General features: G+C 35.2%; 1 protein-coding gene across 1 annotated transcript; it reads left to right on the top strand.

Annotated features, from left to right (window-relative positions):
- The first annotated feature begins 53,163 nt into the window (after positions 1-53,163).
- On the top strand, positions 53,164-90,635 carry LOC131155926 (uncharacterized). The gene is made up of 4 exons (XM_058109383.1): positions 53,164-53,175; positions 64,075-64,492; positions 65,317-65,336; positions 90,108-90,635. The coding sequence occupies exons 1-4, from the start codon at positions 53,164-53,166 to the stop codon at positions 90,633-90,635; spliced, it is 978 nt and encodes a 325-aa protein (XP_057965366.1).
- Positions 90,636-144,179: the final 53,544 nt, after the last annotated feature.

Here is a 144,179-nt window from a genome sequence, read left to right as displayed (position 1 = left end):
GATCTCGAGATCATTTGAAAGATGAGTATTTAATGTGGGATTCTAGGTCTCGAAAAAGTTGCTCTACTAAGGATGATCAATTAGGTGCGAGATCTCGAGATCCTTCCCTAAACTAGCTTGCCCCAGTTATGAACATTATACATAAATTGCTTATTGACAAGGGATACAGAAAATATGATAAATATGATTGAATGATGCTTCATGATGCATGCGGCTACCTATGGTACCAAAATGCAGAGATAGGTGTGTATGTTGCATGGAATGATGTGTTTTCATTTCTATTTTATTTTTTTATGCAATGCATGAAATGCGTGGCAATGCATGAACTTTCCTTTTCCAACACGTCTGTAATGAACAACTTAACCTCTAATCTTGGCTCTGTTTTCAACGCGAAAACTGCCCTAGTTTTATTCTTCTGTAACTGGCCTTGGCCATGTTTTGAACTTCCATTCTCACATGAAAGCTCCTAAATTCGTTGTAATGGAACCCGAAAACTGCCCCTGTTACATTCATCAGCCACGGACCTTGACCATGTTTTCAATTTGAAGTTGCCACTAATCTTGTCCATGTTTCAAATTCCAACAGATGCTCGAAATCTGCCCCAGTATCTTACCATCACCGTTTTGGCAAAGTTTTCCATTCCAATTGCCATTTGGGAACTACCCCACTATCAGGAACACTTAAACCTTTTGAATGCCCATACTCTTTTAGGGGTTTTTTTTTGGGAAAAACAAAAAGATTTATGCATTTATGTCATCAATTTGCTAAATTGGGAGATCAAAGTGTGTAAAATAGCTTTTTCGCTATGTTCAAAAAGTTGTTTTCGAGAAAGGGTAAATTTTACACGAGTGTCCTCAAGTTCTATGATTTTGACATTAATTTATTAAATCAGACTATTTAATCAACTAACTTTCCCCTCGTCTTTCACAAACTTCCCCAATTTTATCAAAGAAGTCTTTGATGCTTTCTTGTTTAGCAGTTTGTCCATCATTGAATCAAGTGCTGTTCGTGCTTCGATCTCTAGATGGTCTTCAAGACTTGGGACGAAATCTTGGCCTAAGGATGCGGGTTTATGAAATAAAGGAAACTAAGGCTCAAAAATCCCATCCTTGAATTATGTGTTCTCCCCCAGTTTGGGGCTCAAAGTATTAACCGAACTTGTTAATTTTGAACAAGATGCCTAAATACCATTTTAGGATTAGGTCATTATGTAGTTCAGACTAAACATTGAGTCCAACAATTCATTTGAGACAACAACATGTACCAATCAAGTCAAGTCCTTCATTCAGATAGTAATGTTGACTGCAGATACTGGTTAAAGAATAAGGGGTATATTAGGCAAAACTTATCAATTTTATCAAATGGTAAATTGGTCAAAGATCACAGATGAAGTATGTCCCTTACTTTTTCTTTGCTTCTATTCTTTCTTGTATTCTTTTGTCATGTTTCGCCTTCCCATTTTGTGGGAGAACCATGACTTCACTTGGGACTGAACTTTGTAAACTGCCCCAGTGTGGGGTGTGATCATTTGATGGTTCAAACAAGAAATTGAATCTTTCCCACTCAAAGGGGATGGCTAAGGGTGCTTTTTTTTTGGGCTTTTTAGGGTAGTGGAAAAAATGGCCTGTCGTCACTTTGGCATTTTATTATTTTCTCACAGGATTTTCCAAACCCTTGAAAACCTCATCCCAATTTAATTTTTTGGGAAATGACTTGTTTGAAGAAAAAGGCTTAGTATTTAAGCTAGCGCATCATGAAGATGTCGTGCATTGGTTATAGAATCTAAGCTAGTGCATCAAGAAGATGACGTGCATTGGATATAGAATCCAAGCTAGCACATAAAAAAGAATGTCATGCATTGGATATAGAATCTGAGATAGCGCATCAAGAAGGATGTCGTCCATTGGATATAGAATTCGAGCTAGCGCATCAGGAAGGATGTTGTGGATCGGATATAGAATCTGAGCTAGCACATCAGGAAGGATAATATGCATTGGATATAAAATCCGAGCGAGGGCATTAGGAAGGATGTCGTGCATCATATATAGAATCCGAGCTAGTCCATCAGGATGAGGATCTTGGACAATACCATGAGTGATAGAAGATCACTCCGGTATAGGATTCCAATATCTTTTGAAAGAGGAATATTCAGGTGTAAAAAATGGTTACTCCCTCAAATCTTTTAAAAAATGAGTATTTAGTTTTGGAAAATGGTTGCTTCACTGGGGATGATTAACCAGGTGCAGGATCCCGAGATCTTTTGAAAGATGAGTATTTGATGCGAGATTCTAGGTCCCAAAAAATTTGCTCCACTAGGGATGATCAATCGGGTGTAGGATCCCAAGATCTTTTGAAAGATTAGTATTTAATGTCGGATTATAGGTCTCAAAAAATTTGCTCCACTGGGGATGATCAATCGGGTGCAGGATCCAGAGATCTTTTGAAAAATGAGTGTTTAATGCGAGATTCTAGGTCCTAAAAAAGTTGCTCCGCTGGGGATTATCAATCTGGTGCGAGATGTCGAGATCTTTTGAAAGATGAGTATTTAATGCGGGATTCTAGGTCTCGAAAAAAGTTGCTCTGCTAGGGATGATCAATCGGGTGCGAGATCTCGAGATCCTTCCCTGAACTGGCTTGCCCCAGTTATGAACATTATACATAAATTGCTTATTGACAAGGGATACAGAAAATATGATAAATATGATTGAATGATGCTTCATGATGCATGCAACTACCTATGGTACCAAAATGCAGAGATAGGTGTGTACGTTGCATGGCATGATGTGTTTGCATTTCTATTTTATTTTTTTTATGCAACGCATGAAATGGGTGGCAATGCATGAACTTTCCTTTTCCAACACGTCTGTAATGAACAACTTAACCTCTAATCTTGGCTCTATTTTCAATGCGAAAACTACCCTAGTTTTATTCTTCTGTAACTGGCCTTGGCCATGTTTTGAACTTCCATTCTCACATGAAAGCTCCTAAATTCGTTGTAATGGAACTCGAAAACTGCCCCTATTACATTCATCGGCCACAGACCTTGACCATGTTTTCAATTTGAAGTTGCCACTAATCTTGTCCATGTTTCAAATTCCAACAGATGCTCAAAATCTGCCCCAGTATCTTACCATCACTGTTTTGGCAAAGTTTTCCATTCCAACTGCCATTTGGGAACTACCCCACTATCAAGAACTCTTAAACCTTTTGAATGCCTATACTCTTTTAGGGTTTTTTTGTTTTTAAAAAGAAATAAAAATATTTATGCATTTATGTCATCAATTTGCTAAATCGGGAGATCAAACTGTGCAAAAGAGCTGTTTCGCTATGTTCAAAAAGTTGTTTTCAAGAAATGGTAAATTTTACACTAGTGTTCTCATGTTCTATGATTTTGACATTAATTTATGAAATCAGACTATTTAATCAACTAACTTTCCCCTCGCCTTTCACAAACTGCCCCAATTTCATCAAAGAAGACTTTGAAGCTTTCTTGTTTAGCGGTTTGTCCATGATTGAATCAAGCGCTGCTCATGCTTCGATCTCTAGATGGTCTTCAAGACTTAGGACGAAATGTTGGCCTAAGGATGCAGGTTTATGAAATAAAGGAAACTAAGGCTCAAAAATCCCATCCTTGAATGACATGTTCTCCCCCAGTTTGGGGCTCAAAGTATTGACCGAACTTGTTAAATTTGAACAAGCTGCCTAAATACCTTTTTAGGATTAGGTCATTATGTAGTTCAGACTAAACATTGAGTCTGAAAAATTCATTTGAGACAACAACATGTACCAATCAATTCAAGTCTTTCATTCGGATAGTAATGTAGACTACGGATACTGGTTAAAGAATAAGGGGCATATTAGGCACAAACTTAGCAATTTTATCAAATGGTAAATTGGAAAAAGATCATAGATGAAGTATGTCCCTAACTTTCTCTTTGCTTCTATTCTTTCTTGTATTCTTTTGTCATGTTTCGCCTTCCCATTTTGTGGGAGAACCATGACTTCACTTGGGACTGAACTTTGTAAACTGCCCCAATGTGGGGTGTGATCATTTGATGGTTTAAACAAGAAATTGAATTTTTCCCGCTCAAAAGGGATGGCTAAGGGTGCTTTCTTTTTGGGATTTTTTGGGTAGCAAAAAAAATGGCCTATCATCACTTTGCCATATTATTATTTTCTTACAAGATTTTCTGAACCCTTGAAAACCTCATCCTAGTTTAATTTTTTGGGAAATGACTTGTTTGAAGAAAAAGGCTTAGTATTCAAGCTAGCGCATCATGAAGATGTCGTGCATTGGATATAGAATCTAAACTAGTGCATCAAGAAGATGTCGTGCATTAGATATAGAATCCAAGCTAGCGCATCAGAAAGGATGTCATGCATCAGATATAGAATCCGAGCTAGCGCATCATGAAGGATGTCTTGCATTGGAAATGGAATCCGAGCTAGCGCATCTGGAAGGATGTCTTGGATTGGATATAGAATTTGAGCTAGCGCATCTGAAAGGATGTCGTGCATTGGATATAAAATCCGAGCGAGGGCATTAGGAAGGATGTCATGCATTAGATATAGAATCCGAGTTAGCACATCAGGAGGAGGATCTTGGACAATACCATGAGTGATAGAAGATCACTCAGGTATAGGATTCCTATATCTTTTGAAAGGGGAATATTCAGGTGTGAAAAATGGTTACTTCCTGAAATCTTTTGAAAAATGAGTATTTAGTTTTTGAAAATGGTTGCTTCACTGGGGTTGATTAACAAGGTGTAGGATGCCGAGATATTTTGAAAAATGAGTATTTGATGCGGGATTCTAGGTCCCAAAAAATTTGCTCCACTAGGGATGATCAGTCGGGTGCAGGATCCCGAGATCTTTTGAAAGATGAGTATTAAATATGGGATTCTAGTTCTTGAAAAATTTGCTCCGCTGGGGATGATCAATCGGGTATAGGATCCTAAGATCTTTTGAAAAATGAGTGTTTAATGCGGGATTCTAGGTCCTCAAAAAGTTGCTCTGTTGGGGATGATCAATCGGGGCTAGATCTCGAGATCCTTTGAAAGATGAGTATTTAATGCGGGAGTCTAGGTCTCGAAAAGTTGCTCTGCTAGGGATGATCAATCGGGTGCGAGATCTCGAAATCCTTCCCTGAGCTAGCTTGCCGCAGTTTTGAACATTATACATAAATTGCTTTTTGAAAAGGGATGCAAAAAATATAATAAATATGATTGAATGATGCTTTATGATGCATGCAGCTACCTATGTGGCCAAAATGTAGGGATAGATGGGTATGTTGCATGACATGATGTGTTTGCATTTCTATTTTATTTTATTTTTTATGCAATGCATGAAAGGCATGGTGATGCATGAACTTTCTTTTTCCAACACGTTTGTAATCAACAACTTAACCTCTGATCTTGGCTTCGTTTTCAACGCGAAAACTGCCCTAGTTTCTTCTTTTGTCACTGGCCTTGGCCATGCTTTGAACTTCCATTCTGACATGAAAGCTCCTGAATTCTATGTAATGGAACCCAAAAACTGCCCCTGTTACATTCATCGGCCATGGACCTTGACCATTTTTTCAATTTGAAGTTGCCACTAATCTTGTCCATGTTTCAAATTCCAACAGATGCTCGAAATCTACCCTAGTATCTAACCATCATCGTTTTGGCAAAGTTTCGCATTCCAACTGCCATTTGGGAACCACCCCAGTATCATGAATGCTTAAACCTTTTGGATGCCCATTCTCTTTTAGGGGTTTTTTTTAAAAACAAGAAGATTTATGCATTTGTGTCATCAATTTGCTAAATCGGGAGATCAAAGTGTGCAAAAGAGTTGTTTCGCTATATTCAAAAAGTTGTTTTCAAGAAAGGGTAAATTTTACACCAGTGTCCTCAAGTTCTATGATTTTGACATTAATTTATGAAATCAGACTATTTAATCAACTAACTTTCCCCTCGTCTTTCGCAAACTGCCCCAATTTTATTAAAGTAGACTTTGTTGCTTTCTTTTTTAGTGGTTTGTCCATGATTCAATCTAGCTTTGCTCATGCTTGGAGCTCTAGATGGTCTTCAAGACTCGGGATGAAATGTTGGGCTAAGGGCGGGTTTATGAAATAAAGGAAACTAAGGCACAAAAATCTTATCCCTGAATGACGCGCTCTCCCCTAGTTTGGGGCTCAAAGTATTGACCGAACTTGTTAATTTTGAACAAGCTACCTAAATACCTTTTTAGGATTAGGTCATTACGTAGTTCAGACTAAACGTTGAGTCCGACAATTCTTTTGAGACAACAACATGTACGAATCAAGTCAGGTCTTTTATTCATATCATAATGTAGACTTTGGATACTGGTTAAAGAATAAGGGATATATTAGGCACAAACTTGGTAAATTGGTCAAAGATCACAGATGAAGTATGTCCCTTACTTTTCCTTTGCTTCTATTATTTCTTGTATTCTTTTGTCATGTTTCACCTTCGCATTTTGCAGGAGAACCATGACTTTGCTTGGGACTGAACTTTGTAAACTGCCCCAGTGTGGGGTGTGATCATTTGATAGTTTAAACAAGAAATTGAATTTTTCCCATTTAAAGGGGATGTCTAAGGGTGCTTTCTTTTTGGGCTTTTTCGGGTAGTGGAAAAAATGGCCTATCGTCACTTTGGCATTTTATTATTTTCTCATAGGATTTTCTGAACCCTTGAAAACCTCATCCCAGTTTAATTTTTTGGGAAATGACTTGTTTGAAGAAAAAGTCTTAGTATTCATGCTCAATGAGTCTTCCAACTGGTAAATAAATGTTTGGTTTTTTGTGGGAAAGACTAGTCAGCCACAAATGGCCATTTGTCATTTAATCGGAACATGAGTTGACAAAAGATAATGAATTCATGCGACAAACATCATAGTCATTTTATTGAATTCCTTTTGAGATTTTGTACAATTTCTAAGCAAAATATTTCTTTACAGCATTAGAATTGATAGGGTGTAAGAGATCGGTCCCATCCCTGTCTACTAGCAACAAAGTGCCTCTTGAGAATGCCTTCTTCACCATGTAGGGGCCCTCATAATTAGGAGTCCACTCACCGTGAGGGTCAGTATGGATTGGTAGAATCTTCTTCAATACTAAATCCCCCTCTTGGTATTGTCGAGGTCGCACCTTCTTATTGAATGCCCTCATTATTTTTCTTTGGTATAGTTGCTCGTGAGCTATAGTGGCCATTCTTTTCTCCTCAATCAAGTTCAACTAATCATACCGGGATTGTATCCATTCCGCCTCAGTTAATGCTACTTCCTTTAAGAGCTACAGGGATGAGATTTCAACCTCTATTAGGACCACGACCTCCAATCCGTAAACCAAAAAGAAGGGAGTAGCTCCCGTGGAGGCTCGAACTATAGTTCTGTAAGCATATCAAGGCAAAAGGGAGCTTGTCATGCCAATCTTTGTAGGTTTCAGTCATCTTCTCCAAGATATTCTTGATGTTCTTATTGGCTGCTTCCACTGCCCCATTCATCTATGGTCTATAAGGAGTTGAATTGTGATGCCGAACCTTGAATTAATTGCATAACTTCGTCATTACTTCATTGTTCAGGTTTTGGCATTGTCCGAGATTATCCTTTCGAGGATTGCATACCAGCAGATTAACTCTCTCTTTACGAAGCGATTTATTACATTTTGTGTGACACTTGAGTATAAGATCACCTCCACCCATTTGGTGAAATAATCAATAGCCACAAAGATAAGGCGATGTCCATTGCTGGCCTTTGGAGTGATTTGTCCAATCACGTCCATGCCCTAGGATGAAAAGGGCCAAGGTGCGGAAAAAACGTGAAGTGGGGTTGGTGGGACTCGTATCCGGTCTCCGTAAATCTGACATTTGTGGTACTTTCTGGCATATTCAATGTAATTCCTTTCCATAGTCATCTAATAATACCAGCTTCTAAGGATTTTCAAAGCCAATGAATGACCCCCGACATGAGTTCCACAGACTCCTTCGTGGGCTTCGTGCATAACTTGTTGTGCCTCTTGCTCTTCTACACATCGTAGGAGAGTCATATCTTGGCTCCTTTTGTACACCACTTCTCTATCCAAGAAAAATTCCATGGCCAACCTCCTGATTGTCTTTCGACCATTACTGGTCGCTCCTTTCGAGTACTCATTTTGCTAGATGTATGTATTAATATCATGGAACCAAGGTTTCTCGTCAACCTCTTCTATCACTGTGCAATATGCGGGTTTTGACTATATTCTGATCCGGATCGGCTTAATTTCCATTCCTGATTCCACTTTAAACAAAGCCTCCAGAGTGGCTAATGCATTAGGAATCAAGTTGTTTTCCCATGGAAGGAGGGTGAAATTAACGCTATCAAATTCTTTGATCATTTCCCAAATGTACTCCTGATATGGCACTGGCTTGGAATCCTATGTTTCCCACTCTCTAGTCAATTGGTGAACCACCAGGGCTGAGTCTCCCTTCATAGCCAATTCCTTGAGCCCCCCTGTCTATGGCGGCCTTCAAACCTAATATACATGCTTTCATACTCGGCTATGTTTTTGGTGCATGGAAAAGTAAGCTTAGCTACAATTGGATAATGTCTCCCTTTTGGTGATATGAGTATAGCTCCTATTCCATGTCCCCATACATTGATTGCCCATTGAAGTGAAGGTTTAATCCAGAGCACACCTTCATTGTGCATAATTATCCCTCTTCGTTCTTAAACTTTTTACATGCATGTTGCATTCATAATATTAAAATGAGGAGGAATTGTTAGGGTATTTTAATATTTTTAATATTATTGATTTATATATGGAGTGAATCTATCTTGGGATAGGGCATGTACCTTGGATTTAGAAATGTATTTGCATTTTAGACAAGTTTTAAATTCATATATTTCATAAGTCATTTATGTGAGTTACCTTGATTTTGGGTCTGTATAATTTATTTTAGATACATACTATTTATTAAGTGCATTGGTAATGAAAGGTCAATGTGCCTATAAATAGACCAATATAGTCTTAAGTCTATACAACATAATTTCTACACACCAACCTCTTTACTTCATTCACATCATCATTCGAGTCTAGAGAGTTTGATAACTTAAGCAATGTGCTCTTTTGTGGAGCTTTGAACTCTTTTGTTTGTGTAGACTAGGAGAAATCAAAGGATTCAAATAATCTTATTCTATCTTGAGCAAGTTAAGTCAAGTGGAGTTCTACTGCACCAATTTGTGGGCTAAATTGAAAATTCGTAAAGGGTTTGAATCTCCTTAAATAGAATTGTATAGATTTAAAGGCTTCAACCTAATTGTAAATTGTGTTTTTAGCTAATTTGAGTTTTGAATTTTTTTTAATATTTGTATTAAATTACCTAACACTTTTTCTTAAGCTTAGCCCATTTGGGCTCCTAACCAACATGAAAAAACTAAGTTTTTGAAAAGAAAACTAAAATTATTATGTAGAAATGAAAAAAAAAATAAAAAGTAGAAGTTCATATTCATATACATCACCATTGTTGGGAATTAACAACAAATTCCTGAAACCTATGAGAAACAAAATAGAGAAAGAATACACGCCAAAAAAAAAAAATCAATCACATGCACAAGACAGTATTTAAGTGGTTTGGCAATTTTGCCTACGACCACGGAGTTACAGAGATTCCACTATTATCAGGAAGGAAATATAGAGAGTGCGGCGGTACAGTACTCTCTCTCTCTCTCTCTCTCTCTCTCTCTCTCTCTCTCTCTCTCTTAGTGTGACGGCTTAACCTAATCACCTAAAAAACAATTGTTTTATATGCTGTGCACATGGTTCCGAATGGGCTACAAAACGGGCCCAAAAAATTTTCCTTGGACTAGGCCTTAGGATAGAAATCTCTCATTAAAGAAAAGTCATGTCATCATCCAAATCGAATGCAATTAGGCTCCACAAAGCACAATAAATCTCCCACTTGGAGACTAGTTCAATCACCAATATTAACCTCAATCCTCCAAATGAACAATCCCTTATCCCTGCAACTCATCCTCCTATCCTCAAGCTAGAAGACCAACTAAAGCTGCACACAACTTTAGCTTCTCAATAGTAATACCCTTAGTCAACATGTATGTTACGTTCTTAGATCCATAGATCTTCCCAAGTATTACCAACTTATCTTCAACAAGGTAACAGATAAAGTGGCATTTTGTCTATATATGCTTCGACTTTGAATGAAAAGCCAAATTTTTTGCAAGAAAAATTGTACTATGACTGTCACTGTGTAGAATGCCCATCTTCTGCTTGTTACCCAATTCATCTAAGAAATCATGTAGCCAAATCATCTCCTTTCCAACTTTAGTTGCTACAACATACTCTGCTTCTGTAGTAGACAAAATAACAATCTTTTGCAAATTTGAAGCCCAAGATATAGCTGTACCACCCAGAGTAAATACAAACCCAGTAGTACTCTTTCTACTATCATTATCACTAGCAAAATCAGCATCTACATAACCCTGCAGTTTCAAACTCACACCTGTAAAGCAAAGACATGTATCTAATGAACCCTGAAGATATCTCAGAATTCACTAAACTACCTCCCAATGCTGCTTTCCTGCCTACTCATGAATCTTCTCACAACTCCCACTCCATGCGTAATGTCTAGCCTTGAACACAGAATAGCATACATCAAGCTACCAATAGCTGAGGCATAAGGCACCTTGCTCATATGGTCCCTTTCTTCTTCTATCTTCAGTGCCTATTCTTTACTTAGTTTGAAATGACTACCCAAGGGTGTACTAACTGGTTTAGCTTCATTCATGTTGCACCTTCTTAGAATTTATTCACATACTTTGACTGTGAAAGATTCAATGTACCATTAACCTTGTCTCTAATGATTCTCATTCCAAGGATTTCCTTTGCAGCTCCCAAATCCTTCGTTGCAAACTGTTTTGACAATTGCTTCTTCAGATTATTAATCTCTGCAATGCTAGACCCTGCAATGAGCATATCATCTACATATAACAATAAAATGATGTATGAACTGTCAAAGAACTTAACATAACAACAGTGATCAGCTTCACATCTCTTGAACCGAATTTTATGCATAAAACTGTTAAATTTCTTATACGACTACCTTAGAGCTTGTTTTAGACCATACATGCTCTTTCTCAGTTTGCAGACTAAATTCTTTTGTCCATGGACAATGAACCCTTCTGGTTGAACCATGTAAATGTCTTCCTCCAAGTCACCATGAAGCAATGCCGTTTTCACATCTAACTGCTCAAGATGTATATTTTTAGCAGCCACCATTCCCAGTACCATTCTAATTGTTGACATATTCACAATTAGAGAAAATATTTCTGTGAAGTCAATGCCCTCCTTCTGCTGGAACCCTTTGACAACTAATCTGGCTTTGTAACGTTTGCTACCATCATGTTCATTCTTTATTCTATATACCCACCTGTTGTGCAAAGCCTTCTTCCCTACTAGAAATTTAGTTAGTTCCCATGTTTGATTCTCCAACAAGGAATCCATCTCATCCTTCATGGCTAACTCCCACTTGCTTGAATTTTCATCCTACAAAGCTTCATCATAACACTTTGGCTCACCACCATCAGTTAATAAGAGATAATTTAGAGCAGGTGATAACGCTGTGGAGGTCTAATGGTCCTGGAAGATCTATAGACCACAAGTGTACTCTAGTTTACATGTGATTCTATATTCTGCTTATCCTCTTCACCCCTTTCCTGGATAGTACTTTCAATTAACTAATCTAAGTTAACAAACTCAGATTTCTTCTGATATATCTCTGTGACATCTAACACTACAGTTGACTTGTCCTTGTACATAACCTATTCATTAAATACCACATTTCTACTTTTGATGATTTTCTTGTTTTGTTCATCATAAAACCAATCGCTAAATTTCTCATCACCATAGCCAATGAAATACCATATTTTAGAATTTGCATCAAGTTTACTACGAGCATTAGAATCAATATGAACATAAGAAACATAACCAAAAACTTTTAAGTGAGAAAACTTTACCTCTTTATCGCTCCAAACCTCTTCAGGAAGTCTGAACTCCATGGGAAATGAAGGTCCTCGATTTATCAGGTAAGCTGTTGTACTAACAGCATTATCCTAGAAAGTTTTGGGTAGTCCCGCATGCAACCTCATACTCCTAGCACACTCATTGAGAGTTCTGTTCATGTGCTCAGCCACACCATTTTGCTATGGTGTCCCAAGAATGGTCTTCTCCATTTTAATTCCATGTGCATCACAATACTCTTTGAACCCTCCATCTATGTACTCTCTTCCATTGTCCGACCTCAAACACTTTACTTTCAAACTTGTCTCTACCTCAACCATAGCCTTCCACTTCTTAAAAGTTTCAAATACATCAGATTTATTTTTCAAAAAATAAACTTATACCTTTATGGTTGAGTCATCAATGAAAGTAACGTAGTACCTTAAACCTCCAATGGATGCAATGGGATAAGGCCCCCACAAATTTGTGTGCACTAACTCCTATTTTTCAGCTTTTGGTGTCTTGCTAGTTTTCAAGAAACTCACCCTTTTCTGCTTTCCTAAGATGCAGCTTTAACACAAGTCAAAATTGACAGACTTCAATTCTGGTAGTTTCCCTTTTGACAACAGCATCTTCATCCCTTTATCACTTATGTGACCAAGTCTATGGTGCCATAAGCTTGTATCAGTACTTGCTTCAGCAAGTGCAGTTGTGTCGCTTGGACTTAAGGTCATGTATAGAGTACCAGATTTCTTTCCATGATCCAATACACCTGCTCCCTTTGTAACCTTCCAGGTGCCACCAGCAAACAACATTGCATACCCTTCATCTTCAAGTTGTCCGATAGAAATTATATTCCTTCTCAGGTCAGGAATATGTCGTACCTTCTTTAGTAAAAAAACAGACCCATTGGGCAACAACATCTGGATGTTTCCCATACCCACAACATCCAAAGTTGTACCGTCAGTCAAATGCACCTTACCAAAATCTCCTGCTACATAGTTCTGTATAACTTCATAGTGTGAAGTGGTATGAAACAAAGCTCCTCAATCCAAAACCTAATCATCAAGTGGACTTTCTATTGCAAGAAGTAATGCATCTTGTACGTTTTTATTACAACATTAGCATAATCATCCTTATTCTTCTTCTTAAGACTTTTCCATTATCTCCTAAAGTGACCCATTTTCCAACAGTTCCAACATTGTCTTTTTGGCCAAATTTAGATTTACTTTTGTTTTGATTATAATTTCTGGATTTTGATCTGCCTCGATCTGAATTTCTGTCATTTTTTGCCTTTTGTCTCAAGGTTTAGGGCATAACTCGATCCTAAGGTTTCACCCGCATCTCTTCTGTGAATTTCCTCGGCTAGAATTAAATCCCATATATCATTGTACTTCAATTTTTCTTTCCTAGTAGAGTTACTTACTGACATCCTCATTGCCTCCAACTATTTGGCAACGAAGCCAAAACAATCGGGGCACGAATCTCATCATCAAAATCAATTGCTACAGATGACAATTGATTTGTGATAGTGTTAAACTCATTCAGATGTTGTGCTATTGACGCATTCTCTACCATCTTCAAATTAAACAGTTTCTTCATTAGATGTACTGTAATGACCCAAAAAATTTTAATGATTAAATAATTAGGAAAAATAATAAATGGGATAGATAAATAAGGAATAAATGAAAAAGGGAAAAATTTGGAAGAAGGGAATAGCAAACCTCGTCTACGAGTTTCATGTCCTCGTCAATGAGTGTTCAACTAAAGATCGTCGATGAAGTTCAATTCCTCATCGACTAGAAGATCCCAAATGAGCAAATTTTAAATTTTAAAACTCATTGATGAATGAATCTCTTCATCGACGAGGTTCCTTCTGGGACTCGTCACCGAATCCTATCTACTCGTCGACGAGGCCAAGTGACAAAATCAAGTATAAATGGAACTAGGGAAGCTTCCATGCAAAGAAAACTCATTTTATCCATTTCTTTCTCTCTTTAGACAATTCCTCTCCCTTCTCTCTAAGAATCTAGCCTAGATTCAACCCGAATCGACGATCAAAGACTACTACGGTGTTCTAGGGAAAATTCTCTACACATCTAGCAGAGCAGTTTTTCTAAACTGGGCTTTTTGGGAAATGCTTCTAAGTTGAGGTAAGGATTAAGATTATTAGTTTTGGGTTTTAAAGGTTTATTTAAGGTTTATAAGTTAAGAAAATGTGGAAATAGTAGTTTAATTGGGGTTTATTTAATTAAACTAGGGTTTTTGAATCAGGTTTCGAGTGAGCTTCACAAACACATTTTGGGGATTCCTGTTGGCGTAGTTCAAGAAAGTAGGTAAAGGGGAATATATATATTAAACCATATTTTTATGAATTAATTGGAAAATGAAATATGTTATGAATATACAAGTATATGCTTTTTGTATGGGTTTAAAATGCCAACCGTTTAAATTATGTTTTCTGAGCCTAGGGTTGTTTATTTAGATACGTATATGTGAAAATGAACTGATGTAAGTGAATGATATTTTCATGATAACAATGTACAAAGGAGAGAAATATTTTCAATATATAAATGTCAATGTTGGTTGGCTTATTTTAAAGGAAATATATATATATAGATTTTACTGTTAAGTAGTGTGGCATGAGTAAAATAGAATTCTGTGTGGAATTATATTATATGTATAAGATGCAGGATACACAAGAAATGACTTTGAAAGTAGAATAGTGTTCCCAAGAGGGGGGTGAATTGGGTTATTTAAAAATTTTAAGTTCTTTTTAAATCCTTTACTTATTTGTTTAATACTTTATAACAATAACTTAAGTAACTCAATCAACTAACAATCAAAAACCAAAACACACAACAATTTGCTTGAAAATTTAAACAATCAAACCAAACATACCATGATCAATGCTAATAACCAAAATAACCAACAGGTTGAAACTTATTGAATTGCTTTCAACTTTTTGGCAACAACCCTGTAATATGAATGCAAGCCCTATTTTGATTTGGTTTGTATTGCGTCTCTTAATTGAAATTTTAGAAAATTAACCAACATACTCCCTTGTGGGTTTTCGCAAACGGTTAATTGAAATGTACTTTCTAAAATTAAGAATCTTCTTTGAATTTCAATGTTTAAGCCCTACAACTTGCACTTAGCATCCACAAATATAAAATATAGTGCATAAATTTAAAGAGTAGGATAGAAAAGAGCACCAAGTTTTTACGAGGTTTGGCTTATCCCCAGCCTATGTCGTCGCCTTTGGCAAACACCAACGGATTCCACTATATCAGTTCCTTTCTGGGGCGAAACAACACTATTACAACCACTCCTTCAATTGGGCTAGAGTGTGCCTCTCCAAATGATATCCTCTCGTTCGTTCCAACGATTCAAGCACCTGAACCGTCAATCAATTTACAAGACAAGATTCAAAAGAAGATGTATAAGAGATGCTCTCAAAAGAGATGATTAGTACAAATTCAATCTATATACTTCAAAGTAATTCAAATATGAAACTCAGATTGAAGCTCAAAAGAGTGTATCACCGAATAGTTCTTTCAATGACTAAAAAGAATTCAGAATTGTTGCACAAGATTGGTGATTTATAATCAGCAAAGCCTCAGAGAATTTCTTGCACAAGATGAGAGTGAGAGATCTTTGAGTGTTAAGAGCAATTGAGAGAGTTTGAATGCTGAATTTGATTCTTGGTATTGATATCATCGGTCTTGAGGCTTACTTATATATGTAGAAAATCATTTAACTTTTTCCCCAAGTTTACTTGAAGTGGTCTCCAAGTTTTAACCAAGCGTGAGCCCCAAGCAATCTAATTTTCAAAAATTTGTACGTTATAAAATTTGAAATATGTAGCGTGGCAATAGCCTGATGAAATTTGGTTAGGTGCCTATCAATAAAATACATAGGTATTTTTAACAAATAGTAGGGTGGAAGTCGCCTATCACTGAATTTCTTAGTTTTAAAAAACAGGCAGTAAGGTGATGGTAGCCTTGCAAAACCCAGATAGGGTTCTCAAAATACCTCTTCAGGCACCTGTCAAGGTCTAGGAAGTAGCCTGATGACCTTCTATCTATGTATTTTAAAAACACTTAATTGGAAGCCTACTGACTATTTTCAGTCAGGCTCTTGTCAAGACAAAAATTCTGGTTTTTAAAATATTTTTGTACTAACTCTCTTTGCTTCTCAATTCTTGGAATGTCAATTTGTTTTCTTGAAAAATATGTTCCAAGTTTTAAAATAGGGTCTCTAAAACTCTTTATACCTAATGAGCTTCAAAAAGAAATTTCATATATGAATCTACTTGAAGTACTTACAATATATGTCTTATTGACTCTCTTCATTTCTTGAACTCCTTGAAATCTTGAAATTTCTGCTTTGAGTTCTCTTTGTTTCTGAAATTCAAATCTTTATTGCTTAAAGTTCTCTTTGGTTGTGAGCTTCATTGATCCTTGAGCTTTCAATATTGATCACTTGAGTTTTATATGATCTTTCAAAATATGTTCCTTGATCATATGACTAATAGACTTCAATATCTATTTTACCTTAAATATCATAACTTTGAAGAATATTAAATAACCGTACTTTGTTATTATCAAAATTAAGAGTCGTAAGCCTTGTTTAGGCCAACAATCTCCCTTTTTTTTATGATGACAAATAAGGAGCAAAAATAGGTAAGCCATAAAAGACTCCTCTTTATAATAAGCATAAAATTTCAATGCTTAACATTATAGCATAGTTTTATATACTTCATAATTTTATTATAGCATTCATTTCATAAACTCAAAAGGTCATTATGCTCATCATGCATATTTATAACTTCATTATTTCATCATGCATGCTTCATTCATAATCATCATTTCATAAAAGATATCATAAACATAAACATACTCCCCCATACCATATTTTGCTTATAAACATAGTTCCCATTTTGACATCATTCAAAAAGGAGAATTTCAATCATATAATAAACATACAAAGACCAAGTGTAACATACATCCAGCAAAATGTGAACAAAAAGTCATAGTGTTAACAATTTCAAAACATCATAGACTATCAAAATTAAGCATCAGATCCAGTAGTACTATCTTCATCTTCTTCTTATTCTTTGGAGCCTTCCCTAAAAGCTATATTTTCTTTCTCAGTGTCTTCAGAATCCTCATCAAATTTTTCTTTGGAAGCTTCATCACTTTCCTCTAATTCTTCATCGGATTCAGCATCACTAGGAGGCGCTGAACTAATATCCATGGGGGCTACATCCCGAGAGGAACTAGTGAGATGTTATTCTAGCTTTTCAAGGTGCTGATCAAGTGAAGAGTACTGGCTTTCCATAGTAATGACTTTGTCTTGAAGGGAAGTGAGTCCAGTTCTCATGTCAGAGCTAAAGCTAGAATAGTGCTAGTAGAAAGGGATGAACCATGCAGGCATGTTTGTTTCCTCTAGAGCGGGATTAGGGTCCTATGGTTCTGGTTGAGCAGACCTATTTCCTCTATAAAGCCATCCTTGGGTGTATTTCTTATGACCCATTAATTTGAGAGTATTGGAGGAGAATATATCATAATGGGTTCTTTTCACGAATTTGGATGAGGGTGTGATGACTTGGTAATGTGCAAAGACCAAAGATAAAATTTCTCCATAGGGAAGTACAAGTCAAGATGCTTCTATCTTCATAAACATCCACTTAAGCATTAAGCTCACCAAATCCAATATCTTGCCTTTGAGCAGGCACCACATTACAAAAAATTCCAAGAAGGAAACGTTTTCATATGATCCTGCTCTCGGAAGGATATTAAAGGCAATGAGCTTGTGTACGATTAAGGCTTGTAAATTTAGTTGCTTGTAGAGAGGAGGATTTCCAAAGTATATGGGGGGATCATTCATTTTACAAGCGGCAAAAATTCTTGTTGAGTGAAACCTTGCTCCATAATCCATTGTTTTTCTATGGGATTGCACTCGAATTCACCTCTTTCGATGCGAAGCAATTTTCCTAACGATTGAGGTGTGAGAGTGATTGATTGTCCTACGAGGTTGGTTGAAATACCTACTTCCTCTTTCACTAAATTTGTGTAGAAAATTTTGGTCAAATCGGGATAGTATCTCTTGGCTTGGTTTTGAATGAACATACCCTAATTGATATCTTTGAATAAAGCTAAGATTTCAGGAAAATCAAATTCAAAGAAGGGGATATCTAGGAATTTACCAAAATTTGGATCGATTGTTGAAATGTGGTTTCAATACAATGATCTTGCATGTGAGGAGAACAACCGTTTCTCAATTTCATCATTGCTCACTTGACAAGAAGAGGAAGCCTTGTCCTTGTGTCCGATTGTTTTCGTTCAAGGAATATTGAAGAGCTGCTTGGAATCCTAAAACCCTAGGTTAGGAAGGTTTATGGTTTGGTTTGGTGAAGTGGAGAATGAGTAAGGAAAGGATTTGAGGAGGAGGATTGAGTGGAAGGAAAGAGAGAAAATATTTTTGGAAAGGTGGAGAAGAGTAGATAGGCGGCTGAGGTTTAAAAAGAGGTGTTTTTTGCATGTTTTAAAACTGAATCGCCACTTGTCAGGTGCCTGTCTTCGAAGGACCAGACACTTGTTGAGTTATATTTCAACAAAGAGTAGCTTGTCAAATGCTTGCCTCTCAGCCAGTAGTCACCTACCAAGTAGGCTACTTGCAAAATTGTTTGTTTCCTTTTCTAATTAACTTCTCGAATGTGCAACATACCTAATTCTCGTATAATAAATACAAATTGGTCTTCTAAAATTGGTTTTGTAAATATATCTGCTAATTGTTCATTTGAATTGACAAACTCAAGAGTTATTTCCTCCTTTTGGACATTATCTCTCAAGAAATGATGTCTAATGTCAATGTGTTTTGTTCTTGAGTGAGATACAGGATTTTTTAAAATATTTATAGCACTTATGTTGTCGCACTTAATTGGGATTGTTTGATATTCAAGATTGAAGTCTTTTAGCTATTGTTTCATATATTGTGTTTGTGCACAACAACTCCCAACTGTTATGTATTCAGCTTGGGTTGTGGATAATGATACGGAGTTTTGCTTCTAAGAAAATCAAGAGACTAGTGAGTGTCCTAGAAAGTGACAAGTACCACTAGTGCTCTTTCCATCTATTTTACATCTGGTATAATCCGCATTTGAGTAGCTAATCATTTCAAAATCAATTTCCTTGGGATACCATAATCCTAGATCAAAGGTTCCTATCAAGTCTTTTAGAATTCTTTTGACAACAACTTGATGAGATTCCTTAGGTGCTGATTGAAATCTAGCGCATATGCACACACTAAACATAATATTGGGTCTGCTAGCTGTTAAATACAATAAGCTTCCTATCATTCCTCGATAATGTTTTGTGTCAATCGATTTTCCCTTTTCATCCTTACCAAGGCTTGTTGACATGATCATAGGGGTTCCTATAGGTTTGCTTCCTTCCATGTCAAAAATTTTCACCATGTCTCCAATATATTTTGATTGATTTATGAATGTTCCATTTTTGGCTTGTTTGATTTGTAACCCTAGGAAGTAATTTAACTCTCCCATCATACTCATTTCAAATTCTTTTTGCATACATTTAGCAAATTCTTTACATAGTTCTTCAGTTATAGCACCAAATATGATATCATCTACATATATTTGAACTATTAGTATATTTTTGTTTTTAGTCTTTATGAATAGAGTGCTATCTACCTTTCCTCTAGAAAAATCATTTTTAAGTAAAAATTTACTTAGTTTTTCATACCAAGCTCTAGGAGATTTTTTTAGACCATACAAAGATTTAATAAACCTAAATACATGATAGGGATACTTTAATTCTTCAAAGCCTGATGGTTGTTTTACATAAACTTCTTCATTTACATATCCATTTAAGAAAACACTTTTTACATCCATTTGATATAACTTGAATTCCTTATAGGCTGCATAGGCTATAAGCATTCTAATTGCTTCCATTCTTGCTACGGGGGCAAAGGTTTCATCATAATCGATACCTTCTTCTTGATTATATCCTTGAGCTACTAGCCTAGCCTTGTTTCTAACAACTATCCCATTTTCATCATTCTTATTTCTAAAGACTCATTTAGTTCCTATGATTGAATGATCTTTAGGTTTGGGTACTAATTGCCATACTTGACCTCTTCTAAATTGATTAAGTTCTTCTTGCATAGCTATAATCCATGAATCATCATTTAATGCTTCTTCTGCATATTTAGGTTCATCTTGAGATAAAAATGCATAATGATTGCATAAATTTTTCAAGGATGATCTAGTAGCTATACCTCTTGATGGTTCTCCAATTATTTGATCTTTTGGATGATTCTTAACATATTTCCTTTCTTTTGGTAATTCAAATTTTTTTATAGGTTTATCATTTGGAGTATTTTCAATGATTTCATCCTTTTCTTTTACTTCTTCTTTTGCTTCACTTATTTGTAAGTCTTTTGATTTTTTAGTGGGCGGTTCTTCTTCAGCTTTTGGTGTTTTTTTGAAAGGATTTTCTTCATCGAAAGTGACATGTGTTGATTCAACAATAGTAAGAGTCCTTTTATTGTATATCCTAAAGGCTTTACTTTTTAATGAATAACCTAACAATATTCGTTCATCAGCTTTTGCATCGAATTTACCTAACTCATCTTTATCGTTCAATACAAAGCATTTACATCCGAACATATGAAAGTATGAAATATTAGGCCTTCTACCTTTCCAAAGTTCTTATGGTGTTTTATCTAACTTTGATCTTATGGATACTCTATTAATTACATAGCAAGCTGTGTTTACTGCTTCAACCCAGAAATATTTAGGTAGATTATGTTCGTTTAACATAGTTCTAACCATTTCTTGCAGTGTTTGGTTCTTTCTTTCTACAACTCCATGGTTGTCAAGGTTTATGCAATACACATTATTAACCATATAAGCTGTAAAAAGGATTTCTTGTTTATTTGGGTTTGAACTAAAAATTTATGTTGCTTAAAGATTATGTCAAACCCTTTGTCACTAAGTTGACTTATGCTCAAAAAATTATGTTTTGAGCACTCTACTAGCAACACATCATCAATAGTGAGGGAGGGTTCTTTGCCTATTTTACCAATTCAAACAATTTTACCTTTAGCATTGTCACTAAAGGTGACGTAACCCCCATCTTTTTGTACTAATGTAGTGAACTTGGACTTATCTCCGATCATGTCTTGAACACCCACTGTCCAAGTACCACTTTTCCTTTGATGGTGTTGTCCTAAAGCATACCTACAATGAAGGATTCATGGTATTACACTTTGGAACCCAAACTTTATTTAAATTATATCTAGTTCCATTGTTTACTTTCCATTCATTTTTAACTTTAACATTATCTTTTTAAGAGGAAAATTAAACATGATATGTCCTTTGTTTTTACATAAGTAGCATGTTGTATGCTCATGTATATTAGTTGAGGATGTACTAGCATAGTGTTTTGCCTCTTTTACGAAGTATCCATGAAACAATTTCTTCTTTCTTTTATTAGTGATTCCATTAAAACCAATTCCTTCTTTATTACCATACATTCTTTGTTGTCCAACCATCTTTTCAAAATTTCAATACCTTTAGTAAAGTTATAAATTATTTTCTCTTTATCTTCAATTTTCTTTTTAAGATCACTCATTTCTAAATCTCTCTTGTTTTGATCATTTTCTTGTAACTTTTCTAATTCTTGTGACATAACATTTATTTTTTCCATTAGATTTTCAATATGGGATTCTTTCTCTTTTTCAATAGATTTAAAGGATTCTAGTTGGCTCTTAAGGTTTTCATTTTGTTCCTTCAATGCTATATTCCTTTTAGTAAATTTTATAAATCTTTTATGAAGAGCAAATAACTCTGCTTGAAGTTCCTTGTAAGATGGCATACTTTCACAAGAATCATTGCATGACTCATTACTTGATTCTTCTGAGGAAGGAGTAATAGGAATTTACCTCTTCGTTGTGTGCCATGAAGCATAGGTTCACCATCTCCTGCTCGCTGAATTCGTTATCTGATTCACTTGAGCTCGTGTCATCCCATGTGGCTTTCATTGCAATTTTCTTCTCCTTCTTCTCCTTCTTGAGCTGAGGACAATCCGGTTTGATGTGTCCTACCTTTGTGTAGTGATAACAAGTAGGTGGATCAATCCTGTTTTTGTTTTCTTTCTTACTTGTTTCACCTGTTTCGGTTTTTGTACCTCTAAATTTTCTAGAGAATTTCTTGTTTCTTTTATAGAACTTTCTAATTCTTTTAGTGATAAAAGCTAGTTCATCTTGATCTAAGGCACTTGATTCACTATCTTCATCATTTGAGCTTTCTTTTGATGCTTTTAGAGTTACTCATTTCTTATTTTTATTTTCAGGATTACTTTCTTTTAAGGCAATTTCATAAGTGGGTAGAGATCCTATGAGTTCATCTAGAGATGTGGTTTTAAGATTTCTTCCTTCGGTTATGGTCGTAGCCTTTGATTCCCATATGGGTGGAAGACCTCTAAGAATCTTACGGATAATCTCATAGGTAGAGTATGTTTTCCCTAATGCATTAAGAGAATTTATTATATGGGTGAACCTTGTCACGCCCCAGACCTACGGATGGGTCCCAGGTGTGATTTTAGTAACCTAACATGTCTCTATATCAATTAAAACATATATGATACTGCACTGAATGAGGATTTGACCCCGTGGGGTACATATACACCCTATACACATTCACATACATATCCATACTCACCAAATACGTAGCAAAAAATATTTTTTCTATACATATATCATACCATACCAGACTCTATACAGAACTAGAATATATGTTCCCAAAATTACAGTGAATACTCCGGGTGTCTACAAAATCTAGCAATGACAACCCGGTTACAAAACTCCTACTTACATAGGTATTAAATGCAGCTAACTGACACCCCTGCTTTCGGACGTTAGGATGCTAGTTTCGGCTACTTGAAGGACCTAAAAAACATTTGTATATTCAGGGTGGGACACCTCTCAGTAAGGAAGAAAGGAGGTTATATCAGTGTGTAGCATACGAGTTTTATTTCAGCATAACACATAACACAATACAATACAGTACAATACAGTTTTAGTATTTTTTTCACAATCCAGTTCCAATACATACGATACCAAACATACGGTCAATGTCATCATACTCAAGCACCCGATACCCTGCAATAACCGAAGCCTCCCAGCGATATCATTTCCAGTACGGTGTTGCTCACACCCATCAATGACTAGCCAAAAAAAATAGGCGATATTTCACACCCTCAGATATTGAGCCAGACACTCTCGCGCACGGTAATTAGCCGAGACATGGCATCAGCGTACAGTAATTAGCCACCCCTAGCTAATTTAGCGTATGGTAATTAGCCGCCTCTAGCTAATTTATAAAACCTGCAACAATTTTGGAACTCATGTCCCTATACTTATCAGCGTACGGTAATTAGCCGCCCCTAGCAGTTTTTACAAAACCTGGAACATTTTACATACAATAGATCATTCCACACTTATTTGGTATACAAAAAATCCAATTGTTTTCAATTCAATAATACATTTTAATACAAATATGGGTATAGTCATCTCAATACTATAGTTTTAATACAGCATATGATTTTTCCAACAAAATAGAGATGATACCCGAAACCTCCAAATTTTTCCAAAAACTATAACCCGAAAATCCCATATTTTCACCCGATAGATTTTCCTAAATAAGTAATCAAAACATACATATGATCGTAAACTACAAGTTTACCGATCTCGATTTCAAAAATAAATTCATATAAACAGAATCCCCTTACCTTTTCCCAAATACCAAAATGCGAACTATATGGCTCCAAAACTACAAACCGAGACACCAAAACCTAAACATCCAAGAACTATACTTCACTACAATTCTTACTACTACATATAAACTGAAACGAAACTAAAATCGAACCCTTACCTTAGTTTGGGGTTAGAACCCGAAAGTCCTTGAAACAACTTTTCAATCCACTAAAAAAGTAGAGATTCCTCCCCTGATCCATGTAGTAACGTTAGATCAATGAATCAGGCGACGAACAACGAAGAATTGAAGAGAGAGAGAGAGAGAGAGAGAGAGAGAGAGAGAGAGAGAGAGATCCTGCTGGTTCTAGAAAGAGAGAGAGAGAGAGAGAGAATTTTAGCTTACTCAGCCATGAAGCAATGAAACCAGATATTTATAGCCCCTTTAACCTGGCCAACCTCGTTGACAAGATGGCGCCTTCTTCAATGAATCATTCAAACATTTTGTTGACGAACCGGCTCCTTCAGCAACATACCCTATTCCGGTATTTTACAACATGTTTGATATCTCTTCATCAACAAGGCTCTAAATTTTGGCAATGAAGAGTACGAGGGCCTTCGTTGATGAGAACAAGGGCTTCATCGACAAAGCCTACAAAATTTACCTTTTTACCTTTTCGCTATTTAGTCAGTCTAGATATCTTGGGTTGGGTTCTTACAACCTCCCCTCCTTAGAAAAATTCATCCTTGAAATTTGTAATCTCTCACTTACCAACTCACTACATACCCAAACGCAAACTCGACTCTAGGAAGAGCCAGTGGCCACCCACATAGCAGCACCATCCCAAATACATACATACCCTCACTTATGGTGGAAGAATACCGTGGTTACATACATATACTATCTCGGAAGCTCACAATATCACATACTCTCCCAGAGACTAACCACACATTATTACTACGATAACAGAATATTAAATACATACATACATACCCATACCGACCCCACTACAAAACCATTACTTAGAACAACTAAGGATATTTTTGACGTATTTCCGTCTCTAACTCCCAAGAAGCTTCCTCATCCACACGATTCTGCCACAGTACCTTCACTAACAGTATCTCCTTGGTACACAACTTTTGAACTTTACGGTCTAGAATCTGAAAAAGTATCTCCTCATACGCCAAAGCATCCCTAATCTCAAAGGACTCGTAACTAATCACATGTGACGGATCCGGCACCTACCTCCTTAACATGGATACATAAAATACATCATGGATCCTCGAAAGCGCAGGGGGTAGTGAAATCTTGTAGGCTACCGAACCAACTCGCTCCAGTACCTCGAATGGTCCGATATACCTCGGGCTCGACTTGCCCTTCTTCCTGAATCTCATCACCCCTTTCATCGGATCAGAGCAATTCTCAGCAATATCTTACCCCCAACCTTGAATTCCAACTCACGATGATGAACATTCGTGTAACTGTACTGCCGACTCTAAGCTGATTTAATCATATCTCTAATCAATCTGACCTTCTCAGATGCCTATTGTACGAGTTTGAGATCCAATATCCGCTGTTCACCTACCTCGTCCTAATACAAAGGAGATCAACACCTATGATCATACAATGCCTCGAATGGTGCCATCCCTATACTAGCCTGGAAGCTATTGTTATAGGAAAATTCCACTAACGATAGAAACTAAATCCAACAATCACCGAAGTCTAATACACAAGCCCGTAACATATCCTCCAAGAATTGTATCATCCTTTCTAACTGTCCATCAGTATGGGGGTGGAACGTTGTATTGAAAGTAAACTTCGTCCCCAATGCTTCCTGTAAACTCTTCCTGAATCGATAAGTAAACCTCGAGTCTTGATTTGAAACAATGGAAACTAGTACCCCTGCGTTCTAACTATCTCCTACATGTAAAACCCTACTAGCCTACTCAAAGAGTAGCTAACCATCATTAGTACAAAGTGAATGGATTTAGTCAACCTGTCCAAAATTACCTAGATGGCATTCTGCTCATATAGTGTTGGTGGTAACCCAGTGACAAAGTCCATGGAGATGTGCTCCCATTTACAGTCCGGGATACTCAATGGCTGCAACGGCCCTGCCGGCCTCTAATGTTCAGCTTTCACCTGTTGACACATCAGGCAATGCTCTACAAATCGAGCAATCTCTCGTTTCATATCACACCACCAAAAGGACACGCAAAATCTTGATACATCTTCGTACTACACAGATATACCATATACAAAGAATGATGCACCTCCTCCAGGATTTTCCTTCTTATCCCCTCGTCATTGGAACACACAGTCTGGTCCCAAACCTCCGCACACCCCCCTTAGAGATGTTAAAGTCTATAGTCAACCCTTGCTGCACTTTCTCTACAACCTCGACTAACTTCGCATTATTAGCATGCGCCACTTTAATCCTCTCAAATAATGTTGGCTAGATCACCAAGCTAGTAATGAAAGCCTGATGATTACCATCCACCAACTCCATGCCAAGACTTTCAAGATCCTGTCTGATATGATGTTGACCTATACTACAGATACTGATGCATGCTCTGACTTCCGACTCAATGCATTAGCTACCACGTTAGCCTTCCTCAAGTGATAGCTAATGGTGCAATCGTAGTCCTTGATTAGTTCTAGCCACCTCCTCTGCCTCATGTTCAACTTCTTTTGTGTGAAAAAGTATCTTAGGCTCTTGTGGTTCATGAAGATCTCACATTGTACACCGTACAAGTAGTGTCTTCAGATCTTCAACGCATATACTACTGCCACCAACTCCAGATCGTGCATGGGATAATTCTTCTCGTACTCCTTGAGTTGTTGAGAAGCATAAGCAATTACTTTCCCCTGTTGCATCAACACACATCCTAACCCCTTCATCAATGCGTTGCTGTAAATCACAAAACTATCGTCCCCAGATGGAATGGTTAGAACTAAATCAGTGACCAGTCAGTGTTTCAACTCCTAGAAACTCTGCTCAAACTCGTGTATCCAATCAAATCTCACACCCTTCCTTGTCAACCATATCAGAGGGCCTAATAACTTAGAAAGCCCCTCCACGAACCGCTGGTACTACCTAGCCAGTCCTAGGAAACACAGAACATCCTGTATGCTCTTCAGTGTCACTCAATCAACCACTACTTCTATCTTACCAAGATCAATTAAGATACCACCCTTCGACATGACATGGCCTAGAAACACGACCTGATTCAGCCAGAGCTCGCATTTCTTCAACTTAGCATACAACTTATTCTCCTACAACTGAAGTACCAACCTCAGATGGTTTTCATACTCTTTCGAACTCCTAGAATATACCAAAATGTCATCGATGAACACCGCTACAAACTGATCCAGGTATTCATGGAAAACCATGTTCATTAGGTCCATAAATATCGCCGAACAGTTAGTTAACCTAAAAGGCATGACCAGAAACTCGTAGTGACCATATCTGGTTCGAAAAGCAGTCTTCACAACATCCTCAGTACTAACCTTCACCTGATGATTCCCTGACCGTAGATCGATCTTTGAAAAGACCTACGTTCCCTATAACTAGTCAAATAGATCATCTATACGAGGCAATGAGTATCAGTTCTTCACTATTACCTTGTTGATCTCACGGTAATCAATGCACATTCGCATTTACCCATTCTTTTTCTTCACGAACAATACTGGAGCTCCCGAGGGCAAAACACTAGGTCTGATAAAGCCCTTATTCAGCAATTCCTATAACTGCTCCTTCAACTCGCTAAGTTCAGCTAGAGCCATCCGGTATGAGGCTTTAGAAATTGGCGCCTTACCTGGTAGCAGATCAATAGCGAACTCTACCTCACGATTAGGAAGTAAAACAGATAAGTCTTTCAGGAATACATCCGAAAATTCATTAACCACTCAGATATCTTCAAGTTTCAAATCATCCCGAGGTGGTTCCTTCACACAAGTTAGGTACCCCTGACAACCCTTTAAGAGTAACCTTTTTGCCTGTATAGTTGACAGAATTTGGCGTCGAATGCACACACGATCCCACGAACTCATACTCTTGCTCCCTAGGAGGTTTGAACACTACTACCTTCCCACGACAATCAATCACCATATAACTAGAGAATAACCAATCCATCCCCAGTAAGACATCAAATCCACACATGTCGTACACTACTAGGTTCCCCGGTAGCAGTCTTCCTTGAATAACCACTGGGTAGTTTCCTAACATCTTACTACAAATCATTACACTCATAGTTGGTGTAGCCATAGACAACCACTCATCCATCTCTTGGGTTTCAACCCCACACAGTTTCACAAAACTAGCAGATATAAACGAATGGGTTGCTCCTGAATTAAATAAAATAACAGCTCTATTTGAAAGCAATAACATGGTACCTATCACCCCATTCCCATCATGTTCCGCATCTACTGGAGTAAGAGAGTACATCCTCTCTGGAGCCGTGTTTGCCTGATGATTTCCCCGAGGCATTTGATTACTTCCACGGTTGTGGCTCTGTGCAAGCATATCACTCCTCTGTGTTGGATAGTTTCGAGATATGTGGTCCGCTTTTCCACAGTTGTAGCAGTTACCCTAGAATGGCTGGAATTCCCCATTGTGCCATTTACAACACTTGGCGCATGGCACGAAGGATGGATCCCCTTCAGAACTCTGCCGCTTGGTATTATAGCGATAACTCAAACTATAGTTCTTCTTCTTCTTCCACTATCCCTATCAAGGACTAGTTTGAGAACTAGAAGGTACTGGCCTCCTCCTCTACTCCTGTACCACCTCATCCCCCTGGAGGTTAGTCTCAACTATGGTGGCTTTATCCACCAAAACATAAAACTCTCGGATCTGAAGCATCCCCACAAGCCTATAGATTTCCTTCATCAGACCCTTTTTGAACCTTTGAACCTTCTCATACTCGTTCGGAACCAAGTATTGAATGAAATAAGATAACTCAATATATCTGGCGGCATATCTCTGCACTATCAGGGTTCCCTGCATCAGGCTCAAGAACTCATCAGCCTTTGCATCACGAGGGGAAGTCGGGAAGTATCTCTCAAAAAATACCTCCTTAAAGCGGCTCCATAATATACCAGATGGCCTAGCTCTCTGCTTCTCAAGCAGACTCACAGCATCCACCATCTTTCCACTTCTCCTGCCAGCTAAAAGGTAACATAGAGAACCTTCTGCTGGTCGGTGCAGTGCAGAACTTCCAATATTTTCTCGGTCTTCTGCACCCATTTCTCTGCCACTATCAGATCGGGTCCTCCCATAGACATTGGAGGGTGCATGTGGCTGAACCTTTCTATGGTACAACTCATGCCAGAATGAGAGTGCTCACGTATCCTAACACTATGCCCAATCTCCCGCATAACTTGTCTCGTTAAACCCCGAGGCACAGAAGGAGACTCATCACTCGCAGTCCCCTCGGAACAACTATCCATGTTGTTATCCTTAGGCTCCATTCTGAAAATAAGATAGGAATCAATTAGAATTCATGTATCGAACATAGTTAACATAGTCATTGAAAACTAATCATGTCAACTACTACCCTCACGGGTCCAGGTCTGTCCTACCACATCAAAAAGAAACCATCAATGGTTTGCTGTGATTTTACTGAAATTGTCATTCCATGAAAAACATATAACACCGCCAATGAGTCCCTATCTAGCAACAAAACAACCCTCGACCTACTTTACCCATTCCCTATATCCTATACTTTGGTATGTACACAAATTTACGCCTAACCAAGTCTACAAAATCTAACAACCTAACGCTAATACCAAGCTATCACGCCCCAAACTTGCGGATGGGTCCCAGGTGTGATTTTAGTAATGTAACCTATCTTTGTATCAATTAAAACATACATGATACTATACCAAATGAGGGTCTGACCCAGTGGGGTACATGTACACCCTATACACATTCACATACATATCCACACTCATCAAATACGTAGCGAAAATTTTTTTTTCTATACATACATCATACCATACCAAAGTCTATACAAAACTAGGATATATGTTCCCAAAATTACAGTGCATACTCTCGGTGTCTACAAAATTCAACAATGACAACCTGGTTACAAAACTCCTACTTACGCAGGTACTAAACGCAGCTAACTGACACCTCCGCTTCCATACGCTAGGCTGCCAGTTTCGATTACCCGAAGGACCTAAAAAATATTTTTATATTTGGGTGATACGCCTCTCAGTAAGGAAGAAAGCAGGTTATATCAGTGTGTGGCATACGAGTGTTATTTTGGTGTAAAACATAATACAATACAATACAGTTCCAGTACTTTTCACAATCCAGTTCCAATACATACGATACCAAACATACGGTTAGTGTCATCACACTCAAGCACCCGATACCCTATAATAACCAAAGTCTTACAGTGATATCATTGCCAATACGGTGTGGCTCACACCCATCAGTGACTAGCCAAAAAGAATAGGCGATATTTCAAATCCTCGGATATAGAGTCGGACACTCTCTCCCATGGTAATTAGCCAAGACATGGCATTAGTATACGGTAATGAGACGCCCCTAGCTGATTCAGTGTACGGTAATTAGTCACCCCTAGCTGATTTACAAAACTTGGAACAATTTAGGAACTCATCTCCCTATACTAATTAGCGTACGATAATTAGTCACCCCAGGCTATTTTCACAAAACTTGGAACATTTTACATATAATAGATCATTCCACACTTATTTGGTATACAGCAAATCATATCTGTTGATTAAGGTGAAACCCCAAGAAGGGGGGGGGGGTTAAATTGGATATTAAAAAGAATTCACTTAATTTTCTTTTACACAATTCTTATAAGTTTACCAACTACTTCTAGTTGCTCAATTATGTGTGAGTATGGCAATCCTATCTATGCATGCAATATACTCAATTTAAATATAACGCGAAAAATAAAGAGTACAAGGAAAAGAGAAGACAAACATGATTTTACGAGGTTCAGCCGACTTGGCCTATGTCTTTGCCTTGAGCAACCACTCAAGGATTCACTAAAAACCTTGCTCCTTAAAGTGGGATGGAGCTTCCCTTACAAACCTCTGCTTACAAGAGGTACAACTCCCTCCTTATCTGCTGCTCACAAAAGGTACAGCTCCCTCCTCACACCCAGTTCACAACCCGAACCGTGTTCACAATGAAATCTAAAAATTAAAACTCAAAACAATGCTTCTAAAAAAAGCTTGGGAGTGCAATTCAATTTCCTAGTTCATTAACATATGATATAACTTGAAGCTCAAGAATGTATGAAAAACGATACAATCGTTTGATGTATGATATGTGTCAACACACAAATTCGTATTTAATCAAAAACTCCCAAGTGAAAAATATATTTGGAATGCTTTGGAGTCTATTAGGGTTCTTGATTCACTTTGTAAAGATGCTCAAGTATATTTGAAGTGAGCTATTTAACAAAAATTCGACTTGAATACAACTCAATCAAAAATCACAAAGTTTTCCTTCAAGTTCCAATATTTTAATGAAAGTAGGTTTTTCAATAAGAAGCCCAATGAACAATATATATGAATATGTGTTTATGTACTTCTTGAATTTCAAATCAATCAACCAAGCTAACAAGTTTTTCTCAAAACATGATCATCCCGAAAATCAGTTTTTATATGTGAATACACACTCAAGATCAAAATCTCTTTCTAATGATAAACACATAAAGAGATGAGAGGTTCTTGAAAAGTAATAACTTGACAGATCAAACCTTAATACTAGATCAAAGTTTACTTGGATGAATGAATGCCCTTTTGATTTCGGTAGAGATTTTCCCAAACGAAGATGGAAGAAGATTGAAGTGCAGAAAACCGACTCTAGGTTTCAAATCTTGCAATGAGAAGTATGTATTTCTTGTTGTATCCCTTAGCTTATGTTTTAGGGTTTAGATATTCATAATATATATTATATTACCCTTAGAATTAATCTCAACCGTTGGATCAATAAGATACTTCGCGTGTCTTTTTAATAAAGAGCTGATTTTTAGGCTTTCCCACAAGTTCAGGCAGCCAAACTCGACTTCAGGCTCCTAAAGTATCAACTTCAGGCGTCTGAGGTTCCAAGGTTAGGCAATCGAAGAGCCTCAACCAGGTTCTGTCTTCTCCATTTAATTCTTTAGGTGACTAAACTTAATCTTCAGGCAACCGAAGAAATTCTTCAGGTTACTGAGATTTTAGTTCAGGCGACCGAACTCCTCATTCTCTCAAATTTTCATTTCTAACTAAAAGACCTGCTTGGCTTCTTTTCTTGGGTCTTTCATAAAATATATTTTTCATGATTTTGAAAACATTTCAAGGTCCATGAGATTTTTCTAATGATGTACATGAAATGCATGAATCCTAAAACCATTCTAAGTTATAATGAGCCTCAAATTAAATCTTATGAAAATGTTAATACATGAGTTCTAAATACCCTTTCCCTAGATATTCTTGAACTTTGGCACTTGCAATTTGATTCCCGTACACTTTGATTTCCATGGATCTTGCCGAGATGTGTCAGCTTTACTTTATGGCTTCCATGACTCATTATCTTTCCGTGCATGCTTAATATGGTTCCTATTTGCAAACTCAATGCACAGATCAAATACCAAGTGATTTGTCATTATCAAAACAAGATTGGACTCGTAGAGTCAACACTATCGTTTTCAGTTCAATAGTTTAATACAAATATAGGTACAGTCATCTCAATACTACAGTTTTAATACAACATACGTTTTCTCTAACAAAATAGAGATGATACCCGAAACCCCCAATTTTTTCAAAGAACTGTAACCCGAAAATCTCACATTTTCACTTGATATATTTTCTCAAATAAGTAATCAAAACATACATACGATCGTAAACTATAGGTTTATCGATCTCAAATTCAAAAATAAACTAATATAAACATAATCCCTTTACCTTTTCCTGAATACCAAAATACGAATTCTACGGCTCCAAAACTACGAACCAAGACACCAAAACCTAAATATCCAAGAACTATACTTCACTACAATTCTTACTACTACATATAAACCGAAACAAAACTGAAATCGAACCCTTACCTCGATTTTGGGTCAAAACTCGAAAGTCCTCGAAACGACTTTCCAATCCGCTAAAAACGTAGAGATTCCTCCCTTTCCAACCCTTACTTTCATAGGTTATTTTTAGCTTGTCCCAGATTTCTTTAGCGGTTTTGCTAGCCATGACTCTATTAAATTCGTTGATATCTAGTGCACAATATAAGGTATTAATTGCACTTGCATTTGTTTGAAGCAGTTTATGATCAAGTACGTTCAGTTAATTCTTTTTCTTCTTTAGGCACTTGTTCTCCGTCTACTAACCTGGAAGGAATTAAGTCACCATTCGTGACAACCTTCCAAGCCTTCCAATCCATAGTTTGGAGGTAGATTCTTATATGTTGTTTCTAGAAAGTATAATTTAGTCCACAAAAAATTGGTGGTCGGGTTGATGATTGACCCTCTCCGAAAGGAGCTATTCCTATGTTTACTATGTAGATCTTTGTGTAACTACTATTTAGGATTTGTTACAACCTGGCTTTGATACCAAATGAAAGTAGAATGGTGTTCCCCAGAGGGGGGGTGAATTGGGTTATTTAAAAATTTTAAGTTACTTTTAAATCCTTTACTTATTTGTTTAGTACTTTATAACAAAAAACTAAGTAACTCAATCAACTAACAATCAAAAACCAAAACACACCACAATTTGCTTGAAAATTTAAACAATCAAACCAACCATACAATGATCAATGCTAATAACCAATATAACCAAGAGGTTGCAACTTATTGACTTGCTTTCAACCTTTTGGTAACAACCTTGTAATATGAATGCAAGCCTTGTTTTGATTTGGTTTGTATTCTCTTAATCAAGATTTCCGCAAATTAACCAATGTACTCCCTTATGGGTTTCCGCAAACGGCTAATTGAAATGTACATTCTAAAATTAAGAGTCTTCTTTGAATTTCAATGTTTTAGCCCTACAACCTGCACTTAGCATCCACAAATATAAATATAGTGCAAAAATTTAAAGAGTAAGGTAGAGAAGAGCATAAAGTTTTTACGAGGTTGGGCTTATCCCCTGCCTACATCCTCACTTTTGGAAAACACCAAAGGACTCCACTATATCAGTTCCTTTTTGGGCGGAACAACACCGTTACAACCACTCCTTCAATTGGGCAAGAGTGTCCCTCTCCAAAATATGTCCTCTCATTCAGTCCAATGATTCAAGCAACTAAACCATCAATCAATCTACAAGATAAGATTCAAAAAGAAGATGTACGAGAGATGCTTTTAAAAGAGTTCATTAGTACAAATTCAATCTATATACTTCAAAGTAATTCAAATATGAAACTTAGATTGAAACTCAAGAGAGTGTATCACCGAATAGTTCTTTCAATGATTAAAAGAATTCATAATTGTAGCACAAGATTGGTGATTTAGAATCAGCAAAGCATCAGAGAATTTTGTGAACAAGATGAGAGTGAGAGAGCTTTTGAGTGTTGGGAGCAATTAAGAGAGTTTGAATGCTAAATTTGATTCTTGGTATTGAATTCATTGGTCTTAAGGCTTATATACAGATGTAGAAAATCATTTAACTTGTTCCCCAAGTTTACTTGAAGTGGTGTCCAAGTTTTAACCAAGTGTGAGCCTTAAGCAATCTAATTTTCAAAAACTTGTCCGTTATAAAATTTGAAATATGCCGCATGGTAGTAGCCTGATGAAATTTGGTCAGGCGCCTTTCAATAAAATACACAGGCATTTTTCACAGGAAGTAGGGTGGCAGTCACCTATCACCTTGTGGTTAGGCGCCTGTTACTGAATTTCTCAGTTTTAAAAAACAGGCAGTAGGGTGACAGTACCCTGGCAAAACCCATACATGCTTCTCAATATACCTCGTCAAGCGCTTGTCAAGGTCTAGGCAGTAGCCTGACGACCTTCTATCTGTGTATTTTAAAAACACTTAATTGGCAGCCTACTAACTATTTTTAGTCAGGCTCCTGTCAAGACAAAAATTTTGGTTTTAAAATATTATTGTACTAACTCTCTTTGTTTCTCAATTCTAGGAATGTCAATTTGTTTTCTTGAAAAATATGTTCCAAGTTTTAAAATAAGGTCTCTAAGTCTCTTTATACCTAATGAACTTCAAAAAGAAATTTTATATATGAATCTACTTAAAGTACTTACAATATATGTCCTATTGACTCTCTTCATTTCTTGAACTCCTTGAAATCTTGAAATTACTGCTTTGAGTTCTCTTTGTTTCTGAACTTCAAATCTTTATTGCTTTAAGGTCTCTTTGGTTTTGAGCTTCATTAATCCTTGAGCTTTCAATATAGATCACTTGAGTTTTATAATGATCTTTCAAAAGATGTTCCTTGATCATATGAAGTATGCTATGCTTCAATATCTATTTTACCTAAAATATCATAACTTTAGAAAATATTAAATAACCTTACTTTGTTATCATCAAAATTAGGAGTCGTAAACATTGTTTAGGCCAACAGAATTGAAATGAAAATGCTATATGAAATATGCTGCATGTGAGTGTTAATGCAACCATGGAACCAAAAACAGCTAAAAGATGCTGAGAGTAACACAAAAACAGCTGAAAAATGTCGAGTAGCAGACTAGCGCATTTCTATGTGAGCTAACACAAAAACAGCTGAAAGATGCTAGGTATATTATGAAATGAAAATGAAAATGAAATGGAAATGAAATGTGAAATGGGGAAAAGTCACGTAAAGTGAAATGAAATGAAATGTCAAAGATGAAAACATGAACAGTTAAGAAATGCAGAATAAATGACAGAAAAAATAATATATTATGGTAGTGTCATTATTTATGCTTGTATAACATGTTACACTTGGGCGGGGCAAACTCTTCGCCCGAGGGCTTGTTGAGAAAGGCGAGTGCCCTGGTTAGTATCAAGTATAGCAGCAGGATGCGTAACGTACTAGGGCAGAGGGAAACTATTTGCATGGACGAATAGATTTCCTTATTCTTTGAAGCCTTCGTAGGTAAACTTTTGAATGAACAATGTGAGTACAAGATTACTATTTCACCTAAGGGCTTACTGAGTAAGTTAAGAACCCTGGTATGCTTCAGTTGTGACATTTGTTTTCCTAAAGTGTTAGAGCAGAGGGGTGCTATATGTATGGACGGGTAATCACCCCTATCATAGGGTTTTTCTTGTAGGTAAAATATCTTGCATGTCATTGATTAAGTTAAGAAAATGATTTCAGAAATTATGATAAAGATCAACAAATGTTAAATATTATTTTGACTATAATCTCATGTTGGCCACACACAGTTTTAATATATTATTTCTTCCCTTACTGAGATATGTCTCACCCGAATACAAATTTATCTTTTTTAGGACCTCAATGAGATCGAGCTTAGGGAGATTGGGATTATTATAGAATTTTGGGGTTATAGAAAAGGGAAAGTGCAATGTCCCTTAATTTCTTAACATAAAATATCACATAATAAATAAAATGGTCAACCCGAACCCGTGGGTAGCCGGGACACCTGTCAAACACAGCGAAAAACCTAGCAGCAGTAAACATAAAATCTCAAACATCCAATCATAAAACATAATACCAGAGCATTCTATACATCCTCACATACATCAAAATATCTATAGGGTCAAACACAAAATAACTCTGACCTTATTACAAAATCTTACCCTTCTCACAGGGTAATCTCACTAGCTCAATGGCGGCCCTGACCTGTTGGTCTCTCAGGGGCTCCTGAAGAATTAATTAAGTTTGGGGGTGAGACACTTCTCAGTAAGGGAAAATAAACTAAATAAAGATGTGTGGCAACATGAATATTTAATGCATTTATACGTATATAGTACATTTCATAATTCCATAAACATCATCATATCGTACTGGGTAAACATATATTTTCACATCTGTTAATAATTCATATCATACATAAAATCATTTGTTATAACTGTAGTACTGAAAACAAACACAGGATGAATAGCTAGCTGGTGTCATGTATTACCCCCCATGATGGGTTGTGCAGCCCGAAGGCAGGACCCGACAATGGCTGGCCGACCACTGCCGAATCAAATATGTCTGTAAGTACGATGAGCCTGCCACACCCTAGTCTGGACTGCCAGGTGGACGTCCACACTCTACTGAAAGCCACATTGACTATCCATCTCCCATCCCCTCGTGGGACGGTAGCACTAATAAGGCCTCGTGCCAAAATTAACCCATAGCTACGGTACCGAGCTCCTGGTCTGAACTAAACTAACATCCTGGTTTTGAAAACATATAATACATGATCATACGTAACATCATTACGGCCTCATGCCGAAAACATAGATACGGCCTCGCGCCGAAATCATACATATGGCCTCGCGCCAAAATCATAATAAATATGGCCTCGCGCCAATAATATAAATACGGCCTCGTGCTGATAGCATAAATACGGCCTCGTGCCGATAACATAAATACATGATCTCGTGCCAATAACATAAATACGGCCTCGTGCCGATAACATAAATATATGGCCTCGCGCCAAAAACATAAATATGGCCTCGTGCCGATAACATAAATATATGGCCTCGTGCCAAAATTGTTTCAGGTATATGTATACTGAAAATACATCATTTATCACATAATCGTCAAAACCATCACAACATAACTCATATTTTCATAATAGCTTAAATCATGCTTAGTTTGTAAAATCTTTTACATCATAATACATTTCACATAAAATAATATTCATGCCACACATATGCTGTTAAAAGTCATACTTCATATTCTAAAATCGTGAATTCCTTACATCTCATACATACATATACATTTTAATCATCATAGCAGTATTTTCCCAATCGTACATTTCATTCGTAATACACAATATAACTTATGCTTTTTTGAAAATAAATTTACTCATAATCAATAATAATTTGTATGGAAAATTACTGCTTTAGTTTATTCCCTTCCTGGCTATTGAGAAATTCGTTAGGACCCAAAATTTCACGCCTTTGGCGTCCGAAATTTAATTCCTGCAATTTACATTTTCCCCAGATTAATTAATTTATTTCTCCAAAATAATACTCATCTAGCCTTCCTTAGGCTCCATATACCTCAAATTAATATTTAAACTATTATTTAATATCCCTACTTAATTTTCCAAATTTTGCATACGGGTCCCAAAATTACACCCGCGGCACTCACCCGAGCCCTAAATTTCAGAAATCCTACTTCAGTCTCAGATGCTTAATATTTTAGCATTTCTAAATTAATGCTAATTAATTAAAAATAAGCCCCTTAATAATCGCCGCACCCCAAATTTGGGGTTTTGGCCCGACACCCCCATGAGAATTCCATCCCACTAGACTTGTAGAGAATCATCTCTAGATTCTCGTGGTGGTATCCGTTCGTCAATTGGGCTTATATTTTGCAAGAAATTAAAGAAAAAGGGGAAAATGGCTTACCCCAAGGAATACGCTTACGCCGCTCCTACCACCGATCTGTTTCGGTAGAAATGACGGCAGCAGCGAATGGAGTCCAGTGGTATCTTTAGATTTTCGATCGGGTAAAAATCCGTCATGAAATCGAGGAGAGAGAGAGAGAGAGAACGTGAGGAGAGAGAGAGAGTTCAGAGAGTTGCAGAAGAAAAGAAATAAAAATGAAGAAGAAGAAGAATATGGGGAGGGGGGGCGTGAATTGAATTTAAGAATCCACCTGAAGGTGGTTAACATAATAATAATAATAATAATAATAATAATAATAATAATAATAATAAATTTAATTAATATTAATAATATTATATTTTATAAATAAAATAAAAATAAATTTTAATTAATTAATTTTTTTCTTTTTCTTTTTCTTTTTAAATTCATTTAATTAATTAATTAATTAATATATTTTTTTTAATTAATTTTTTTTAATTTTTATTTTTAATTTTTATTATTTATTATTATTTTTTTTTTGGAATCATTCTATTAATCTTTTATATCTCTTTTTTTTTTGGGTTTTTACAGAAAGGGTATAATCTTGATGATATTTTTGGGTTGTATAAATTTATGTTTTATGTTTTATGTTTTAAGTCTCTGAGTTGTGAATACTGGAAGTTGTAGAGTATGTTTTTGGAGATATGTGTATATGTGGATATAGGTGGATGAATGGTTTATTTTGAAATGTAGATAGAAGTAGAAAACTATGGTATATTATTGATAGAGGACTGTAGCTTTATTTTCAGCTGCATAATTATTAATGGAATAACAAGTATAGGAAAATGAATGGCGTGGCACTTGGGTCCCATAAGGCGGGTTTGGGGCGCCACAAAACACAGTTAGTCAGGTATAACGCACCAGACCGGGTTTACGGGTTCAGGGTGTTACATGTACCTTGTTATTTGCTGATGGTTTATCATACATGCCAAACAAAGCCTTCATTAGATCTGTTGTAGTCTTCTCCTTCACAACATTGTGTGCAACAGACCTAGTCAGAGTTAATTTAATAACTCTCAGTACCTGTCTGTCAAGGAGAGTCCATTCCTCATCCTTCATAGTAGCAGGTTTTTCTCCTAGAAGTGGCAGATGCAACTTCTTCTCATAGAGATAATCCTCAATCTGCATTCTCCAGAATCCAAAGTCTATGTCATCAAACTTTTCTATTCCAAATTTCTTTCCTGCTTCCTCTGCCATTGCTCCCACTCGAGCCAAACCCTAGGCTCTGATACCAGTTATTGGGAATTAACAACAAATTCCTGAAACATGAGAGAAACAAAATAGAGAAAGATACACGCCAAAGAAAAATCAATCACACGCACAAGACAGTATTTACGTGGTTCAGCAATTTTGCCTATGTCCATGGAGTTGAAGGGATTTCACTATTATCAAGAAGAAAATATGGAGAGTGCGGTGGTACAATACTCTCTTTCTCGCTCTCTTGCGAAGTGAGATGGTTTAACCTAATCACCTAAAAAACAATTGTTTTATATGTTGCGCGCAAAGTTCCGAATGGGCTACAAAACGGGTAGAAATATCTTATTAAAGAGAAATCGGGTCATCATCCAGATGGAACGCAACTAGGCTCCACACAGCCCAACAACCATTTTATTTTATTGTTTTTTGAAGTAATTTCTTTAGGTTTGGTTTTCAAGTTTATTTGACCCAAATCATGCACCATACATTACCATAACCCATTGCCGACCACCACCACCATCACCATAAACCACAACTTATGACATCAAGTTGTTATAGTTGTTACTACCACCACCACCACCACCACAATTACCACATCCACAACAACCGTCATTGTCATCACAGTTATCACCGCCACCACAACACATCCATATTTGTCACCTGGCTACTATTATCACCAAATGAATTCTTATTTGATTGCTAAAAAATGAATATATATTGTCCATTTTTTATAGAGTGTTAAAAGAGAAACTCTCTATATTATTTCCAATCACGCTGTACAAGGCTTTATAGCTAAAGGAGGCAGGATATACAAGGGTAACTTAGGAAGTATACAACAAGGGTAACTTAGGAAAATTATACTAACATCCCCCCCTTAAACTCAAGGTGGTATTGAAGATGTCAACTGGAGTTTGCATACTAAAGTAGGATGGCGACCAGGTGGATGAGCCTTTGTGAAGATATCATCCAATTGATCAGTCGAAGGAACTGACAGGAGGTGAATTGTCCCTTCCTAAAGATGATGACACATGAAATGACAATCGATCTCGATGTGTTTGGTGCATTCATGAAAAACATCGTTGTGAGCGATCTGGACAGCACTATAATTGTCACCGTAAAGCGAAGTGCGCAAGGGCTAGGGAACACCTATATCGTGGAGAAGCCAACAAAGCCAAAGAAGCTCAGAAGTTGTATCAGTAAGAGCCCAATACTCAGCCTCAATACTAGAGCGAGCAACAACAGTCTGCTTTTTGCTTCGCCAAAAGATAAGAGAGTCACCAAGTGGAAAAAGAAAACCAGTGGTAGACCGACGATCAGTAGGATCCCCTGCCCAATCAGCATCTAAATAAACCTGCAAAGTCAAGGATGAGTGAGAGGAAAAGAAAAACCCATGAAATAGGGTTCCCTTCACACATAGTAAGATGCGAAGAACAGTTGCATAGTGAACAGAATAAGGAGCCGACATAAACTAGCTAACAAGGTGCACTGCATAGGCAATGTCTGGTCTAGTGGAAGTGAGATAAATCAAGCTCCCAACAAGCTATTTGTAACTAGTGGCATCGGGAAGGAGCTCCGCATCAGTAGGACGGAGTTTGACGTTGGGCTCCAGCAGGCTATCAATGATCTTACAATCTATGATACCGGCACATGTGAGAAGATCATAAGCATATTTAGCTTGAGTTAAAGAGTAGCCAGCAGAGGGAGGAGACACTTCTAAGTCGAGGAAGTAGCGAAAAGAACCGAGGTCTTTCATCTCAAACTGCTGACACAGAAATTGCTTAAGCTCATGAATACCAGAAGTATCATCACCAGTAATGATCATATCATCAACATAAAGTACTAGAATAGTGATGTCAGTAGCTGTGTGACAAGTAAAAAGGGATGAATCATAAGGGCTAGAGGTAAACCTAAGTTGTGCAATAGTGGAGCTGAACTTGGCAAACCAAGCACGGGAAGCTTGCTTAAGCCCATATAAAGCACAGCGGAGATGACAGACCTTACCAGGAGGATGAGGATATCCTGGAGGGGGCTACATATATACCTCCTTAGCCAAATCACAATGTAAGAAGGCATTCTTGACATCCATATGAAATAAAGACCATTGGCGAGCAGAGGCAATAGCCAAAAGGGAGCGAACAGAGGTAGTATGAGCAACAGGGGCAAATGTCTCATCATAATCAATGCCATATTCTTGAGTAAAACCCTTTGCCACTAAACAAGCTTTATGTCTTACTTCAGAATCATCAGAGTTTGTTTTCCGTTTATACACCCATTTGTTCCCAACTATAGTCTTTCCAAGAGGTAGGTCAACCAGGTCCCAAGTATGAGTTTTGTGAAGTGCGTCAAGTTTTTCAGACATAGCTTGCTACCAAATAGGAACAAAATAGGCTTCACGATAATTGCGAAGCTCGTGATGGGATTCAAAAGTAGAAAAATAGTGATAATCACTAAGATAGGTAGGAGGTGCCCTTACCCGACTAGAATGATGGACATCCAAATCAGAGGACTTAGGCGGAGTGGATGCGACGGCATGATCATCAGACGGGCCATGTTTGGGAGAGGCAGAAACATAGTGATCACCTAATGAGCTATCATGATCTGCATTAAAGGAAAAATCGGGAGAGAGATCTATGGCATGGTCAGTGAAAATGGGAGAGTGTGAGGGACAATCAAAAGAAAATGGAGGGATATTAGTGAACATTTTGTGTTCCCCAAACTAAACATGCCGAGAGACTCAAAGACGTTGGGCAATGGGGTCATAGCAACGATAACCCTTGTGATCAATGCCATAACCAAGAAAGCAACGAAGACGAGAACAAGGTTCAAGTTTTGTATGTTCGTGAGGTGGGAGCAAAACAAAGCATACACAACCAAATACTTTAAGAAGAGAATAATCAGGTACCTTTCCATAGAAAGCCTCATATGAAGATTTATTGGAAAAAGTAGGGGTTGGAACCTGATTAATAGTGTAAACAGCTGTAAGAGCAGCTTCTCCCCAAAAGGATTCTAGGAGGGATGCAAATAAGAGTTGAGAGTGAACAGTGTCAAGGATGTGGCGATGCTTACGTTCAGCATGACCATTCTGTTGGGAGGTGAATGGACAGGATCGATGGGATAAGGTGTCGGCCTCGTGAAGTTCTGCAATGAAAGGAGTAGAAGTATATTCGAGGGCATTGTCGGATCGAAAGAATTTAATGGTGCGATGAAACTGAGTTTTAATCATTTTCTTAAAGTCACAAAAAATAGTAAGTAACCCAATGTGATCATGCAAAAGATAAATCCATGTATACCAAGAGTAATCATCGATAAAAATAACAAAGTAACGAGACCCGCCCTTAGTAAGGATAGGAGCAGGTCCCCAGATATCAGAATGAACCAAATCAAAAGGTGCAGAAGACAAAGAACTACTTTCATTAAAAGGTAAAGCTTTTTGTTTCCCAAGTTGACAAGGCATATAATCAAAAGGTTCAAACGTAACATTTCCTAAGCAACCACTAGAAGCTAAAGACTGAGCATGAGATAATGAGGTATGACTGAGATGAGAATGCCAAACATGGGAAGACATGGCAGCAAAAAGAGATGGAGGAGGACACGAACGAGGCAAATGCAGAGGCGTGAGCTCAAAAGGGCGACCAAATTTACACCTAGTCCCAACAAGTTGGCCCGTATTCAAATCCTGCACATCACAACCATTGTGAGAAAAGGTTAATATCAAACCACTTTCAACAAGTTGACCAACAGAAAGGAGATTGAGAGACAAGTTAGGCATAACATATGTGTTAGGGATAGAAAAAGCAGGAGTAGAAACATGACCAAGATGACTAACAGACATATGTGAACCATCAGCAGTATAAATTAAGGGAACAAGATTTAAAGACTACTTATGTGTCACTAAAGAGGAATCAGAGGTCATATTATTACAACAGGAAGAATCAATAAACCAAGGTGTAGAGGTGCCTGTGGAGACTTATAAGGTAGTAGAAGTGAGAGAGAGAACCTGGGTGATAATTGCCTCAAGGTCAGCTGCAGAAAGAGACGACAAAGGAGGTGCAGAAGATGGAGCAGAAACTAAGGAGCTGGTGGAGACAGCAGCAACATGCCTGGAAGAGGAAGATGCCTTAGCTTTGAGAGCATCCCTAGCATCCTTGGCCTTCTTCTTGGGACAATCAGAGATACGGTGACCGTCTTCTTTACAATAGTGGCACTGGCCATTAAAACGGCGCTGTCTAGAAGAAGCAACAGTCGTAGCAGGAGTAGAAGAGCTAGATGGAGCAGTAGCCAAGATCATATCGGTAGAATGAACCTTACGAGTCTGTTGTCGTGTCTCCTCAGAAATGAGCTCCGCAAGAGCAACCTCAAGTGTAGGAAAAGAAGATCGATGTAACAAAGAAGGTCGAGTATTCTCAAATTCATCCCAATTATGCATTATAAAGTATAGGAATTGACGACGATCTCGATATATAGCAAAAGCTTAATTAACTGCTTATAAGGAAAAGCAGGGTCAGCATAAGAAAGCTAATCCCAAATGCCACTAACCTGAGCATGAAACTCGACAATAGACTGTCCAGGTTCCTAATGCATCTGAGAAAGCCTAGTCTCCAACTGAAACTCGAGAGCAGCATCACTGCCACAGTTGTATCGTTTAGCCAAAAAATCCCAAGCAAGTTTGGCATTGCGAAACTTAAGAAGTAGACTCTGAATAGTAGGAACTGATGTATTAATAAATCAGGAAAGGATCTTATAGTGAGTACTTTCCCATTCATCAAGAGCCTCATCAAACTCCTCTGTGGATTGAGTGGCAGTTTTGGTAGGTTTTGGTTTTGTTCTAATGACAAAACGCCATAATCGTCGACCAATAAAAAAGGCTGACATTTGTCGAGCCCACGCATTGTCTCTGATACCATGTTAAAAGAGAAACTCTCTATATTATTTCCAATCATGCTGTACAAGGCTTTATAGCTAAAGGAGGCAAGATATACAAGGGTAACTTAGGAAGTATACAAGGGTACAAGGGTAACTTAGGAAGATTATACTAACATAGAGAAAAAAAGACATGGAGATAGAACTTAGAAAATTGAAAAAAAAAAATAAAATTTTCACAACTAAATAAGCCCTAAACATTTGCATTCCTAGGTCACTAAATGTTTAAGTACAAATTATGCACAAAACTTTTTTAAAAATAAAATCCAAAACTCTTATAATTCCAAAATAAACAGTTTAACTTGCTCCAAGTATAATTACATTGTCCACAATCATAGTACAATAAAATAAAATAAAAAATTGTAGCACTTTAAAAAAAAAAAAAGTGGAAGGCTTTTTATTGAAAAAAATGTATAATAATTCTATTGAGTGTTTTATACAACCAATGCTTACATTTTATACTTGTTCTCAATTTAGTGCCTCCACTTTTAATCTAATTGCTCCAATTTTTTCCTTTCACTCAGTTGTTAGTATCACCTATACTTGATCACTATCTACAAAATGTGTAGCCTAAAATTTGATTATCAAAAGTGATAATAAAATTTAAGAAAAGATGAACCTTTTATAACGAAAGTAATGCCCTTGAATACGAAAGCAAGAGAAAGACACTAAATTTTGTTTCTCTTTAATAAGTGTTACTTTTTACCTTTCATTTTTAAAACTAAAAAAAAAAAAAAAAAAACATTAAGAAAAAGAATAAAATTATGATGAGAAAATAGAATGCATGATAAAATAATAAATAAAATTTTGAATTATCACATTATAAATACTTATTTTTTATTATTTTAAATTATACTAAAACAAAATTTTCATAGTGCTAATATAAAATAGTTGTAATAAAATTGAATTCTATTATTATTTTTTTCTTAATAAAATCCTTAATCAAACATAAGTTTAAAAACTAACTATAAAGCGTTAAAATAATACAGTGGGATTCAAATTGAATACAAGTTTTAACCCCGCATAGTTTGTTGAGGGTAATTTTCTCCGAGTTATATTTGACACCAAAATGCAATAAGTATCGTTTAGATGTGAGGTAAAGTACGAGCCTTTAGGCTATCGTATAACACATATATGTTGTATTGCTTCGTGTAGGTCTTGATCCTATTTTATTATAAAACTTATTTTCTTAATTTTTTTTCTTTTTCTGAACCAATATTAAGGAGGGGTTTAATTGGTAAACTAGTGTTTGCTTTTGCTTTGGAAAACATAATGTGGATTTATCGCTTCAACTTTTTAGCAATAAATTATTAATTTTTTTATTTTAAATTTCAACCTTATGCCAAGATTGAATTTAGTTCATAAGTAAGTGGTTTAGTGTGCGGCTTTTCCATTAGTTTTGGCTATCAAATTCTACAAATGAAACATCAAGTATTTACTGCTCTGTTTGGGACAACGAATTCGATTTCAATATAACATAAATTTTGTGCTTCAAGCTTTCAAGTATAATTGATTTATTTTTTTTATTTATTACTTCGGGTATCCTGATTTTTCCGACACATCCAGTTGACACTCCCATTTGATCGGGCACACCTTGGCGGGATCACAGGGTGCTCAACTATTCTCACACCCGGAGAAGCCGCCGCCGAATTTGATCATGATGGCAGGAATCGAACTACGGCCCATCCCCAGCACGCCCTTCCCACTTATCCAATGCTGACTATAATTTTAAAACACAGGTAAAGGGGAGATGAAATGAAAGGGACCAAACGAAATGATTTAAAGAGGATGATCCATCTGATCCACAGGTTGCCTATTTTTCTAGAATGTGTGACCAAATTAGGCGACGCAGTGGATAATCAATAAAATAAAATAAAAAAGGGAAGGCAGGAGAGTGAGTACGTGGGGTGGCCCCCAAAAATCTTTTCAGAGTATTATATATTTCTCATTTCCCAACAAATCACATCCAATTTGACGAGGGACAGCGCGCCTTGGTGACACAATCCACCGCCCAGAACACAACTTGGACTGAAAAACTGCAGAGCATGATATAACTTTTCTTCATTAACCTTGCTTTTCAAAACTTTTCTTCAATTTTGTTCCACCCTTCTTCTTCACTTTTTTCTTTTCTTTCTTTTTTATTTTTTCAAATTGATTAGGTTCAAAACTAGACCTAGCCTATATAATGGGATGAAAAACTATTGAAGTTGAGCAAGCAAGATATCTTATTTATTTATTTATTTATTTTAAAAGGTGAAGACGTACTCATTTCTCCTCTTTCTTAGAATTTGAACTCAAGACCTCTATTATTAAAGTCAAATCTTCAAGGGCATTTTGCTCCTCACTGCTCAATCTCCTTTAGTTGTTTACAAGGATTGTATCCTCATTGTGTTTTGTGATGAATTTTGAGTTGTTATAATGGCAATGGTTAGATTTATTTAGATAAAATAATCTGATCCCAATTGGTTGAGCCTGGACTTGGTGCTGACAATATCAAATCTAGGGTTGGAAAGTTTAAATCTCCCCCATGAGGTTCTTTAATAAGATGACTGGTTCGTTGTGTACCCTCAGTTGTTACTCTTTTTAATGGTGAGATGACTGGGCTAGTGTCTTAATCAAATATGCTCTAATGAACTTGAGTATAAGGTCTCGAATGCTCAAACCATACTTGTAGAGCTCTCAAAAGCTACAACATAGGTAACTGTAGTCCATCACCACTAAATGCGTTGGTGAGATCTTTACTCTGCTCATTTCAATTCGATATGTGTGTGTGTGTGTGTGGATCATAAAAATAGCTATAGCGTCATAGATATTTTTTTTTTTCTAGTGGGCAAAGGTTAGAAAAGAAGGAGATTACTTGCATTTGGGGTGTGGATTTCTATATATTTACTAGTTGAATTATATATATATATAATAGCTTGCATATGCCATTTACCGACTTTCAATTGATAACATGCATCATTTAGGCTAAAATCCAATACAACATGAAAATCAATCCTTTTTTAATCTAAGAATCCTATAATTCTAGGATAAATTAGGCATTTCAACAACCGGCTTTCTCTTTATTTTTGAAATTAGAGCATGCATAGTACATGTTTTTTGGTTTAACCACCGGTTCTTTTACATGCTTAATTATTATTATTATTATTATTATTATTATTATTATTATTATTATTATTATTATTATTATTATTATTGTTGTTGTTGTTGTTGATATGTATCAAATAATGAAGATACAGAGCAGAATAAACAACAACAAGTAAATAACACACAACTAAAATAAGAACAACACAAAGATTTATATTGTTCGGCAAAGCCTACATCCATGGAAGTAATGACATACAAATTTCACTATGGAAATCACAATGTACACAATACACTTCTCAAAATGATCACTCTCTATTTAATATATGCCCAAAATAACATATATAGAAGTTCCTCGGAGGTTTCCCTCCATTTACCCAACCAACCAACGTTCAAAAATTCAAAATTTAGAAAAACTGCTCGCAGCCCAAGTGTCTTTCGTTGTCGAGTTTAGGGCTTCGTCGACGATCCATAGAAGACCACTCGTTGACGATAACATGCTTTCATTGATAAGTCCAAAACTTAGAGATTTTCTTGCTCTCGGTATTTTCTATCGACGATTTCAAAACCTTCGTCGACGAGTTCTTACTGTCCTCTAGTCAACGAACACAGAGCATTCGTCGACGATCTCTTACTGTGTTGCTCCTTCATTTTTTTTATTTGTTCCTTCTTTGCTTTAGAAAAGCAAAGTATAAGAGCCAAAAACAACAATTTCCACCTTGGCAATTTTACGCCCCTTAGGAGAATCCCAAAAAACATGTTTAACTGCTCTACCTTGAATTTGTACACACTTCGTTGGGTGTGTCTGCCTTCTCTCTCTTGGAGACATAGATTAAGTCCAAAAAATACTAGAACTTCTCTCAAGTAACTCATTTTGTCAGAATATCCACTACATTTTTAGACGTGTGAACTTTCTCCAACACAAGCTCACTCGAAACGATCAATTCTCGAACCCTGTGAAACCTCACATCAATGTGCTTGGTTCTAGCATGGTATATCTCATTCTTCGCCAAGTAAATGAAATTTTGACTATCACAATGTAGCGCCACGCCATCTTTCTATAACCCCAACTCTCTAACTAAAACAGTGAGCATAAGGCTTCCTTTGCAGCATCGGCAACTGCCATATGTTCCACCTCAGTCGTGGACAATGCTACCAGAGACTGTACCATGGATCTCAAACATACCAGTCCTCCTACAAGAGTAAAAACATATCCCGCTGTAGACCATATGTCATCCATATCTCTAGTATAATCTACATCTACAAACCCCACAACTAAAGGACAACCCTGTTGCTTGCTGAACATGATGCCATATCCCGATGTACCCCGTAAGCATCTAAGTATACATTTGACGGCTTCCAAATATTGCCTTCCTAGATTAGAAAGAAACTTACTTACCATGCTCACAACATGAGCCACATCTGACCTCGTACACACCATGACAAACATCAAACTCCCCCAGCACTAGCACAAGGGACCTTTGACATGTCGCAAATTTCTTCATCCGAACTTGGGCAATCTGCAGTAGACAACTTAAAATGATTCACTAGAGGTGTACTCACCAGTCTTGCATCAGTCATGCTAAACCTCTCCAACACTTTATGCACATAACTGCACTGAGATAACCATAATCTCCTTACAATCATGTCTCAGCGAATCTCCATCTCAAGTATTTTCTTGGCTGAACCAAGATCCTTCATGTCAAATTCTTTAACTGATTCACCTCAATTAAATCTCTTATAGCTATCAACATATCATCGACATACAATAACAAGAAAATAAGTGAGCCATCAGCAAGTTTATTCACATATACATAACAATCATATGTTCACATGATTTGTAGCCAATTTTTATCATTTAGGAATCAAACTGTTTATACCATTGCCTTGGAGACTGTTTTAGCCTATAAAGAGATGTCTTCAACCTGCAAATAAAATTTTCTTTTCCCAGTTAAATAAATCCCTCCAACTGAGTCATGTAGATTTGTTCCTCCAAGTCACCATGAAGAAACGCTGTCTTCACATCCATTTGTTCCAAATGAAGATCATAATGAGCTACTAACCCCAACACAACTCTCATAGAAGTATGCTGGACCATTGGAGAAAAGATCTCATCATAATCTATCCCCTTCTTCGGTGAGTATCCTTTTGCCAACAACCGTGCCTTGAATTTTTTACCTTCCTTTTCTGATATTGCCTCCTTCTTCCTATAAACCCATTTGCAACCTATCGGTCTTTTCCCATCTGGAAGCTGGAAGCTCCACCAACTCCCAAGTTTGATTTTTACGTAGTGACTCCATTTCCTCAATCATTACTCCCATCCATCTATCTTTCTCCTGACTGTGCACTGCCTCTTGAAATGTAGTTGGATCGTTGCAACTAGTAAGAAAAGCACAAGACACTAACTCTTCAAACCCATACCTTGAGGGAGGCTGAATAGTGCATCTAGATCTTCTTAACGGAATATCATCGACTTGTTGGCTTTCTAAGTTAAAGTCCCTACAACCACAAGACCATGATCATTTCCATTTCCCTAAGCTTCCAACTCCACTTGCACAATATGTTCATCACTGCCCCAGCTTTCTGGCTCATGTTTCTATTCATCACATTCTTGAGTACGCTTCACCATAGCCTTCTCATCAAAGACTACATCCCTATTGATCACCAACTTGTTTGCCATTGGGTCTCATAGCTTGTACCCCTTTACACCTATTAGATACCCAAAATATGTGCAACGACTAGACTTTGGGTCAGGCTTAGACCTCTCCTCACTAGACACGTTGACATAGGCTAGACACCTGAATACTTTCAATTCAGAATAGTCTACTGAATTTACCGTCCATGCCTCTTTCGCCACTTTACCTTCTAGTGATGCTTTTGGTGATCTGTTTACTAGAAAACAAGTCATACTAACTGCCTCGACCCAGAAGTTCTTCGGTAGCTCTGCATTCAATGTGAGACACCAAGCCCTATCAACAAGAGTTTAGTTCATTCGTTCTGCCACACCATTTTGTTGAGGTGTCTGGCAAACTATAAAATGTCTCTTGATGCTCTGCTCCGGAAAAAACACCATAAGACGAGAATCAGCGTACTCGGTCCCATTATTCGACCTTAAACATTTGATTCTCCTCCCCCTCTGGTTCTCCACTTCAACCTTCCAAATCTTAAAATTTGAAAATGTACTTAATTTGCGATGCATGAAGTAAACCTAGATCTTCTGTGAGTAATCATCAATGAAACTCACATAATACATGTGTCCACCCTTTGATGCAACTCTAATTGGACCCCAAACATCTGAATGTACAAAGTCAAGAATACTTTTTGTCTTGTGAATAGCTGATCCAAACTTTGCCTAGTTCCATTTTCCAAGAACATATCTCCTGCAAAATTCCAGCTAACATGATTTCAAGCCTTTCAAGAGTTTCCTTTTGTGCAATTCATTCATGTCGTGTTCCCCCATATGCCCAAGGTGCATATGCCACAAGACAGTCTCATCTGATTCAACATCCATGGCTACAACTCCATCTGCAATGGTAGTTCCCTGCAACGTTTAAATATTCCCATCCATTTTCTACCCTTTTATTACAATCAAATTACCTTTCCATACCATCAAGACTCCACTTTTGGGCTTGTAATTGAAGCCATTAGAATCCAAAGTGCCAAGAGATATTAAACTCTTTCTCAACTCAAGTATATGTCTTACATTACATAATGTTCTTACAGCACCATCAAACATCTTCATCTTTACATTTCCTATGCCAACGATCTTGCAAGAAGCATCATTACCCATAAGAACTAATCCATAATTGACCAACTTGTAAGTGCTGAACCACTCATTGTTTGTAGTCATGTGATAAGAACATGCCGAGTCAAGTATCTAAGAGTCCTCCATTAGATTATCCGACCTTGCCGAAACTGATGGAACATCACCATCTGCTGAATCTTCTTCTTGAACAACACTCACATTTTTTGAAATCCCCTCATGCTTTTTTAGCATTTCCCTTCTTCCAATCCAGACACTCTGGTTTCATATGCCCTTTTTTACAGCATTTATAATGCCAGATTTCCTTCTTCATCTTGGATTGATTTCGGGATGATTTCTAACTAGATCTATTCTTAAGCTTTCCTTTTCCTCGCTCATTACTACCCTTTACCACAAGTCCTTATCCTTCATCACATATCTTCAACCTTTGATGAAAATTTAACAAGGCACTTGTTACCTCTTTCAGATCAAGAGTTTCTTTTTCCCATGTAAGAGTGGTCACAAGATTTTCGTAGGTGTGAGTCAAGGGCAAAGAATTTAATAGCATCAAAGTCATATCATCCTCATCAAACTTCACATCAACCTCATCAAATCACTTATGATTTGGTTAAAAGCATTGCTATGTTGATTCAAACTTGATCCTTCAACCATCTTAAGCCAATATAAACGTTGCTTAAGAAAAAGATTGTTATTGGGGGATTTAGACATGTACCGGATTTCTAACTTTTGCCAAATAGCCATTAGAGAACCCTCTTCCATCACCTGATAGAGAACTTTGTCGGTCAAACACAAACGTATTGTAGATACTGCCTTTGCTTTCAAATCTACCCATATTGCCTCATCCATTCCTTCCGGTTGAGTATCAAGCAAAGCCTTAGCCATTCATTGTTGCACAAGAATATCCTTTACTCTCCTTTGCTATAAACCAAAAGTTTCTGGTTCCATCAAATTTGACAATGTCAAATCTTGCAGAAGACGATCCCGATGTCATAACAACAATCTCGCTTTGATACCAATTTCTTGTGATATGGATCGAATAATGAAGATGCACCATGGAATAAACAACAACAAGTAAATAAGACACAACCAAAACAAAAACATAACGAAGATTTACGTGGTTTGGCAAAGTCTACATCCACAGAAGTAATGACACACAAATTTCACTATGGAAATCACAATGTGCACAATACACTTCTTAAAATGATCACTCTCTCTTCAATATATGACCAGAGTAACATATATAGAAGTTCCTTGAGGTTTTCCTCTGTTTACCCAACCACCCAACGTTGAAAAATTGAAAATTTAGAAAAATTGCTCACAGCTCAGGACGATCCATAGAATACCACTTGTCGACGATAACATGCTTTCGTCGACAAGTCCAGAACTCAGAAATTTTCTTGCTCTCAATATTTCTCATCGATGATTTCAGAATCTTCATCGGCAAGTCCTTGTTGTCCTCTCGTCGATGAATACAAGGCAATTCGTCAATGATTTCCTGCTGTGCTACCCCTTCATGTTTTTCTTTTTTTCTTCTTTGCTTAAGAAAAACAAAGTATAAGAGCCACAAACAACATTTTTTTTATAACAATGGTTTATGCATAAGCTTTTTCCAAATTTTTGATATAGGGATACAATATTTATTTACTATTTTGTGTTGTTATTTTTTAGGTAGACACTTTATACTCTGCATGTGTTGCACTAATTGCCCAAAATACCTCTGCACACAGTTGATCCCAAGCCTTAATAAAAGAAGATTGTGCTAGGTTGCTGATAGCCAGTGTAAACCTTGTCAAATCTTTATGAGATGAATATTATCAAATGTTCATTAGGGCATCCCTTACAAGTGATACATTGCACTTACACTATCTAGGTGTATTGAAAAATATGCAAGGATAGGCTACGCCAAGCTATTCCAGATGAGAAATGGCTAAGAAGGTAATACAAAAAACTATAGTTAGATTTGCAACTTGAAACATAAGGATAGTTTTAGAAAAAAGCTTTGAGTTAATCAATGTAATGATTAGAAGAAAAAATAATACAATATGGTCTCCAAGAGACTAAGAAAGTAGGGAAGAAAGATAGAAAAAATCAAGATATAAACTTTGGTATACAAAAAAGGAAAAACTTAAAAATGGAATGGGAATCATTCTAAAAGAAATACCTAAAAGATAATGTGGTAGATGTTAAAAGAATAGGAGACCAGATAATAAAAATCAAGATAGTTGTAGGCCAAGAGATAATAAATATCATCAAAGTGTATACTCTTCAACTAGGATTAATAGAAAACCTTAAAAGATAATTCTAGAAAGATATAAATAGTGTTATGCAATGGATACTAATATCTAAAAAAATTAAAATAATAGGAATTGATTTGAATGAGCACGTTGGAAAAGGATAGTGGAGGTTATAAGAGAGTACATTGAGGCCATGGTTATAAAGATAAAAATTAATGAACTCGGGATTTGATTTTATATTTTGCCATGTCATACAATTATGTTATAATGAATGCCAATTTTAAGAAATGAGAAGATCACTTAATAATTTTCAAAAATTAACAAAATAAAAGAAATAGATTTTTTTCTTAACTATAAGGGGAGACTATTTATCTTGTAAGGATGATAAAATTATCCAAGGAAACCTGGATTCACAACATAGAATTTTAGTATTAGATATTTGTACAAAGAAATGGAAGAAAAGAGAAACATAAATCAATGTAAGAGAATTTGATAGTGGAGCAAGAAGGGAGAAAATATAGTAAATTTTAAAAATAAGATTATCAAGTGAGTGATTGGACAGTAAGGGGATAAAATAGATGCAAACACTTTGTGGAATAGAATGACTAACTATATCGAAAAGATAACAAAAGAGATTTTAAGTGAATGCAAAGGAAGAGTCTTAAAAAAATAAAAAATAAAAAATCCAGGTGATCAAGATGTCCAAAGAGCAGTAAACAAAAGGAATTTGGTATAAAATATGACAAAAAGTGTAGAAATATAGAAAACTTTGAAGTGTAAAGAGGCAAGGGAAGAGACAAAATAGGCTATTTGTGAAGCTAAACATAGAGCTTGTGAAAATTTATATGCTAAACTAGATATAAAAGAGGGGGAAAGAGATATATAAATTAGCTAGACTTGAGAAAGAAAGTGCAAAGATTTAAGAAATGTAAAATTCATAAAAGGTGAGAATAATGATGTCTTGGTAGAAGAAGAACAAATAAAAGAGAGGTAGCAAAGATATTTAATAAGTTGTTTAGTGAAAACCAAATTGAATGCTCGAAGAAAGGAGTATCAAATTAGGAAAAGACAAAAAAATAAATAAAAAATTGAGATTTATTTGCAAAATTAGTCACTAAAGTTAAGATGCCTTTAAAAAAGACAAAAAGTGGGAAATCTTTAAGATCAAATATGGAAATGTCTATTAGATAAAAGAACTATATGGTTAGCTTATTTATTTAACACTACTATAAAAACAAAAAAAATATTAGAGGAATGGAGGAAAAGTGAATTAATACCTTTTTTCAAAAGGGGATATTCAAAATTTTAATAACTAACATGGAATTAAACTAATGATTCATACAATGAAAATGAAGGAAATGATAACTAAGAATTGAAACACGTGTTCGAGAGAATCAATTTGGCTTTAATCTTGGGAGATTGACAACATAAGTTATTTACCTACTAAGAAATTAATGAAAGAGTTCAAGGAAAAGAAGAGAGACTTGCATATATTTTTTGTTGACTTAGAGAAAGCATATGATAGAATACCTAGATAAGTTATAGGGTGGGTTTTAGAAAAGGAGAGAATATGCAAAAATATATTACTGTCATTAATGATATTTACGATAAAGTAATGACTGGTTAGCCTTATGGCTGCAGAAGGAAAGTCTATTGAATTTTGAACCATAATAGGTGTACATCAAGGTTCTACTTTACGCCTCTTTATGTTGGCAATAGTGATTGATAAACTTACTAAGAGTATCCAAAATGAAATCCCAAAATGTACATATTTGCAAACAACACTATTTTGATTGATGAAAATAAGAGTGGGGTAGTATCTATGCTAGAACTTTGGGGAGTAGCATGAGAGTCTAGAGGATTTAGGAAAAGTAAAAATAAGACAAAATGTATGAAATTTAATTTTAGCCATGTAAAGAGGAGCACTGGAGATGATTAAACTTGATAGTCAAGAAATCAACAGCACTAATAAAGTTCAATATTTTGGTCTTATTATGCAACATGAGCATAATTAGTGACTAGTGAAGAGAAGCAAGATAGTCATTGCATATAATATTAGAAGAGGAAGTCAAAGATCCAAAATAATTTGGAATGAAGCGGTCAGGAAGGATTCAATATCTATTAAGATAGTTGAAGAAGATGCCCTTGATCAAATGAATTGGCAAAAGAGAATTTATATAGTCGATCCCACAAAATGGGACTATAGGGTTTGTTACCTTTTTTTGTGTTGTCGTTACCTCCAATATTAAAGTCTTAAGTTTTAACCACTAGGATGTCTCCTAGGGAACACTATTATTCTTCACATGTTGAAATAACAAGTTGGTGTTTCCTTCATTTTTGCCCTCTCTGTTTTTTATAATGTTAGAATGATAAGGGTAAAATTGTTATTTAATATATAAGAAATAAATGCAATACCATACGGAATCACTAAATCATTGGCAAATTTTAGGGTCTCTTTTTAGTTTTCCAAAGAATTATGAAAATGCAATCTTATTTTTAAGTTTTTCAATGTTTGTATTAGAAAGGTAGAAAATTAAAGATATGTTAGCTATAGAAAAAATTTTTATTCTTCATTTCTAAATTTTCAAAAAATTGCAAAACCACATGTTGTTTTAAATTTTTCAAAAATTATATAAGAAATTAAATTTTTTGAAAACAGTAAAAAAAATGTTTCTAATTTTCTTATCTAAATTTATAAAATTGAAAAACAAGATAATTTTTTTTTTATTATTGAAACAACTAAAAATATAAAATATATATTTTCCACAAGTAAATAATAACAAAACCTTTTATCATTTTGCAATTTTTATACAAATGTTGCGTAGATGAAAAGTTGAGTTGTATTTTTTAATGTTTTGAAAAATTAAAAAAGTAGTGCACAACTAAATACACGCTAAGTAATTCAACAAAAGCTAATACCAACTCAACATTCATGACAACTTGGTCAAATATAGTTCCATTTATACCAACTCAAACAAGCCCAGCTTGGGAGAAAAGAAACTGAGAATGAGAAAGCTTGAAGTTCAAACATACTCTCAGTCTTGACCACTTCCCATCACAAAGAAAAAAAAAAGAAAAAAAAAATCAAATTAGTTGTCTTTCCAATCATGGATGAAAGAGATCACATTCAAAATTAATTACTTGTTGGGTTTGACATGGCAGTACCACTAAACACTATAAGAAGGATGTTACTTAAGGGAAAATGAGAAATGGAATAGCTTCATTTTGTAGGAGTTTAGAGGGTTAAGGTGGATGGTGACCCTGCAAAGAGTTCGCCATGAGTTAGGGAAGGAGTTGCGAGAGGAATACCTCATAGTGGTTAAGAATCTCAGAGGAGAGAGGGAAACGAGGGTGTTTGAATCTAGTCTATACATCATTTTGATAGATGCATACCTACCCAACCTAGGAAGAACAAACCCTTTTCATAGGCCTTAGGAAGCTGAAGAATAATGTTTCCTATGTAGAAGAATTTTAGCATACATATAAGGCCTTTAGAGGTCAAGGTGCTTAGTTTAACCAAAGGGTCCTTTAGCTTCTCTAAGGAAATGTTCCATTGTATTAACAAAAGCCTCAACCTCATCAACAAAATGGGAAAAAATTCAGAGAAATAGATGATGATGGGATACACATTTTAGTTCTAACCATAAAACTCATGGAATTCTTTCAAGAAGATAAATACACATTTATAAGGCATAATCGGTGTGCACAGAGGAATGAACACCTAAAGATTTTAACGAAGTAGGAAAGTAGACATTAACACAAAATTGATAGCAACATACTTGGAAGCATAGAAGGAACTCAAATTAAGAAATTGAGATTAGAAGACATAAGGTCTTAGAACATGAAATTCAAAATTTGTGCTAAAAGTAATCATAAAAGAACTTGAAGCATGTGCAAACATAAGGAATTGGGAGTTTTATTAGAGAAATTCAATAGGATACTTATGTCGAGACAATTTAAGCTTATGTTCATTATACCAAGGAGCATACCTTAGGAGCTCACGTGCCCATCAAATCAGTCTAACATATTGATTTGTAAGTAAGAGGCAATTATGTTGGAGGGTAAAACATAAGGTTGCACATGTACAACCATTAATAGCTTAGGGAGACTTTCTTCCTACCCTACCCCACCCCCCCCCCCCCCCCCCCCCCAAAAAAAATTTTAAGTGGAAAGTTGAAAGAGTGGAGGAAGGCGGATGCAGTTCCCTACGGACAAAGATAAATAAAGAAGATGGTCTCAAGAGGAATATATAATCCTCATCTTGGAAACTTTTCTTTTCCCTACTAATTTTTATTAATTTGTTAGCCTTAGTGGCTACATGATCCTAATTGTCATGTTTTGATGATAACAACCCATTAGTGGTTCTCGATAAACTAATCTTTGCATATAAAGTTATGATAATTAAAAACTCAAATGCAAAGATCATGTAAAATATTAATAGGTTAGACATCATCAAAAGGGGGAGATTGTTAGCCTTATTAGCTACATTATTATATTTAATGTGTTTTGATGATATTAACCTATTTGTAGTTCCAAGTGTATCTTATTTTTTTATATCACGTTAAATACAGGTACAAGTGACAAATACATTAAGGTACACAATCAGAGGCAAAGATCGAACCAAGTAGACATTTGAGTAGGAAAGATCAATATGGACACTCACTCGAAAGAACTCAAACACATCCAACAAAGTCATAGAGTAATAGGGAGTGTTTGAGGTAGGAACTTTTGTAACTCTTGCAGTATTATTGTGATGCCCCAAACCCACCAAGTGGGGTCCGGGTGCCACGTATTCCATTTACCTGCGTCTGATACCATAACCTCAATTACGCAATGGAAAAATAAACTAACATCCTTTATAACATACGAGGGTTCTATATATATATCCCAAAAAAAAATATTCTCCAACATCTAGTATTCACAAATATACAACTCAAAAATCATAAATATTGCAGTATTATTGTGATGCCCCAAACCCACCAAGTGGGGTCCGGGTGCCACGTATTCCATTTACCTGCGTCTGATACCATAACCTCAATTACGCAATGGAAAAATAAACTAACATCCTTTATAACATACCAGGGTTCTATATATATATATATATCCCAAAAAAAAATATTCTCCAACATCTAGTATTCACAAATATACAACTCAAAAATCATTAATATAATACAGCCCAAAAATATATCCAAAGTTATACCCTCTCTCGCTCTCTCTCTCTCTCTCTCTCTCTCTCTCCTCTCTCTCTCTCTCTCTCTCTCTCTCTCTCTCTATCTATCTATCTATCTATCTATCTATCTATCTATCTCTAAACTGTTAGGCTAGCCCTGAGCTCGCTAAGCTCGATCACACGGAGGTCCTGAAAAAGATGAAATTCATATCGAGTAAGACACATCTTAGTAAGAAGGAATAGATTAATACCAGTGTGTAGCTATCATGAGGTTTGTGTACAAAATATAATCATCATTTACAAATTAATCCACAATTAAGAAATCATTCTTTGTCCCTACTCACACACATGCACCGTCTTGACTTTGGTGCAATCCCAAAAGGGGGGTGAATTAGAGATTTAAAAATTTCCTCTTAGGTTTAACTAATCTAGTAACAGTATAACACAACCTAGGGACAGACTAAGTGTATATGAAATTGCAAATATGATATATTAATTACCGTTCAGTACATACAACGCAATTCCATTATTTCCCAATAAAATGTAATATATTCAACAAAGAAAATAAATCAAGCACAAAGCAGAATATAATGCATGAAATGTAAACTTGACACCAAATATGATATTGGGGTTCGTCCAATCCAACCTACGTCCCTGCCTTGACTCACATGAATAAGGATTCCATTAAAGGCTTACTTCACGGGTGGAGCAACCCCATTTTCATTTTACTTGTAACACCCCGACCCTTTATATGGCCCCAGAGTGCTACTATACATACATAACATGTACAATCAGATAACATACATCAAATACCCACCCTAAACAGGGACATACAGGTATATCATACTAACATGTACTTGCATATATTGCGAAAAAACATAAACATTCATATGGATTCTAATAGACGTACCAAAGTATCTAACTGTTCCTTACATACATTCATCCGTACGTAAAACATAAATTATATTACATTCCCAAAAAAACCCATCCTGGTTAAAAACCTAGAACTTATACAAAACTTACATCAGCTAACCAGACTCTACGCTCCAAAGTCTTTCTAGAAGACTAGGACCGATTTCCAGTAGGACCTGAAACAAAGGCTGTATATTAAGGTGAGACACTTCTCAGTAAGGTGGAAGATATTACATCAGTGTGTGACAACATGTATTTAACCAATAGAAATAAATTATGTATTTTAAGCATTCTCAATCCTATAATATAGGAGATATGTAAATAATTCCTACAATAGATAACTTAGCATTGTAACAAGCAAGAGTTCCTGAGGTTAGGGTAGGGTACAGGTCCATACACTATACAGTCCCTCCGCTCAGTACTCAAACCTGTGACTTTGCCCATTAAAAATTTTAAATCATGTATATGCATATTTAGAACACAATCTAGTTTTGAAACTATCATAACTATGCCAATAACTCCCCATGGCCAGGGTTGTGCGATAACTAAGCACTGATCGAGCCTTATTTGCCCAAACATTATCAGGCATCGTAACATACTGCAACCCAACTTGGCCATCACCACCCTGATCCATTTTGACCAGTGACCCTTCATACCAAGCCGACTACTAGATACCCACACTGAAAACATATATGTGGTTGCACTGTATCTATTTGTTCTAGCAACGGTACCACGCTTAAGCTTTTTAAGGCTTCATATAACATTGAGCTTCTTATGCTCTAAGTGACAAGTTGTGGTCCCAATTATCATATATATGATTTACCATAAAACATATTAACCTGTGCAATTCCAATATTTTCACAATCTCATTCATGCATTTTTTCATACATACTTCCTTTCATTCATACTGAGGTATAAACCGACACATACCCTCTCGATTTAACCCTTACATACAGAGTGCATGGTATTTAACCGACATCTCATGTATGCATTCCTGAAAGTTATTTGGGACTTAGTCCCTATATTTCATATATGTACTTAACTGAATCAGTATATTCTCTTATAGTACCATTTCATATCATATGCCACACCTATTTTGTCAAATTATACATTTCCTATAAACCGGTTTGAAAAATATCATTTCTACTACAATCAAAAGTTTCAAGCATCTCCTACTTTAGTTTTAATGCAAATAAAGTAATTTTATGAAATTTGGAGATCACATGCCAAAAACCTCATTTTTTCTAAAATCGTAAAACTGCAGAACCGACATATCTACCTAGTGAAAATTTTCAAATAAGCAGTCATATCATTTATATAAACATAAGCTACATATCTAGTGGTTTCATTTTCTAAAAAAATACTAATGTAAACAAATCCCCTTACCTTTTTTCTGAAAACTGAAACATGAAAGAATTGATCCAAAGCAACAACACGGGATCCTCGAAACCTAAAAACTGAAGAACAATACTTTACTATAATCCCAACTACTATATATCTACTGAACCAAAAATGAAATTAGATCTTTACCTCGATGCTAGCTTTGGTGCAATCCCAAGGGGGGGGGGGTGAATTGGTATTTAAAAATTTTATCCCCTAGTTCAATCCATTAACAACGATATTACACAAGCCTAAGGTCAATCTAGTGCATGTAAAATAAATCAATGTAAATATACAACTGAATTTGAACTAAAAAGGAAATTTAACCAAGCATGCACAATAAAGCAGTAAAGAAGACGACACCCAGAAATGATATCAAGATTCGGAAAAATGCCTACATCCCCGCCTTGGCTAATAAGCACAAGGATTACCACTATAGGCTAACTTAACGAGTGGAGAGGCACCTAAACAATCTAGTCAATTAGCACAGGGCTGACCTCAACCTTTACAACCAGGTCAATTAACAAAGGGCTGACCTCAACCTAAACAATCCTTTCGAGTTTGATTACCGTCCCCTCAGGCCACGCCTAGAATACAATAGATTTCTTAATAAAATTTTTGTACAAAAAATGTGCTTCTCAACTAAGAAGATATGTACTACAATATGCATAGTATAATCAATGCACTACCAAAAGATAGGATATGATAAGCTCAGTGTAGCCTTAGTGTCTACTCTCAGAATTAATGCCAATAATACAATTAGTATATGAGAGTGTAAGTGACAGGATCTTTGTGTTAAAATAATATTTCCAATTACAATGTACTAGCAAAGATCACAAGTATATTTCAAATATCTCAACAGAAGTTTTTATCAAAATGAACCACAAGAGATATTCAACAATGGTTTGTAAAATAGTTATTTTATCTTTGTATTAAAATGATAATCTTAATCAAAGGTATAGCAACAAAGATATTTTAGAACTCATGCAAATATCTCAAAATATATATTTCTTAAATATAAGCACAAGAGATATTTTGAAAGTGATTTGTAAAATATTTTAGCAATCAAAATCCAATGTGAACTCCTTGAGTATTGCAATGACAATGCAAAACTCAAAGGCTCAATGAAGTATTTATAGGGAAGACTTATTAGCAAATTATCCTAGGGAAACTTCAAGTTTAGAACTCTAATAAAATAACTTTAATCAACAAAAACATATGAGAGCTTAAGCCTAATGAGAAGAACACTCAATCACACTTACAAAGAGATTTAAGCAATAAAATCTGGTAAAGGTGAGTGTAGGAGGCTCAAAAATGAGTATAAGAGATTTTCAAACTTCAGAGTATTTTTCCTAATTAAGATTGCTAATCTGATGATAATCATTTCAAATGAGGGGGTATATATTGACTCTACAAGTCCAATCCGGTTTTGATAATGACAAATCACTTGGTATTTGATCTGTGCATTGACTTTGTGAACAAGAACCATATTAAGCATGCACCGAAGGATAATGAGTCATGGAAGTCTTAAAGTAAAACATACATATCTTGGCAAGATCCATGGAACTCAAAGAGTATGAGAATCAAGATGCAAGCGGCAAAGTTCAAGCACATCTTGGGAATGGGTACTTAGACCTCATGTATTTACATTTTTGTATGATTTAATTTGAGGCTCAACATATACCTTAGAATGATTTTAGGACTCATGCATTCATGAACATCATTAGGGGACATTCATTGACTTAGAAATAATGTCAAAATCCTAGAAAATGTTTTTATAAAAGAGCCAAGAAAGAAAGCAAAATAGATTTTTGAACCGGAAAGAAAATATGCAAAAATTGAGAACTTCGGATGACTGAACTTTAAGTTCAGTTGACTGAAGAATTTCCTCAGACGTCAGAAGAACAAGCTCAGTCATCGGAAGATTTATGGGTGAAAAATAGAAACTAGCAGAAGCACCTCAGATGACTGAACCTTGACCTCGATCATTTGAACTTGACACTTCGATTGTCTAACCCTTGACCTCGGTCATCTGACCTTATGTCCAGGCTCTTTTTTCGAAGGATAAAATGACTTCAGTCGTCTGGGCTCTTGACCTCAGTCGTCTGAACTTGCGAGAAAGATTAAAAGTGTAATTTTTATTGATCAAACACGCGAGCTATCTCATTGATCAAACAGTTAAGATCAATTCTAAGGGTAAGACACTATATATACTAAAGATCTAAGCCCTAGTACATAAGCTAAACACAAGAAGATCAATGTAAAGCAAAAAACACATCTTGTTGAAAAGAAAACTGAGATACTTGAGCTGATTGTTGTACATTTGCCTACGCTCTAGTTTCTACACATCATCTTTGGGCAAATCACCTCAGAAAATCTAAAGGGATCTCTATTATACATTTTTTTCTTCAACTTGGTTTGAGGTTTGGTTATTATTACATTTAGTTTTTTTATAGAATCTCACATCACCATTGTAGACACCCTATTTTTGCCCTAGCCAAATAAAACACGGGGTCCCCTCTTATTATTTTCATTATTATTATTATTATTATTATTATTATTATTATTATTATTATTATTTTTCATTAGTATTATTATTATTACTTATTTTTACTTCTATTTTATTATTATTATTATTATTATTTTCATTATTTTTATTATTTTGATTATCATTATTATTAGTATTTTTATTACTATTATTACTATTATCTTATTTATTATTATTATTTTTTTTTCATTAGTATTATTATTATTACTTTTATTTTTATTTCTATTTATATTGTTTATTATTATTATTATTATTTATTATTTTCATTATTATTGACATTATTTTAATTATTATTATTATTAGTATTTTTACCTTTACTATTATTTTATTTATTTATTTATCTTTGTTATTACTATTATTATTAGTATTTTTACCTTATTATTATTATTATTATTATTATTTCCTTATAACCATAATAGTAGTATATATTATTTCCAAAAAAAAGAAAAATACCAAAAACTGAAAAAGGAAATGTTGTTAGGGTTTTTTTCAAAAATTATTTTTATAAGAGGGGGGGCGCAGCACGGCAGCAAGGGGCGTGGCCAAGAAAGAAAAAAAAATTTTGTTCCTCTTGTTCTTCTTCTTATCAGCCCCTCACCTCGGCTCCACCATTCACCCAACCTCCAGCCACTCCTCCGGCCAACTCCCTCAGCAACCCTCCTCAGGCCAATAACCAGCGGAGATCACCAGCTCCAGCAACACACCCAGCACAGCTACGCCAAATCCAGTGCGGCCACCCACACTCCATCACTGTCGCAGCCACGTCTGTTGCTGCAACAAACCAGCACCACGGTGATACCCCTGCTCCCTACGGATCCTGTTTCAGACCACCAGAACACCAGGCAGTTGCCAGCCACGGCCTGCTCCAGGCCACTGCGTCTTCGTTGCTTACGGCCACGACCCCATCACCGGCTGTTCCTACTCGCCAGCAACAATACCTCCAGGAACCCCATCAATCTCTGCAACTCTCGGCCACCTCCGGCCACGCACAGCACCGACCCCCTCTCTGTAAGTCTCCCTGCTGTATATACTTGCACGCACACACTAATACATATATACATATATATATATATATATATATATTGGTTTAGCTTGTATTTTATTACATAAGAGTTTAAGTTTTTATATGTTACAGTGTGTATATCTTGCACAACCCACACATGCGCACACACTGTTGTACACACAGCACACATGAATATACATATATATTACTGTTATTATTAATATTTATATATATATATATATATATATATATATATATATTCTTTTATATTATGTATACATTAGTGTTAATGTTAATATGTGTATATATATATATATATATATTTATATATATATATTTTTTTTTTATATTATGAATATATATACATATACATATATATATATATATTAATTACTATTAGTGTTAATAGGTATATATATATATATATATATATATATATATATATATATTTTCTTTTATATTGATCATATTAAATATTATTATTCTCCATATATTATTATTAGCAATATTATGATATTATTTGTATGATATTATCAACAGTGATGTTATGATATTATTATTTAACGATATTATTATTATGTTAGTATTAATATTATATTGTTATGTGTAGCATTATTATTATCATTATTACACTTATATTGCATGGTAGTTTTTTTTTTTTTTTCTTAATAATTGTGATTTATTGTTACGAATTACCCTTAGTATGGTTATATTGTAGATAATATATACATATATACCCATGTCTATATTTTTAATTGTTTTCATATTTAATACCCATGTCTATATTTTTTTATTGTAAATATTAATTGATTTGTTCCCATTGTTGTAGGGTTTCTTTTATTTGCAGTGGTAAGTATTCTGTCGCCTTGTATCTAAATGTGGTAATATTTATTGTGTGTATTTAAGTACATGATATTCAAGTTGTATATCTAGCACTTAGAGCTATGGTTGTATTTAGTGAAATGTTAATATTCGCATGGTAAGGGTTATATTGATGGGGCATATAATTCAATGTTTAATATGTATTTTTAGGGTGTGATCATTATTCGTTGTATTTATTGAGGTAAGGTTTATTTTGTAAGATTATATCATTAATATTCACATTGTAAAATTTATATTATCTTAATGCGTAATATGTATTCTTAGGGTTTGGATTGTCTTCTTGTTGTGGTTCTTATGTGTAAGATATTTTATTCATGCTCATATTGTATGTTAACTTTATATTATATTATTGGTCTTTTAGAATTTTGGTCATGTTAGAATCTTTAGTAAATTAGTTGCAGTATATGTGGTATTTTAAGACTATAGTTGTATGTGTGTTTAATATTCTAGAATGTTAGTAATGTTAGGTATTTAACAACTTAGGATTTATAAGTAACATCATGCATCTACTTTAGTATTTTAGGTAGCTTTTAATATAACATATTGAGTAATACTATATATTTATTATTATTATGATACTTTAAGTATGGTAATATATAAGGTATTATTTATCATGGTAAGTTTAATACTTTAAGTAATATAGTATATTTGGTGTTTTGGTATCATGCTATTATATGGTATGTTTAGTATATATAGTATTATAGTAATCTATTACGTATTATATTATTTGTGGATATTTATTATTATTATCGTAATTATGTGTATTATGGTATGTTTAAGTATTTTTGTTTATAACGTACATGTAGTATTTTAATATTATGATATGCTCATTATCTTAGTCTATATTATATGTTTATATTCTACTATTTTTGGTATGTTAGATATTTTAGCTTCTATTATATATGTTGATTAGTACATATTATGGTATCCTAATACTCTAGCTTATTATTATTTTATTCATTTATTTATTTATTTATTATGTTTAAATTATTATATCTATTATCCAAAACCTCCCAAACTAGTATTTTCATACTTAGGAAAACTCATAAAATTTCTAAAATTTGGAAGCGTATTTTATAGAGTATTTTTGATTTTTAATCCCTATGATTTTATTGCAGGGGTATGAGCCTTCGGGCTTTACGTACCTTAAGCTCTGAGGGAATATATATATGTATATATTTATTTATTTATTTATTTTTCATATGTATTTATAAGTTCATAAAAAGGAGTAATTTAAAGACTTATTAGATTGACTTAGGGATAATTTCTAATTAATTAGGTACCGTTCATAAGAACAGGCGTGTAGGGGGTGCTTGTACCTTCCCCTCACGTAACTGAACTCCCGAGCCTAACTCTGGTAACATAGACCCGTTCTACCCCTAACGGGGTAGTAATTATGTGTTCTAACCGCACTAAAAGGTTAGTGGCGACTCCAACATTCCATTTTTCCTGAAAATATTAAAATGATTTTAATTTCGCCGCCCGGGGCACATGCGTTCCCGGGACGTCGCGACAACCATCTATTTTGATAATTTTAGAGAAGCTTGATATTGAGTTTTCGCATTCATATAATGATCGTTTTTGACAAACTCAATACTTAAGAAAGTTTTGCATTTGACCATTGATTAAAGTTTCTTCATTCAAGTGTATTCTTAGTTTAAGGCTGATATTTTTTAATACATCTAAACTATTTGAATATACATATATCCTTAGAAGTGCATAACTATCTATATACATATTGAAGGATATTTTCTAAAAATCAAATATTAAGTTTGTTGATCTTTGGCATTATCATCTTAGAGATACATACATATATATACACACATTAAGTCAATATTATCACGATCACATTGAGTTTGAAATATTTAGAGAAATATTGTTTATTTGTCAAAGGGTGTTTAGCATCTTTGCAATCTACAAAGTTATCTTTATATTCAAATATCTAACCTAAGATCTCCAAAGCATTGTTTATATACAAACATTTTTGGGAGAATTGATAAAAAAGGGTTTATGTGTTAAAGCATATCATACATAAACGATTATATCGTTTCATACATTCCAAGTTTTAAGTTATATCATATGTTAATGTATTAGGAATTCGAATTGTACTCACGAGCTTTTGTTTGGAAGCATTTTTGAGTGTTTTTACAGATTCTATTGTATTCACGGTTTGGTGTGTGAACCGGGGTTTGAGGAGAGAGCTATATCTCTTGTATGCAACGGAGTAGGAAGGAGTTATGCCTCTTGTAAGCAGCAGATTGTAAGGGAAACTCCATCTCAATTGAAGGAGCAGATATTTTAGTGAAATCCTTGAGTGGTTGCTTAAGGCGAGGACGTAGGTCAAGTTTGTAGAATCTCGTAAAAACTGCATTTTTCTTCTCTCTTCCCTTTACTCTTTACTTTTAGCACTACATTTAAATTGTTCATATTGCATGTGTAGGTTGAATAACATTGCACATAATCAATTGGTTAATAAGAACTCAATGGTAAATTGAATTTTTTGTTTGTTATAAATCCCTAAGATTGGTTTGCTAAATATACAAGAAGGGAGTAAGAGGAAAATAGATTCAAAGAATTTTTAAAATACCTAATTCACCCTCCCCCCCTTCCCCTCTTAGGATTATACCTAATTCAACAATTGGTATTAGAGCGGTTTTACATAGACTTAATAGTCAATTTGTAAAAAGATCACATGACACATATCGGTGTAACTCCATTTGGTGAGGGACACTCATCCACTAGACCACCCATTTTCTTTGGTGTAAACTACACCTATTGGAAACGTAGGATGAACATATATCTATTGAACGTAGATTGGAAGGTTTGGAAAATAGTGACTAAGGGTAATCATATTCCCATGAAAGTAATTGATAAGATTAATGTACCCAAAACTGAAGATGAATATACTGAAGAGGATTGGAAGTCAGTACAAATCAATGCCACTGCCATGAACTTGCTTTTCTGTGCATTAGATGTAACTGAATTTAATAGGGTAATGGCATGTAACTCGGCCAAAGAAATTTGGAAAAAATTAAAAGTTACATATGAAGGCACTAAGGAAGTTAAGGATAGTAGGATTAACATGCTCACTAGTGAATATAAAGCATTTAAAATGACAGTTGATGAATCTATACAATCCATTTACACTAGATTCACACACATCAACAATTCCTTGAATGCACTTGGAAAGACTTACCCTACTTATGAGTTGATTAGGAAAATACTCAGGGGATTACCTCCAGTGTGGGAAGAGAAAGCTACAGCAATAGCAGAAGGGAAAAATATCAAGGAGATGTTGGTGAACGAACTCATTGGATAGCTCATCACCTATGAGCTAGCAATAAATGAGAGGAAGATTGAGCAAAGCAAAGCAAAGAAGGTCACTGCACTTAAGGCATCATCAAGCTATTTAAGTGAAGGAAGTGATTCCAAAACAGATGGCATGACCTTGTTAACAAAGAAGTTCGGGAAGTTCTTGAAGAGGAACAAGAAGTTCAACAAAAAATTTCGGAACTCTAAATCGGAAAGAGGAGAGCCTAGCATGAAGAAAAAGAAGAAGGATCCAGCAACATGCTACAACTTCCAAGAAGTTGGACACATCAAGCTTGAGTACCCCAAACTAGTGAAAGCCCCAAAAAAAAAAAAAAAAAAAAGAAGGCGCTGAAATTCGGTTGGGATACTCACAGCACTAGTGGTTCAGAATCTAAATCCAGTGGCGACGAGATTACCAATCTTTGTCTAATGGCACATGATGACCTTAAGGTACAATCATCATTTTCATGATCTTTGTATTATTCTAGTGAGTCTAAAAATGAAAGTGATTAGATTTCATATGATGAACTGAAATAAGAATACTTGTACTCTATTAAAATACTTGAGAAGAAAACAAAGAAAATTTCTGAGTTGAAAAGTAAGGTCAAAGAACTTGGAAGTTTACTTGAGCGTCAAAATGAATCTCACGCATCCTCCATAAAAGATAAAGATTTGAAAATTGAGGAGCTAGAAAAGGATTTGAAAGATAAATATGAAATTATTTGTAAATTTACTGAGGAACAAAACTATTTTGAAAAGCTCCTAGAATCTCAAAGAAATTCCCTAGAAAAGGAAGGGCTTGGCTTTAATGGGAGGGAAAAACTAAAGAATAGACATCTTTACATGGGTTATTTTATAAGAGAGTCAAAGTCACATGTTCCAACTAAGAATTATTATAGAAATACTACATGCTTGAAATGTAGAAGGTTAGGTCACATACAATTTCGACTGTCCTTTCAAAAATAAAGATGTCAAAATCAAGAAAGTATGGGAGTCAAAGGAGAACATAGCACTAACCCCAATGGACCCAAGAAAATATGGGTACCAAATCTAGTTGTTTGATTGTGTTTTGCAGATTTGTTTAAGATTAGCATCCTCAAAAGATTGATGGTGTATGGATAGCGGATGCTCACGTCACATAACCGGGGATAAAGCGAAGTTCATATCCATCACACCCAAGGATGAAGGGTTTGTCACTTTTGGAGATAATGCTAAGGGAAGGATCACAAATGTAGGTAAAGTCGGTAATGATTCCTCACTCATTATAGATGATGTTTTATTAGTTGAAGGTTTAAAACACAACTTATTGAGCATAAGCCAACTATGTGATAAAGGTTACAAAGTGTCTTTTGAACATGACAAGTGCATTGTTGAACACAAAACTGATAATAAGATATTATTCACTACTAAGCATCATGAGAATATATATACCACAAGCTTTGATAACTTAACTTCACAGAGCATGACATGCTTATTTGTTATGAATGAAATTAGTTGGATTTGGCATAGGAGACTAGGACACGCAAACATATATTTAATCTCAAAACTTGTTAAGAAAGAATTAGTTAAGGGACTGTCTAAGACTAAATTTGTGAAAGATAAAATTTTTGATGCATAACAACTGGGAAAACAAGCAAGAACAAGCTTTAAGAAGAAGAAAGAAATCTCCACCACTAGGCCACTCCAAATGCTACACTTAGACTTATTTGGTCCAAACCCAATTCAGAGCTTAGGAGGAAAATCATGTGCCTTTGTCATAGTTGATGACTTTTCAAGATTCACATAGGTATTATTCTTAGGCCACAAAGATGAAGCAAGTGAAAAATTCATAAACTTGTGCAAGAAAATCCAAAATGAAAAGGGGTATACAATCACTAAAATTAGAAGTGATGGGGGTATAGAATTCAAAAATCAGGGCATGGAAGACTAAGCTCCTAGAACACCACAACAGAATGGTGTAGTTGAAAGAAAGAATAGGTCTATACAAGAAATGGCCAAAACTATGCTGAACGAACATAAATTATCTAAGTACTTCTGGGTTGAGGCAGTGAATATTGCCTGCTATGTTCTAAACATAGTATTGATTAGACCATCTCTTAATAAGACCTCTTACAAATTATGGAATGGTCATAGACCAAACATATCATATTTTCATGTCTTTGGCTATAAATGTTTTGCGCTTAGAGACAATGAACACCTAGGAAAGTATGATATGAAATCTGATGAAAGCATCTTCCTAGGGTATGCATTAGATTGTAAAGCCTATAGAGTATATAACAAGCGAACATTGATGGTCATAGAATCTATTCAGGTAGTGTTTGATGAGTCAAATCCCTTCTCCAAAAGAACTGATGAAGATGAAATTGAACTAAACAAGGAATTTGAAGAACTATCAATTGAGAATGATTCAGAAAATAAAAATGAATTTAAGGAACCATCCATTGAAATTGATCCAACTAAAAATGAGGTTAATGAACCACCTAGAGAATGGAAATATATAAAGAATCATCCCATTGATCAAATAATAGGTGAACCATTACGTGGAGTAGCCACTCGCTCCTCTCTAGGAACATGATTAGTCATTTTGTATTTCTATCTCAAAAGGAACCTAAGAATGTGAGTGAAGCCATAGAGGATGAATCTTGGGTGTTGTCCATGCAAGAAGAGTTAAATCAGTTTGAGAGGAATAAAGTATGGACACTAGTTCCCAGACTTGAGGATAAATCAATCATTGGAACCAAATGGATATATAAGAATAAAAAAGATGAACATGGAATAGTTGTGAGAAATAAGGCTAGATTAGTAACTCAGGGATATAATCAAGAAGAAGGTATAGATTTTGAAGAAACATTTGCACCTGTAGCTATAATGGAAGTCATTTGAATGCTTTTAGCATATGCAGCTTTTAAGAATTTCAAGTTATATCAAATGGACGTCAAAAGCACATTTTTAAATGGCTACATAAATAAAGAAGTGTATGTAGAACAACCCCCAGGCTTTGAAAGCCATAAGAATCCAGATCATGTGTATAGACTGACAAAAGTCTTGCACGGTTTAAAGCAAGCTCTTAGAGCTTGGTATGAAAGGCTAAGCAGTTTTCTATTAGAAAATGGATTTATAAGAGGAAAGATAGATACAATCCTGTTCATTAAGTACAAGAAAGATAATATTCTCCGAGTGGAAGTATATATAGATGACATCATATTTGGCGCTTCAAATAAAGAACTATGTGATGAATTTGCAAATACCATGCAAAATTAATTTGAGATGAGCATGATAGGTGAACTAAATTTCTTCCTAGGACTTCAAATCAAACAAGCAAAACATGGAATATTCATAAATCAATCAAAGTATATTAGAGACCTACTCAAAAAGTTTAATATGGAAGATGGAAAAATACTAGGCATACCTATAAAAACTTCATTGAAATTAGACAAAGATGAACAAGGTATACCAGTAGATGTCAAACTTTATTGTGGAATGATTAGTAGCTTATTTTACCTGACTGCCAGTAGACCTGATATAATGTTTAGCGTATGTTTGTGCGCAAGATTTTAGTCTGCACCAAAAGAGTCACATTTGTTAGCCGTTAAATGAATACTTAGATACCTGATAGGAACCGTGGAAATTGGATTATGATATCCTACGTACACATCTTTTGAGATTCTCAGCTATTCAAATGATGATTTTGCGGGTAGCAAAGTGGATAGGAAGAGCACGAGTGGTACTTGTCATTTCTTAGGAAATTCCTTAGTCTCTTGGTTTTCCAAGAAGCAAAATTCAGTTGCTCTTTCCACAACTGAGGCTGAATACATAGTGGTAGGTAGTTGTTGTGCTCAAACACTTTACATAAAGCAACAACTGAAGGATTTTGGGTTAAGTTATGAAACAATCCATATTAGATGCGATAATACAAGTGTGATAAATATTTCAAAGAATCCCATATTACATTCACGAACTAAACACATAGAAATATGACCCCACTTTCTTCATGACCATGTACAAAAAGGGGATGTGACACTAGAGTTTGTATGCACGGATGAACAATGGGCAGATATATTCACAAAACCTCTTGTGGAGGATAAGTTTATCCAAATTAGGCTTGAATTCGGCCTCATGCATAATCGAGAGGTTGCCTAGAATTATGTTAGATGATGTAATTCAGGGGGTACAACGTCACTTATGATGTAATCACTTGGTATCATATTAATCAAATTTTCGGTATTGCATTAATCCACAATTGGTTGAACATGTTTAAAACCTTAAGATTTCTAAGGGGAGAAGAACATAAGGGTACGCCTACTCATGTTTTATTATTTTACACCTTTTTACTGATGTCAAAAGGGGGAGAAAATTGGGAGCAAACATAATAGAAATCAGGTGAAAAAGCATAAATAAGAGAAATCGAGAAAAAAGAGCAAAAATTAAAACTTTGTGTTGGGGAGAAATATTAGGAGCAAAAATTGTTGGCAAAACTAATTGTGCAAAAGGGGGAGAAGTATAATAACAAAAATTGTTGAAACATCATGAGCATATTGTCATTCATTGAATATTTGATGCATAATTGAGGAGGAGCCTTATTTGGTGTAAACCATTATATATATTTTTTCTAGTGCATTTGTCATCATCAAGAAGGGGGAGATTGTTGACTCTACGAGTCCAATCCGGTTTTGATGACAACAAATAACTTGGTATTTGATCTATGCGTTGAGTTTGTGAATAAGAACCATATTAAGTATGCACGGAAGGATAATGAGTCGTGGAAGCCTTAAAGTAAAGCATACATATCTTGGCAAGATCCATGGAACTCAAAGAGTACTAGAATCAAGATGCAAGCGGCAAAGTTCAAGCACATCTTGGGAATGGGTACTCAGACCTCATGTATTTACATTTTCGTATGATTTAATTTGAGGTTCAACATATACCTTAGAATGATTTTATGATTCATGCATTTCATGAACATCATTAGGGGACATTCATGGACTTAGAAATAAAGTCAAAACCCTGGAAAACGTTTTTATAAAAGAGCCAAGAAAGAAAGCAAAATAGATTTTTGAACTAGAAAGAAAATATACAAAAATTGGGAACATCGGATGACTGAACTCTAAGTTTAGTTGACTGAAGAATTTCCTCAGACATCAGAAGAATAAGCTCAGTCGTCTGAAGATTTATGGGTGAAAAATAGAAACTGGCTAAAGCAACTGAGATGACTGAACCTTGACTTCGGTCGTCTGAACTAGACACTTTGGTCATTTGATTTTTGACCTCGATCATCTGACCCTGTGTCCAGGCTATTTTTTTTCAAAGGATAAAATGACTTTAGTCATCTGAGCTCTTGACCTCAGTTATCTGAACTTGTGGGAAATATTAAAAGTATAATTTTTATTGAACAAACATGCGAGCTATCTCATTGATCCAACAGTTGAGGTCAAGTCTAAGGGTAATACACTATATATACTGAATATCTAAACCCTAGTACAAAAGCTAAACACAAGAAGATCAACATAAAGCGAAGAACACATCTTGTTGAAAAGAAAACTGAGATGCTTGAGCTGATTGCTATACGTTTGCCTACGCTCTAGTTTCTACACATCATCTTTGGGAAAATCACCTCAGAAAATCTAAAGGGATCTCTATTATACATTTTGTGCTTCAACTTTGTTTGAGGTTTGGTTATTACATTTAGTTTTTTTATAGAATCTCATATCACCATCTATTTTGATAGTTTTAGAGAAGCTTGATATTGAGTTTTCGCATTCATATAACGATTGTTTTTGACAAACTCAATACTTGAGAAAGTTTTGTATTTGACCATTGATTAAAGTTTCTTTATTCAAGTGTATTCTTAGTTTAAGGCTGAAATTTTTTAATACATCTAAACTATTTGAATATACATATATCCTTAGAAGTGCATAACTATCTATGTACATATTGAAGGATATTTTCTGAAAATCAAATATTAGGTTTATTGATCTTTGGCATTATCATCTTAGAGATACATACATACATATATATATATATACACATTAAGTCAATATTATCACGATCACATTGAGTTTGAAATATTTAGAGAAATATTGTTTGTTTGTTAAAGGGTGTTCAACATCTTTCCAATCTACAAAGTTATCTTTATATTCAAATATCTAACCTAAGATCTCCAAAGCATTGTTTTTATACAAACATTTTTGGGAGAATTGATAAAAATGGGTTTGTGTGTTAAAGCATATCATACATAAATGATTATATCGTTTCATACATTCTGAGCTTCAAGTTATATCATATGTTAATGTATTAGGAATTTGAATTGTACTCATGAGCTTTTGTTTGGAAGCATTTTTGAGTGTTTTTACAGATTCTATTGTATTCACGGTTCAATGTGTGAACCAAGGTTTGAGGAGAGAGTTGTATCTCTTGTAAACAGCGAAGTAGGAGGGAGCTATGCCTCTTGTAAGCAGCGGGGAAGCTCCATCCCAATTTAAGGAGCAAGATGTAGATTGAGTTGGCTGAACCTCGCAAAAACTGCATTCGAATTCTCTCTTTTATTTACTCTTTACTTTCAGCACTACATTTAAATTGTTCATATTGCATGTGTAGGTTCAATAACATTGCACATAATCAGTTGGGTAATAATAACACAATGGTAAATTGAATTTTTTGTTTGTTATAAATCCCTAAGATTGATTTTCTAAATATATAAGTAGGGAGTAAGAGGTAAATAGATTCAAAGAATTTTTAAAATACCCAATTCACCCCCCCTCTTGGGATTACACCTAATTCAACAATATATATAGACAACCCCTTAATTATACCCATCCAAGACATATAGGGAATTATTATAATTGTTTTAAAACATTTTAACCTAATTAACTTTATTTAAATATTTTAACCACGGTAAAAATAATATGGCAACCTGAGAGCACCGATCAATCGAAGGCGAGGTTCGGTTGACTGAGTGTCCAAGCTCGGTCGACTACGTAAGATTTGAACTAGAAGTTTGGTCGTTCGGTCATTAGGGTTCCAAGGCGATTTTTCTTTTTCGCATGGATCGGTCGACCATGAGGATTTGAACTAGGTAGTGACTAGACCATTGGCCAGACACATGTGGGAACTCGGTCGACTAGGTGGTTGGCTTAAGATTTGGGCTCGGTCGACCGTATAGTCAAATGGTTGATTCGGAGGAAGTTCGGTCGACTGGGTAGAATGAACTGGGTATAGCTTGGTCGATCGAGCAGTGGTCAAATAGTTGACCTAGTCACCAGTTTGATCGACCAACATATTTGTACTTGTGAAGTACGGTCGATCGAACATGCATTTTAAGTGCATTTCGATTCTATTTACTTATGTGATCACCCTTTTCATATATATATATATATATATATATATATATATATATATTCGTGCATGTATGAGTGTCCTAAGGTCATTCTAGGCCTTTTTCATTTTGAGCTTACTTATCATATCATGCAGGTGATGCATATAATTATTACAACCTAGATCATATTTATTATTACAAACCCATAATGAATAATGATATAAATTACAACATCAACAAATCTTCAGGGTCTCCAAGCTTCAAGCTTTCACGTGCCATCAAATATGAACTTGCTAATAAGAACCTGCACACAAACTTGAAAGCCATCAAATACTTGAGTATTTGTCATTATCAAAATCGGGATATGACCCATAGGGTCAATAGATTTTAGGGAAAAACCCAAAAATCCTCAAAATGAAGATCTGATCTGCTATAACTGTAGAGATTCTCCTCCTACTCCACATAGCGACATCAGATCGTTGATTTCGGCAACAGACGTCATGAAATCTAAGAGAGAGAGAGAGAGAGAGAGAGAGAGAGAGAGAGAGAGAGAGAGAGAATTGAGATAACTTAGCAATGATGCAATGAATATTCCATTTATAACTAGGTTGACCCGGCCAGCCTCGTCAATGAGTTGGAGTTCTCGTTGATGAGTTGAAGAAGGGCATTCGTTGCCAAGAGAGTGACCTCGTCGACGAGGCTAAGATTTCAGAATTTTTGAAAATCCCTTGGTATCTTCTCGTCGACGGGCCTCTGCATCACGTCACTAAGCCACAGAAGAGAATTCCTCGACGAGAAAAGGAGCCTCGTCGACGAGCTCTACTGTTTTACCCTTTTTAATTTCCCTTCTCTTTTCTTTATTTGTTTTCCGAATTTGGGTCCCCACATTACTCATGCCACATGATTTGAATAATACACATAATTATATCATTTAAAATAATAAGCCAACCCATGTTCATCATCTATTTTACTAAAAAAACACGTTAAATTATCCCCGCAATTTATCTAGAAAATTCATTACTTTAATCATTCCATTTTCGCAAATAATTACTAATAACACAACCCTAGGCTCAAAATCACAATTCAAATGGTTGGCTTTTTAAAACCCACATGATAATCATATATATATACACACACACATATAATTTCCATTTTAAAAGGTTGAATTACAAAATTAATGGCTTAATCTATTCCCCTTACCTAGTTTCTAGAAACTATGCCTGCAGGGATCTCAAAATTATACCCGCGATGCTAACCCAGACCCTGAATTCATAAATCCTAATTTATCAATTCCATCCCAAATAAAATATTATTTTAATATATCCTAAACTCATAAACTTCAAATAAACAATTAATTTCCCCAAAACTACAAATTTGTTTAACTCCCTAAATCTTACCTTGGCCTTGGAGTGGTGCCTAGAAAGCCTAGTTCAAAAATCTTCTCGGTAGACTTGTAGAGAAATGCTCGTAGAACCACGTGGTGGTTTCAAATCGTTAGTTAGGCTGAAAATTTGAGAGAAATTGAGGAGAAATAGTGGGTTTACCATACCCTAGGAGTGCTTCCTACAACGCTGTTAGAATTGGTGTATTCCCAAGTGGGGGGTTGAATTGGAATTTAAAACTTTTTTTCCTAGGTAAATCTATCTAACAATAGTATATACACAACCTAGGGTCAGTCTATGCAATTTCCAAATACGTAGATAAATATAATGTGGAAATTAAGTCATACGCATTATTCACCCATAACATACATGTGCTGTAAATATACAATGCAGAAATATAAATAAACACACGATATGTTATCGGGCTTCGGTCAATAGTGCCTACGTCCCGCCTCTAGCTCACAAGCCTGAGAATTTCACTAATAGCTCACTTAAGGGTGGAGCAACACCGATTACAACTAGGTCAATTAGCACAGGGCTGACCTCAACCTCAACCAGGTCAATTAGAGGGGCTGACCTCAACCTACACGCCTTAACAAGACGACGTACCTAGCTTTCCTAGCCGAGTCTAAACCAATCCGGGACTATTCCAGGGCTAGTCTCCCTCTTCAAGCCCATCCTTGGAAATACAAAAAATGTGTATGTAGTCAAATAGTACAGTGATTGTGCTTTCGTGTAAAGAAGATATGTACCCAAATAAGCACAATTACATACACCACAAATGATATAATATGTAAGCTTAATGTGGTCCAATAACTCGACTCTCAGATATATATAAATATATATATATATATATATTTATTATCAGTGTAATAAGTGCATGAGAGTATCAATCAAACAGTCTTTGTGCCACAAGATATTCAGGCAAGATGTTCATACAAAGATGCTAGCCAAACAGTATATATGTATATTTCAATGAGCGGATTTTCTCAGTTGTATGATGCTCAAGTACTGTATATATTTGGTTTGCGAAAAGATATTCAATCTTTGTATTCAACAAAGGATATGTGAGTTAATGAATATTGCAACAAATATTTTATCACATGAATAAATATCTCTTCAAATATTTTTCCAGATAAAAGCACAATAGATATTTGAAAATGTTTGACAAGTTTTTGCATTCCAAAAACAAATATGAACTTTTCAAGATATTACAATGAATATGTAATACTCATAAGTTTTATATAAGTCTTCTTAGGAGAGACTTATCAACAAAGTCCCCTAAGAATACTTGGGTTTAGCTCTCAAGAAAATCAAGTCAATCAATCAAGGCAAGGAGAGCAAACCTATGGAAACGAACACTCAATCCACTTACGAATGATGTAGGCACTAATAGAAGGTAAGCATGAGTGAATGAGGCTCCAAAAATGAGTAGTATAGGCTTTTGGGTTTTCAACTAATTCTCCCCTAATCAAAGTAGCTAATCCATCTATGATTTTCACAAATGATCTCATATATATAGACATGAAAGGAAATATGACCGTTGAGGACCTATTGGGTATTATTAAGAAAGTTTAATGATGTTTCAAATATTTTAACCCTATTTAAAAAATATTTAACTATGGTAAAAATCAAGGCAACCCAAGAGGTTCGGTCGACCAGAACAGTTTCGGTCGACCAGGGGAATTTTGAATTAAGTTATCGGTCGACCGAAAGTGCCTTTTCCAAAGGCGATTTTTCATTTCTCTGAGGTTCAGTCAACCACTCCATTTTGAACTAGCTGGTTCGGTCGACCAGACCGTTGGGATTTTTCTCGAGGACCCTCAGTCGAACAAGTAGTTGGTGTATAATTTCTGCTCGGTCGACCAAATGATTAAACATTTGACCCAGAGAGGTTTCGGTTGACTGGGGTTTTTTGAACTACCTGATTTGATCGACCAGGGCCTTGGTCAACTGTTGACCCAAGCCTGGTTCGGTCAACCAGGGCTGAGTGAACTACTTGGTTCGGTTGACCGAAAGTGCACAAAGTGTGCAATTCAGTCCCGTTTTGAAGCATACAAACCCTATTCAAGTGCCTAATACATGCAAGTGCAAAGGTGAGTGTCCTAAGGTCACTTGGGGTCCAAATTTGAAGACATTGAAAAAGTCCAAGGTCGGTCGACAATCCCTAAGGTCTTTCTAGATGCTTTTTAGTTATTTTTGGTTTAAGCTTACGTATTAGATCATGCAGGTGATGCATGCAATTATTACAAACCAAAGAACTTATTTACTATTACAGACCCTTTGAATAAATATGAAATACAATACAACACAAATTGGGTCTTCAATCTTTGATCTTCTCTTTGTGCATTATAATCTATCTCTTAGAATTCCTGCACATAAACTAGATAGCCATTCAATACATGAGTATTTGTCATAATAAAAACAGGAATATGACCTATAAGGTCAACAAACGCTCCTACAAAAAATCCACTCCGATGAAATTGACGATGGCGGAGAATGGAACCCAGCAACATTTTCTGTTTTTCGATTGGCCGAGTATTTGTCGAGAAAATGAGGAGAGAGCATGAAGTGGCCAAGGAGAGAGAGTTGGCGAGAGTGAGAGATGCTGGGGGGGGGGGGCTCTATTTTTCATAACCAAATTGAATTCCAAATTCAATTTGGATATGTAAAAGCCTCTTCAAGAAGCTTTAACTAATATGTATATATATATATATGTATATAAAATATTATATTAATATATTATATTATATAACTTAATAAATAATAATAATTAATTAATTAATTAATTTAATTATTTATTTTTTACACTTCCATGCATATTATTTTCTGGGGTGTTACAATTATTTCACGCATGATTATTTAGCAAGAGTTAAGCAAATTACAAGCATACTAGTTCACAAGAGTACATAGGATATCACCGAGTCATAAGTTCAGTACTTATAGGTTTTCAAAGTCAAAATAAGAGTTTTATAAAAATATCCTTTACTCAAATGTATTTTTATATAGACAAGTTTTAAATCATATTAGTGTTATAATCTTTTAAAGACTTTGTTCTGGTTGGGTTTAAAACCTCAGTTATGCACCACTCAAATTCCTCTCTTGAATTTCCTAAAACACCCTTCATTATTTGGAGCATAACATTTGCTAGAGAACTCCAAAAAGAGCGATCTTGGTATCTATGGAAATTTAAGAAAAAATTACACAACGTTTGTGTTGAATATTTTCACAGATGAGAATGTTTAGATAATGAAAAAATAGGATAAACCATTGACAGTTTGGCTAGGTGCAATGATGGTTTTAGGCAGAGAGCTGAATGGTTTTTTGCTTAAGGAAACCATTGATGGTTTGGGGAAACTGTCAACGGTTTGCATCGGCTTCTGAACCCCAATGGCCATTAAACATCTAGTTTACAAAGTATTAAATTGTTTTATTAGCTTAACAGCCATATAATGGCTAAAAAGCCAATTTACCTTTGAAACAAGTCCAAAGGCTTGTTTAAGATTTGATCAAAATAGTTATATATCATTTGCAAGCACATTTCAACTAGTTCATTATATTTGTGCTCAAATTCTATCTTTCTCTTTAATGTAGTTGTGAATCATTACCTGGAGAGATTTGTGTGAGGTTTTTATTGTATTAAATATCAGCTCATTCAAGGAGCATTATCTTTGTAATTCATCTTCTTGTTGCAAAGGTTTCTTGGTGAACCGAGTTGCGAAGGGTTCTTGGTGAACCTTATGGCTCTAGGTGGGGATTAGTTCCCTTGAAAAGGCGAAAAGGATTTTTTCAGATTGTAAAGGCTTCTCCGCCGGTAAAGGAGGTTTATAGTGAATTGTGAAATCCTTAAATGTGTCTCAAGCAATGGACATAGGCAAAAGGCTAAACCATGTTAATAGTGTTTGTTAAGTTTTCCTTCCCTATTCTGTTTAATTTATATCTTATGCATGATTTATATTCTATATATTGTGATATAATCATTTGTATCTTGCCAATATTTATTATTTTGGAGAAGAGAACAATAATCCGCAAAATAGTCCATTCATCCCCCTTCTAGACTAAACTTTAGGGCCAACAAGTGCTACTAGAGCAAGGTGCTTGAGTTATTAGAGTAAATTCTAGATCACAAAGATCAAATGGCGTATATAGTGCACACTTCTTCCCAAGGACCATCTGTGACTAGACCACTAATGTTCAATGACTTCAACTACCTTGCATGGAAGAAAAGAATGATCATCTTCATTCAATCATGCAACCTTTATATATGGGAGATAATCTCAAATGGAGACTTCTCCTTCACCAAGAAGAATGAAGATATCCCAAAGTCAATGACGGAGCTTACAATTGTTGGAAAGAGGTTAATACAACTTAACTTCAAAACAAAATATTATCTCTATTGTAGTTTGAGCAATAAAGAATACAATTGCATTTGCGGATGTTAAAGCGCAAAATAAATTTGGGACAAGCTCAAATATACATACGAAGTTAAGAAGAATGGTGATGGACTTTCCACCGACAATGAAGTAAAGGAGGAAGTGGAACATTCTTGTCTCATATCTAACGGGCGAGAAGAGGTAAGTTTTGATGACGATGATTATACTCCTTCATATGATAAATTAGTGAATACTTGTACTAAATTATTTGATGAATTAATTTTGATAAAAGGAAAGAACAAATATTTTGAGAAAGAGCTTTCTATGTTTAAACAAAGGGAATCCTCCTTGAAAGAATAAAATGATTCTTCTAAAAAGAAGAATGAGGAGCTTATTATAAATACTCAAAAAGAGCATGAAACTTTAAAAGGAAAAATAGAAAATTTCAAAGATCAAATTGAAAATATTTTAAAGGAAAATATTCTCTTGAAAAATAAAATTGAAGATTATAGTAAATTCATCGATGGGAAAGAAAATTTTTATAAGATCTTAAGAACCCAAAGAATAGCTTTTATTGAAATAATTAAAGTTATAGTTCCTTTCATAATTCCCATAGTTTTTATGCCTCATCAAGTAAAAATAGGCTTAATAAGACAAACCTTCACATTCAAGAAAAACGTGCTTTTATTATGAAAGAAAAGAGCACATTCGTTATTCTTGCCCTTCTAAAGGTGCCAAAGGCAAAGCAAGGAAGGTAGAATGGGTTGTTAAAAAAAAAACAAAAAAAAAACAAAAAACCAACCCCTTAGGACCCAAGGAAGAATGGCCTAAACAAATTATCTAATCTTGTTAAACTATTGCTTCCTTAGTACCTAGGATTAGAAAATAGGATCTAGGTAGATTTGACCATACCTAGGTAAAAAGGGATTGTGATGACTAAGTGAATCTATATAGTATAAAAATCATAAACACTCACCACAACTGTGCTCAAGGTATAAAATATGAGGTTTTGCATAATAACTACTTGATCACCACACTAGGGACTTTCAAAAAAATTAAGCCAATATGAGGAGTCCAAATGATAAAAACCAATATGATCTTTTAAACTATGTTTATCCTCGTTGATTGGTTATTTATATTTAAAGCATTGGCTATAGCTTATGGGATAAAGTAGCATGCACAAGCTCACAAGCTCTACGTTCAGGCTTGTTCTTTAGTACTAGAAAGGAATGAAACAATAATTGCTTTCGTAAGACATTAGTCTTCATAAGATATCATTCCTCCAAAATATACAAGGTAAAGGGACTCAACTAGCTTACCTTTGGGTGAAAATAGAAACTTTGTGTTTCTTATATGAATTACTTAGGTCTTCGATAAAGTTTCAGAAGCATGTTGTAATAAGAAAATCCATCTCTTATGAACAAGAGATGACTTCCTTAGTTATATAATTTTTAATGATATATGCTTAAATTGGAAACATAGTAAGAATATCTAAAGCCTAGCATAACTTATCTCCTGCATGAAGTTAAGTTTTAGGGGAATTAATCATAACAGCATGGGCACTATGCTCCATTCATTCCTAAACTCATCTTTGAACATGAATGTTGAATGCTTGATCAAATTTCAAAGGCATACTTAAGGCATGAAAATTCAGTCATCACTTAGGATCAGTATACCCAACTTTAGTAGTAAAAACCTTCTTAAATTCTAGTTATGAGCTCTAATAGATTCTATAGTAGTTTTTAACTTATCAATGCTCAAAAGAATATTTACTTGCTAAATTTGAGGCATTTACTAAGGAATTAGTGTTTTTGTTTCAAGATAGAGTACTCCTCACTCTATGCTTGATCTATGAGAAAACTCCTTAAACCATTAGTATTCTCTTCCCCGGGAAAGCCTTGCCAAATCATGATTAATTTTTTAAAGAATTTTTATTCATAGTATCATAATCTAGCTCAAATTTTGAGCATAAATTCAGATTTAAGAGTACTTTCCCATTAGTGGTTAATCAGGAGAACATGTCTCCTATCACCAAGAGCAGGGATAATAGATTCTCTAAATAAACATTCATGATTGATCAAGAACCTATTTACCCAAACTCAACAATGGGAATCAATATGTTTGTGAAATGCAATTAGTTGTCAAGCATTCACCAACTTATGGTTAATTCAAAAAGACAGAAATTTCTTCTAAGTACTCTTATTTATTCATTGTTAAATTATTCTTTATATAAGACTCTTCATCCATACTTTCTTAAGAGCTCTCAACCCTTGATAAATAAAATGGAACTTTACAATCATTTAAGCATTCATGAGTAAGTATGGATCATATATAGGCAAAGATGGTTTGGTTTTGCACCAAAACGTCAACGGTTTCAAAGGAAACCATCAATGAAAATAAACTGAGGTAAGTTGACGTTTTGGTTCAGTACATACTCGCCTCACCAACATGAAACTGGTCTTAATATGCTTTTAGGGTGTTTTAAGCTAAATGAATAGTTCATCTCTTTTTGATGATGAGCAAAGGGAGAGAAGTAAGTAGGTTGGTATTATAGGTTGGATACTATTGGTAAGTATATTAAAGTGTATTAAGTATAAATATGTGGTGTTTCCTAAAATGATTTAAATAAAAGCTCAGATTTGTTGCTTAATCTGTTTTAATGAAAATTCGGTTCATTTGCTATTTGTTACTTAATTTGTTTTAATAAAAGTTTAGTTTGTTTGCTATTTTATCTTAATGAACTTTCTAGTTAAATACATTGGATATGAAATATCTAGTTTAATGATTTATATTATTTGTGGCTCTTATACTTTGTTTTTGTAAGCAAACAAGGAAGAGGGAAAAACATGAAGAGGCAACACAGCAGAGCTCATTGACAAATGTCTTGTGTTCATCGACGAGTGGACAGCAACGAGTCGTCAACGAAGGTTCTGTCATCGTCAATGAGAAAGTACCAACAGCAATAAAATTTCAAAGTTATGGACTCATCGACGAAAGCCTATTCTTATTGATGAATTGTCTTTTGTGGATCGCCGATGGAGCCCTGTACTCATCGAAGAAGGACGCTTGGGCTGCGAGTAGTTTTTTTTTTTTGAATTTTGAATTTTTGTACGTTTGGTGGTTGGGTAAAAGGAGGGAAACCTCCAAGGAATTTCTATATATGTTATTCTAGGCATATATTGAAGAGAGAGTGATCATTTTGAGAAATGTATTGTGTACATTGAAATTTCCATAGTGAAATTTGTGTGCCATTGCTTCAGTCAATGTAAGCTTTGTCGAACCACGTAAATCTTTGTGTTGTTCTTATTCTTGTTGTGTTTTATTTACTTTTTGTTGTTTATTCCATTGTGCATCTTCATTATTCGATCCATATCACAACAACTTGGTATCAGAGCAAGTTTGTTGTTATGGCATCAGGATCGTCTTCTGCAAGATTTGACGTTGTCAAATTCGATGGAACCAGAAACTTTAGTTTATGGAAAAGGAGAGTGAAGGAAATTCTTGTGCAAGAAGGAACAACTAAGGCTTTGCTTGATAATCAACCTGAAGGAATGGATGAGGCAACATGGGTAGATTTGAAAGTAAAGGCAGCGTCTATAATACGCTTGTGTTTGGCCGATGAAGTTCTCTATCGAGTGATGGAGGAGGATTCTGCAGTAGCTATTTGGTGAAAGTTAGAAAGTTGGTAGTCTAAATCCCTCAATAACAAAATTTTTCTTAAGAAGCATTTATATTGGCTTAAGATGGGTGAAGGATCAAGTATGGATCAACACATCAATGCTTTTAACCAAATCATAAGTGATTTGATGAGGGTTGATGTGAAGTTTGATGAGGAGGCTTTGATGCTATTAAATTCTTTTCCCTCAACACAAACTTACGAAAATATTGTGACCACCCTTACGTGGGGAAAAGAAACTCTTAATCTGGAAGAGGTAACAAGTGCCTTGTTAAATTTTCATCAAAGGTAAAAGATATGTGATGAAGGAGAAGGACTTGTGGGAAAAGGTAGTAATGAGCGAGGCAAAGGAAAGTTTAATAATGGATCTATTCAGAAACCATCATGAAATCAATCCAAAAACAAGAAGGAAATTTGGTATTATAAATGCGGTAAAAAGAGGTATGTGAGACCAGAGTTTCCGGATTGGAAGAAGGAAAATGCTGAAGAGCATGAGGGGATTTCAAAATCTGTAAATGTTGTTCAAGAAGAAGATTCACCAGATGGTGATGTTCTATCAATTTTAGCGAGGTCAAATAATCTAACAGACTCTTGGATACTTTACTCGGCATGTTCTTATCACATGACTCCGAACAAGAAGTGGTTCAACACTTACAGGTTAGTGAATTCTGTATCAGTTCTTATGGGTAATGATGCTTCTTGCAAGATCGTTGGCATAGGAAATGTAAAGATAAAGATATTTTATGGTGCTGTAAGAACATTGTGTAATATAAGATATATACCTGAATTGAGAAAGAGTTTAATATCTCTTGACACTTTGGATTGTAATGGCTTCAATTACCAGTCCAAAGGTGGAGTATTGACGATATATAAAGGTAATTTGAAGGTAATGAAAAGGCAGAAACTGGATGGGAATATTTACACATTGTAGGGAACTACAGTTGTAGGTGGAGTTGTAGGCGTGGATGCTAAATCAGATGAGACCATCTTATGGCATATGCGCCTTGGGCATTTGGGGGAACAAGACATGAAGGAACTACACAAGAGGAAACTCTTGAAGGGCATGAAATCATGTTAGCTAGAATTTTGCAGCATATGTGGTTTTAGATAACAGAATAGAGCAAAGGTTAGCCTTGTTATTCACAAGACAAAGGGTATTCTTGACTATGTATATTCAGATGTTTCAGGCCAAGTTAGAGTTGCATCAAAGGATGGACATGTGTGTTATGTGAGTTTCATTGATGATTACTCATGGAAGATCTGGGTTTACTTCATGCAGCACAAATCAGATATGTTTGCCAAGTTTAAGATTTGGAAGGCTGAAGTGGAGAACCAGATGGGGAGGTGAATTAAATGTTGAAGGTCAGATAATGGGATTAAGTATGCTAATTCTCGATTTAAGGAGTTTTGTGCAGAGTAGGGCATTAAGATACATTTTACAATCTGTCGGAGACCTCAACAAAATGGTGTTGCAGAACGGATGAACCAGACTCTCGTTGATAGGGCTCAGTGTCTCAAATTGAATACAGGGCTATTGAAGAACTTCTAGGCTGAGGCAGTTAGTATGGCTTGTTTTTTGGTAGACAAATCACCAAAAGCATCCCTAGAGGGTAAAGTGGCGGAAGAGGTATGGATGGAAAATGCAGTAGATTATTTTGAATTGAAAGTATTCGTGTCTAGCCTATGTTCACGTGTCTAGTGAGAAGAGGTCTAAGCTTGACCTAAAGTCTCATCGTTGCATCCTTTTAGGGTATCCAATAAGTGTAAAGGGGTACCAACTATAGGACCCAATGGAAAATAAGGTGGTGATCATTAGGGATGTAGTCTTAGATGAGAAGGCTATGGTAAAGCATACTCAAGAATGTGATGAACAAAAACAGGAGCCAGTAAGCTGAGGCAGTGATGAACATATCATGTAGGTGGAGTTGGAAGCTCAGGGTAACGAAAATTATCATGGTCCCGTGGTTGCAAGGAGCTCAAGCTTGGAAAGCTAGCAAGTCGATGATATTTTGTTAAGAAGATCCAAACGCACTATGACCTCTGCCAAGGAGTCAATTTTAGAAAAGGAGTTGGACGAGCTTCTAGATGGGAAAAGATCGATTGGGTGCAAATGGGTGTACAAGAAGAAGGAGTCAATATCAGAAAATGAAGGTTCTGTAGACTTTAGAGTGCAGCGGGAATAATACCAGAATATAGAAAAAGAATTTGAGGTTTCATTTTGTGATCTGGATACAGGGCTTTCATGGTGGTTTCTGTGTTTTTCCTGGGGTGACGACTTCAGGAAAGCCATAGTAAACTATTGATGCGTTATGTATTTAGGTTATGGGATGTGATTTGGGGTTAGGATCAGGAGGGATGGTTAATAGAGTATTTGGAGTTTTAGTTGAATAAGTTGGGTCTGTAGGGAAATAGGATTCTGAAACGGTGTTTTATATGGTTGCAAGATGGACCCAGGAGGCAGTAGCACTCATGCCAGTGGTGATGATGGAGCGGGTTCTTCTAGAGCAAGAGGTGGAGATTCAGATGTTGAACTACATAGTGTGGCTCAGTAGGTTATGGCCGAGATAGCGCGGAGCTCTAGAGAGCAGGGAGGTCCATCTCCAGTTCAGGGGTGTACCATAGAGAAATTCATGAAGATGAATCCGCCAGCTTTTTCTGGGGTGACTGACCCTATAGTTGCTGAGAACTGGTTGTAAGAGGTAGAGAAGATTTTGTCAGTACTTCACTTCACCGACGAGCAGAGAGTCTTATATGCTATGTATAGACTAGTAGGGGAGGCCAAGAGATGGTGGGTAGCCACCAGATTATTGGAGGAGTAGAGGACGATTCGAGTACCAATGATCGGGGCTCAATTCAGGGACATGTTCTTTGATAAATACTATCCTGCTTCAATCATAGAGGCTTGAGTATAGGAGTTTTTGAGTCTATCCCAACGGTCATTGAGTGTTCAGAAGTACGTGGTGAGATTTATTTAGCTCTCGTGTTTCTTCCCATATATCGTTCTCGATGAAGTAAAGAAGGAGAGAATGTTTGAGAGGAACCTAAGGCGTGATATTTACAGGTAGGTGGCAGTACTGCGGATTCAGGATTTCTCAGAGTTGGCTGATAGGGCTAGTGTAGTAGAGGAGAGTCTATCCAAAGAGACGGAGACACAGAGTCAGAGAAAGAGGATTGCGCCCTCAAGTATTCATGGTTTTAATGAACCGAGTGTTCTATCAGTACCTAGACCAGTTTGTGGTTGTATTCATTGATGATATACTGGTCTACTCGAGGAGTTTTGAGGAGCACGAACATCATTTAAGGCTGGTATTGCAGAAATTGAAATAGAGAAAGTTATATGTGCAGTTCAAGAAATGTGAAATCTGGCTGAAACATGTTTCTTTTCTCGGCCATATAATCTCTAAGGCAGGTGTATTTGTCGATCTGAGTAAGATAGAGGCAGTGGTAAATTGGATAAGGCTTGGAAATGTTTAAGAGGTTCGGAATTTTCTGCATTTAGCAGGTTATTATCGACGCTTTGTTAATGGTTTCTCCAGTTTGTTAGGTCCGTTGACGCAACTTAGGAGGAAAAATGTAAGGTTTGAATGGACTGATGACTGCGAGCATAGTTTTCAAGAATTGAAACAGAGGTTAGTGACTGCCCCAGTATTGGCTATCCCATCAGGGAAGGATGGGTTTGTAATATACAGTGATGCAACCCTGAAGGGACTTGGGTGCATACTGATGCAGCATGGCAGGATCATTGCATATGCTTCTAGACAGCTTAAAGAATATGAGAAAAACTATCCTGTGCATGATCTAGAGTTGGTCGCGGTGGTGTACGCTCTAAAAATTTGGAGACATTACCTGTATGGTGGGAAATGCGAAATCTTCACGAATCACAAGGGTTTGAGATATTTCTTCACCCAAAGAGAATTGAACATGAGGAAAATAAGGTGGTTAGAACTTATAAAAGATTATGACTATACTATTAGTTACTGTAGACACCCCATTTTTACCCAGACCCAATATTATTATCATTATTTTTAATATTATTATTATTTTGCTATTATTATTATTTTTATTACTATTATTATTATTATTATTATTATTATTGTTATTATTATTATTATTATTATTATTATTATTATTATTATTATTATTATTATTATTAGTGTTTTTATTATCTTTATTTTATTATGTTATTATTATTATTATTTTTTATTTTCATTATTATTAATATTATTTTTAACTTTTATTATTATTAGTATTTTTATCTTTATTATTACTATTATTATTATTATTTATTTCTGTTATTATTATTATTATTATTATTATTATTATTATTTGTTTTTGTTATTATTATTATTCTTATTATTTTATTATCATTATTATTATTATTATTTTATTATTATTAGTATTTTTATTTATTCTTGTTAATTTTCATTAGTCTTATTATTATTATTATTATTTTATTTATTATTATTATTATTATTAATTTTCATTAGTATTATTATTATTATTTTTATCATTAATATTATTTATTTATTATTATTATTAGTATTTTTATCTTTATTATTATTATTATTGGTATTATTACTATTTTGTTATTATCATTATTATTTTACTCCTTATTATTATTACTTATTTATTATTATTTTTATTATTTATGGGTAGCTAGGGCTTTGGGGAGCCTATTTGTAGGTTCTTCTCACAGCACACAAGGGGGGCGCTGCACACAGGAGCAGCAGCGGAGAAACACTGAAAAAAAAAAAAACTGTTTCTTTTCTCATCATCCGCAAGCCCAGACCTGAGGAAGCCCGTCTTCTTCTTCATCCTCCACCCATCTCCATTCTCCTCTCCGCCCCTCAATCTCACCCTCTCCCTGCAACTGCCAGAGATCCTTCACAACCATTCCCTGCTCACCATCCGACCATCACAGCAGACAGCAAACCAGCCCACAACTCGACGGATAGCAACCCAGCCACCATCCATCCTCTGCAGCGAACCACACCATCAACTCCGGCGTTCCACCTCGCGAAGCAGCTCTCCGCCAAAACAGCAAAGCCAACAGAATTCTCAGCAATCACTCCGGCAAGGCTCACCACCCCGAGCCCAATCTCTCCCGCCTCCTGCCACGCACGGCAACCCAGCAGCCGCCGCCGTCGCCGTCAGTCCCACCACTCGCCGTTTCCGTCGTCACCGCCTCGTCGCCCATCCTCCGACCTCTAGCCTCTTCTCCGTCAGCCCACGGTAAGTCTGCGGTGAAGCTCCCTGCACCGCTCTATTGCACCCATAACTCACCCAGTGCAGCGCCTCCCCAGGTGTATATACATGTTATATATATATATATTTTGAGTAGGTCATAAGTTAATATTTAAAAGCTTAAGTTTTTATTGAATATTATGTGAATAATAATTGATGTTGGGGTAGGGTTGTTTATTTTTTTTATGGGCAGGTTTTCAGGCTATTTATTATAAGGTGGTTTTCTTATCGTATATTCCTAACTAGAATTTCCTGTTATTGTATTTTGTATGTATAAAAGTTCTTAATATTGTCTATTGAACCTAACCAATATTGTGATATCATTCATTATTATTGTTTATTATTGAGGATCATGATTATTTTATGTCTATATTTAGGTGTTAGGGTTTTACTTATTTCATATTAGCATTGGTCATATATTTTTAGGATTTTGTTTATTTCATGTTGTTATAATCTTGAATACTTCGTATTACTTATCAATTTTAGGATTGTTGATTGAGTTCTATGTTATTGTTTTACATCATTTTAGGGCTTTTATTTTTTTTTCATGCCTGTATAGTATATATTGCTTATATGGGGTTCTTGATTGTATATTGCTTATAGGAAAGTTCCTGATCATTGTATGTTTTAATTGGAGGTTTTATCTTTGCATGACATGTTAGAACTTGCGTATTTAGGGTTTTGATTGCCATATGCTGTATTGAAGGTTTGACTTATCGCATGTCAATAATAGGGTTAATCGGTTCCCATATTTGTGGTTTTATGTATAAAGTTTGATTTATTTCCATCATATCATTATTGGTTTCCATATTTTAATCCTAAGATTGATTTGTTTCCTTAATTAATTGTTTAAATATATGTGCATGTCCTTAACTGCGTGTTAATATTAAGGTAAGTATCATATTATCAAAATACGTATATTATCTTTGTTACTTCTATTATTTATTACCCTTATTATTATCATCATTAATGTATTATCTATTATTACTATTAATATTATTATTGTATTAATTATCTCTATTATTAGTACTATCATTATTCTCACTTGAAGCATACGTATATTCAATTGATTTATTTCAAGTACTTGTATTAACTTGTAACTATTTTAGTATTATTACATTTTTTTTATTAAATATTTTTGGTTTTTTATATCCCTATGATTTTATTGCGAGGGTATGAGCCTTCGGGCATCACGTACCCTAAGCTCTGAGGGAATATCTATATATATATATATATATATATATATATATATATATTATCTTTATTTATTTATTATTTTATTTATTTATTTATTTTATTTATTTATTTATTTTTTTACATGTACTTATAAATTCATAAAAAAATGAGTAATTTAAAGAATTATTAGATTAACTTAGGGATAATTTTAAATTAATTAGGTACCGTTCGTAAGAACGGGCGCGTAGGGGGTGCTCGTACCTTCCCCTCGCGTAACCGAACTCCCGAGCCTAACTCTGGTAATGTAGACCGATTCTACCCCTAACGGGGTAGTAATCATGTGTTCTAACCGCACTAAAGGTTAGTGGCGACTCCTACACCATATTTTTCCAGAAAAATATTAAACTGATTTTAATTTCGCCTCCCAGGGCACACGCGCTCCCGGGACGTCGCGACAGCTTGGCGACTCCGTTGGGGACTTAGAGAGTCGAGCCATTAATTAATTGAAAATTATCCCAAGTTTAAATTTAATAAATATTTTAATTACTCCTTATTTTGTAAATATAGTAATTCATAAATAACCTTGATTAATTGTAAATATTTTGCTTCCATAATTTACAAATAACCTTACTTAATTAAAAATATTTTGTTTCCTAATTGTGTGAATATTAATTGTAGATATTTTGTTTCTAAATATTCTGAATAGAGCCTATTAATTGTAAGATATTTTGAATAAGTAGATATTTTGTATATTAATCGTAAATATTTTGTTTCCTTATTCTTTTGTTTCCAAATTTTTTGTGAATAAACATATTAATTGCATATATTGTGTTTCCTTATCTTTTGAATATATATATATTAATGGTAGATATCTTGTTTCTATATTGTTTATAGCATGTGAATAAATGTGGGGATAGTGGGATTAAATTAAAATTTGAATTCACACACTCTCACGCTCTATACCCGAGCTTTACCTGCTAAGATTAGATAGGGGTGTAATAGCGTTTGTCCCTTCGTAGCTTAAGCTTGATGGGACCCGCGAACCACCCCGCTCAATGTGAGTTTTGTCCGGACCCCTATGGGGGAGGATGAAATTTCAAATTGGGGACCTTTTTGTTAATAGGGATTAGAGCCTACCCACACATACTTGTCTATAGTCTTCCCTAACTACGATAGAGCCATGAAGAACCCTATATATACGTACCTACCCTAGGTTGGGACAGGAGCCGCATCCTTCTCCATGAATAGTGTGTTGTATATATGTTGTGGAATATTTTGTATTATATCGTGCATTTGACATACATTTAGACATACATACTACTTAGCCAGTATTCAGAAAAAGTCCAGTAATGAGACAAAGGCCCATCCTTTCAAAATGAAGCACTTGGTCCAACTATTTTAAAATATGGGTCGGCCCAACCCTTTTCAAATAACTCGGGCCCAATTTTTTGAGAAATAACAAGTATAGGCCCAACCTTTTCCTAAGAAAAAATTCGGCCCAGACCCAATTTTCCAAAAGGGGTCAAACTCAGATTTCAAAAGTGAGCTTCGGCCCTATTGTTTAAAAATATGGGCCAACATTTTTCTAAACAATCCAAGCCCAAGCCCTTTTAAAACTAGGGCCTGATCTCATCATGAAATATACTGAAGCCCATATTTTAATATACTTGAGGCCCAAGTGCACACTAAAGTCCACAAGCCCATATTGAACAAATCCAGTGGGTTGACTAACCTGGGTCAACTCCAACCTCAGATCATAATTTGACCCTTCATAGAATCTGAGGTATATGAACCATCATCAAGGAAAAGAATAATTGAGGGAAGAATTGAATTGAAATTGTGGCCCATCAATGATTGTCTTGATCTTAAAATCTCTCATTAGTGAGACTTTTCCTAGAATGCTGACAAAGTAGTTAGTTAGGTTACATTGCATCCATGTATTCATGCGTAATTTCACGCGTAATCATGCACGCTAGGTCACATGCATGTTCATATCTCTATTTGTATGTGTAATTGCACTAGTTACATCCATGCACAAACATACATTGCATCCATGCATTCATACCTATGCATTCACGATTCTAAAAAGGGAAGGTTTTGGTTTGCAGTGCCTAGCCACAGAATTCGTCTGAGCAAGCAACATTGAGACTGTCACGCATCAATACAATACCAGGAGAAGGGGAAAAGAAATGAGTGAACAATTGGAAGGTAGAGTCCTGGGCATAGAACAAGGACAGGAAGAATTGATTGAAAAAATGAGTAAAATTATGGAATTGTTGATGAACAAAGGAAAAGAAGTACAAAATGATTCTGAAACAGATATAGACCCTACTCATCCTCCAGGGTTCACCCTAAATCATAGACAAACATCAGCTCCACCGCCGGGTGTCATGGGGGATCCAATGCCAAATATGCCTCCATTTATCCCAACTGTGCCTGCACAGGGGTTTCCAGTGGCAGGGACTTCCCCCTTAGCAACTCCTGATATGGGGATAAATAGACCTGAGTCTGAGCGTCGTTGTGACGTATTGGAGGAGCGCTTGAAAGCAATTGAAGGGTATAATACATTTGATTCCGTTGACCCTAATGACCTTTGCCTAGTACCAAAGGTCACTCTGCCGCCAAAATTCAAGTTGCCGGATTTTGAAAAATTCGATGGGACCCACTGTCCTCGGACCCACCTGCGCTTGTATTGCCAAAAAATGGCTGCACATACTGATGATGAAAGGTTGATGATGCATTGCTTTCAAGATAGTTTGACTGGAGCAGCTATCAGATGGTACATTCAGCAGGATCGAGCTCGAATTCGTACTTGGAAAGATCTGGCAAATTCCTTCATAGCTCAGTACCGCCACGTGATAGAAATGGCACCTGATCGCATGACCTTACAAAGCATGCAAATGAAATCTAATGAAACATTCAGAGAATATGCATATAGATGGAGGGACATGTTCATCCAAGTGAGCCCTCCAGTGGAAGATAGGGAGGCTATCTCCCTATTCGTGAATACATTGAAAGATCCCTACTTTGGACATCTCCTAGGGGCAACCCCACATGACTTTATGGATATTGTTGCTACTGGAGAGAGAATTGAAACGGCCATCAAAGTCGGAAGAACCAAAAGTGGTGAAACTGACCCAAGTAAGAGGAAGAAAGACGAGGAAGCACAGATGATTCAGGGGCATCATTACCAAGAGGGTAAAATCCGGGGGACAAATAAGAATTTTGCCTACAAGCCCATAGTCCATCAGATAGTGCATTCAGGTGCGCAACCCCAAGCAGTTCCCTTCGGACCTAAGCCTATTTCAAGGCAACTGAATGTTCAGGACACGGGAGGGAGCCCCCTAATGGAAAGAAAGAGAAAAGAAGTTCAACCTATTCCGATGACTTATGCAGAATTGTTCCCGCAATTGGTGGAAATCCAAATGGTTGCACCAATACCAGGATTGTTGCTACAATCCCCTTTCCCAAGGTGGTATGACCCAAATGCTCGATGCGAGTATCATTCTGGGGCAATAGGTCATTCAATCGAGAAATGTTGGCATTTCAAGCATAAAGTACAAACCTTAAGAGATTTGGGTCTATTGGCAATTGATGTGGAGGAGCCTGTTGTGCAACATTAAAAGAATATTTTGAAGTTCAGATCAATCAAAGAAGTACAACAAGTTTTGAACCAGAGATATTCCGCATATAGTCTGAATAAATGGGTTTACTTTTTGACCATGGAAACAGAGAAATACAAGTGGCAAGCTCTTGATTGTTCGCCCCCTTCAAGGATGCTTTTATTTTCTTTTGTTTTCTTCTTTCTTTTGTTGCAATTTATTAAAAGCTTTGTCTCCGAAATTTCCTTTTCTATCAAAGAAATGAAATTATGCATTTTCGTATATCACTTGCATCGAGAGTCCAATGTCCAAAATTTTGTTTACTCGTGTTTTTTGCTAAGATAAGGAAGATAAAATACTAGTATTCATGAACCAAAAGCAGGTGTTAGTTATGAAAAATTCAAGCTACAAGACGAAAATAAAGGAAGATGAAACAATGTTCATCACTCGATGAGTTCAAATACTGCGAAGAAGTTCTGAAAGCCTCAGTAAAATATATGTTGGTTCCATGAATCTCATGTCAGTCCGCTAATCAAGTTTTGATCGAATGATAGATGGCCATCTTTGGCCGACCAGTTATCCCTAAAAAGAACCAAATATTGATTTACCAATTGTTAACCAAGTTAAGCCTAAATGTTAAACTAGTCTTTTCTTAAAAGCCAGTTCACCAAAAAGTTAACCTGAGTTGGGTCTCCTAGCGTTTGGCAAGTCATATGAGGCAACAATGGGCTATCGAAATTATGGCAGGCCCTTTTTCTGCTACCCAAAATAAATTCAAAGAAGAAATCTCTTGCAAGCCCTTTTGAGCCTGAAAAATTCATTTATTCATTAACCCGTCAAAGGATCACACCCCATGCTGGGGCAGTTTAAAAAAAAATCAGTCCCAAATGGAATTCAAATGAAAATGAAGTTAAAATTCCTTCATAAAAGGAAAAGCAAAAGTTGCGATAAAAGAGAAGGAAGAAGAAAAGGAAGAAGAAAGAAAAATAAGGGACATACTACACATGTGATCTTTGACCAAATTACCCTTGATAAACTTGACGATTTTGAGCCTTATTTAACTCTTTTCTTCTTTAACCCAAACCCTAGCCTGCATTAAAGTCCAAATGAAAGTCCTGAGCAGATTGGTATACATTGTTGTATCAAATGATTTGTCAGACGCAATATTGTGTCTGAACTACGTAATGACCTGATCCTGAAAGGGTACGTAGGCAACTTGTCCAAATGACAAGTTCGGTCAATATCTTGCAAGTGCCTCAATTCAAACTGGGAGCACAAAACATCATTATGGGATGGGATTTTTGAGCTTTAGTTTTCCTTTTATTCTGAAAACCTGTATCCCTCATCCAACGTTTCGTCCCGAGTCTTAAAGACCATCTTGAGATCAAAACATTAGTCGGACTTGACTAAACTAGGGGCAACCATTAAACAAAAGGTTCTCAATGGTTTCATGGCAGAACAAGGTGGAAGAATAGTCCCCCAATAAAACTGGGGCAATCGGTTAAAAAAAATAAGATCAATTATTCAGTTTGAAAAGTTAGCACCATCATCATTAGGGCTCTCAAATACTGGTATGAATTTTTTCCATTGAAATAGCAAGCGAACTCAGTAAAAAATCTATTTTGTGCATATGACCTTTTGATTTAGCAAGTTGATGTCCTAAATGCATGATCATTCATCATTCATTCCCCCATCAAAAAAAAAAAATCCATTCTTCAAAAGCTCTAAAAGGAGGACGGATGGTCAAAAGGGCTTAATCACTGACACATTTGCCAAAAGAGGATCCTTGTGAAAGACAGGTAAAATGGTCAAGAATAGTTACAGATGCACTCAAATGATCCAAACTCCGCGTTGAGTTCTAGTGACGCTGATTTGGGGTGCCTTCGTGTCAAAGTCAAATTTGAAGCCAATATCAGTAACAAACGATGGTAGATGGGGCAGATTTTGGGTTGAGTTTTGTTTGGACTAATTCCGATGCCGTCATATCAGAGTGCATACATAGCCAATATCAGTGGATGAGGATCGAAACTAGGCAATTTTTGAGTTCATTGGAGCAAATTCAAGAGCTTTCAGGACAGAATCAAAGTCAAAAACAAAGTCATGACCAGTGGCATGTAAACACAAGGGTAGATTTGGAGTGCCTTTTGGAATTTGAAACATGGCCAGAATCAGCAGGCACACCCAAGATCAGAGATTGGGTTGTTGATTACAAGCATGTTGGGAGAAGAAAAGATTCATGCATTACCATGCATTTCATTCATTACCATGCATTTCATTCATTACCATACATTTCATGCATTGCATAAGAAAGAAAATATAAAGGGCATCTCATTCAATATGCATACATCTTTGCATTCACGCATCACTATGCACACAGAACAACATTTCACTGCATTCTAGCATCTTAGGTAGCAACATGCATACATATAGCAATAGAGCACTATTCAATCACACTTGCCTGGTTGAATAAACTTTTGAATAATTCTTTTGCCTCATTGACTGAGCCATTCTGGTCTAGACGTATTTTGAAATTGGGGCAGCTGGCCCCAATGCACAGATTAACATACTTTGAAACTATGGCAGTTGACCCCTTGGTTGTTGAGTCTCAAAGAGGGTAATCTAAAGACAGCTAAAGAAACTCATGATTTCATTCCCGATTGATAATCCCCAATGGAATAATTCTGAGCCCTATGTTTGAGGACACTTTCCAAAAAAATCTCAAGACTTCGTACCCGATTCATCATCCCCCATACAAAGTAGCCATTTCCCTGGTCCAAATTGAGTCATCTACCTTAAAATTAGGGCATCGACCCTCACATCCAAAATTGGTGTTATTCACGATGAAATCGAGGTGTTGGATCACCTCAAAGCTTTCTTGATTACCTCATTCATGAGAGCAGTTTCATCCAAATTATTCTGATTATCTTATTCACTTTTATTTGACCCATTGCGGTCCACTTTTATTGACCCATCGCGGTCCATCCTTATTGACCTATCACGGTCCTATTCTTATTGACCCATTGCGGTCCCACCTTATTGACCATTCGCGGTCCTATTCTTATTGACCCATTGCGGTCCCACCTTATTGACCTATCACGGTCCTATTCTTATTGACCCATTGCGGTCCCACCTTATTGACCTATCACGGTCCCATCTTATTGACCCATTGCGGTCCCACCTTATTGACCTATCACGGTCCCATTCTTATTGACCCATCGCGGTCCCATCTTATTCACCCATTGCGGTCCCACCTTATTGACCCATCGCTGTCCCATCTTATTGACCATTCGCGGTCCAATTCTTATTAACCCTTCGTGGTCCCATCTTATTGACCCTTCGCGGTCCCACCTTATTGGCCTATCACGATCCTATTCTTATTGACCCATCGCGGTCCCATTCTTATTGACCCATTGCGGTCCCACCTTATTGACCTATCACAGTCCCATCTTATTGACCTATCACGGTCCTATTCTTATTGACCCATTCGCGGTCCCACCTTATTGACCTATCACAGTCCCATTCTTATTGACCCATCGCGGTCCCATCTTATTGACCCATTGCGGTCCCACCTTATTGACCCATCGCTGTCCCATCTTATTGACAATTCGCGGTCAAACTCTTATTGACCCTTCACAGTTCCACTTTATTGACCCTTGGCGGTCCCATTCTTATTGACCCATCGCGGTCCCACCTTATTGACCCTTCGTGGTCCCACCTTATTGACCTATCACGGTCCCACTTTATTGACCCTTTGCGGTTCCACCTTATTGACCCATCGAGGTCCCATCTTATTGACCATTCACGGTCCCACCTTATTGACCCTTCATGAACTATAGCTCGGGTTCCTACACCCGGTGCAAGTCACCTTCCGTGAACTATAGCTCGGGTTCCTACACCCGATGCAAGTCACCTTCCGTGCACTATAGCTCGGGTTCCTACACCCGGTGCAAGTCACCCCTCCGTGAACTATAGTTCGGGTTCCTACACCTAGTGCAAGTCACCTCTCATGAACTATAGCTCGGGTTCCTACACTCGACGCAAGTCATTCTCATATGCTCTCAATCATACATGCAAATCAGTTTTCACAAATCATTTTGGTCTCTTTTGTTACATTGGGTCCGGTCCAAAATCAGCGTCTTTTATCTTTGCAGGCTTGTTGCCACAAATAACGTAGGAGAGATCTTACTTTTACTTTGAAGCAACGAATCCTACAAAGAGGGGCAGCTGTAGACACCCCATTTTTACCCAGACCCAATATATGTATTACTATTATTATTATTATTGTTATTTTATTATTATTATTATTATTTTATTTATTCTTATTATTATTGTTATTATTATTAATTTTCACTAATCTTATTATTATTATTATTTTTATTATTATTATTATTATTATTTTTCATTAGTATTATTAATATTACTTTTATCTTTATTTTTTTACGTCTATTTTATTATTATTATTATTTATTATTTTCATTATTATTTTTAATTTTTATTATCATTATTATTAGTATTTTTTATTACTATTATTACTATTATTTTATTTATTATTATTATTATTATTATTATTATTACTTTTATTTTTATTTCTATTTATATTGTTTATTATTATTATTATTATTATTATTATTTATTATTTTCATTATTATTGACATTATTTTTTAATATTAGGAATTTTACTATTATTATTATTATTTATTTATTTATCTTTGTTATTACTATTATTATTATTATTTTATTATTATCATTATTTTTACCTTATTATTATTATTATTACCATATTAATAATTATTTTCATATATATTATTTCCAAAAGAAAAATATACCATAAACTAAAAAGGAAAGGGGAGATTTAGGGTTTCTAATTTTTGCTCATAAAAAGCCTCTTCTTCTCTTCAAACAGGGGGGCGCTGCAGATACAGCAGCCGGGGAGGCCAAAAAAAAAAAGAAAAACAAGAAAAAAAAAAAACCTAGCCCGTCCCTCACTGTTCACCCATCCATCTCCCTCACCACGCTCAACCTCACAGAGCTGCAGGCTCTCTTTCCTTCCTTCTCTTATCCTCTCTCATGCAATAATCAACCCCCCACGAAGCCATCTTGCAACTCTGGCAACCGGCAACCTACAGCACCATCCACAGCCAACCCAGCCTAGCCATCCTTACGGACCAGCAGCAGCAGCTTCTTCGGCTCAGACAGCACTCCAATTTCGTCGCGACCCTTCCCGGCTCCGGCCATCCCTCTGGCGGTACACCCAGTCACTGTTCCCGAACACATCACCCGACTCCATGCACCAGCAACCACCCCACAACCTTCCAAGTCTGTAGCTTCCTCTGCCCTGCCAGCTTCCAGTCTTCTCACCAACCAAGCACCACTCCGGCAAGCATCCAACGAGACACCAGCCGAGCATCTCTGCTCTGCTGCACAGCAGCCCGAACCACCCAGTCCTCTCTGCTCCAGATTTCCGGCCATCATCCTCTCAGTCCCGGCTGTACCCCCCTCCTCTGTAAGTCCCTGCAAGTCCCTGCACCCATGAACACTACATTATACGAGAAAATTAAAGCAGCTCAGGGTGATGACGAAGAGTTACAGAGGTTATGGCTAAAGTGAGGGATGGTCAGGGAGAGGAGTTCAACATATCAGATGACGGAGCCCTATGTTTCTATACTAGGCTATGTGTTCTTGCTGACATCGAGATCAGGAGAACTATATTGGAAGAGGCTCAAAAATCCTTATACACATTCCATTCTAGCAATACTAAAATTTATAGGGATCTGCAAGAGTACTTCTAGTGGAGTGGAATGAAGAGAGAGATAGCCAAATTTGTATAGTAGTGTTTGACGTGCCAGCAAGTTAAAGCTAAGCACCAGAGACTAGCAGGGCAGTTGCAACCATTGTTTATTCCATAGTAGAAATGGGAGCACGTTTCGATGGATTTTTTTACGGGGTTACCACCGGCGTGACAGGGACTGAACGTGATATGGGTGGTTGTTGATCGTTTGACGAAGACCGCTCATTTTATCCTTATTAAAGTAAGTTATTCCATGGACAGGTTGGTAGAAATTTATGTTTGAGAGATAGATCATGTCCATGGTGTATCGGTATCCATAGTTTCAGACCGAGATCCTCGGTTTACTTCACGATTTTTGGAAAGTTTTCAAGAGGCTATGGGTACTAGCTAGCATTTAGCACTGATTTCTACCCCCAGATAGATGGTCAGACTGAGAGACCGATCTAGACATTGGAAGATATGCTTCTTGCTTGCGTGCTTGATTTTCAGGGTAGCTGGACCCATTTTTTACCATTAGTTGAATTTTCCTATAATAACAACTACTAGGCTAGTATCGACATGGCTCCATACTAGGCATTGTATGGTAGGAGATGTCATTCTCCTCTCTTCTAGGATGAAGTAGGTGAAAGGTGAGTGTTAGGTCCATAGATCGTACAGCAGGCGAGTGATAAGGTCCGACTAATTAAAAAAAGAATCAACACCACACAGAGTCGGAAGAAAAGCTACGCAGACACTCACCGCCGAGAGTTAGAGTTCGATGTGGGAGATTAAGTATTTTTTAAGATAGCTCCTCTGAAAGGAGTTATAAGGTTTGAAAATAAGGGCATGTTAAGCCCTAGGTATATTGGCCCTTTTGAGATGCTAGAGAGAATAGGGTCAGTTGCCTATAGGCTAGCTTTGCCACCAACTTTGGCTCGAATTCATGACGTGTTTCATGTTGTTATGTTAAGGAAATACGTCCCAGACCTGTCCCACATAATCAGCTATGCAAAAATAGAACTCTAGGATTCACTAGCTTATGAAGAGACACTAGAACAAATTTTAGACAAAAAGACACAAGAACTGCGTACTAAAGAAATTCAGCTAGTGAAGATTTTGTAGAGGAACCATGATATGGAAGAAGCCTCATGGGAACTCGAGGATGAAATTAAAAAGAAATACCCACATTTGTTTCAAGAGTAAACAGGTAATGTAAATAGTTAGGTAATGTTTCTTTTACAGGTACATGTACTATCTAGTTATTGGGTAGTTTTTAATTTTATTTGTGTAATCCCCCAGAACATAAGATGTAACCCCGGTATTCCTCCGCCATAAGTGAGGGTAAGTAATAAAATAAGTAGACCATTTTCTTTCACAAAATGATGGAGTGTATTGATGGGGTTCAATCCAGATAGTAAATTTCGAGGACGAAATTTTATAAGGAGGGGAGAATGTAATAGCTCAAAAAATTTTACACAGGGCCTCGTCGACGAAATCAGGGAGTTCGTCGATGAGCTCATAAGTAGGCCTTGTCAACGAAGCCACGTCTCGTCGATGAGAAAATACCAAAAAGGGTTTTTGGGCTAGTCTGAAATTCGTCAACGAGGGAGGAAGTTCATCAATGAAATTCCTTAAAGACTCGTCGATGAGATGACGTGTCTCATCGACAAATCCGGAGCTATAAATTGTTAAACCCATATTTTTCAGCAGAGTTTTGGTGCAAAGACTCTTTCTCTCTCTAAAAATTCCTCTCCCTCATTCTCTCTTCGATTTTGAGTCTGTTGCTTGTCGGATTGAAGATCCGAGGCCACCACAATGCTCCTGACAAAGTTCTCTGCAAGTCTACTAGAGTGGATCGTCGGTGGAAGAGGTTTGAAATTCGTCCCAAATTCAAGCTAAGATATTTTATTCAGATTATGCCTTCCTTGTAGTTATAAGAAATATTGTAAGTAAGAAAATACTGATGTTTTATTCTGGGGGATGTTGTTTTCAGGGTGTTAAGTGGAAAATCCTACGGATATAGGGCTAGAGTACAGTAAGGACTTTTCAGAGATAAGGTAAGGGAAATATGCTATGCTAGGAGATTCATTTATGTTATCAGAAATTTTCTACATTTATATATATATATATATATATATATATATATATATGCATGTATACCAGTTATATTACAGAATATGAATTTTTAAAGTATGTGTGGTCTGAGTAGATATTACCTGATATGATGTTTTGTACAGTTTTTAGTATAGCAAGCTATACAAATATAGTTAGATAGTTTACAAATTTTTATATAGACAGAATATGTATACATATACTGTTTTACTCACATGATTACACAGATAGATATTTAACAGTATACAGATGTTTTCTCAAATCAGTATTTTATAGTTTTATACAGATTAGTATGTTATAGAAGTTTATCCAGAATAGTATATTACAGTTTTACTCCGATCAGCATATATAGTTGTTTCCTATTACCATAACATTCATAGTATACAGATAGAGTATATAGATATATATTTTAGAGAGAGATATACAGAGAGAGCATCAAGATGCTACAGATACGGAATATAGAGATTATAGAATTTACAGTACAGAAAGATAGCGTTATGGTAATTTTTGGGAACATGATGAAAACAATAAAAGAGTATATATATATATATATATATATATATAGTATCAGATCCCTGAGGAATGATTACAGACAGAAACATATAAAGAATACAGAGCACGGTACCGTTGCTATATATAGATAGAGTGCAACCACATATCTCAAATAGTGTGTGGGTACCATCAACCGTGCTTGGACAGTATGCAGCTCCCTAGTTTGGTGGGTTTAAGGGGGCAGTTTGACGAGGTAGCAGTCAGTCCCGAGCCTAGGAGAGTATGTAGTTTGGCCAGACTGAGGTAATGTAGAGTATAGTGACTTACCTGGAGGGCCGACCAAGTTAAGTCCTACTTACGAGTTGCACAACCCTCTCATGAGGGGTCAATTCATGACATACAGAGTTTTAGGAATAAAACACAGTTATGTATATGTATACAGTTTTATAGCTTTCGCTATATATAGTATGATATTAGTAGTATGAATGATAGAAAGTTTAGATGATACATATGTTTTAAGCTACTATACATGTGATATATATGTTTTTTTTACAGATTTTCCAGATCATGTAGTTTTACATACTATTGTTATAGTTTTACAACTCGGTCACCACACTCTATAGCATATTTTCGCTTACTAAGCATCGTCTCACCCCATTACTTTATCATTTTTCAGGTGAGCCAGTTAGGCGAGCAGATCAGGCTCACGGATAGGGAGTTTATTTGATTACCCTGGTTGTAGGGTGAGTTTTTGACAGAGTTTTGTACTTTTGGGGTAGACAATACTAGAAGGAATCATTTTGTATGGCTATGGTCTGTATGTACTGGACTCTGGTATTGTATAGTATATATGGTTATATGATTTATGTTTCCACTACTTAGGTATGCATATATATATATATATATATATTTCAAAAAAAAAAATGATGATGATGATATAAATTTTGAGGTCGTTACAATTTGATGATGTAAATTTTGAGGTCATTATAGATAGAGTTAGCGAAACTGTTCCAGAGGGCGTCTACCTTCTTAAGTTTGTGTCAATATGATGAAGAAGTGTGTGAATTATTTAAAATCCCTATTCCATTTACTCTTTTAGCTCTGTGTAGGAATCGAACACTGATGATTGGAGAAACTCAAATTCCTGGTGTAGAAGGTATATTTCCTCCCATATCAGTGCTCCAAGGGGTGGTGGCTCCAAGGGGTGGTGGCCGGGCCTAGAACGAATCAGGAGAAGAGTGTGGAGATAAATCTTGTCTTGTAGGTGATGGAGAAGACATTGTGGCAAATGTGAGTTAATGCAAGTAACAATGTTTGAGGGAAAATGAAAAAGCGGGAATGAGTTGTGGGTGGAGGCGTGTTTTAAACGATTTTGCTGAGCTGTCAACTAGAGTGCGCTTAGATCAGTATTGGTCACAAACATGGTTGATTCACTTTTTATTTTTTACTTCTTAAAATAACTCAGGGGCCATACTAGGTCACCCTTCACTTGTGATTGTTGCGTTCTTGGTTACGACCCTCACTTATCCTAAAACCTATTTTGAAGACTCTAACTTCTAGCTAGTCTATTCTAACTACCTTAAGGACTTAAAAACTGTCAGGTTGCCTCTTGAAAGCGCTAAGTTTACTATCTTCATCCAGACACCTATTGGGTTGCCTATTGGAAGCACTAAGTTTACCGTATTCAGCTAGACACTTTGAAGCTCATTTTGAACTCATCCTGGTTCCCAGCTAACTTTGGTTTCTCTTATCTCTTCCTCACACCTGAGATTCCATACCCCCAACTTAGTTTCAGATTTGGGGTCCCAATCATGTTTTAGCATAGATTGCTTAAGAGGATCCTCCAATTCAGCATGGGTCACCCTATCAAGCTGCAGTGTAATTTCCCAAGGGTGTTTCCATAGCATTGAAGAAGTTACTTCCCTAACAATTTTGTCAATCATGTCTTCATCCATAGTTTGGATGACATTTGAAGGATGTTAGGAAGCATTAAACATGTTCAGCCTACATTGCTTATGGCTCCATAAGATGTCTATAATCCTCATCTTACATTGAATGCAAACATTAGCTGTGGCTAGGAATGGTCGTCCCAAAAGGACAACGATTGGGTTGGTGGAAGTCTCCATGTCAAAAATGATGAAATAAAAAAGGTAATGGAAATCTCCCACCTTAACTACCACGTCTTCCACCACACCCCCTGGGTTTCTTAAGAGATTGATCAGCAAGGCATATGAAAACCAAGGTGGGTTGCAACACTCTTGGGTTAAGTTTCTGATAGGCCAAGTATGAAAGAATGTTCACACTTGCTCCTAAATCTAGAAGGGCCCCATTAATGGTGTAATTACCAATTACAAACGAGATAGTAGTCTTTAAGTTTAGGAACAAAGTGCTTTAGTATTATGGAACTCATATGCTTGGCCTGCTTAACCAAACCATCCATGTGTCCCCTTGATTTTATCTCCTGCGTTGACAAGTCCTTAAAGAATTTTGTAAATGCAAGTGATTGCTTAATGTCATTGAGGATAGACTTATCCATTTGCATTTGTTTAAACATATCTCAGATAGACTTGGTGGAAGCCTCTTTTCTAAATATAGAGGGTGTGAGTGGGGTTGCTGGACGTGTCACTGAGTAGCCATGAAAAGTCCTATAGGGGGTGAACTGAGGTGTGGTTCTTCAAGTGATAGGTGTGAGACTCAATGTTCTATTTACTCGACTAGAGGAAAAGAGAATGCATAAATCCGCATTGGGTACTTCCAATTTTTCATCCTAGTTCTCCCTCGTGCTCAGTTGCTCCTTGCCTTGTTCGGCTGTCAACTTGCTACTCTGAAATGTGGTTACCGCCTGGGCCTGCTCAGAGTATGATGAGGGGCTAGTGTCTGGTTTACATTCTACCCCATATTGTCCCTTAAGATTTACTATAGGCTGACTTGACAGTTTGCCTTATCTCTCTGACTCAAAGTGGCAGCTAATTGTCCTAAAGAGGTTTCTAGCTTTGCAATGGATTAGGAGTGAGAGTGAAGGAGTTACTAATCTACTTGGCGATCAGCTTCAATGTTCTTAAGGGACCTCAACACCGTCTTTTGAAATGTATCATACTTGGGTTGTGAAGGAGACAACTACTGTGCGGTTGAAAATCTGGGGGCTAGATCCTAATGACTTTGGAGATTTTGGTATGGATATGGGGCCAAAGCATTCGGGGCTTGTGGTGGTCTTTAAGATTGAAAACCTGGAGCTTGCAGCCTCCACGAGAAGTTATGATGTTTTTTCCACCCAAGGTTGTATGTGTTGGAATATGGGTCATTAGAGGGTTTATCATACAAGTTGTGGGTGGCCTTTACTTCCTCATGCACAAGCTCTAGTTAGGAGTGCACATGTGGGCAATTATAACATATGAGGAAAGGGTTGAAACATATTGCACATATCTCTGCACACGCTATTGTTTGCGGTCCTAAGGACAAGCATTGATCTAACTTTTTGGATATAGCATGTAGCGTTGGAGCTAAGTCCTTATTCGTAGCCAACTCATAAAGAAGTTGATGGGTTAGGGAGTCTACAAGTGGCAGCCATGTGCTGCTGGAAGTATTCGACCAGATTTTCAAAGAGAATCCAATCCTCATTCTCATGCTTAGTGAGGAAAGTACCTTTGCATGATGCATCAACCATAGACCTTTCTCTCTTGGCCAACCCTTCGTAGAAAGTTTGGACTAATTGCCACTTAGGGACCTGATGATGCGAACATTTACGGAGCAGGTCCCTAAAGCACTGCTAAGTCTTGAAAAAGAGTTCCCCATCCATTTGTGAGAAACTTGTGATGCCCTTCGAAGCTGGCTAGTCTTCCTAATTGGGAAGTACTTTTTAAGAAATTCATGCTGCATGGTGGCCCAATTGGTCATCGAGTTTGGTTCTAAGGATGTTAGCCAATAGTTGGCATTGTCCTTCAGAGAGAATGATAAAAGCCTAAGATGAAGAGTATCATCCCTAAAATTAGGGATGTAGATGGTGGAATAAATTTCTAAGAACTCATCCAGATACTGATAAGAATTTTCAGTGGAGTTCCCATGAAAATTAGGTAGCATCGAGATGATTGAAGTCTTAATCTCAAGTTGTGTCGCCTGGACATCCGGGAACTGGATGTAAAATGGCAATGTGTATGCATTAGGTACAAAGTAGTCCCTAAGAGGCCGAATGTTTTACTCTCCCACCACAGGTAGGTGAGGAGCATGGGGTTCCGGGATTTGTTCAAAGAGAACTGGGGGGTTGTTTTCGGCCATTGCTTTCAGTTCTGATGACTCAGCCTTCTCTGGGTTGGAGATAGGTTTCCTAAGGGACCTACGCGATTTTTGAATCTCTAAATCTATAAGAATTATCTCGAGTTCCAAAGAACACAACCCAAATATACACACTTTTAAGCACAATGATTTAGACTTCCCAAAAAGAAAATAAAATGAAATAAATAGAAATTAATCAAAGAAAGTGAAAATAAAAGGAGAGCAAATCAAAAGAACAAGGTTGTAATACTCTAAAATAGAAGTTGGCTTATAACTGTAGCCAAATCCCCGCCAACGACACCAAAATTTGGTAGGCTTGCCAAGGCTTAGGTCTTTAACTACCAAAAATAATATTTATAAACCTAACTATCCCAAGTTCAGTAAAAAGTGGGTAAGTCAGGTGTCGATCCATAGAGACTTGAAGCACAGTTATTAGACTACAAATTTAGTTTATTATAGCCTTTTTATGAAAAAGAAGTAAAAGATGATACTTTTCAATGATTGAAATCTAACCAACTACTTGAAAGCAATGAAATGAAAGCAAGTAAATTTGTACTACTAGAAATCAATGAAATGAAAGCAATGATGAGATATGAATCAGAAACTAGATGCCATGCCTCTAACTATGCTTCTTCAGACTTCGATAGAAGTACTAAACCAAGTAGGCCAAAGCAGGAGAGGGTCGATCGAGGGCATAGGGTAGTAAGAGTGCACCAACCATCCAAAGCACAGTCGAGAACCAGAGTATACCTTGTCTCAATGACAACGAACACCTCCGCAAGCCAACTACTTCCCTCAGACAGATACATAGTAGTGCTTATCCTTATCTACAATCTTTCATCAAACACACAGCAAGTAAATGGAAAGCAGTAAATCAAAAGCAGTAAAGGAGAAATCAGGTAAAAAGATCATTCATTTTGTTTTCAAAACGTTTGTCACTAACTCCAGAAGGTACAAGAGAGTGATTGTGTAATATACACGGATAGCACACAAATGCCACCGATTGTCACAAGACACCAAACACTTCATACACACACCGAAATAGGAATTAAAAACTATGCTACTCCTAATCTAACTTAGCTCTCAATGACATCTAAAGTCTGACACTAACCTCAGAGAGGCCAAAGAGGAACCCAAAGCTTGTGTTCGTAGCAAATATTTATAGGCTCTATGGTTTACAAGGTTTATTCTGCAATTTAGGAAAGTTTGCAGACGACCTCGCACAGTAGATCATCATTATCGACCAAGTCACGCCTCTATCATTATTGTGCATGCCCTAGTTGAGACTCCTAGGAAGTCAAGGATTTGAATCTTAAATCTCTTCAACTTCGTCACACCTTAAGGTCTCGATAGTCGAGACTTGCAGTATCTCGATCTTCAGGAAATCTCAGTATCTTGACATAGTAGCCCCTAAAGGTCTTTTGATCGAACACTTCGTTGAGACTCTTGGTACTTCTGAATTTTAGTTCTATCTCAGCATCTCGACATGGTCGCCCTAGTGTGTCACTTGGTCAAGCACTTGGTTGAATCTTGCAGTATTCTGATCTTAGTATGAACCTTGGAGTTTACAGTAGAAGACTACATCGCCCATGTGGTTTGCTGGTCCCGCCTCATGGTCAAGTATTATCTTCTTGTCCATGTATGATCTAAAGCTTCTTGAGATTGGTTGAATGTCTAGATTCGAGCTTTGAATCCTCCAAATTCTCCTTGGATTCTTGTAATGCCTAACTCCATGGTTTTAACTTGTTTTTCTTGAAAAGACAAACAAACCTTGCATCGTTATGAATAATGATAACTCTGGGTAAATGTGTGATAAAATGAGGATAAGCATAGGTAAATGAGGGTCTAAAATTATATATTTTAAGGACTCATCAGAAACCTTCTGAATTGAACCAAACTTATCTTTGGCACTTACACCTAGGTTATATTAATTTGAGATGGATTTCAAGGCTAGTTTAGAATGGACCATTAGGTTCATTAGAAGTGGAAGCACTGCCAATTTGTGAATCCTGCTTAAAAGGTAAGATGACCATGTGACCCTTTTTGGCCAAGGGCTATAGATCAAAAGAGGCATTAGAACTAGTTCACTCTGATTTTTGTGGCCTCGTGAATATCCAAGCTAGAGGTGGCTTTGAATATTTCATTACTTTCATTTATGATTACTCAAGGTATGAGTATATTTATTTGATGAGCCATAAGTCTGAATGCTTTGATAAATTCAAGGTATTTAAGGCAAAAACGAAAAAAGCATCAAGGTAAATGTATCAAGACACTACGATATGATCGTGGTGGCGAGTACTTCTTAGGAGAATTTGTGGATTACTTATCAGAGGAGGGAATTGAATCCCAGTTGTCTCCACCTGGTATGCCACTACAGAATGGTGTATCAGAAAGAAGGAATATGACTTTTATGGACATGGTCATACCTCTGATGAGTTATTCAGATTTGCCTAATTCGTTTTGGGGGCATGCACTAGAAACAACAACCTATATTCTGAACTTGGTCCCATCTAAGTCAATACCTACTACACCCACAGAATTGTGGACTGCACGCAAACCTAGTCTGCGGCATGTTTGGATATAGGGTAGTCCAGCACACGTGCTAAAAAGGAAAAAAGATAAGTTGGAATCAAGGACAAAAGCCTGTTTATTTGTTGGCTACCCTAAAGGATCAAAATGTGGTTTATTTTATTGTCCTAAGGATCAAAAGGTCATTGTTAGTACCAATGCTCAATTCTTAGAAGAGGACTATGTAATGAACCACAAACCCAGAAGTAGGATTGTTCTAGAAGAGTTGAGAGGAGATATACCAGCTATACCAATAGTGCAATAAGAACCACCACAAGACAAAGTTATTGATATCTCATTGCCTCGTCGTAGTGGGAGGAATGTTATAACTCGAGCTAAGTCTGACCCATGATGTGTAGCTACCATCAATACTCTAGTTGTACAACCAGGGCAGAATGATGGTGCACAAGGATCAGGATCAACACAGCAAAACGTGCCTCGTCATAGTGGGAGGGTTGTACACCAGCCTGATCAGTATATTTTCTTAAGAGAGTCTTATGATAGGATCCCCGATGAATTAAATATCAAACCTAACAACTATTGTGAAGCACTTCAAGATAAAGACGTAGAACTCTGGTAGAAGACAATGAAATCAGAGATGGAGTCCATGTACTCTAATTAAGTCTGGGATCTTATAGATCCACCCAAAGGGATAAAACCCATCGAATGCAAATGGATCTATAAGAAGAAGAGAGGAGCATATGGGAGGGTGGAAACCTTCAAGGCTAGGCTTGTTGTGAAAGGGTTTACTCAAAAAGAGGAAATCGACTATGAGGAAACTTTCTCTCTGGTAGCCATGCTAAAGTCTATCTAGATTCTCTTATCCATTACAGCTTATTTTGATTATGAAATTTTGAAAATGGATGTCAAGGCAGCTTTGCTTAATGGAAGTCTTGATGAGTGCATATATATGGTGCAACTAGATGGTTTTACATCAGTAGGCCAACATTAGATGTTGTGCAAGCTTAAGAAGTTCTTTTTTTGACTTAAGCAAGCATCGAGGTCTTGGAACATCCGTTTTGATCAAGCCTTTAAATATTATGGTTTTGATCAATGCCATAATGAGTTATGTGTATACAAAAAGCATGATGGAAACGTGGTGGTATTCTTGGTGCTATATGTGGATGATATCTTACTCATTAGAAGCGATGTGGGGGTATTATCTTCGGTTAAGGTATGCTTATTTGGATTTTGACATGATGGACTTGGGAGAAGCCAGTCACATCCTTAGAATCAAGCTTTTACGAGATTGCAAGTAAAGGATGTTGGGCTTATCACAAGCTACTTATGTCAATATGATTCTTGTCCATTTTAACATGCAGGATTCCAAGAAAGGGTTACTCCCTTTCAGACATGGAATCTCTCTATCTAAGGATCAGTGTCCTAAAACACCAATTGAGGTAAAGAATATGAAGGAAGTTCCTTATGCATCAGCAGTAGGAAGCCTCATGTATGCTACGCTTTGCACTAGACCTAGCATTTGTTTTGCCGTAGGCATGCTCAGTAGATACCAGTTTAACCTAGGGTGAGAACACTGGACTGCAATAAAAACATAAAATCAAGTATCTAAAAAGGACTAGGAATTATATGTTGGTTTATCATGTAGATAGTCTAGTACCCATTGGGTACACAGATTCAGATTTTCAGTCAGATAAGGATTCCAGAAAATCAACATCGGGAAATGTGTTTACCCTAGGAGGTGGATCCATTAGTTGGAAGAGTATCAAGAAATCATGTGTTGCTAATCCATCTATGGAGGCTGAATATGTGGCAACCTCTGAGGCAGCCAAGCAGGCTATTTGGCTCAAGAACTTTCTATTGGATCTAGGAGTGATGCCTTCGGTACAATCGCCTATTACACTTTATTGTGATAATAGCGAGACGGTTGCTAACTCAAAGAACCCAAGACCCACAAGAGGGCAAAACACATCAAGAGTAAGTATCACTTAACACAAGATATCGTGTAGAGAGGTGATGTGATGGCAACCAAGATTGCATCGGCAAGCAACCTGGCAAACCCATTTACAAAGAGCTTACTAGCTAGAACTTTTTATAGTCATATAGAGGGAATGAGAGTGAGATGTATGGCAACATAACTTTGAGTTTAAGTGAGAGGTTGTTAGGGATTTATACTGAAAGACATGCTTTATGTAATCGGTTTTAGTATTTATTAATAACTTCAGTTATTCCATTTTAATGAGAATCCTTGTGAGTAATGTTTGTCTGATATTATTTATTTAATGATTATGCATGTGTGTCTTTTATTCTATATAGTAGGTGATCTAGTGTGTAGTGTACAACTTATATACAAAAGATTAGATCATTAGTTTATTGTTCATAGTCTTAGATGAAATTGGGTAAACCATTGGTAGGACTATAGCACCAGGTTTTAATAGGTTTGTCTTGACTATTGGAAATAGTATAGTTACAACTCCTTGTGCTAGTACACTTTGTGTGTATTGAACATGATCGTCTTGGGGTAATTATTTTTATACTGACTATGTAGGGGTAATTATTTTTATACTGACTATGTAAAACAATTAATACATCATGGTTATTCTGATTGCTTATGCTCTTAATCCTGATATGATTTTTGAACTTGTGCATATATTGTTTATTAATTTGATTCATAGAAGAGTGAGATTCTTGATGGGTCAAAAAACTTAGTGAATTGGGTGATGACATTATGTGTATGGTGAATATTAATTATTGATTGAATCCACGCCTCAATATCGGGATTGATCATACCCTCTTGAGGAAGCTTATAATTTTTTATTGCGTCAAACCCTGCATATTGATTTTGAATCTGATACATCAAATAAGTTAAGTGGAAGATCTCAGGGAATTAATTTGTCAATTAATTAAATTATCAGTAATTTCATTTAATAGACGGGTATCTCTAATCTTTACGTGGGGAGATAAATAAACATTTGATAATAGGAGTTTGAAACTTAATTTCGAATATGACAAAGAGTGCAATTATAATTTTTTAGTGGTATGAATTATAATTAACGTAATTAGAGATGAATTTGGGTTGAATTAGGAATTCTTAATTACATGAGAAGTCCTATTCACATTTTCCCAGAGGTCCCTACTGTAGCCTATATACACGCGCTCCATTCAGCAGTTAGGGTATGATGTGTAAACTCTCACAGAAGCAAATTTTTTCATGAGAGAAGAGAACCCTAGCAGCCGCTTATGAGCCCACTCTCTCAGGGGCAAGGTGTGTTCAAGGAATACAGTAGAAGATTCCTGGTTATCTTCAAGAGTTCATTTTCATACTTGCAGATTTAATATCAAACTAAACAGATCTCGCAAGTATAATTCTCATCACAAAATTAAGGTTTACATGATTAGATTATTATTATTATTTTTTGTTATCCATATGCACTACAGATGGATCTTAGGGCTATTCCGCAAGTCCCTTCAAGTTGGATCCCAAACCCTCCTTATAAGCCCAAGATCTTCCTAATACACATTTGATATGCAACCGTGATAGGCTTTATAAGAAATCAATCTTGATAAAAAGAAATTGATTTCATTAAATTGAAAAGTTAATAATACAAAATGTATATATATATATATATATATATATATATATATATATATATATATATATATACACACACATTCCGCTTAACAAATTCATGTATGAATCTGGTGAAGAAAGAAAAACTAATTAACTAATTAAAAAAAAATACAAGCTGATTTTCTATTGCTGCTGCACGAGTTTAACTGATGCTGCTGTTGGGTAACTTTTTTGTTGGGCTGCTACTGCACCAGTTAGTTGATGTTGTTGTGGTTAGCTTTTCATACTCCCCCTCAAGATGGATTGATGAAGAACAAATGTTAATCAATCCCATCTTGGATAATAACTCTGAAAATTGTTTATAACCCAATTCCTTGGTTAACAAATCTGCCAATTGACAATGAGTTCTCACATGATTTAGTTTAATTACTTTAGCCAATACCTTGTCCCTTACAATGTGACAATCAATCTCTATATGTTTAGTCCTTTCATGAAAAACTGGATTGGATCCTATGTGCAAGGCTGATTGGCTATCACAAAACAATACTGCTTCTCTATCATGCCTAATCTGCAAGTCCTTTAGCAAATAAAGAATCCATACAATTTCACGAGTTGCTACAGCCATAGCTCTATACTCTGCCTCAGCTGAAGATCTTGACACAGTAACTTGTTTCTTTGATTTCTAATAGATCAATGAGTCTCCAAGAAATATACAATATCCTGTAATAGATCATCTTGTGTCTGAGCATGATGCCTAATTTGCATCACTGAATCCTTTAACATGTAGTTCTGATTTTGCAGGAAAAAAAATACTCCTTTCCTTAGTTCATTTTTAATATAGTGGAGTACCTTAAAAGCAGTTACATAATGAGGCTTTCTAGGTTTTTCCATGAACTAACTGAGCTTGTGAACAACAAATGTAATGTCAGACCTAGTAATAGTTAAGTATAATAATCTGCCAACCAATCTTCTGTATTGACTTGGATCATTTAGCACATCACCTTCATGTTTGCTAAGTTTTAAAGTAGGATCCATAGGAACTTTGGCTGGTTTGCATCCTAATAAGCCAACATCTTCCAAAATTTCTAGAGCATACTTCCTTTGACACAAGAAAATGCCCTTAGCTATTCTTGCTACCTCCAAACCAAGAAAATACCTCAAACTCCCAACGTCTTTCAACTTGAACTTCTAATTTAACAAAATTTTAAAATCTTTAACTCCCTTTTGATCATTGCTTGTAATTAGAACATCGTCAACATACACCAGCAACACAATAAATGAATCTCCTTGTTGCCTAGTGAACAAAGAGTAATCAGCCTTGGATTGAACAAAGCCAAGATCAATTAAGGCATTTGAGAACTTGGAGAACCACATTCTAGAAGCCTGTTTAAAACCATAGAGTGATTTATTGAGCTTACAAACCAAGTGAGTTGCCCTGGCTATGAACAACTTGAGATTGCTCCCCCTTGCTATGAAAACCTAGTGGAAAAGACATGTAAACTTCTTCATTCAAATCTCCATGAAGAAATGCATTATTGACATCAAGTTGGCAGAGAAACCAACCTTTCACAGTAGCCACAGCAAGTATAGTTTTGACAGAGACCATCTTAGCAACTGGTGAGAAAGTGTCAATGTAATCGAGTCCCTCCTTTTGGGTGAAACCCTTGGCAACCAGCCTGGCTTTATACCTCTCAACTGAACCATCTAAATTTTATTTCACTTTATATACCCATTTACAACCAATGGGCTTCTTACCAGGTGGCAAGAAAATTATAGTCCAAGTATTATTAGCTTCCAAAGCTTAAATCTCAGCATCCATGGTAGCTTGCCACTTAGGATTACCAACAGCTTGATGATAAAAAAATGGGTTCAAAAATGGAAGAGATGGCACAACAAAAAAAATTTATATGAAGGAGACAAATTATTGTAAAACAAATAAGATTGAATGGGATGAGAAGTACTTGAATCATGTATGGAAGATTTTGGAATGGCAGCTAATTTGACTTGATGACAGTGATAAGCCTCAAGATAAGATGGTGGTTTAGTATGCCTGGTAGACCTTCTAAGAATAATAAGCTGGTTAGGTGTATAAGAAACACCATATGTATCAGGAAAATCATGAATATTGTCATCAAAGTCTTGAAGAATGTGAACAATGGTGTCATTAGAAAGAGGTAAAGAAGAAGAAGAGATAGCTGGAGACTCAAAATAAGGAATAAAAGGAAAAATAGGAATAAGATTGTCACATTCAAAAGAGTTATTTGAAGCAAAAGGAAAAATTGACTCATGAAACACAACATCCCTAGATAAAAAAATTGTATGAGAATCAAGATCAAAGAGTTTATAACCCTTGACGTTGAAGGGATATCCTAGAAAAACACACTTTCTAGCTCTAGGAGTGAATTTGTGTTTGTGAGGACTGAGATTGGTAGCATAACACAAACAACCAAAAAACCTAAGATGTGAATAAGAAGGAGGTTTGTGAAATAGAAGTTCAAAAGGTGTTTTATGATTTAGAAAAGGGGATGGAAGTCTATTTATTAAATAGACTACAGTGAGGACACAATCACCCCAAAAAAAAGAGGAACATTGGATTGAATTTGTAATGCTCTAGCAGTAGCAAGTATGTGTTGATGCTTTCTTTCTACAACTGAATTTTTTTGTGGAGTGTAAGCACAATTCAATTGATGAATAATTCCTTTGGAGCTATAGAAATCATTAAAACAAAATTCTAAGGCATTATTAGATCTAATGGATTCGATCTTGATCTTGGTACCAAATTGAATGAGAATCATGTTATAGAAAGATAAAATAAGTGATCTGACTTCAGATTTATTTTTGAGCAAGAAAACCCAAGTTTCTCTAGAAGCATCATCAACAATAGTGAGAAAATATTTGTGACCATTAGAGGTTAAAACAGAAAAAGGACCCCAAACATCCATATGAACAAGATCAAAAGGATAAGCACATTTATTGTTATTGAAAGGAAAAGGAATTCTCTTCTATTTTTCCAAAGGACGAACAGTACAAGTTTTATTATAGCAGTTCTTAAGAAAAGGTAAAACACTGCCCAAAGAATGAATTTTTACATCAGAAGGATGTCCAAGTCTTGAATGCCAATGTGAAAATACATTCGAAGAAAGAGAAGAAGAGCAAGCAGCAGAGAAAGCTTTAAGATTCTGCTTAGAAAAAGATGCAATGGCTTGAGAAAGGCTCAAATCTTGTAATAAGTACAAACCATCATGCATTTTGCCCATTCCAATCTTGTTCCAACATGTTAGGTCCTGTAGAAAACAAAATAGTGACAGAAAAACAAAACATATAGGTTGAGATTTGGTTAATGCACTTACTGATAAAAGATTAAAATCAAAAGAAGGTGCACAAAGAACATTGTGAAGAATTATGTGGGAAGAAAGTTGAATTGTGCCAATGTTGTCGCGACGTCCCGGGAGCGCGTGTGCTCCGGGCGGCGGAACTAAAAATCAATTTTAATATGGTGTGGAAAAATATGGATGTCGGAGTCGCCACTAACCTTTAGTGCGGTTAGAACACATGATTACTACCCCGTTAGGGGTAGAATCAGTCTACATTACCAGAGTTGGGGTCGGGAGTTCGGTTACGCGAGGGGAAGGTACTAGCACCCCCTACGCGCCCGTTCTTACGAACGGTACCTAATTAATTTGAAATTATCCCTAAGTCAATCTAACAATTCTTTAAATTACTCCTTTTTATAATTTTATAAATACATAGGGAAAATAAATAAATAAATAAATAAATATATACATATATTCCCTCAGAGCTTAGGGTACGTGATGCCCAAAGGCTCATACCCACGCAATAAAATCATAGGGATTAAAATCAAAATTATTTAAGAAAATACGCTCCCACATTTTAAAATTGTAAGTAAAAGTTTTATAGGAAAATATTAGTATGGGAGGTTTTAATAATAGATATAATAATTTAAACATAATAAATAAGTAAATAAAATAGTAATAAACTAGAATATTAGGATACCAAAATACATACTAATCAACATATATAATAGAAGCTAAAATATCTAACATACCAATAATAGTAGAATATAAACAATAATATAGACTAAGATAATGAGCAAATATTAAAATACTACATGTGCGTTATAAACAAAAATACTTAAACATACCATAATACACATAATTACGATAATAATAATAATAAATATCCACAAATAATATAATACGTAATAGATTACTATAATACTATATATACTAAACATACCATATAATAGCATGATACCAAAACACAAAGAATATTACCCAAAATATTAAACTTACCATAATAATTAATACCTTGTATATTAACATACTAAAAATATAATAATAATATATAATATTACCTAAAATGTTATATTACTAAATGTACACGGTCACCTAAAATACTAAATTAAATGTATAATGCTACTTACAATTCTAAGTTGTTAAATATAAATATCATTTATTCAAATAAATATTATAGCATTAAAAATTCCACAACAATGTTATGAACACGACAAAATGGTAATACAATCGTATACAAGAAATAAATAAATAATAAACAATAATGAACATCAATATATACGCAATAGCAATATATATACAAAATAACATTAAGAAGAAAAAAAATATATATATAAACAAATTACAAAAACATCACACGTGCATGTGTGTGTTTGTGTGTGTGTGGACAAGTTGTCCAAGAGATGAAACTCAAAGAAATTAATCAAATCAGTAAATATTAACAAGGGAGAGTTAGAAACAATCGAGTAAGGTTTCAGATTGATCAGATAAGAAATCGCCGCTCGATTGGCTTCATCTAGTTGAATGCGCATACACCGACGATTCCACTGCTGCGGCGGTGAGACAGCTGTGTAATAAATTAAAATGAAATTGTAAAACTCAAAATAATAATCTGAATGGTGAGAATTAAGATAAAAGGGTCAGAAACAACCTGGTAAAATTTCGTATTGATCGGATAAGAAATCGCCGCTCGATTGCCTTCGTCTAGTTGAATGCGCAGACGCCGATGACTCCACTGCTGCGGCGGTGATACGACTTTGCAAGAAATTAACACAAAGGGAGAAAACTCAAAAGACGAATCTGAACGGTGAAAATTAAGAAGAAAGGGTTAGAAACGACCTCGTAAAATTTCGCATTGATCGGATAAGAAATCGCTGTTTGATTGGCTTCGTCCAGTTCGATGCGCAGACACTAATGATTCCACTGCTGCGGCGGTAATACGGCTATGCAAGACATTAACACAAAGGGAGAAAACTCAAAAGAAGAATCTGAACGGTGAAGATTAAGATGAAAGGGTTAGGAAACACCTCATAAAGTTTCGCATTAATCGGATAAGAAATCGTTGCTCGATTGGTTTCATCTAGTTGACTGCGCAAACGCCAACGACTCCATTGCCGCCGCACAAGACTGCAAGGTAAGATTTTTCTTTCTTTGGTCTGTGCCTCCACCCTTTGGCTTGGCTATGCCCCCCTTTTATAAAAAAAAATTCTGTAAACCCTAAAAAAAACTTCCTTTTTGATTTTATTTTTCTTTTTCTTTTCTTTTTTTTTGCTTTTACTATTATGGTAATAATGAAAATAGTAATAGTAATAATAATTATTATAATAATAATAATAAATAATTGTAGTAAAAGTAAAAATAATAAAGATACTATCAATAAAATAATAATAATAAGACTAGTAATAATAATAATACTAATAGTAATAGTAAAAATGACAATAATAAAATAATAATAATAATAATTATAGCAAAAAATAAAAATAAAAATAAAAATGAAGTAATAATAACAATGTAAATAATAATAATAATAATAATAATAATAATCATATCGGGCCTGGGTAAAAATGGGGTGTCTACAAATGTGTGTAACAATAGCTGCTTCTCCATTAGGCATTTTCACCGTAGTATGTGAGATCTCAGTAAACGAAGTTAACAACTAAATGGAACACACTATATGATCACTCGCACTAGTATCAATAACCCATGTATGAAGATCATATGCTTTTCTATTAAAAGCTTTAGCAGAAAAGACAGAATGCTTGTAGTTACCTGCAACAACATTTGATGAACAAGACACAACATTAGCAGCATGGAGTTCTTGATCTTTAGGCAATTGTGGAGTAGAACAAGAACCAATTATTGTCAAAAGTTGTTGATATTGGTCATGAGTTAAAGCTGGAGCTTGAGAAACAGACTTTGATGAAGCATAATCAGTAATTCCAGTAGAATTATTTCTTTGAATGAGGTTAGTATTAGATGAAACTTGATGAGCAGTGGCATATTTATTGTTCTTGAACTTGAAACCTGGTGGAAAGCCATGTAGCTTATAGCATTTGTCTATAGTGTGGCCTAACTTTCCACAGTGAGTGCATAAAGGCCTTTCTTTGCCTTTAAAATTGGTTCTGAAATTCTTGGTTGCTAGAGCAATGGATTCAACTCTAACAACATTATGCACAGACCTCTGCATTTCTTCTTGAATGAACAAAGAATGAACCTTATTGACAGAAGGCAAAGGATCCATCAACAAAATTTGAGTTCTTACTTGAGAGAAAACATCATTCACTCCTATAAGAAATTTCATAGTGGACTCCTTCGCTTGAAGATTCTGTAATTTTTTATTGATCCCACACACGCACTAACCACAAGTACACTGAGGAAATGGATTCAAATTCTGCAATTGATCCCACAAAATCTTGAGCTAAGTGAAATAATCAGTGAGTGACAGCTCTCCCTGATGAATCTCAGCAATTTGCTTCTAAATATTGAAGATCTTGGTCTCATTTCCTTGACTGAAAGTGTCTCAAAGGTCAATCCAAATTTCTAAAGCAGTATCTCTATAGATAATGCTACCTTGAAGCTTTGGTGATACAGAATTAATGATTCATGTACCTATCATATTATCAGCACGAACCCATGCTTGAATAGCATTTGGAGAATTCACCAACGATGAAGATATGGTTAAAGATCCATCAATAAATCCTAACTTGTTTTTGGCTATTAGAGATTTTCTCACTGATCTTGCCCAAGCAGGATAATTTCCTCCCCCAATCAATGGTTGAGAAGTGAGAATCGCTCTTGGATTTTCACCAGGATGCAAGAACAAAGGGTTACTAAGATTATATGAATCTTATAAAGAAGATGAAGCCTCTGTGTTGGAAGTATTAGTTGCTGTTTCCGCCATTGAAGAAGCTTATAGAATACAGTAACTGATGAAAAGCTTGAAGAAGAAGATGATAATGGAGAACGAGAAACTCTGATACCATATAAGAAATCAATCTTGATAAAAAGAAACTAATTTCATTAAATTGAAAAGTTAACAATACAAAATGTATATATTCATGTATGAATCTGGTGAAGAAAGAAAAACTTATTACCTAACTACAAAAAATACAAGTAGATTTTCTATTGTCGCTGCACGAGTTTAACTGATGCTTCTATTGGGTGACTTTTCTGTTGGGCTACTACTGCACCAGTTAACTAATGTTGTTGTGGCTGGCTTTTCATAGGCTTTCCCATCCAATCTTTGACGTCCTCATCAGCGTGATTTCCCCTAGTACACATTCAATGTGAGACTACGACAGACCTTCTCGTCCAATCTCTGACATTCTCATCGATGTGGCTTGCACCTCTGTGTAGGATCTACTCACATGATAGTATCCCCAGGGCAAATCCACTCACATGATATTACTCCTAGGATGACTCTATTCACACGATAGTGTACCCCCATGAAGACTCTGATACTAGATGTCACAGGTCGAATATTTCACACCTTTGTGAAGGGACCATGCAGCACTAGTTAAAGCGTTCTTATTTAATTAGTCAGCCTAGTGTTTACCACAATTCACCAATAGAGTACTTTCATTGTCACTCAAGCAAATATAATCGGAAGCAATAAGTAACTTATGAAAGTCATGGCTTGTAGCAAATAACCAAGCTCTAATACCAAATATAATTATCCTAGGCCCAACTCCGATGAGGTATTGTCAAGTTTGGCCCACTAGCCTTGTGAATTTATCCTATAAAAGACATTTCCCTTAGTTGGAGCCAACCCCTCCTTATAAGCCCAAGATCTCCTTAGTACACATCCGATGTGGGACCATGACGACGCTATACACGGTCTTGTCACAAAATCTCAAATGTTGAAACGTAATCTATTGTTTGGTAGATACTGATCTTGTTAGAGTTTTTGTTCCCTTTTAAAGCAATATTTTTAAAATTAAACCAACCACATTAAATTATTTTTTGTTTATAATCACACCTACCATAAACAAAGAATACGCCATTTGTCTTTACTTGATTAGATAAGGCAAAAAGTATCCATATCTGGTTGGAAGCGCACTCATTCAATTCCGTGCCCAAACTCATTCAAATAAAGTGGCCAGTTCCTTCATAATATAGAGATTAAAAACTAAATTAAGTTGCCCTTTTACCCTACTTGTGGGTCATGGTTTGTATAAAATATTCAAGAAATATTTGAGTCATCAAAGTTCATACAATGTATCATTTCAGCTTCAAGTCCATCACTTAAAAAAGGATTGCACCTTTTAGGGTTTTGGTGGGGCAAGGCAATCGATGTGGGAGGATGCATGCACACTCCTACAGTCGTGACTGATAAGCGCAATGGAAAATATTGTTATATGCCATGGGGGACTTTTTTAATGAAGAAGCCTTTGCATTTGTGTCTTTTGGGTGCATGGTGATTTAGTATTCAAAAGGGTAGTGGACTCCCCCTTTCTTGGAAGTTGCCTTGCTTGAGATCTAGAAGAAAATGGCAGAGGGGAAGCTCATGGTCCAAGGTCCTTTTCCTGGTCATGGGCTACCGGAATGGACCCATGAATTGAAAGAAGGGAGGAACCTTCTAAAGCAAATAATGGGAATAATAATTTACTCACCCATGATATTCAAATAAAGGTAATTTGAATTTCAATATTTTACTAATTTTGGTTACATCACATGTATATTTTATTCTTAGAGGACAATTCAGCACTTAAAATTTGAGTATCCTTTCATATTAAAAGGTTTTATATATTCAAATCTTATGAAGGGTGAGAGATGGACTTTCTCGGACTATGTAATCCAAGTACAGTGAAAGAAAATATTAGGTAAATAAAAAATTAGTAACAATATAAAAAATATTGCGGATCGTATAATTAATATGTAAGTAAACATATCTAACTCATAATTAATTAACAGCTAACTATAACTCATTTTCAGGTATTTAACTTTTAATATTTTAAAATATTTTTATAAAATAACAAACTAAAAAAGTAATTAATTTTATAAATTAATTAAATAAAGATATATTATAGGAAAATATAAAAATTAATTATATATAGGTAATTTTTTATACAAAAAAAATGAAATAAATTGAAAGTTGAAAGGAATAATGGCTAACATTAATAAATATAGAAATAGGGTAAAAGATTATAAATAAATATATCACATGCTTTGCCCTACGTTGTTCATGTGTTGTACACCTCTATCGAGTCTCCGGGCCATATTTGGGCCAGGCCCTTGGGTGTGCCATGCCCAATATTTACTGCCAAGCCGCTTTTTGCCCAATTATTTATGGGCTGAGTTTAAGACTTCTGTGGTGTGGGCCCTCCACAAGGTTTCCCAGAGAACCACACGGTCAATACGAAGGCAAAGCCCAGGTCCACTTCAGTGAGCTAAACGGGCCTAGCTGGCAAGCCCATACACCAGAGAAGTTGCGTCCTTTTGGCGCCCAATCCTATTGCAATAGATCATATCACATAAAACAATGAGTTGGGCCTTTGTTTTTCAATTGGGCAAGCTTCGGACTTGTTTGAGTGTGGAATATAAATTTTTATTTTAAAAACACAAAAACAAATCATATTATTTTTCAGTCTCCTAACATTAAACTACTTCTAGAAGCATAAAGAAAAATATTTGGCAGTCCTCTAAGTGATAAAAATTAAAATACCAATTTTATCCTTCATATTTTAATTAAGTTAAAAAATAACCCCTTTCATGTCCTAAAGCGCAAAAGTCATTTTTCCATTCTTGCATTTTTTGTGTTTGGCAATCTAATTGCTCACATGGTCTTCCGTCTTCCTTAGGGCCATTATGCACTAACTTGGTCTTTTTTTTTTTTATATGTTATGTTATTGCTTTATTTTCCTCTGATGATTGATCTACCTACATGCCCTTCCAATACTTATTACTGCTCGCAAGACCTGCCGTCTTCCTCCAAGTGTCATAGCCCTGTATATTCCCTTCATCCAATCAAGTATTATAGACAGATATGAAGGAAGTCTCCTCTACATCAATCAGTTTCCAAAAAGAAAGAGTGTCAAAGGTGTCTATAGACAACAAAACATATATTGGGTTAGCTCAATTTTAAAATTTCAAATTTCTAATTCCATGTATCCTCATGTATAGATTTACATAGAAAATAATTTTGATTGCAACAATACATGAATACTGAAGACATGAAAACGTACACCGTTGTATAATTTCTAGAATATGAATATTAGCTTTGTATCAGAGTATATTATATTTCCACTGTGAAACATATAATTATATATCTATAATGTTTTTCATGTTTTGGAATGAAGAAATGTGCATACAGTGTTTGATAAAATTCTTGTGAGAGGTGGTATGAATAATTATATGTTTGAAATGTAACTAGAAATGCTTGAATTTAAAACACACCAAAGTCAGGTACCTTAGGAATTAGTACTTGGTTATATTCATCAAAGTATAGTGGTTGCCGGTCTCTTTTTCTATTTGGACGGTCTATGATATTGTGTGGAGTTTATATGAAAACTATGGTGTCTTTCATTATTCTTAGGAATATATGGTGAAAACTATTGTACTCTTGTAATTTTGTTTTATACAGATATATAGTTTTCTTACAAATTTGGGGAAATTTTGTTGGTAGTTCAATTTATATGAGTATAAAGAATTTGTAATTTCTTCATATATAGTTGTATTGTGTGTGTACAAAGAATAAGAAAGAATTTTCATAATTTCATCATTCTTGGTTTTCAATGGAAGAGGATTTTCATGTTTTTTTAGTTATTTGGGTTGTGTTCATTGGCAATGGTTAGGAATATCACCAAGTATAATATACTATCATATTTTCTTGGTAATTCTAGGAAGTTGTTATGCAGGGAAATTGAAAATGGTGGAATATAGTGAATTACTTGTCATTTTTGAACGTTATTAAAGGTTGAATAGCAAAAATATGTAAATAATACTTTCCCAATTTATATGTAAATAATACTTCAACCGGTGATGTTAAAGTTGACCCATATTACAACTCCCTTTTAGCAAAACAAAATTATTTTTTTTCTTTTAAGTTTGTATTCTTATCTTAAAAATAGTTTGTTATTATGTGATTATTTTTCTGCTCTCTTATTATTGGCTATGTTTTTGAAGATCAATTTTTTTTTTCCAAAAATGAACTTGAAACTATTCCACTTATAAACTTCCTGTGAAGTTGATATGAACTTTCAGTTTTTTGCTGGCTAACTTGTTAAGTTAATTATGTCAATAATATCATATTTATTTATTTGTAGTGTACTTTTTCAGCTTGTGTTAAAAAAAATTTTTTTTTTTTGTTTGTAAAGCAACTAGAAATTAAGTGAATTGAGTTTATATTTGTAGTTTCTTTTGAATAATTTTTCTTTCTACTATTTTGAACTTTTTCAAGCATTATTTGTTAATTTAAGATAACATTCTAATTTTACATAATTACTTATTTTCAGAGTCTTTATCAATACAAGTGCTCGGTGGTGGTGTGGTAAATAGAGGTTTATTGATGAACTCCTTCTCTTTTGTTATATTGTTGAAATAATACATTTCTAATTTTTGAGACTGTGAATACATTTGATTGTGAAATTACATTATACTTGTTTATATCTATGTTTTTAGATGAATGAAGTAATGTAAGAATTATGGTTGTGAAAAATTATAAATTATATACAAAATTTTATAGGTGTAGACACCCCAATTTTAACCAAACATCTCTTTTCCTCTCGATGAGGGGACCCGTCATAACAACATGGTAATTTACATGAAGATGGATTAATTTTATACTTTGGAAATTTGAGCATCCTTTTTGAAAAAAATAAAATAAAATAAAATCTAACTGAGTCATTTTAAAAGTCCTTTTATTAAGTCCTAAGTCTTTGCCATTGAATCCCTAATATTTTAAAATTAAGTCCTTGTTATTTTGGAGTCCCTATAATTTTAAAATTGGTGTCCTTATTATTTTAAAATAGAGTCCTTATTATTTTAAAATTTGAGTCCCTTTAAAATTGATTCCTTTTGTTTTCGAAAAATTGTTGACTTTTTAAATCTGATCCCTATTTTGATGCTGACGAAACACATATATCTTATGTGTGCATTTAGTGTGTGAGCAGGTCTACATATCACCACGAACATAAAATACAATAGAAATGGAAGTCAAGACAAAACGTAAAGCCTACATACAGTTTGGCACATTCCATAAAAAGAAGAGCAAAAGAAGAAGACGTTTATTTCTTATTGTATTGCATTTAATTTTTATATCTTTCGTCTGTAATAATGCAAACATCTTGCACGATATGTTTTAAATGCTCAGATGACCATATATTGACCATAGGGAACCAAATGATCGTAAGGCACCCTTCAGTCGACCGATGTCAGGTTTTTTAGGCTAAATTAAAGAGCCTTGGCAATAAACTCACCTTAGGTCCCCAAGCACCACACAACAAATCCCCTATATCTTAAAAGTTATACTTATATGAATAGGGGTAACTTCAAATGAAAATACAAACTTAAATTCACAATTTGAATGGCCTCGGTCGACCGAACCCGAAGCTATATTAAAGCTTCGGTCGATCGAACTTGCCAAAGTCAACAGTTTGACTATTCGGTCGACCAAACTCAAACCTTTGGTTGACCAAACTTCCTAGGGTCAACTGTTGACCACTTGGTTAACCAATCTTAAAATGAATATCGACGCTCTAGTCGATCGAACTGGCACGTGGGGATTTCCCAACATCCTAGTCTACTGAACTTCTAGTTATAAAATGACCTAATCGACTGAACCCATGAAATTTGGTCAACCGAACTTGACTTGGTCGACCGAACCTCAAAGGATCCAAAATTGCACAAATACGGTCGATCGAACCTACAGTTGAAAAATGTCTTGGTCGACCGAACTTGTCAATATGGTCGACTGAATGTCTCGAGTTGAAATTTTTTAAAGGGGTTAAAACGTCATTAACTTTTAATTAATCTTTTCCAAAATACCAAGCATATCCTTTAACGGTCATATTTCCCGAAAATCTATAAATACCCTCTCCATAACTCATATTAGTAACTTTGATTAATCCAAATTCTCTCTAAACCTTTGTTAATCAAAGTTCCTCCAAAACCAATTTTATTGATAAAATCATTTCTTTGAGGCATATTTTTTATCAAAAATCTTCCACTCTCATTTGCATCTCATTTATTAAATTCATGTTTGAGAGTAGCCTTAAGATTTCTTCTAGTTAATTTTCTTGATAAACTTTTTTGGAAGAAATCTTTTATTGCCAAATATTTTTCTTGAACTTAAACTTCAAATTCTCCAAACATTTTTATTAGCAAAAATCTTTGTTGGAGAACATAATAATCATTTTGATATTTTCATATATTTTATTTGTGCATTAATTATTTAGATAAGTACCCTTACTCTACTGAGCATATTTAATATCATTAGAGAGTGCATTTGTTAGAGCTTAAACATGTAATGACCAGACCCTTTACACGGACCCAGGTGGCTATCGAACATATGGAATACCTATATCTGATAAACAATGCTCGAACAACCCGCCCTAAACAAGGACAAACGGGTGTGACACATACATAACTGGGATATAAATGTTGTGGAAAAACATAAACATCCATTGGGATTTCTATCAGTCTTATACCAGAGTTTACTAATACATCCACAATTACACAAAACTAGACATAGAATAAATCTTGTTATTACAACCCTCCAAAAAGGAACTTCATCGAAATTTAATACAAGATTCAAATGCTTACGTAAGCTAACCAAAAATAATCTCCTCAGACCCTTTTTCTACTAGGACCGGCGTACTGATGGACCTGAAAATAAAGGTTGTATAATAGGGTGAGACACCTCTCAGTAAGGAAGAAAAAGTTACAACAGTGTCTGACTGCATATATGCACATTTTCATACGAACTCATACATTTGAAACATTTGTTTATAATACTGTATCGTATAACATTTATCTGCACATCAAGTATTTAAATCATGCATATGAATATTAGAACAACTGCCAGCTTGTCATACATGTTTTGTCTATTTACCCCGTGGCACAAGTTGTGCACTGATATCTCCAACAATGCCTTGTTTGTGCAGGCATATGTCAAATATCTATATATAGTCCGACTGCCCCCATCTGGTTTATTATTCCACCAGTGGTTTCATTACAACTGCTAGCCGACCATCTATGTACCCACACTAATTTTAAACATGAGTGGTTGCACTGTACCCTTCCAGCTGAGGAACATTCCCTGCCATTGGGGGTTATCTTTCAACCCCATAACTGAAGCTTTTTCAACTTCTAACTAGAGTATCCTTCAAATCCTATTACTGGAGTATCTTTCAACTCCTTTAGTAGTAAGCTGTGGTTCCATTTATCATATATACAATTTATAACAAAATATAGTAACTTGTGCAATTCTGGTATTTTTACAAATTCAAATAATCACATCGAGTTCAAACCGGCGCCTATCCACTCGGTTTACCCCTTTTCACAAATACAACTTGGTGTATCATCGGCCTCTGTTTTCTACATACTCATTATAACAAATTGGAACTCCGTTCCCATAATCTATGTAGACACCCTATTTTTGCCCAGGGCCTAATACATTATTATTATTATTATTATTATTATTATTATTATTATTATTATTATTATTATTATTGTTATTTATATTATTCTTATTATTTTTTTTATTATTATTTTCACTATTATTATTATTATTATTTTCCTACATTATTATTAGTACTTTATTATTATTACTATTATTTTGCTATTATTATTATTATTAATTATTGCTTTTAATATTAGTATTATTATTTTATTCACTAATTATTATTATTTTTATTATCACTATTACTGTATCTATTATTACCATAAAAGTATAAAAAGAATAAAAAGAAAAAGGAAAAGAAAAGAGGGATTTTTAGGGTTGTGTTTTTATAAATAGGAGACCAAAGCACACAACACGGAAGGGGGGGGGGGGGGCACAGAGAGCTAAGAGGGCGGAGAACCAAAAAAAAAACCTTAGCTGATCTCTCTCTTTGATTCCGGCGGTGCCCCACAACCAACCTCACTCAGCAGCCGCCTCCCCGCAAGCCTTCCAGTTCCAACCATACACCCAGAGAGGACTCTCACTCCCAACCTCACACCCGCTCCAGACCATTCACTCCGGCAACAACCCAGCCATCTTCACTGCTGCCTGCAATGCCTCCAGCCACCACACCATTCCTAGATCCAGTCTGGCAGTCCCCTGCGTCCTTGCAACCACAACCGAAACCAACCACCCGTTTCCTGCTCCAGAACACCCGAGAGTCTCCACATCTGTAGCAACTCCGGGCATCCTAGCGGCTCTGCCGCAACTCCTCTCTCCGGCCACACACTAGACAGCCCAAGACCTCTGGCCAGCCTCTAGTATCTTCGGCGACAACCACAGCTCGCCCAACAATAGCAGCCAGTCGAGGCACTGCTCCCCTCCTGCGAACACTCCCATCACCTCCAGTGGTAAGTCCCTGCTGTATCTGCATACACACACACACATGAATATATATATATATATATATATATATATATATATATATATATATATATATATATAGGTTTAGTTTGTTTTATAAAGTTGAAATTTTTATTTTTTTTTATTTTTATTTTTTATGCATGCTGTATATGCACACACTGACCTTTATTTATTATTATTTAGTTAAGTTTTTATTTTTATTATTTTTATTTTACTTGTTATACTTGTTAGATAATCAATATATTAATATTATCTTTAATATCCTTTTTTCAATGGTAAATACTAATTCATTTATTCTTCTTGGGTGCAGGATTTTTGTTCATATTTAAATTTTTATTATTTTTATTTATGCATATTAAATACTAATTGATTTATTCTTTTTGGGTGCAGGATTTTTGTTCATATTTAAATTTTTATTGTTTTTGTTTATGCAGATTAAATACTAATTGGTTTATTTTTCTTGGGTGCAGGAATTTTGTTCATATTGAATGTTTGCTTGATGTTTAAATATTATTATTGAATTTGTGTTATTTAAGTCATAACTCTTATGGGTATGTTGTAATATTGTTGTTTATTGGTATTTTTGTCATGTATATTTTAGGTAATATGGTAATATATTATTTCATATTAGTTTTATTATTTTGGTTTATTAGGTTATAAGATTATTGTGCATATATAATTTAGGTATATTAAGGTTTATTATATTGTTTCTATTATCATGTATATGATATAATTCATTATTTTGTATTATACGTAATGTAATGGTTGACCATATAATATTGTATTATTATCATGTTAACTGTTTAGAATTGTATATCGAATTCGATTTGATTTATTACTATAAGTCTAGAAGTTACCATACTCATTGTTTATATATTGGTAATAGCTTGAATAGGTTTCCATAAATTCATTATTTGTTTGTCTTTAATTTGATTTGTTTTATTAATTAATTCCTGATATATGTGTGTATTGAATCTTTAATTGGGTGTCAATATTGAGGAAAATAAAATATGTATATTATTATTACCATAAATATTGTTATTATTCCTATCGTTATTTATTACTATCCTTATCATTTATTACTTACTATTATTATCATATTTATTATTTACTATTATTATTTATTCGTTGTTATTACTATTATATTTACTATGTATATTAGTATGGTATTATTATGATATTATAAACTACTATTATAGTGTAGCATCGCAATATTAATATGATATTATTAGTATAAGAATATTATTATAGTAATATTATTGTCAATATTGTCATCACTTTTAATTATTACTAATGTTAAATATTTTTAGTATTTTTGTTCCTTGGGTATATTTATATTTTGTATCATGTATTATGATATTTATTTTTATTATTTTGTAGTATTATTTATTTTCATATATGTTTATCCCTATGATTTTAATGCGGGAGTATGAGCCTTTGGACTCCACTTACCCTTAGTTCTGAGGGAATATGTAAATATTCATATATTGCATATATTTTTGCATTATTTATTTATTTATTTATCCATTTATTTATTTATTTATATTGCATGTATATTTGTAAATATACTATTAGAGGGGTAATTTGAAAGACTTATTAGATTAACTTAAGGATAATTCCGAATTAATTAGGTACCGTTCGTAAGAACGGGCGCGTAGGGGGTGCTCATACCTTCTCCTCGCGTAACCAAACTCTCGAGCCCAACTCTGGTAACATAGATCCATTCTACCCTTAACAAGGTAGTAATCATGTGTTCTAATCACACTAAAAGGTTAGTGGCAACTCCGGCATTCCTTATTTTTCTCGAAAATTATAATCATTATTTTTATTTCGCCGCCTGGGGCACACGCGCTCCGGGACATCGTGACAATTTATATCAATAGTATAGAAAATTCATACATTTCCATTTCAACATATATCACATAAGTTTAGTCCAAAAATCCGCTAAATGATATAAATCCAATAAACATCATTTGAAAGGAAAAGTAAAGGATTCAAGCATCTCCTATTACAATATAAATGCAAATAAGTGTTTTTCGTAAGATTTGGAGATTATATGCCAAAATCCTCGTTTTTACCAAAAATCGTAAAATCATAAAACCGACATTTCTACTCGGTAGAATTTAGCAACTAAGTAGTTAAATCATACATATAAGTATAAACTAACTTTTTAGCGGTTTAGTTTTCTAAAAATGACTGTTGTAATCAAATTCCCCTTACCTTAAACTCGAAACGAAACTATGTTCGGAAACGATCCAAACCAACAACCCAGAATCCCGAAAACCTAAAACCACAAAACATAATCTTACTATATTTTCTACTACTATCCAAATATTCAATCAAAACTAAGATCAAATCCCTACCTTGATTTTTGGGAAAGACACAAAAATCTCCGAAACGACGATCTGATCCGCTAAAATTATAGAGTTTCCTCTTCTGATCCACGCAGTACCCTCCGTTTTTTGAAACAGATGACGAACAACGAAGGATCTTAGAGAGAGAGAGAGAGAGAGAATGAGAGAATTTATAAAATAAAACTTAACTTAGCCTTTAAGTAATCTAAATAAATATCTTCAAGATATTTATATACAAATATCTCAAAATATCTCCTTTCAAAATATCTTCTCCAAAATATCTCCTCCAAAATATCTCTTTATTTATTTATTTATTATTTACTTATTTATTATTTATTATTATTTTTTTATTTTTATTTTTTTGGGTCGGGTTACTACAATCTCCTCTCCTTATAAGAACTTCGTCCCTGAAATTCACCAACTGATATCAAGCATACTCTACCTTATGTAGGAGACCTATAGAAGAGTTGGCAGCCACCCTTAAAGCAGCTCCGGCCCGAATTTATTATCTACCCTCGCTTATGGCGGAGGGATACTGTGGTTACAATATGATGCTTCGGAAGATTACACACACACAAAACTCTCCCGAAGACCATACCACCTATACTACTATACATAACTACATACCATCCAAAAATAACTACGGGTACTTCTGGCGTATCTCTGACTCTAACTCCCATGAAACTTCCTCCACTGCAAGGTTACACCATAATACATTCACTAGCGGTATTTCCCTAGTTTGTAATTGCTGAACTTTTCGATCTAATATCAGTACTGGTACCTCCTCATATGATAAAGCCTCACCGATCTCTAGAGGTTCATAACTCAACACATGCAAAGGATCCGACACGTACTTCCTCAGCACCAAGACGTGAAACACGGATCCCGATCTAAAACAAGAGATATAGGGACACCATGGAGTCGTACCACCTCTTGCACATAAAGTTCTGCCAACCTATTCAAAGAGTAGCTAACTCTAATTGGAATGAAATGTGCAGTCTTCGTCAACCGATCTACTATAACCCATATGGTATTTTGCCCATGCACCACCGCAAGTAAACTGAAATGAGGAATAGCTTCCCAAGAGGAGGGGTGAATTGGATTCTTTTTCTATTTTAATGATTTTTAGACTTTTGATTTTAACAACATAGAAAACAAGATATATATATATATATATATATATATATATATATATATATATATATATATGAACAATAATCACACTTTAGAGTACTGAAATTATAAATTCACAAGTCAATCAATGAAATCATGATAATTCAATCACCCAATCAAAATATAAAAACTTTTATTCATTTTCCTGAAAACTCATAGTATACACTTTACTTTATCAAGATTTCCGCAGATTAATCAACGTACTCCCTTTTTGGGTTTCTGCAAACGATTAATCAAAACGTACTTTCTTAATATCAAGTACTTTTGTTTCTTTCTCAATTCATAACCTGCAACCTGCACTTATAAATCATATAAAAATAGCAAGTAAAAATTGTAGAGTAAAGTAGAGAGAAAGAGACAAGAGTTTTTACGAGGTTCGGCTTCAACATAGCCTACATCCTCGCCTTTGGCAAAAACCCCAAAGGATTCCACTATATCAGTTCCGCTACCTGGTGGAACAATAATTTACAACCACTCCTTCTATCATGCTAGAGTCCGCCTCTCCAAACAATAAACTTTTGTTTCATCCAACAATTCAACAACTTTGAATCGTTTTTAAGAATGATGATAATCAAATTATGTGTACAAAAGAGAACTCTCATAATAGAGCAAATTAGTACAATGATCAGCTCACTTATACTCCAAGGTAATTCAAATATAAGAAATTTGAAGCTCAGTACTTAGTATGAATTACCAAATAATTTTTCAAAGAAAAATGAAAGATTCTGATTTTTGAAAGCTTTGTTTCAAAGTATAAATCAATAGTAGATCAGAATTTTAAGCACAAGAAAGATTTAGATCCTTTGAGAAATTTGAATACTTGAAGATTGCTTGATCCAAAAAAAAACTTTGAAAAGTTGCTTGATCTAAAAACTTTGAAGATTGCTGGATCTGAAAACTTTGCCGGATCTGAAAACTCTTGAGAATTGCTTGATTTCAAAAAACCTTTCAATATTGCTTTAATGATGAACATTTTAAACCTTTGAAGCTTTTGACTATTTATAGATGTTTTTAGAAGCCATCCATTACTCCCAAAGATTTCTAAAAATCATTTCCAAATATCTTGAAATAAATATGTTTAAAAATGTGGTTTAAAAAATCTTTCCGTTGAGAGAATTAATGCCAATGTTCGAGTGGTAGTCCCTTGCCACGATTGGCAGTCGCCTGTCACAGAGCAACTCTTAACACAGAATGCAGGCAGTTGCCTGCCAGAACCAAGGCAGTCGCCTGGCTTGTACATGCAGGCGCCTGGCTGGTTAGGCAGTTGCTTGTCTAGCTACTGACTTTTCGAAAAATCATTTTCTTAATGTGGCAGTCACCTGCCTCATTATGGCAGTTGCCTAGCCTTTCATTAAAAAAAATTTTCTCTTCTTAAGCCCTTTTTACTTATTGAAAAATACTCTTTAGAGTATATATGTTTAGAAACATATTTTTTATTTTCTTTGAGCTTCAAAATATTTGAGTTTAACCTTGAAGTACTTACATTTAGAATATCCTTACTATAACTCTTTTAGTCTTCAAACTTCTTCTTTCATCAACTTTGTGGTTGCAATCTTTCCTTTGAGATTTTCACAGTATAACTTTGTTCTTCATGCTCTTGATAACCCATAAACTTTTCTTTGTATTCTTCAAAGATTCTTTGTACTTCTAAACTTCCTTCTGCACTTTAGCTTTACTATTTTCCTAAAAACTTTTTCTAAAAACATACTAAACATATCATTTGATTTGTTATCATCAAAATAAGAATTGTATGCCTTTATTAGGCCAACATAAACCCATCACAAAATCCATCGAGACTTGTTCCCCCTTCCACTCAAGAACGTCAAGTGACTGAAGTGGTCCTGCCGGCCTCTGATGTTCCATTTTGATCCGCTAACATGTCAGGCACTGCTCTACAAATTGGGCGATGTCTCTTTTCATGTTTGTTGGCTTAATAAGGCTTACAATTCTTATTTTGATGATAACAAATCAATAATATGTTTAATATGTTTCAAGTAAAATTTTTTCAGGAAAGTGACAAAACCCAAGTGCATAAAGAAGCCTATGGATTACAAAGAATTCTTGAAGAACACAAGTATAGTTTATGGATCACAAATAATCCTTGAAGAACACAAAGAAAAGCTTATGGATTACAAAGAGCATAAGGAATAAAATTATACTGGTGAAAAGCTCAAATAAAAGATTGAAACAACAAAGATGATGGAAGAACAAGATTGAAGATTAAAATATTATATTTTAGGATGTTCTTAATGTAAGTACTTCAAAGGTTAAACTCAAATATAAAGTGGTTTGAAGCTCATAGAAAATCAAAAATATTTTTTTTAACATATATACTCTAAAAAGTTTTTTTTTTTTTAATAAATAAAAAGGGCTTAAGAAGAGAAGATTTTTTAAACCATGTTTTTAAACATATTTATTTCAAAATATTTGGAAAATCAAAAAAAATTTTTTTAAACATATATACTCCAAAAAGTTTTTTTTGTTTTGATAAATAAAAAGGGGTTAAAAAGAGAAGTTTTTTTAAACCATATTTTTAAACATATTTATTTCAAAATATTTGGAAATGAATTTTAGGAATCTTTGGGAGTAATGGATGGTTTCTAAAAACATCTATAAATAGTCAAAAGCTTCAACAGTTTAAAATAATGATCATAGAGGCAATATTAAAAGGTTTTTGAAATTAAGCAATTCTCAAAAGTTTCAGATCCAAAAATCTTCAAAAGTTTTAGATCCAGAAATTCTCAAAAGTTTCAAATCCAGAAATCTTCAAAGTTTCAGATCCAGCAATCTTCAAAATTTAAGATCAAGCAACCTTCAAGGTTTTTAGATTAAGCTACTTTTCAAAAGTTTTTAGATCAAGTGATTTTCAAATATTCAAATTTCTCAAAGGATCTAAAATTTTCTTGTGCTTAAACTTTCTAATCTGATATTGATTTATATTTTTGAAGCAAAGCTTTAAAAAATCAGAATCTTTCATTTTCTTTGAAAAATCATTTGGTAATTCATACTAAGCGTTGAGCTTCAAATTTCTTATATTTGAATTATTTTGGAGTATAAGTGAGCTGATTATTGTACTAATCTACTCTATTGTGAGAGTTCTCTTTTGTACACAAATTTCTTTATCATCATTCTTAAATTATTCAGAGTTGTTGAATCGTTGGACCAAACAAGGGGTTATTGTTTGGAGAGGCGAGCTCTAGCCTGACAGAAGGAGTGGTTGTAAATTGGTATTGTTCCACCGGGTAACAGAACTGATATAGTGGAATCCTTTGGTGTTTTGCTTAAGGCGAGGACGTAAGCTGTGTCGAAGCCGAATCTCGTAAAAATTCTTGTCTCTTTCTCTCTGATTTACTTGACATTCTTTACTTGCTATTTTTATATGATTTATAAGTGCAGGTTGCAGGTTCTAAATTGAGAAAGAAATAAAAGTACCTGATATTTAGAAAGTACGTTTTGATTAATCGTTTGCGGAAACCCAAGAAGGGAGTACGTTGATTAATCTGCGGAAATCTTGATCAAGTAAAGTGTATACTAAGAGTTTACAGGGAAATCAACAAAAGTTTTTACATTTTGATTGAGTGATTGAATTATCATGATTTCATTGATTGACTTGTAAATTTAAATTTCAATATTCTTGAGTGTGGTTATCATTCATATATATCTTGTTTTCTAGGTTGTTAAAATCCAAAAGTCTAAAAATCATTAAAATATTAAAAAGAATCGAATTCACCCCCCCTCTTGGGAAGCTATTCTTCATTTCAATTGGTATCAGAGACTAGTTATAGAAATTCCTAAAAAGAAACTATAAAAAGATCTAATGACAAACATTGGAGTAGCACCTTTTGGTGAAGGACAATCCTCAACCCGTCCACCAATCTTTTGTGGACACAATTACACTTTTTGGAAAAAGAGAATGGAAATATATCTCCAACACATGGATTGGAAAGTTTGGGAAGTTGTTATGGATGGAAATCTTATTCCCACTAAGTTAGTTGATGGAAAACACATTCCAAAAGAAAAGAAAGACATGACAGACTTAGACTATAAAATGCTTCAGGTAAATGCAAGTGCTATAAATGTGTTATATTATGCATTAGATGCTAATGAGTTTAATCGAGTCATGGCTTGCAAAACAACTAAGGAAATTTGGGATAAGTTAGAAGTAACTTATGAAGGAACCGTCAATGTTAGAGACAATAGAATAGATATGCTAACAAGTGAATACGAAGCCTTCAAAATGAATTCTGAAGAAACAATATCAAGCATGTACACCAGATTTACCCACATAATAAACTCTATAAGTGTCTTAGGAAAAACCCATACTACATATGAAATGATTAGGAAAATTCTAAGAGGTCTACCCTCTATTTGGAAACCAAAGGCCACAGCTATCACGGAAGGTAGAAACCTTAAGACTACGTCTTTGGATGAACTTATAGGTTCACTTCTTACATAATAAACTCTTTAAGTGTCTTAGGAAAAACCCATACTACATATGAAATGATTAGGAAAATTCTAAGAGGTCTACCCTCTATTTGGGAACCAAAGGCCACAGCTATCACGGAAGGTAGAAACCTTAAGACTACGTCTTTGGATGAACTTATAAGTTCACTTCTTACATATGAAATGGCACTGAAAGAAAGAAACCCTGAACCAAAGCATAAAAAATCCATAGCTCTAAAGGCATCTAGCCATACCAATACTGAAGAAGAAAGCGAAACAAGTGACCTAGATCAAGACGAATGGGCATTCATTACTAAGAGACTAGGAAAATTCTATAGAAAAAATAAAAGGTTTCCTAGAAAATTCTACAAAAAGAAAACTGAAAAGGGAGATACAAGTAGGAAAGTAAAGGTAAAAACGAATTACCAATTTGTTATCACTGCAAAAAGCCAAGACATATTAAACCGGAGTGTCCATTGTTCAAGAAGGACAAGAAGAAAAAGAAGGAAGCAATGAAAGCTACTTGGGACGATTCAAGCTCCAGTGAAACTGAAACTGAATCAAGTGAACAAGAGATGGAAAATATATGCTTCATGGAAAATGATGAAGAGGTAAATTCTTATTACTCTTCAATAGCATCTCAAAATGTGTCTTCTGATGAGTCATGTGACAATTTGCCTTCTTACAAGGAATTAAAAATTGAATTATTTTCACTACATAAAAGATTTATAAAAATGTCTAAAAGAAATATAACTTTGAAATATCAGAATCAAGAACTAGTAAAGCAACTAGAATCATTCAAAGTTATTGAAGAAGAAAGAAATACTTATATTAAGAAGCTGGAAGAAGAAATAAAACAAGAATTAGATAAAACTCATATAGATGGTTTGACTAAGAAAGATTTAGAAATAAATGAACTCAAAAAGATAGTTAAGGATAAGGAAAAGATTATCTATAACTTTACTAAAGGTAAAGAGAACTTTGAAAAGATGATTGGAGAGTAAAGGCTTCATGGAAACAAAGAAGGAATAGGCTACAATGGTAAAACAAATAAAAAGAATAAAAAGCTATACATGAGATACTTTAATAAGGAAGCTAGGTTTTATGCTAGCACTTCATCAAATAACAAACATGAACACACCACTTGCTATATGTGCAAGACTAAAGGTCATATAATGTTTAATTGCCCATTAAAGAAAAAATATGTTAAAGTCCAAGGAGAATGGAAAACAAATAATGGAACTACAGTAAAACAATGAAATTCAAAAGAATTTGGGTTCCAAAAACTAACACATAGTGTCCCTCATTATAAGTTTGCCTTAGGACAACAACGACAACAGACAAATGGTACTTGGATAGCGGATGCTCAAGACATATGACCGGTAACAAGAACAAGTTCACTACCTTAAAACAAAAAGATGGGGGATACGTCACCTTCAGCGACAATGCCAAAGGTAAAATTGTCGATATAGGTAAAATTGGCCTTCACTCACTATAAATAATGTGCTATTAGTAAAAGGACTAAAACATAATCTTTTAAGTATCAGTCAATTAAGTGATAAAGGGTTTGAAGTAATGTTCATGAAAGAAAAATGTGTCCTCTAGAATCCCAAAAATAGAGAAACCTTGTTTATGGCTCATAGAATAAATAATATGTACTGTATAAATCTTGAGAAAATAACAAATCAAAACATAACTTGTTTAACAGCCATAAATGAAGCAAGTTGGTTATGGCATAGGAAATTAGGACATGCTAGCATGGACCTACTATCTAAATTATCTAAGAAAAATCTTGTAAAAGGATTACCAAATATTAAGTATGTAAAAGACAAGATAAGTGATGCTTATCAAAAGGGAAAACAAGTAAAAACAAGTTTTAAAAAGAAAAAATTCATATCCACCAAAAGACCCCTAGAACTCCTACACTTAGACTTATTTAGTCCAATTAGAACCTTAAGCTTAGGTGGGAAACAATATGCTTTTGTAATAGTAGATGATTTTTCAAGATTTACTTGGGTAGTATTTTTAGCAAACAAAGATGAAGCTTGCAATCAATTAATAACCTTATGCAAGAAACTACAAAATGAGAAAGGTTATAATGTAACAAGCTTTAGAAGTGACCAAGGAAGAGAGTTTAAAAATAAAGAAGTTGATAAATTTTGTAATGAACATGGAATAACTCAAAATTTTTTAGCACCTAGAACTCCACAGCAAAATAGAGTTGTTGAAAGGAAAAATAGAACTTTGCAAGAAATGGCAAGAACAGTGCTCAGTGAAAATAGTTTACCTAAATATTTTTAGGCAGAAGTTGTAAATACATCATGTTATATTGTAAATAGGGTATTAATAAGATCAAAAATAGATAAAACACCATATGAACTTTGGAAAGATAGAAAACTAAATATATCCTACTTTCATGTATTCGGTTGCAAATGTTTTATATTAAATACTAAAGATGACCTAGGAAAATTTGATGCAAAGTTGGATGAAGGTATTTTCTTAGGTTATTCTACAAATAGTAGCTTATAGGATTTATAATAAAAGAACTTCTACAATTATGGAATCAATTCATATAACTTTTGATGAATCAAATCATTATAACATTAAAGATATGAATGATGAAAAAGAAGTCACTTCAAAAAAGGAAGATGTTCTTGAAATAAAAGAAGAAAAGAACAATGATGCATTAAATGAAAACCTTTTAGAGAAACTGAAACTTCCTAAAGAGTGGAAATATGACAAAAATCACCCAAAAGAACAAATTCTTGGTGAAACATCAAACGGAATAACTACTAGAGCCTCACTAAAAAATATTTGCATTCATTATGCTTTGTTATCCTAATATGAACCAAAAAATATTGAAGATGCCTTAAATGATGACTCTTGGATTATAGCTATGCAAGACGAATTAAATCAATTTGAAAGAAGTCAAGTATGGGAACTAATACCAAAACACAAAGATAAATCAATTATAGGAACTAAATGAGGGTTTAGAAATAAGAAGGATGAAAATGGAGTTGTTGTGAGAAATAAAGCTAGGTTAGTGGCACAAGGATATAATAAAGAAGAAGGAATTGATTATGATAAAAATTTTGCACCTGTGGCAAGGATGGAAGCCATTAGGATGCTTTTAGCCTATGCAGCCCATAAGGATTTTAAGCTATATCAAATGGATGTGAAAAGTGCATTTTTGAATGTATATATAAATGAAGAAGCATATGTCAAACAACTTCCAGGGTTTGAAAATTCTAAAAATCCAAACCATGTATTCAAATTGACAAAAGCTCTTTATGGTTTGAAACAAGCTTCAAGAGCTTGGTATGAGAGATTAAGTAAATTCTTACTTAAAAATGAATTTACAAGAGGAAAAGTTGATAGTACCTTATTCATTAAAACTTAAAACAAAGATTTGTTATTAGTTCAAATATATGTGGATGATATTATATTTGGAGCTATAATTAAAGATCTATGTAAAGAATTTGCCACATGTATGCAAAAAGAGTTTGAAATGAGTATAATGGGAGAATTAAATTACTTTCTTGGATTACAAATCAAACAAGCAAAAAATGAAATTTTTATAAATCAAACTAAATACATTAAAGACATGTTAAAAAAGTTTGATATGGAAGAAAGTAAACCCACAGGAACTCCTATGAGTACTTCAACTAGTCTTGACAAAGATGAAAATGGGAAACAAGTTGATACTAAGCATTATCGAGGAATGATGGGAAGCTTACTCTATTTAACAGCAAGTAGGCCAGATATTATGTTTAGTGTATGTATGTGTGCAAGATTTCAGTCAGCCCCAAAGGAATCACATCAAACAGCAGTCAAAAGAATTCTTAGGTATCTCTTAGGTACACTTGAACTAGGTTTATGGTATTCTAAGGAATCTAGATTTGAAATGATTAGTTATTCAGACGCAGACTTTGATGGATGTAAAATAGATAGAAAAAACCCAAGTGGAACGTGTCATTTTTTAGGACATTCTCTAGTTTCATGGTCTTCAAAGAAACAAAATTCTGTAGCATTATCCACAGCAGAAGCATAATACATTGTTGCAGGAAGTTGTTGTGCTCAAACATTATATATGAAACAACAGTTAAAAGATTTTCAAATACAATATCAAACTATTCCTATCAAATGTGATAACACAAGTGCTATTAATATTTCAAAAAATCTAGTATCTCACTCAAGAACAAAACCAAAACCTTTTTCGGAAGAAAGGTTCATATTTATAAGAAGAGAATTGGGCATGCTTCATAGTCGTGAAGTAATCTAGAAATTGTTCTGGTTGGCAAGAGACTGCCACCAGGGTACCAGGCGACTGCCTGGCTAATGTCTTTCAAAATTCCACAAAGACAGGCGCCTGCCACATTGAAGCAGGTGACTGCCTCACGGCGAGTAGGGTTTAAAACCCTATTTTAGGTCATTTTAAAACCCACCAAGTGCCTGACCATTCATTTTTTCTCTCTGAAACCCTTCGTATCCATCACTTTCCAAACACAAATCTTGCTTAAAGCATCTTGAAACCTAGTATAAAATCCTTCCTCCACACAAACACCGAGCTTAACTTAGAGTTTCTTTGATTTTCTTCTTTATCCAAACATGCCTAGATCAAAATCCATTGGTGTTAAAGGATCTTCCTCTTCCACAAGAATAAATAACGATGAGGTGGAGAAATGGTTGGTCACTCCACATGCCAAGCACCTTTACCGAAATCAAATTGCTTCAGCTGAACCGATATTAGGTAAGGTACTCGACGTAACATTCTTCAATTTTGATTTTCCCGAAATCTTGAAACTTTTCAAGAACATTGGATGGGATAAATTTATCACCTACTAAGCTAAAGACTATTATCCCAATGTTGTGCATATTTTTTATGCAAACATGGAGCGATGCGATAATGGAATCAAAACAAATTTTCTTGAGAAAGACATCCATCTAAATCCCATATCTTTGGGAAAGATTCTTCGAATTAAGCCAGGGGATTTTGAGATTCATATTATTGAGAAGCAATGGATTATGGCTCAAGGTTTTACACCATAAGAGTTTTTGCCACTGGTTATGACTGACACTCCAGTAAACTTTGGTCATCCTCCACTTTATAAGCAGCTTAGTTTGAAAGCCCTCATTTTGCACAAGCTTATTACAAACAACATTTTACCAAGATCTGGTTCTCACGATCACATTTCGTTTCTGGATTGTTTTGTAATGTGGTGCATCCTCAAAGGGAAGAAGATGGATCTTCCAAGTTTGATCATTCAGTGGATTATCATGAAAGTTGATGCTCCCCGTGTTGTCCTACCATATGCGGGAATGTTAAATATGGTTTTTGCTCATTTTAATGTTTAAACTCCATCATTCAACTTTACAAGCAAGACGTACTATGATATCTTTTCTGACACCGTTCTAAAACGGATGGGCTATAAAAAATTATTCTTAAGGGTGGTTCCATAAAGGACATAGGAATGTCTCATCTGCACCACCACCTTCTTCATCATCTATCCACACACCTTTAGTTTAGCCTGATCCAGATACTCCATCATGGTTTGTTCCATTTTTTAACCATTACATGACATTTAGTGATGGTATGAAATCTGGCCTCAATACTTTGCAAGAGAAGGTTAAATCCATAGAAACTCATTATTCACAAATTGATAAGCGAGTTGAAAAGATTGAGCAACAATTGGCCAATTCCTCTAAAGGAAAATCTCCTATGAGTATCAGTTCTGCTACATCCAGTGAGGATGAATCTGGAGAACAAGAAGAAGGAGAAGATGAAAGTGAGCAAGAAGAAAGAGAAGATGACAGTGAACAAGAGGAAGGAAATCATAAATCTGAAGAACAAGAAGAAGAAGATGATGAAAGTGAAAATATGGAAGCCTCTGACTGATGTGCCTTTACCTATCACTTTTATGTGTTTTTTATGTAATTCAAGTTTTATCGGCTAGGCTATCTTTGGTTTTCTAAAACTAGTACTTTGACTTGCAGCATTTCTTTGTTTTTGTCTATCTTTTTCCTTTTTGATCGATGTCCAAAGGGGGAGAAAATGTTTAAGAGAAGTGAGTGCAAAAATATGATATATAATGGTTTTTAAAAACCTTTTAATACCTTTTAAATGGATGGATGAATCTTTTACGTGTATGTATGGTTTATTCATGGATTATCTTTTGGACTTACATACAT

The sequence above is a fragment of the Malania oleifera genome, chromosome 5 (genome assembly GCF_029873635.1).
Source record: "Malania oleifera isolate guangnan ecotype guangnan chromosome 5, ASM2987363v1, whole genome shotgun sequence".
Lineage (NCBI taxonomy): Eukaryota > Viridiplantae > Streptophyta > Magnoliopsida > Santalales > Ximeniaceae > Malania > Malania oleifera.
The sequence above is the reverse complement of the archived record's forward strand: the minus strand, read 5'-3'. Positions and strand labels throughout refer to the sequence as shown.

What these genes read in the sequence shown, in the direction of transcription:
- LOC131155926 (XM_058109383.1), top strand. An exon ending in ACAGCACCGACCCCCTCTCT is followed by an intron (nt 64,493 to 65,316) that starts GTAAGTCTCCCT and finishes CCATTGTTGTAG; the next exon opens with GGTTTCTTTTATTTGCAGTG. An exon ending in GGTTTCTTTTATTTGCAGTG is followed by an intron (nt 65,337 to 90,107) that starts GTAAGTATTCTG and finishes GCCTATTTGTAG; the next exon opens with GTTCTTCTCACAGCACACAA.